The sequence below is a fragment of the Dysidea avara genome, chromosome 2, assembly GCF_963678975.1.
Source record: "Dysidea avara chromosome 2, odDysAvar1.4, whole genome shotgun sequence".
Classification (NCBI taxonomy): domain Eukaryota; kingdom Metazoa; phylum Porifera; class Demospongiae; order Dictyoceratida; family Dysideidae; genus Dysidea; species Dysidea avara.
In genome coordinates, this window is record NC_089273.1 from 14,241,986 (window position 1) to 14,386,164 (window position 144,179).

General features: G+C 36.6%; 5 protein-coding genes and 1 long non-coding RNA gene across 7 annotated transcripts in view; 5 read left to right on the forward strand and 1 right to left on the reverse strand.

Annotated features, from left to right (window-relative positions):
* The window catches only part of LOC136247836 (uncharacterized), a 4,714-nt gene extending 2,533 nt beyond the window's left edge, over nt 1-2,181 (forward strand). Inside the window, exon 2 of the mRNA XM_066039658.1 lies at nt 2,068-2,181. Coding sequence (XP_065895730.1) covers nt 2,068-2,181 — 114 coding nt within the window. The remainder of the gene's footprint in view (nt 1-2,067) is intronic.
* Nucleotides 2,182-8,866: 6,685 nt separating this feature from the next.
* On the forward strand, nt 8,867-11,345 carry LOC136243377 (uncharacterized). Its single transcript, XM_066034896.1, has 6 exons — nt 8,867-9,297; nt 9,591-9,707; nt 9,778-9,840; nt 10,329-10,390; nt 10,730-10,820; nt 11,131-11,345. Exons 1-6 carry the CDS (start codon nt 9,013-9,015, stop codon nt 11,221-11,223), a joined length of 711 nt encoding a protein of 236 aa, XP_065890968.1. The 5' UTR covers nt 8,867-9,012; the 3' UTR covers nt 11,224-11,345.
* Nucleotides 11,346-13,469: 2,124 nt separating this feature from the next.
* On the forward strand, nt 13,470-76,835 carry LOC136246676 (low-density lipoprotein receptor-related protein 1B-like). The gene is made up of 20 exons (XM_066038224.1): nt 13,470-13,612; nt 15,570-15,695; nt 19,336-19,458; nt 24,222-24,362; nt 26,088-26,228; nt 28,003-28,122; nt 38,470-38,592; nt 42,402-42,524; nt 44,052-44,171; nt 45,724-45,816; nt 56,965-57,087; nt 58,226-58,348; nt 58,981-59,103; nt 62,086-62,211; nt 63,848-64,116; nt 72,549-72,753; nt 73,096-73,217; nt 74,847-74,951; nt 75,698-75,758; nt 76,294-76,835. The coding sequence occupies exons 1-20, from the start codon at nt 13,531-13,533 to the stop codon at nt 76,689-76,691; spliced, it is 2,847 nt and encodes a 948-aa protein (XP_065894296.1). The 5' UTR covers nt 13,470-13,530; the 3' UTR covers nt 76,692-76,835.
* An 8,367-nt stretch (nt 76,836-85,202) lies between these two features.
* LOC136246672 (uncharacterized) lies at nt 85,203-93,655 on the forward strand. Its single transcript, XM_066038220.1, has 6 exons — nt 85,203-85,526; nt 85,747-85,863; nt 86,081-86,149; nt 92,634-92,695; nt 92,892-92,967; nt 93,414-93,655. The coding sequence occupies exons 1-6, from the start codon at nt 85,242-85,244 to the stop codon at nt 93,504-93,506; spliced, it is 702 nt and encodes a 233-aa protein (XP_065894292.1). The 5' UTR covers nt 85,203-85,241; the 3' UTR covers nt 93,507-93,655.
* A 943-nt stretch (nt 93,656-94,598) lies between these two features.
* On the reverse strand, nt 94,599-120,469 carry LOC136246670 (uncharacterized). 2 transcript variants are annotated; one of them, XM_066038219.1, is made up of 3 exons: nt 120,092-120,469; nt 99,590-99,759; nt 94,599-95,845 (listed from the first exon to the last, which is right to left on the reverse strand). In XM_066038219.1, exons 1-3 carry the CDS (start codon nt 120,390-120,392, stop codon nt 94,697-94,699), a joined length of 1,620 nt encoding a protein of 539 aa, XP_065894291.1. In that variant the 5' UTR covers nt 120,393-120,469; the 3' UTR covers nt 94,599-94,696. The 2 variants fall into 2 exon arrangements, with proteins under 2 accessions (XP_065894291.1, XP_065894290.1); XM_066038218.1 differs by lacking the exon at nt 120,092-120,469 and adding an exon at nt 111,251-111,591.
* Nucleotides 120,470-131,035: 10,566 nt separating this feature from the next.
* Nucleotides 131,036-136,288, forward strand: LOC136246673 (uncharacterized). The gene is made up of 4 exons (XR_010696729.1): nt 131,036-131,149; nt 135,334-135,628; nt 135,847-136,104; nt 136,159-136,288. It is a non-coding gene; the product is annotated as an uncharacterized lncRNA (long non-coding RNA).
* Nucleotides 136,289-144,179: the final 7,891 nt, after the last annotated feature.

The following is a 144,179-nucleotide window of genomic DNA, read 5'->3' on the forward strand; positions in this document are numbered from 1 at the left end:
TTCATACATGTTTGTTTCGTTGTAGTAGACTAAGGGATACGTAAGTTATGAGCGTTTGTTTACGTCACGTCGAAACGATCGTACGCGATCGATTTTTCTTCACTGATTTCGTCTCTGTATGCAGTGAAGAATGGTAATAGAAGAACAACGTACCCAGAAATGGACTCTCCTATTCATGGCGAACACAATGGTTCAATCAGACAACACAGAAACAATGTGTCCGAGAATAGATGCAATTACACACTCGCATATTTCCGATCATAACTATCCGTAACGGTGATGGAAAGAAATAAACTGTGGCTCTGCTGATAGCCAATGAACAGCTCTATCAGATGGTGGTGGTAGGAAGTGGCTAAATTATTTGGGGTAGGAAACATTGGCTATTATCCGAGAAAAATAAGAATACTAATTTTCTCGTGGAAACTTTAATCCGCTCTAGTTAGCTAACCATAAAAGCTTTTTAGCTCAAACTTGGAGGTTCAGATAGGCTATGTATAAAGTATGCCCACAATAATTTTCATACGGTTTGGTATAACCGTGTACGGGAACCAGCTGATAGCTCGTGTCCGAGAATAGAGGTGGTGACATGCTCGCATATTTCCGATCACAGCTTCCTGCAAATGAGATAGAAAGAAATAAACTATGGCTCTGCTGATAGCTAATGAATAGCCCTAACAGATGGTGTTGGTGGTAAGTCTTTAAATAGAGATTTCCAACTAAATTAAATAATTAACATTCCATATATTCATTGGTATGACAAATATTGCGCATTTTGTCAGGGTCATTTTAGTGCAAACCCCACCTCAATCAGAGGTTCCTATCAAAATATATAAGGAAAAGAAGTTGAAAGTGTGATGATTTTTGTGTACAACATTTCAATGCTTTTTATGTATATTGCATGGCACCAAACACAATATTCAAAGTGTCATAAATCTAGGTAGGAAACTAATAACGACATGAAATTTTCACCACATATCTATTTTATGAAGAACAGCATATTAACTAAGTAAAACTTCTCAAAAGTGACCACTTCTTTGTAGACTGACCACTCAGAATATTACATGAATAAAGCAAGTGATTCACAAATAAAACTCTATGTATTGTGTAATACTAAGTATACACAGGTACCTAATGCATTTTCAAGGATAAAAAATCAGTAATATTTTATAAATGGCAAGTACTGGCATCACAAGTCACAATTAACACGTACTTCGGAAACATGACAATCAGATAACACAATGTAAGAGCAACATTATTTTTAAAATAGATTTGTTTGGACACTGCTCAGCTTTATTTGTTGCATCGTAAGCACTAAGGATGAAAATTATCATATAACACAATGACATCACTATACTACAAAGAGAAAATATAAATAGTTTCTGATCAAAATTACAATCACTGAAGCTGCTATAAAATGGATCAAAACAGCAATAAATACGCCATAATATAACAACAGATAAGTGTGAAGCCATGTAAGGTTGGTATGACGTGCCAGTCTCTACTTTTGAAAAGATTATGCTCAACCTTGAACCTTATTTTGCAATTCCGCGCAAGACAACAAACTCCTCACCTTCAAACTATACTTGCATCGATGCAGGGGGATGCCTTGAAGCCCAGGGTGATTGTAATGCTGAATTCTGAGCAGTGTTAGGTGGCGATTTACCTTTAAAAAGACCATATTTCCATCGTAATCCAACATCAATCGTCCTCCAATCAAAAAACACATGGAAAAATCGAAATCAGCATATACGGTTTGCCCAGAACCACTTTCTTCGTCCTCGTCAGCAGCTGATTCACGCGGAAACACTGGGAAACTTCGGCTATCACAGGTGCCACATTCTTCCAATTAGAATTACGTACGCAATTATTTGTATGGGCTCTCTATGGGATTTTTATTTCTCAAATTTTGATTTGCTGTATTTCAATAAGTACCGCATGAATTTTAATCCAGTAAAGTGCAATACAAAGTACGAAGCATTGGCTACCATTTACTGGAACGGCAGCTTGTGAAACGTTTATTGAAGATGTATAATTTAAGTAGCAAAAATATGTGTTTAAAATTGGTAGGTTGGAAATCGCTACTTTAAAGTATTTGATGTAAGATTACTGACCGGTGTCCGACAATACTTGAATTTTATCCGAGAATATATGATTTCGAGCAACGACTTTGATGTGGTCTAGCAAAACAATCAAACAAGCGTTTTGGCTCAAACTTGGAGGTATAGTTAGGCTATATTCGAGTTATCGCCACACCAATTTTCGTAGGATTCTGTCCAGCAGTTTACGAGAACGAGTGTCCGAGTATACATGGTGTCCGAGAATAGATAATTTACTCTCTTTGTGTTCTTTTGTATTCATTACGGTGCTAAAAATTCAATTTTGGTAAAAATCATTTTAAATTAAGATCATGGAGATATGACACGTAACCGATGGTGTGTAACAATTGCCGGCGATCGAGATTCGGGACGAAAATTACTAATAATTTTCACGCCTACCAGGCAAACTGCATAGAGCAATAAGCTGAAAATACGTATGTTGCTGGAATAATCATTATACAAAGTCCTTGCAGTAGTACAGAAGAATCGGTTTACAAACCACTGAGTTATGATTCGAAAGCCAACTACGTGTAGCAAATGCGAGATCGAGATATTGTATTTTGTAGTGTACTGTGCAGCAGGGGCGGATCCAGATTTATAGAAAGAAGGGGGCAAAAATGAACTGAGGCACTACATTGTCTCTGGTTTGATAAGGTGAGACCAAAAAAAAAAAAAAGGTCGCAGCCATCTGACAATAGCTGCCCACCTCACCAACCACGCATTTATAGCTGATAGAGTACATACTGTGACTGCTTTATTAGAGTGACTGCTCTATTAGAGTATCTCGATCTTGGTATACTAAAATTTTTGGAGGGGGGTCAAGAGCTAAACAATGAATGATTTTATACAGCATTTGTGACCAGATTTGCGAAAAGGTACCTTTTTCACACACAAAATTTGACCCATCTTTTGGAATTTATTAAAGTTTCATAACTCTCTGATCATGGAATATAATTGCTTGAAATTTTCAATGAATGTAGCTACAGTTTCTGGCTACATTTTGGTATTAAGAGCAAGTTAATCAATATAAGGAGTCAAGTATTACATCATTTTGTTTGCTGGTATGTCAAATGTATGGGAAAGGTACCTTTTCGCAAATCCGGTCACATTTGTAATTTTAATTTTTCCTTCTGCTCTGCAGAGTGGGTAGATCGAGATCAGTTAACATTGTGAAAACACTGGAGAATCTAGAAAAGTCTTTATAGCACATTTTTGTGGTAGATCTCTGTACAGCTTCTAATTGATTAATGTTAACACATGTGTACATGTGTGGGTCCCAGACTGAGGAAGCATACTCCATAATAGGGTAAACTATTGCTTTATAAATATTACATTTAACTGTGGGAGGGCATTGATAAAGACGGATGGTATGATGTTTAACTTGTTTGTTATTCATAGGAATTCACATTTAATTGGATTAAAGGTCATAAGCCACTTGTGTTCCCACTGTGTTAAGGAGTTAAGATCACATTGTAATTGATGGCAGTCCTCCACGGAGTAGATATTTGAGTAAAGTATATCATCATCAGCATAAATTCGAACTTTACTTGAGACATGTAAAGGAAGGTCATTGATGTAAATCAAAAATAATTGTGGAGCCAGAACAGTTCCTTGTGGTACACCAGGTAGCATGTTACAGGAGTCACTTTGTTTATTATCTAACACTACTTGTTGTGATCTATCAGAAAGGAAATTCTTAATCCAAGACAAAAGAGGTCCTTAATACCAAAAATTGTAACTTGTGGAAGAGACGGGAGTGGGAGACCTTGTCAAAGGCTTTACAGAAGTCAAGCAGCAACACATCACATTTCCCTCGTTGGTTTAAGCATTGTGCAAAATCATGTACTAGTGTAATTAGTTGTGTCTCACAACTCCTATGCTGCTGGAAGCCACTTTGTTCATCACTTAAAGCTTGATGATGATTCAAGTGTTCAAACATGCTAGAGTAGATAATGTGTTCCATGATTTTTGAACATATACATGTTAGTGATACAGGATAGTAGTTGGCAGAGTCCTTCTTATTGCCTTTCTTATAATACTGGAACTATCAGAGCAGATTTCCATGTGTCAGATACTCTAATAGAACAATCACACTAATAGAGCACTCAGTTACGTTTATAACTTACTCCATTATAGAATTTTGCAACTTATTCAGTAGGGATTTCAGCTGCAAATAGTTAATTTTATAGACAGTTCAGCTACAAGCCAAGTCACCCTATAGAGAGTTCAGCTACAAATGTATCGCTGTAGAGATTCATAACAGTACAAATCACCCTGAAGAGAGTTCTACATAAACAAGTCTGTAGAGAGCTCAGCTAGAAACAAATCACGCCGTAGAAAGATCAGCTAGAAGAAGTTACCTTGTAGGGAGTTCAGCTATACAAGAAACCACCCTGTAAAGAGTTCAGCTGCAAACAAATCACCGTGTAGAGATTTTGGCTATAAACAAATCACTTCATAGAGAGTTCAGCTACAACCAAATCACCCTGTAGAGAGTAAAAAGTTACAGAGATCAGTTTAAAAAGGTAACCTTCTAGAGAGTCAAGCTACAAATAGTAAACCACCCTGTAGAGAGTTCAGCTACACAATGAAACCATTCTCTACAGAGTTCAGCTAGAAACAAGTCACCCTGTAGAGAGTTCAGCTACAAACAGATCACCATGTAGAGAGTTCAAGTAGAACAAGTCATGCTGTTGAGAGATCTGCTAGAAGAAGTCACTTTGTAGAGAGTTCAGCTACAAAAAAATACCCTGTGGAGAGTTCAGCTATGCACAGATTACCCTGGAGAGGAAATGAGCTACAAACAAGTCACCCTGTAGAGAGATCAACTAGAAGAAGTTACCTTGTAGAGAGCTTAGACACAAAGAAACTACCCTTTAAATAGTTCAGCTACTAACAAATCACACCCTGTAGAGGGTTCAGTTACAACAAATCACCCTGTAAGGAGTTCAGCTACAAACAAATCACCGAGCAGGGATCACAACTACACCTTGTCGAGAGTTCAGCAACAATCAAATCACCCTGTAGAGAGATCAGCTAGAAACAAGTTATAGAAATCAGCTAGAAGAAGTCACCGTGTAGAGAGTTCAACTACAAATAAACCATCCTGTATAGAGTTCAGCTACAAAGGAACCATCCTGTACTGAGTCAGCTAGAAACAAGTCACCCTGTAGAGAGCTCAGCTCCAAATAGATGGAGTTCAGCTACGAAAAGATCACCCTATAGAGAGTTCAGTTATGCTAGAAAGAGTTCAGCTTGAAACAAGTCACTCAGTAGAGAGATCAGCTAGAGACAAGTAACCTTGTAGAGATATCAGCTAGAAGAAGTCACCTTATAGAGAGTTCAATTACAAACAAATCATCCTGTAGAGAGTTCATTTACAAAAAAAATCACCCTGCAGGGAGTTCAGCAGCAAACAAATCACCCTGTAGAGAGTTCAGCTACAAACAGGTAACCCTGTACAGTGTTCAATTCAAGTAGAAACAAATCGTGCTGTTGAGAGATCAGTTAGAAAAAGTCACTTTGTAGAGAAGTCAGCTACAACCCACACCCTATTAGTAGGGTAGCTTAGCATCAATTTTTGAGATAATGTTTACAAAGCGGATAAAAGCACCAATTTTTTTCTGATACTTCCTTGGAACATATTAATTAATTTCAGAAGGGGTGCCAAGACCAATAATTTATTTTGTGGTTTTTACGGCTGCTGTTAAGTACTTGATTGGATGTTATAAAAATTCCATGCAATACAGGGTGTATTATACTCATCACTGCTGTTTACTAATTTTTTTTGAGATGTAGCTACCTGCATATGCTGTTATACCTGTTCCTATGCTAATGTAAATAGCCACACCCACCACTATTAGCCACATCCTCCATTTATTAAAACTTTATAACCCAGTAAGACCATTGTTTTCGATTATAATAATAAGCTTCTTCAGTTTTCACTTTCAATGATGCACAAACAATCACTAATTATTCACTAATTAGTTTTGTTGGCATTACAAAGGCCATGTATGACCATGTGGTCAATGTGTAAACAGTTTTGATAAGGTTTCATGAATGAATAGTATTTGACCAAGGACTTAATTAAGGTTTGTAAATCAGTGATTATTAAGCTAGTATATTTCAGACAGCTACTTTTAAAACATGGACATTAATTGAAATAAATGCATTATTTGTCAGCAGGACAAATCTGAGCCTTTAAAATGACCATTAGACAGTCATGGACGGAGGTGGCAGCGAAGAATGTTATTCATCTTTTTTAACAAATGTGAAAGAGTTTCACAGCATTAATGCACTTCCAACCAATATTTGTTTTGGGAATGACTTGGATGTCGAAGATTTAATCAGCCACCATGCTTTTTGGCACAAATCCTGTCATTTAAAGTAGGCTAACAAGAACAAAGAAAACGAAAACTGATCACATTGAAGAGTCTGGAAGAATGCCTACAAAACGCTAAGTATTGAGCATCAATATAATGCAAGATTTGCACAGTAGTGGAAATACACTCATTTTACCTCTCACAACTGCAAAGCTGCTATACACCACATGCAGCATCTTCACATGTATGTGATACGTTTCTCCACCATTCTCATTTTATAGCCATTACAGGATTGCTGTAGAATGATTATTTGCTATGAAATATTACAACTATAAATAGCTAGACTGACGCTACAACTACACACGTATATGTACACACCTATGTATGTATATGTGGAAATCATCCTTTAACAGTCTGGATCTGTCCCTTTGTACTATAAACAGCATAATTACATCTATAAATCTGTGACATCATACCTGCATTGTACAAAATTATAGTTATCACTGTGTCACAGTAGTGAAAGTATCCTGACATTTTGGAACTTACCTAAGAGTGTAAAATATATATTAAAACATCATCTTCAGGCTCTGCCTTTACCAAGTACTTTAATCATAATAAAACAATGTCCATTTGGTTCCACTTGGGGTACTTAGAGATAATAAGTCACTCTCTAGGATTCCTATGGATACAAATGCATGAAAATAGTAAGAAGAAAATGTCCTGACCACCTGGCAGACTCCTGTAAGCGTTTGAGCATTAATCGGATGGCTGCAGGTTCGAGGCTGCCCAGGTCCAGTCATGGATTTTTTCTTCTTTCTCCTTCTTTTCAAACATACTTAGGGAAGTTAATTTAAACATCTTAGGCCTTTATAAGGCCTTCTGGTATACAGGCTCTGCCTTTACCAAGTACTTTAATCATAATCATAATCATTAAACCATATGTGCACATGTGGGACTAATCTTACTACGAAAATAATCCCTGGAACTGAATATATAGCAAAACAGTCATGTACAATGCAACTATTTTGGACTAATACTATAGATGTACTTGAAACCTTTTAGTTTAATCAGAATACATTTTGTGATTGTTATGCTTGTTAGGTACGTAACTGTATGTAGTTAACTTCACATGGATTCATTTTGAATTTCACTGAGGCTTACTATATTGTTATGGAGAAAATTGAACATATGCAACCAGATTTGGAAAAAGGGGTCTTCCGCACACATCCAATTTACCAATTCATAACTTCAGCTAGGGAAAAGCTATAATTGACTTGAACTTTGGTCAGAATTTCACACAGACATAAAGTGATGAATGGGTAACATTTCAGGTTTACAATTATGTTTCTTGAACACTAAGGTATGGTCTTCCAAATTTAAAGATTTGGATGTGTGTGGAGGAAGATCCCTTTTTGCAAATCCTGTCACATAGTATGCTGTACTACACGAAGAATACTAAAAACTTTGAAGCTATTACAGAATGAAAGTATAATTATTCTGCTTAGTTGCTTAGTAAAGTCTATATACCTCCTCTCTGTATCATAAGGTATCTTAGGTATGCACTATTATACTGTATGTGAGTTTAAACTATTTTGAAATTGATTCATAAAACAGATTAGCTTTTAATGTGCACATGTGTAGAAGCATATGTGTAGAGAGAACCTGGTTATACTAACTAGCATGATTGCCCATAACTTTAACTGTAATGGTAAGTAAAACTGAACATTAATCTTTTTATGCTGGTGGTCATGGCTAGTTACCCTTTAGCACATGTGGAGAAATACTGTACATATGTTGTGCTTGCCATTCTCACAAATTTAGTTGAAACCCTTGTACATTCTTGCAAACATGGAAGGCCAGTCACAGTTTTTGTATCTATGAAACACATACAGGAAATCCCAGTACATACAATCTTATCAAAAACAAGTTTTACTTGTCTCAAGTAAGAACTATGGAAGTCCCTTCTTTACAAGAAAACCTACCAGGCCACACCTTAATAGGTGCTTGTAATGTAGACCAGGTTAGTAAACCTAACATTGTTAGACACAGAAGCTCCACATTGTTATTAATTAAATGTTATACTGTTTAAGGTGTTGATGGCATTTGCACAGCAAACATGGATGTTATAGATGACACTGCTAACAGATAAGATTGGGTTAGCAACATACTGTATGAAACAGGGAATACATATTTAAATAAAAATTTAAAGCTGAAAAGTGGCTGAAACATCAGTAGATTATTGCTTTTTAAATATTGTTTGCTGAAATGATCTTAATCTTTTCTTTTTGTATCTTGTAAATATTGTACATTACACTTTAATACATGATCAGCATATTTCAATACATACTGTTATAACAGTTCTTGTATAAACACATATGGTGCTCATTCACAATTGCCAAGGCAAATAGGGTAATTTTGTCTGTAAAGTACAAGTGTTTGTATGTACAAAATTATAGTAGTAGTCACTTTTAAGCTAGAAACCTTGCAGGTTACACTTTTGAGGGTATAAAACATCAACTGAAAGGTGCAGCAGTCATCGGCTGGAGTTCATTTTTCTGTGCGTTAGCAGAGTCACTGTTCTTATATTAGACAGTATGTATCTGTGGAAACTTCTGGTGCTTGCAATTCTCTCTGGACAGCTGGTTACCACAGTTGTAGGACAGGAGAGTTCGACTGCAGGGACACAAGTCATCACAGCAGCATGCATCAATGCTCAAACAAGACTATTCCAGTCAGAGAGATGTGGTAATGCTGTATTGGAAATCTCCTTGGTAGTGAGTGGTTTAAGTACAATGGTTGATGAACAATCCCTGTCATCTGTTTGTACCAGAAATTGCATAAATCTTGCTACTGCAGTTTTGAACCAATGTGTTGAAGAAGTGAGTAGATCAAATGCATTATGCCTAACCTACTAATATTTAATTCTAAGTAGCAGTACGTATTCCAATAGTCACCAGTGCAAGTTACTGCACAAAGCTTAAATATGTTGTAGCTCTGTGACAGCACTGTAGCTTAATTTATGTGAACTGTAGAGTGGCAGGCTGGCAGCCACTGTAATTATGCTGAGTTCTCCAGCAATTATTTGCACAGTCAGGTTAACTCCAGTACACGACATATAGCCGTGTATCATAGAATTGATACCATGGCTAATTTTACATAATTTTTCTTACAGGATCAGCGACCACGAGATATGTTAATATATGATTTAGCCTGTTCTCATGGTGGAGGTGCAACACGTTGTTTAAATTTCCTACGCTCTGATGAATATCAAATGCTTCTCAGTTCATTTGTAAGTACAAACTAATTAAAGGCATCATTTATTACCACAATGTTATTTTCTTAATAATATGTATATATAGCGTGATGCAGGAGCTTGCAACTCTGTGGATACATCTTCCCAGTGTTCAGAGGAGTGTGGCTATGTGAGTATATAATAATGTTTACATGAATATTACCATAGGTATAGCAGCATGGGGGAGGGGGTGCTGGAGTCCCTTTATTGACTTTCTGATCCTAATAGAACAGTCATGATCAGTTGCTCCAATAGAACAATAATTTCCCTCAGAATTGATTTTAGAAGGCTAAAATATTTTCAGATTTTCCTGCTTTGCGTGCTGAATGTATCTTGCACAATGTTGTACCTACATATGTAACTTTACAATCACCTGGTACGGTGTCTCCTATATACGTATATCCAAAAATATCTTACTACACCTTCAGTGTCAAGCCATCACTTTTGAAGTGAAAAACACAGATGAACCAATAGGTTTTGCAATCATATTATGCTAATTTATGCTGAAGTTTATTCTCATTGCATAAACACGGTAACATGCTTAGAATTTTTTTTTTCATTTAGTACAGTGCATTCATGTATGCACTATACCTGAGCTTACTATTTACTACTTTACAGGTTATTGGTAACTTCACTGACATGGCTGGATGCTGTGCACGTGGTTTAATGGAATACAGCTTGTAAGTTGAGTATTAAATAGTAATGTAGACCAATTAATCTCTTGAAATTACACCTGGTACATTTGTTAATGTCCAAGAATTATAGTCAGCAATATGTATACTTAATGAAAGAATAAAACTTCCTGAATCCATTACGTGTTCTATACTTTGTTAAGATAGATCAATTAACTTGACACAACCAAGGCCACCCATGAGGGGGCAACTGGGAATTTTACCCCAGGCCCCAGCCTGAAAGGGGTAAAGGGCCCCTTGAATACCTTGCATGCCTGAGCAACAATATGACACTGTGAGGCATTACGTGTGACAATACACTGTGCCATACAGTCTCTTTTTTTTCAGCTTGACTGAAGAACTGCAGACTGCACCCACTGGTGACATGGGTATATTTTCACTGTGTGATGTAGAAGGCCCAGGATTATGTACTGTTGGGGTATGTACATGTATGTATAGTGCTATTTTGTATGTCTACTATTCAATTGCACACAATTCAAACTGTAAGGTATCTTGCTTAAAGCATGGAGCTTGAATCCATTATGGTATAGTACTGTGTGTATGTGTTGATGACCAGAAATTTTGTAAATCATTGAACCATTATTAGTTATACAACAGAACAAACATCCAGAAAAGTAAAATTTTATGTGCTTTGAAATCATTTTTGTTAATAAATAAAAGAGAATAACTGTGGAACTTAATCAGCTCACTTCCAAATATATGTATACCTTGTTCTTGCCATTGTGTAGATCAGTGAAACTTCTGGAGCTATTACTACCAAGTCAATTGGGATAATTGGTTTGTTGCTTGCTGCAGTTTCTTCCATTGGAATCATTGTCTAGCCTTCATGATAATTCAAGAAAAAGACATGTCATCAATATGTAGTACTTTATATATCCATTGACCATAGGCCTCATAATGTTAATGTCATGTTTTACTAGTGTACTAATAGTTATTGCTGGTGTTGTTGAACTAATTTAATATTAAGAGTGGTACATTAGGTTGAGCTACTGTAACACAGATTCAATGTCTACAGAAGGTGACACAATTTTTACGCAGCTCAAGTGCTACACATATATCTGGATGAATTAGTTTTAGAATGGTAGCTATTTTTGCAGAGGGAACTGGACAAGAAATACAACTGTGTGTACAAATGGCTTTTATTTAAGACAACCTTACCCATCCATTCACCCAACTTCATGCTTGGCACTATTGTCTTGTTCAATGCAAAGTTCACAAACAATCACTGAATAGGAAAGGAATACTGTTATTGCTACCATTGTGTACATTAAATATTCCCTTTCTACATATATGCTACTATGTAACTTATCAGTTATCTGTGTGGGCTAGCTATGCCATATACACATGTAACTTTGTAAAACTTGACATCAGTTGAATGGTTTATCATCAAATTAATTAGAGAAGCCAAATTCATGCACATGGCTTCAAGCTAAATGACGTATTATTAGTTGAATATATATATATAGTTTATTTAAGCAAGGCAGTTAAATAAATTGCCATCTAAATAGAGAAGCCAAACCCAAGCACATGGCTTCTCAATGATGAATTAGCTTAGCTGAGTTTATAAGTACACAAAAATTGGAATTTTCAACTAGAGTAGGGACCATAGGAGATTGATAAAAAAGTACTGAAACAAACTGGAGTGCTGAATAGTCCAGCTTCCTTTATTAAAGCCAGTAGCTATCCATGTTAGCTCATTGCCATCAATTGTGCTGTGCAAAGTACAATAGTACATGCATTAGACTAACTAACTGACATGCACACATGCATTATGCCCTAGATGGAGCTTTCTAAATCCTGAGACCCTAGTTGGTATTAGTCAGCTAGTTGACTATAAATGTCCCTATTCCTAAGGCCAGCCTTCATGTATGTGCACTGTGTAAGTTAGTGAATAGATACCGTATACCATGCAAATTAGACTGATGTTACAAGTCTCAAGTTCTTCAAAAGGAACAATTTTGATTATTATAATGCAAATTCCATTGAACCAAACTAATTATTCTACAGTTTGCAATGGCATGTGAGTGTAATGAGCTACACTAAAATGTGAGCTACTGTACATAAGCAATGCCCAAAATATTTTTTCATGTTATTTCATTTTGTTCCAAGTAAAATCCCTGTTCATGCAATCTTATGAGTTGTCAACCACTCACTGATCAGTTGTGCAAAGCCAGACGTTCACTGATCAGTGCATGTGAAATACATACAAACTACTGAACTGTCTCACAATGATGGCATTCAGATCTATGCAAAACAACACAAGCACTCACAAACACATGACTAGCTGTTACACATTTACCTAAACAATGACCATACAATAGAAATGTACATCATGTAGTTATATTGTCATGTTGATTCAAGACAATCATTTAATATTCACTTTCTAGTTGTATATTAAACTTCTATCACCAACATTCTTAACGACTTTCAATGTACTGCATTGTAATATACTGTAAACATGTGTAGTTTTATATGCACATGATCTTAGAATAACATGGATGTTTCTAACATCATAATAATATAGAGCATCATGCAACAGCAGAAACTATTAGTAACAGTAGCATAGTGCAACATGTTCTAAAATGGTTTGTATAACCAAATATGCACCAATTGAAGGCATAATTTTAAGGATATTTGACACTTTTTTGCCGTCACATGCATACTGAATGAAAAACGTATACATACAGTTATATAGTTATAGAAGATGAGCCATCGGGTTAACAGATTTGCTTGAATCAGTGAAATAAGTATGGCTCTTATGCAGTAGATAAACATCACACAAATGATTTGTGTGAAATTAAGGATGGGCAATGCAAAAGACTGCATCATAATAATACATAATTATGCTACAAAGTGTTTGTATAGCATATTATACACTTGATTCAATAGATAGAGAACCATTATCAAATCTCATGCATAGAATACCCTGGAGACAGTGTCTTTGTAGTACACTACATAATTAATTTCATTCATCCTTGCTGGATATGCAGTCACGTGGTCTATAAGTTCATAATTAAAACAACAGCCTTTCACCAGTCAAACACAGTTGAATATTGAATTAAAATAGTTAATTTAGTGAACTGTTGCACTGTTTAAACAACTTGTAAAGGTTGAATAAAATCAGCAAGATGCTCTTTGTGACAGCTTTTTGTGTGATTGTGATAGAAGTTTGGATCATGGATGTTACAGCCGACTATGAAAATACTTTCTGTAAGAATTGTTAGCTAAGTGTTGCTGATACGTACTTTCTATTAAAGATTTAGTGAATGATAATTTTATTTGTGAATACTTGTTATCAATTTTATTAGAGAGATAATTATATTGTTATGCTTACTTCAGCAAGCACTGTAGTACAAAATTTGTGACTGGATTTGGCAAAACTAGGCTTCCGCACACACATCCAGATTTGAGACTTTAAAGCTTTACTCAATGTAGGAGTATGCTATCGCTTTTAAATTTTAACCTTTTAGTGCATAATGCTGTGAAAGGGTTTTGTGAAAATTGTGGGTTAACAGTGTACTGAGTTGTTACGTTACAAATGGAAAAAGTCAAAGAATTGGATATGTGTGGAAGCTTGATCCGATCACCTACTGTTATCTTCATAATAATTACTGTATTATGATTGCAGTTTTTGGACAATTTTACACATGTCTGTGGTCTATATCTCTTGTTGACCTCAAGTATTATGGTGAACTCAGTCTTTGACACTAGGATAATTAACAAATTTAGAGGTCATTCATAATTTTCAGCATTATTTATGCAAACATAAAAACTGTACTCATTTTTGAACTCCTCCCAAGGCACAAAGTGTACTACATAGTGGGGGTGAAAATGTCAGACTTGATTGTTTCTTGAATACTAAGTTGTGGTGTGGAAGACCCCTTTCTGCAAATCTGGTTGCACATATTGTCACAAGTTACACTGTCAACATAACTTAATGGGGATTGTGCTCATTATAGCACAATCCCATTAATCCCATTAACAATCCCATTGTGCCCATGTTACAACTATTACTTATAAATTTATTCCATAAGTATAGTGTAACGTTACTGCAAACCTTAAGACAAATAATTATAGAAAATATGACAATGGAGGAGCTTACTTACATTTAATATTACCAACGCAATGAGAAGGATGCCTATTACGAAATGAGCTGTCCCAGTTTGGTTCTGTATGACAAAATTAAAATGTTACTAAAGTGTACTAAAGTGTACTTTTAATGTCACAAATACTGTCTATGTACATGCACAGATACTTTTAATAATGAGTTGATGCATAACAGACGAGAAGAAGTTTAGGATGATATGTAATGTAATGTCATCTGTCAATAAGGAAATTTGTAAATGTACACACATTGAAGACATTACCTGTCCTTTGAATCTAAGATCGCTCTACACTTATAAAAATAATCACATCAATAATAATTATCTAACTTTACATACAACAATAATCAATGATTCTGGCAACATTTAAATCCATTTAGCTAGTCACAGAGAATCAACAATATAACAATGTATCGGTCATCTGGTTAACAAAACATTGTGTATGAAATTAGAACAGGTGTACAATGTTTATAAAACAGTTTCATTGTGTAACTATTGTTATAGTGCTTGTGTGTAACTAATAGTGTTTTGTGCTTTATAATGGATGCTTTTGCTCAAACGTTTCCCACAAAAATGTTGTGACAACTCTTGTTTGAGACTGTGCATAGTCTATAGTGTTTGTACCTTTGTTTTTTGATAATAGTTGTCTTCTCTTATATATCTAGCTACAATATACACAGCTGGCTACACATTTGAAGAGATTAAGTTTTTATTGCCTAATTGCTGAATTGAGGTCTGTGAGATAAGTTTTCTCAGATCATAAAATCTTTGTAGATGTCCATATAATAAATTGCTGATATTTATATTTTGAATAGTGTTTTATTTTTCCTACTGCATTTGTCTTGTGATGTCCTATTATTGTTTTTTTAGCTTTGTCAAGTTATACACATGCAGTGTATATGTAGGTCCATCCAGTTGATGTACTAAAATACACTGATTTATACAGTTTATTATCCAGATTTAAAAGAATGAGAAATCATTTCTCAAATGATAAATAAAACTCCATGTGTTATTTTTAGACAGTGAATGTATACATGTAAATTTACAGTATCTTGTATCACCAGGTCTACAAAGGAGATGTCCATATGATGGCTATTTCAGATGCAAGGTAACTGGGAGATGTATTTCTCCATCTCAAGTATGTAATGGATATGATAACTGTAGAGATGGCAGTGATGAGGAAATGTGTGGTTAGTGATTATCATAATTAACTGTCATTTGTAGTAGTCTCAAAAAAAGTTTATCAGTTTTTGTTGATAAATTGAAGAATTTGATTTTCTAATTAGTAAAAGTTTTCTAAAAGGTTGACAAGTAAATGAAAGATTTGTTTGTTATCAGAAATTGGCCTGACTGGATGTTTTAATTGGTAAAATATAAGGTATATACCCTGAACCACTTTTAGCAACCAAACCTGAACCAGCCAGTCAAACTTGGTATGTGTCACACATAATATTAATGCTGCTCTTAGTATGTAAGCCATCACTAGCCAACAGATGGCATGTTTGGGGTTATGCCACTAATATATATTCAGCAGTTTCAAAGCTGTGCATTAATGCAATACATGTATACTCATGCGGAATAGTGTTAAACTTACACAAGCTGGTAAAAATGCTGACTTTGGTAAATTGTGACAGAACTGTATCATTGTAAAAGTCAGATTAATAGCAAGCTGTATCAAAGAATAGTACAAAGTTCAAGTGTTCAATTTACATATGTACTATACAGATACCTATGTGTGGAAAATTAATCCCTTTGGTACTGTAACAGCTTTCTAAAAGTGCCTCAATTTTGTGATATCCAGGGGTGGATCCAGAGTCTGGAAAGAGGGGGGGCACCTTGCTGAAAAAAAGTTGAAGAGCAAAAAAAAAAAAAGGTCAAAGCAATAATAGCTAGTTATCCTTTACCAAATAATATATTATATCACGTATGTTATGTAAAATAAAATCCTATTTATAGCTTCATAAGTAAGCTGCACTGCCTCATGAACATTGTGACTGCTTTATTAGAGTAATTGACTGCTCTATTAGAGTATCTCGATCTTGTATGCAATTTCTTGAAGGGGGGGGGGCATTTGCCCCAAATGCCCCATCCTGGATCCACCATTGATATCTATAGCTTTTCGCATTCCACTAGCTATATAGAGTAAAGTAATGCATTGTGTACCACTCAATTGTCATCTTTATTAGCTAAGTACGTAGTTTTATCCATATTTGGATTTTGCCTTTTATTCTTCAAGATCATCATAGCCAATTCTATTTCCAAGTAATAGTTATAGCTACCATGGCCACACACATGAAGCATGAGGGTTGCAGGCCTGAGGGCTAAGTGTGTATGTACAACCCAAGGTATAGGTGATATATTCACCTGATATAGGTGAAGGAACTACAGAGCACTCACCCTGCTCTTTTGTGCATCAGTATCTGATTATTGATAGTGACGTCTATATAGGGTGGGCTAATAGCCATTGGAATGTTGTTCATACATTACTGTGCTTTACACACAGCATCAGAAAATTGCAATTGTGGGATCCAATTTTTTAGTGCTAAAATTTTGTACTAAATTACAGTACTTTGCTATTGGGACAGAAAATAAGTTAATATATTAAGTTAAGTATTTAGGGCTATAAGTTACTCACCTATTTAAAACTAGTTGTCCACTTTGTGTTGTTCCATTGTCTGGCTGTTCAATGGCTGTCATGTAGAAGGTAGAAATGCAAGTATGTCACAAGTCCAATTTTGAAAACTATTGGACTGCTCAGAAATTGCCATTTTCTGGCAACCAAAAGTTTCCACTTTTGGCAATTTTCAAGTTGTAAATTTTGGGAATTTTAAGCATTCCAATAGTTTTTAAGCTTCCAAAACTGCAAATTGATCATAGTTCCAAATTTGGCAGCTTGAAAAACTGCAAGATTGTGTTCAAAAAGCTACCAATTCTGGAATTAAGTGTACTCATCCTTTTATAAATATAACAATGAACTAATCAATTGTGGAATCTAGCTTACTTATAATGGCAATGTTTGACACCTCAAAATTGCCACCAGAGTTAGCAATTAATGGCTGCTCACAAATTGCCAATTTAGGCAATGAAATGTTTCCACTTTTGGCTAATCTAATAGTTTCTAAAACTGAAAACTTTATTAGATTCTTTAAATTGCCAAAAAACACTTTTGGCTACTCAAGATGTTCTCAAAAGCTACAAAATGTGGCAATAAATGTACTCCTCCTTTTATAAAGAGCAATGAGCTAATTGATTATGAGTTCATAGATATAATTCTACCAAAATTGATAATGTGTTGATACCCCAATATTGCCAAATTTAGCAGAATAATATTCCCAACACAAAAACGAAGATATGCAAATTTTGCATAAACCAGAAAATGTATGCTAGATCTATTATAGCAATTTACATTTAACCTTTCATCAGTAGGCAGTCACTATAATTATGTGAATAATTATGGCTGTAGGCCTGTAGCTATAATCAAATGCAGAGTATATTACATACAAATACATTTTAAAGTGTTGCAGCAGCATTACTCAGAAATATGCATCCACACATAGTGCAAGCAATAGTTTTATTTGATCGTACATTTTCTTGATTTTATTGATATGCTACACATGCTGAGTGGGCTTCACATGGTCCCTTCTGAGCCCCATTCACTAACACCAACGTTTCCACAGAAACACTCTCTTCAATTTCTAGAACAAGCAGTGTGATTTTTTTCTAAGTGTATACTGCATGAATTTAAGTTTGACTAGCTATAGAGCCAAAAACATATCTGCACAGTTCATTCACTGTCAACTATGGGTAAATATCCATTCCCCTCTCATTCTTCAAAGTATTTTGTTGCTGCTAAAAATAGTTTTGTCACTGTACATAAGTGTCAGTTTTTGTGAAGATATATGAGACAGACAAACAGTTTGAGTCAAGGCACTAGGTGCATGCTGAAGATCATGCAATGCACTGTAATAGAGTAGTCTACTCTAATAGAGCAGTCATCAAGCCCTTTAATGCCTTTAAGATCAATGAAAGGACCAGGGGTGGATCCAGACTTATGGAAAGGGAAGGGGGGGGGGGGGTCAAAAACGAACTGAGGCACTACATTGTCAAAAAAAAGAAGGTCACAGCCAGCTGACAATAGCTGCCCACCTCACCAACTACGCATTTATAGCTGATAAAGTACATAAAAATCCTTAAATAGGTCACTACACACTGTTCTAATATTGTGACTGTTTTATTAGAGTGACTGCTCTATTAGAGTATCTCGATCTTGATATACTAAAAATTTTTTGGTGGGGGTGAAGAGCCCCCTTTGACCCCCCTGTATCCGCCCCTGGAAAGAACAGTAAACTAATCTCGGCTAACAATTTGTGAAAGTATTTTAATCAAACTGGTTTTGCCACTGTGCTGTAAAATCTTAAAGCTGAACTCGTTTTAGAAAATTTATATAATTTTATTTATTTACTCTTAAGATTACCAGCATACCTTTCCAGCTTCTCCATCAATAAATATTGGAAGTTCCAGGCATTTACACTTCAAATTTCAATTTGTAGACATTTATAGAACTGTTAGCATTAGTTCTACCCTCTCCAGCAACAGGACCTGTTTATGAGCCAATTTATTTACAGTAACTACTCTACAGGCTGATTTCAACATAAGCAGTTCTACCCTGTATATAGATAGGTTAAGGAAGAACACTGTTTTAATGTCAATGTTTATCCATTGTCTTCTTTGGCCACACAATTATAATGTCATTTTATTCTTAGTAATTTATGTAACTAAATGTAATTCTTACTCTTATGCCTGAAATAATTGTCAAATTAAAATTTTTAGGTGGCAATGAATGCAGTGATGGTTACGGATTTTATTGTGATGGTGGAGCTAGATGCCTAAGTTTTTCTGCAGTATGCAGTGGGTATACTTCTTGTTTAGATGGTGCTGATGAAGAAAACTGCTGTAAGACTATTAGCAATAGTAACATATTCAATGCATACTATTGTGCACATCTGTTATTATACACAAATAAGCAAACTTGTGTATAGATTACGTACAGATTAACATTTCCAGTGACTGAGTCATATCATTTTCTTATTCTTATCCTCTTTACCAGTTAGGCACTGGAGGGCGTACACAGAAGTAGAGATGGACCGATACCACTTTTTACCAATACTTCCGATACGAGTATTTGTACTGAAATTATCTGCCGATACCGATACCGATACTAAGCATTGAAGCCTAGACGATTTTATTAAGAAATTTTACTGTTGTGATACATAGCTAGCTATTAAAATATCACGGTAATTATTCAGTTTGATTGGTCTCAGTTCAATCAAGTTTCAGAATATCCATTGTCTAAACAGATTAGGTAATTAATTGCGTGGTAGGCCGATAATTCTACAGTAGCGATTTCCAACCTACCAATTTTTCACACATATTTTTGCTACTTAAATTATACACTTTCAATAAACGTTTCACAAGCTGCCGTTCAAGCAAATGGTAGCCAATGCTTCGTACTTTGTAATGCACTTTACTGGATTAAAATCCATGCGGTATTTATTGAAATACAGCAAATCAAAGTTTGAGAAATAAAAATCCCCATTGGGAGCCCATACAAATAATTGCGTACGTAATTCTAATTGGAAGAATGTGGCACCATAGGTGGCACCTGTGATAGCCGAAGTTTTCGAGTGCTTCCGCGTGAATCTGTTGCTGATGAGGACGAAGAAAGTGGTTCTGAGCAAACCGTATATGCTGATTTCGATTTTTCCATGTGTTTTTTGATTGGAGGATGACTGATGTTGGATTACGATGGAAATATGGCCCTTTTAAAGGTAAATCGCCATCTAACACTGCTCAGAATTCAGCCTTACAATCACCCTGGGCTTCAAGGCATCCTCCTGCATCGATGCAAGTATAGTTTGAAGGTGAGCAGTTTGTTGTCTTGCGCGGAATTGCAAAATAAGGTTCAAGGTTGAGCATAATCTTTTCAAAAGTGGAGACTGGCATGTGATACCAACCTTACATGGCTTCACACTTACCTGTTGTTATATTCTGGTGTATATTTACTGTTGTTTTGATCCATTTTATAGCAGCTTCGATGATTATAATTTTGATCAGAAACTATTTATAATTTCTCTTTGTAGTATAGTGATGTCATTGTGTTATATAATAATTATCATCCTTAGTGCTTACAATGTGACAAATAAAGCTGAGCAATGTCCAACAAATCTATTTTAAAAATAATGTTGCTCTTACATTGTGTTATTGATTGTCATGTTTCCGAAGTATGTGTTAATTGTGACTTGTGATGCCAGTACTTGCCATGTTATAAAATATTACTAGTTAGTTATCCCTGAAAATGCATTAGGTACCAGTGTATACTTAGTATTACACAATACACACAGTTTTATCTGAATCACTTGCTTTATTCATGTAATATTCTGAGTGGTCAGTCTACAAAGAAGTGGTCACTTTTGAGAGGTTTTACTTAGTTCATATGCTGTTCTTCATAAAATAGATACGTGGTGAAAATTTCATGTCGATATTAGTTTCCTATCTAGATTTATGACACTTTGAATATTGTGTTTGGTGCCATGCAATATACATAAAAAGCATTGAAAATGCTGTACACAAAAATCATCACACTGTCAACTTCTTTTCCTTATATCTTTTGATAGGAACCACTGATTGAGGTGGGGTTTGCACTAAAATGACCCTGAAACAATGCACAATATTTGTCATACCAATGAATGTATGAAATAATTATTTAATTTAGTTGGAAATCTCTATCTACAGTGTTTGTTACAGCCTTGCAGCCAAACTTTTTCATTAAAAAGCAAGCCAAGTAGTCAAAACCTTATTCTTTGAGAAGCAACTGCACTGTCATTTAATTACACAGGATTAACGTGCTCTAATATATTAAAATACAAACGGAACAATTGTAGCAACACTTGGAAAAGAGTAACAAAGGTTTTTTTCGCTACTTTACTAGCCCAACTACTCGAAACGTAGCTAGAGATGGTTTAATAGAAGTAGTGAGTATCTACTGGTGGTATCTGAACCTCATACTACCGATACCGATCCGATCTGATCCGATCCGATACTGGTATTGGTCCACCTATACACAGAAGGCAGAGCCTGTATGAGGTGTCATTCAAACTCTGGTGTGTGTTAAAAGTTAAAAAGTGCATCATAATCATTCTTAGGGTATTACAATTTGACACCACAGAGTGGCATACAGAAGCAAGATTTGGTAAGGGGGTACATACCATGGCAGTGGCGGGTCCGGGGGGAGGGGGGCAAGTGCCCTCCTTCAAAAAACATTTAAAACAAGTTGATGTTGTGCTACTTCTAAAAACCATGCACCGTGCAGCTAGCTAACTTAGGCCATACCTATTTGAAAAGTTGTTGCTCGGACCCGACCGGCCCTCTTTTAATCAAAGACCAAAAAACCTCATGTGATTAACAATCACGTGATGTTGGCGGACTTGTAGCTGAAATGGCGGCTAATGTGTGGTTATCTGTTATAGCTGTTGTGTACTCTCGTACAATTCGTTGTCAACAATGGAATGGTTTTTTTTTTAATATGAACATTTTTAAAATTTTTTTTCGACCTACAAACCCTAACTTTTCCTTTAAAAAATCCAAGCAACAATTTTTCAAATAGGTATGGCCTTACCTGGAATTAATCAATGTTACTATGAATTAACCAACTATGTATTACTATTTTACAATAGGGTAGTTTATTATTAGCTACTTCTCGTATTTCATAATTCATGAAATTTTTGTAATTTGTTCAATTACGTTGCTATGCACTGCTAAGGATTATGATCATGATTTGATCATGATTATGATAATTGGAAGGTAGCAAAATGCTGATTACATCCAATGAAGAAAAAAAGAGCTATAAAAATGGTTTTGGGATATTTACAGATAACTAGCTAGAGTGTGTCACAGCATTTATTACAAAGTCTTTGTCATAGCATAAGGAGGGTGGATTGTTCCATTCTTTAATAGTTCTGTAAAAATAATTCATTTGGTATTAGATTTTGGTGGTGTTGGCTGCTGGCAGTATGAGTCTGAGTGGGTGGTATTGTCTTGTGCTTGTGGATTGTGGCAGAAAGTAATTGGGTATTTGAATGCGCGAGGGGAATCGCTTGTTAAACTAACTGCTTTCACCAATATATTACGCACAGAAATATCTTCTAAACTGTTTTATAGTTTGACTATCATGTTTTTCCCTCAAATTTTCTCGACAAAGCCTCAAAGCTGCTCTTCATTTTCCTTCGCGTACATAACGGATACGCCCCCTTTCAACTCGAAGCAATAAGCTATTCCTAGTAGCGTACGAGGCCTGCAACGTTGTTTTTCAGTTGTTAAACGCCTGAAAACCTCAAAGGGAAGGTAGTTTACAAAATCTGAGGAAAGTCGCCACACCCGTATTTCAATGCGCCGAAAAGAACCACCTCAGAGCAAAGTTCACCTTTACAGAAGTTTAATACAGACTTCGTTTCGCTTTTATGTAAAAGCTGCTTCTACTATTGTTTAACGATTGTGCTCACGTGGGTGCGTACATATGTAGATAGGCACACACACTCACACACTCACACTCACACACACATACACACACACACAAACACTTTTATGAAAACTATTTCAGTAAACCAGGCACGCGCCTGTTTTAACAAGATCAAGATACTCTAATAGAGCAGTTAGTTAAATACTCTAATAGAACAGTCACCACACAAAACACTATTAATCCTCCATAGTTGCTGAGTATGAAAACTAGCAATCCCATTAATGGGAACATTTAGCCTGCTAAGAACATTTTGTGAATGAAATGCACATGGTCTTGTGTATGCCATATAATATTCTTTAGGCTAATAAAATATAGTTAGGTAACTGAACTACTGACTGTCACTTATCTACAACTCTTAGTCCACTTAGAAAGTAGTATTATTAAGATAATTGTACTAGCAATAGCATGGGTAGCAATGAAATTTGGGATAACTACCACAAGTGTTGCACTGAAAATGGGTAAAAATTCATGAGGCAAAGCCGAGTGAAATTTCCATTTTCAATGCAACAAGAGTGGTATATGGATCATGGAGCAGGGGGTCTGCCCCCAGAAACTAAAGCTATGTCATATGTTTCAGGACTGAAAATTAAATGTATTAAGTGGTTTTCTGACTAATACCATACCTGTTTCAATGCCCATACAAAGTCTCAATAGTAGCAGTGAAATTTATCCAATATTTTACTGGTAGCAGTGAAAAAGTTGTAGTTGCAATTTCATTGGCTAGAATTTATGTTAACACTAATGCACAGCATGTGTATACGCAGCGAGTATGGTGTTAACTGGGAATAGCATAGCACTGAAATTTGGGATAAATTCCTACTACCCTGGTGCACCCCCATTTCCAAACCATGGATCCGCCCCTGCATGGAACCGTTCTTGTTAAATATACTGGACACCTCTTAGGTGTCCCGTATTTTGGTGTCCTCATAGGTGTCCCGTATAATTTGGTGTCCCGCACGGAACACCTCATAGGTGTCTTTATCCTTGCTTGTCCCGACCCTTGCATTGATATACTGGCTGTCAGACAAATTTGTAAAAACATTTCATAGGCACTACAAGCAATGTATGGCAGTGGTTGGTGATAACGTTATGTTGTGTTTGTGGAATGTGTGTTATTCTATTTTGCCTTATCTTGTTGCAGTATCCAAGCCATGTCCTTATGATGGTGACTTCAAATGCAATGATACTGGAGTATGCCTGAGATCAACTGATGTGTGTGATGGATACTCTGAATGTCAAAACCGATATCGATCTGATTCAGATTATGATGAACATAACTGTGGTATGTTTGTTAATTCTCTTACAGAAATGCATTCAAGAGAGATTAAATTCTGTATTTATTACATCAATTGTAATCCTTTGCAATAATATACAGAGTAGAGGTGTACACTTCAGATGTGTATAAGAAAAGAGGCAGCTCCCGGGGGTTTCCAAAAATTGATCAAGTAAAATTGAGACACCCTAGTACAGTAGTCACCCTTATAGAGCATACAGTTATTCTAGTACTGTAGTCAAGGATAACTGACACAGAACTATTTGATACACTGCGTAAATCACTTTCAAACTAAGCTTCAAAGGGTACGTATATATATATATATATATATATATACCATAACAAAAATTTCACTAGGGGATATAATATTTTAGGCTTCCAGATCAACTATGTACACACAGTAGCATGCTTTGTGTATAGTGTGATTCTCACACTAAGATAATGCATTCCTTTCTGTATAGTTTTATATAGCAAACTATGTAGCTAGGCCCTGGCGTAACAACATCTTTTTTGTTTAGAAGAATTTCTTTTCTTAGCATGTAGGGAATACAGTACATAGAAATTCTATTACAAACATTCATTGGGTAAATTCTAGCCAATGAACAAGGCCTTGAAGCCATAGAAATTCTATTACAAAACATGCCCTTTAAATGACTTCAAGGTTGATAGTAAACGATAAGTAATGGTTGGGCAACATATAGCTAATAATTTGAAAAATGACTTGGCATACAGACCATTCTGTCTCTTTGCCAAGATTAAATACAACAACAACAACAACAACGATTATAACAAGGGCTTTGTGGTAATTATTATTGCTGTATAAACAGCTCCTATTTCTGGATAATACTACTTGCTTCCTATCTAACTACATGCATGTGATAAAATAAATAGCCACACCTTGTTGTACATTATAGGATTCTATATCAAAGCTCTTCGGAGTGTTGCTTCACTAATATAATCTAATGCATGCACCTCATCTCTGCATGCCATAGTACACCATACAGAAGTAACAGAACAAAAAACTAGAAGGGAAGTTAATTTTTGACTATAGTATTAATGTAGTGAACAAGATGATCAAATTTAACCTTTCATTTAAAATCCTCCATGTAAATTCTTCATAATCTATGAATATAATTGTAAAATACTTATCCAGTAATTGAACGTTCTTATGTTGTCATGAAAGTAGTTTGTGACCCAATTTTAGAAAATTTTCTTAATGTCACATTTGACAACTCAAATATTAAATTTACGACCAAACTTAAGTATTCCAAGCAATTAATCAGCTTTACAATGATTACAATTGTTAGTCAGTAAACCTTGAATTACTACAAATTCTGAGAAATAATTAATCTAACAGGTGCCAAACTGTCTTAATGATAACACAGTGAATTATAAATTTCGAATTATTTCGCATGTGAAATTAAGACTGGTTTTCCAAAATCAGGTCACATTTAAGTAGAGTACAGCATAGGATAATTTTATACCTTTTCATGGCTTGTGAAATTTTATTTTAAACTAGTAGAGGTGTTTATAATGATTTCAGCAAAGTTTAAAATTTTTACCATGCTGTTTTCATGATATCTCATAGGCACATAAAAGCATTGTCAAGATTTAATAATATTTTACTGTATTATTTAAAATATTATAGTAGTGTATTCATGTACTATCTCTAGATTTCACACATGGGTATCCACAGAAATAAGTACATAAATACTGCATCATACTTTTTTGTAGTATCCAAGCCGTGTCCTTATGATGGTGACTTCAAATGCAATGATACTGGAGTATGTATAAGATCAACTGATGTGTGTGATGGATACTCTGAATGTCAAAGCCGATATCGATCTGATTCAGATTATGATGAACAAAACTGTGGTATGTACACTATAGGTAAACCATGAAGCATGAATTTGAAAGTGCCTTAAGCATCAAATTGTAAGCTTGCTTAATAAGTACAATTGTTATACTGTAAATCTGCCAGTGAAAATTAAAAGTCAACATGCTCTAATAAAGCACTCAACAATGCACCCAAGACAGTGCGCATATGTATATTAATTAAATATTTGTGATGCAGCCCAAAGATATTTAATATCTTTTTTCAATAATAGTACTGTACTGTTTTAATAGTTACAGCTAAATGATGTTGTTATCCACCAAGAAAGTACAACCATCATGGACTAGTAGTGGTGACTAACAATATTATGTGAGAATTACTGCATGCTGTATGCTAATTTTAAAATGCAGCAATTCTGTCTAAATTTAATCGCAGAAGCAAATCGAATCCTATGGACCAGGGAGCATATAACTCCATAAACAGCAAATTCAAACATAGCTGCTGTGTAATAAGTAACCTTTACAGTTTCCTAATTAGGATATTATACAGTGGTGCATGCTCAAGTACATCATGCTTCCACTGCAACAAAGTGAAGCTATGGAAACGAAATTCAATGGCATGATGGAAGAATAGTAGCACAGGCCGAGCAGGACAGTCTTTCTACAGTTGTTATTCAAGCAAAAGTACTCCACTTGACTATTCCAAGCTTTACATTTGACTCTATGATCTTTCTATTGAAGCAGCTTTGCTACCTTCACACAAGATTATTGAATAGCAGCCAATTCAGTGTATTCCTGTTGCGCATAACAATGATGTAACCAATTATATACATTGTAATGCACCTATCAATGTCATGCCCAATCACCCACCCTGGGTTAGGGAATATAGAGAATTTGGAAAAGTCTAGTGTCAAATTCCCCTGTACTGGGGAAGCTTGTCAAAACCCTCACTATGTCCCCACCTCAGTAGAGGGATTTCTATGGGGATTTATTTACCTATTAAAATAATAATTGGCTCAGCAAACTGTTACCTTCAAAAGTCCCACGGGTGGAGCAAGTATAGACGTAAAATCTCCAGTATGTGTACGGGGACCCCCAGGGGTGTGGGGTGGGACATGACATTGATTATACATAGCACTGGACGCCATGTTTGAATTTTGCCTATAGCCGAGTGTTGGTAGTGTATGGAGTTACATGCTTCCCTGTGTCCATAGGATTCAATGAGCTCCTGTTAATCACAATGGACTAGTACCTCTTGTCATTGTTGTTTTTGCCCTAAGTCTGCAAAGTTGCTATTTTATTGTAAAGAGAAAGGACTGTGGAGCAAGCCAATTAAACAGTGGAAGGACAATTTTGGCATTAAAAGTTGCACATAACAGTTATAAGCATATACAGTACAGTAACAGACATGCATGTCATTCTGGGTCATCTCAGAGCATACCCAATAAAAAGAAGCACTGATATATATTTCTGCTATTGATGCAGTTTTAATATGATAGTTACTGACAGCTTTAATTCTATCAAGTGGTTGACTGCTTTATTACAGTATTATCAAAGCATCAAAAATTACTTTGTAATTAGTGCATGGTCTATGCAGTAGTATTTTTTGTATGCAAACCAATATAGGAAAGCATAGGAATTAAGACAGTTCTAGTCTGAAAAAAGGTTTCATTTGCACAATGCACAGGTTAGTCATACAAATTCCCAAAATAAGACTTTGGTTTCATAGGCAATGTGACAATAATTTCTAGCCTAAAAGTAATGATTAGGTTATGTGCTTAAAAATACTGTATCTTCATATTTCATAATTATGTAGATACAAGGCCATGCCCTTATAATGGTGATCATCGATGTGGGGATAATAAATGCATCAAATTGAAATATGTTTGCGATGGAAGCAGGCAATGCAGAGATGGGTCAGATGAATTCAACTGTAGTAAGTGCATTTATTGTTTTACATATATCAGCCAATTGCATCTTTTCACGTGTGTACATACACCATAGGGCTGTACAGATACTGATATTATGTCGATATTGGTACCAATATTACAAGTATCGGTCAATTGCAAGCCTACATATATAGTATATGTATACCAGTAATAGTACTTTAAGTACTATTAAAAGCTCTCTACGTGCACAAGTGACTTTGTAGACAAGTGGTAAGATTCTTGACAGCTATGAAATAGCCTGGGTTCAATTCTCGAAGTATTCAAACAATCTTTTGTTTTGAGGTATTTCATACCATGTTTTTGGTGATACAGTTTCAATCTATGGTACAGCTTGACCTCTTGCACTGACCAAAAACAGACACGTTTGGATTAAACCACTATGTGAACAATCATTGGTTGGGATTTAAAAAAAATTCAACACAGCCATAGTGATTATGCTGTATAGTTTTATTACCTAAACCAAAACGGCCAAGCTGTAAAAAAAGAGTGCGGCCCCCAAAAAGGCCAGGATGAATTCACCTGAATTGTCGTAATTAATTTTTTTTCCATTAACCTACCATCACAGCCATTTCTTGGCTGCCACCTTAGATTTCACATCTTTTATCATCCTGGCCTTTTTGGGGGCCGCACTCTTTTTTTACAGCTTGGCTGTTTTGGTTTAGATATCACTTCTTTTTGTATTGCAAGCCACAAAGCTGACCACTAACTGGCTTTGGTGCTTCCTTCTAACTAGTTTTTTTTTCTTTTCTGCAGGAATTGTGGAACAAAGGAAGGAATGTTGTGTACAGTTTTTTGTCTGATTAAAAATATTTGTATATTTAACAATGAAAGATAATCATACTGTAGGTAATAAGGTGACTTCTTATACATAACTGAACTATAGCTGAAACTTCCATTGTTTGTAGCTGAACTCTCTACATGGTATTTGTTTCCAACACATATTTCTACAGGGTGATTTGTTTGTAGCTGATCCCTATAAGGTAACTTGTATCTAGCTGATATCTCTACAGAGTGACTTGTTTGTAGCTGAACTCTCTACAAGGTGATTTGTTTGCAGCTGAACGCTCTACAGGATGGTTTTTTGTAGCTGAACTCTCTACAAGGCGACTTCTTCTAGCTGATGTCTCTACAGGGCGATTTGTTTGTAGCTGAATTCTCCACAGGGTGATCTGTTTGCAGCTGAACTCTCTACATGATGGTTTCTTGTAGCCAAACTCTATGCAGGGTGATGTGGTTGTAGCTGAACTCTCTCCAGGGTGACTCTCTACAGGATGGTTTCTTTGTAGCTGAACTCTCTGCAAGGTGATTTCTTTTAGCTGATCTCTCTACAATGTAACTTCTTGTAGCTGATCTCTCTACTGGGTGACTTGTGTCTAGTTGTACACTCTACAATGTGATTTGTTTGTAGCTGAATACTCTACAGGGTGATTTTTTGTAGCCAAACTCTCTGCAGGGTGATATTTTTGCAGCTTAATTTCTACAGGATGGTTTCTTTGTAGCTGATGTCTCTACAGGTGACTTGTTTATAGCTGATCTCTCTACAGGATGATTTCTTTGTAACTGAACTCTCTACAGGATGATTTTTTTCTAGCTGAACTCTTTCTAAGGTGATCACTTCACAGCTGAACCCTGGCTTCTTCTGTCTGATCTCTCTACAGTGTGATTTGTTTGTAGCTGAACTCTCTACAAGGTGACGTTTTCTAGCTGAGCTCTCTCTTATTTCTAGTTGATCTCTCTACAGAGTAACTTGTTAGTAAAGCTGAAGTCTTTACATGGTGGATTTTGGTTGTTAAACTGAAGACTTGTTTGTAGCAGAACTTCTAGAGAGTAAATTGTTTGGATCTGAACTTTCTACAGGGTGCATGACTTTTTTATAGCTGAACTCTCTTCAGTGTGACTTGTAATGTTCTGAATCACTACAGCCATATATTTGTAGCTGAACTCTCTATAGGGTGACTTGCTTCCTGCTGAACTACCTATAAGATTAAATGTTTGCAGCTGAACTCCCTTCAAAATAATTTGTAATGTAATAGAATTCTATAATGGAGTAAATAAATTAGCTGAATGTTCTATTAGGGTGACTGTTCTATTAGGGTGACTGTCCTATTAGGGTGACTGTTCTATTAGAGTATCTCGACCTCGCATTTGCTACACGGAGTTGACTTTCGAATCATAATTCAGTAGTTTGTAATCCAATTCTTCTGTACTACTGCAAGGACTTTCTATATTCCAGCTGCACACCGATTTTCAGCTCATTGCTGTAAGCGGTTTGCCTAGTAGTAGGCGTAAAAACTAATACCTTTTTATTCATAAAAATTGAGGTCACCAAAAAAATCGCCCAATCACCTAATTGTGACACAGGTTGGCTTTTGTGTCATATCTCCATGGTCTTTGTCTCGATTCCTTTCAAACCACCAAAAGCAGGGTTGGCAATGAAAAAAATCCACCCTCTTTGGATTAACTTGTAACTCGGGGGATGGAGCCTACCAATGGTCTAGTTTTAAATGGTGGGTTCGGTTGTGACCAAATGCCTTCCATTCGGTATGTAGCCGTGTCGTAAATTTTGATTTCAGCTCATTTTTATAAAAATGGGCAGGAACATCTAGAATGTTGTCCATTGCTATTTTAGGTTATTGGGCGAGGTGCTCTACAAAATACACTTGTTTAAAAGGTGATTCGCTGTACTTCAATTTTCACTAAAACGGCACTTGACGAGTCTGCAATGAAAAATAAACCAACTGAAACTCATTTAACGAAGTCCAAGGTTGGTTTAATAACTCTCACGCACCTTTTTGGACCTTATTAAGTGGAGATTTACAGTGCCTTACGTGCCAACGCAAACTGATGCCCTCGATCTCTCACGCTATGATTTAGAAACTCACAGCATCTGTTTCACCTAGAATACCGGAGCATCCGTTTTCTATAGCATAGTGACTAGCGTTGAAACCCGGTCGAGTCATCCGGGTAGGGTCATCCGGGTCACATTTTCTCCGGGTCCGACCCGGTTTACAAATTATTCGGGTCTGACCCGGATTGGATCACGTGAGAAACGAAATTGTTCGTTTCACGACGTGGAAACTTATAAACGTTATCGTGTAGCTCTTTCGTGAGCCACGCCCACTTATCGCATTACAAACATACGCTAAGCCACGCCCATTTATTAGTAAGTGCAGTATGTAGCATGAAACTGAGGGTATCTATGGTGAGGGGTAGCTATTGTCAGTAGGTGCTGACTTTTTTTGTTTTGGTTGCTTACAGCTAGGCTGAAGTTGCAATATTTACTACACGAATTGAACGCTCAAAACGTAGTCTCGTTCGCTCGCTCAAGACTAGCCGAAACATAGCTCTTATCGCATGCCTTGGCTTTAATTAATCCGGGTCAGTGGGTCATCCGGGTCAGCAGTAGTGACCCGGTTTCAACGCTGATAGTGACCACCATGTAATGCGCCATCCATGGAAACATTGAAGTGCTCTAAACAGCTTCGCTGATGCTGCTGCCCATTTTTATTTAAAAACCTGAAAGTCGCGAAAATTTAAAATGCGCACTACAGTACAACACAGCAAGGGGGATCACTGGATTATTACCCTATGGTTTTAATGTAAACTTGGGTAGGATTGATCACCCAGAGTTGGAGGAGAAACTATAGAAGTTGATTTTTTCATTGTCTACCCTACGCATAAGGCACCCCCTATGATGGTTTCTCCATCTACATAGCAATTTTCAACTCATTCCATAAAGCGGTTTACCCTGTAGGCGTGACAAGCATTTGACAGCGTCCCACATACTAGACTTTTATTGAAACTTCAAGCATATGGAATTAATGGTCAACTTATGAGCTGGTTCAAAAGTTTTCTTATGGGTCGACGTCAATGTGTTAAAATTAATGGTGTCTTGTCATCTTGGATACAGGTTTCCAGCGGTGTCCCACAAGGTTCAATACTTGGTCCGTTATTGTTTTCTCTATATGTTAACGAACTGCCGTCACTTGTCTCCAGTCAGTTACTGATGTTTGCAGATGATATAAAGCTCTATCGTACCATCTGTTCTTCTGAAGACTGCCTTGTACTGCAAAATGACATAAATATCTTGCTTGACTGGTCAAAACGTTGGTTATTATCTTTTAATATTTTAAAATGCAAGGTCTTACATATTGGCAATGCTCCATACACCAACAATTATACTATAGCAGGAATCCAGCTGGAGCTATTGGACAACATTCGAGATCTTGGCATACAAATTGACTCAAAATTAAAATTTCACATTCACACAGATATGGTAGTTAAAAAGGCCTACCGGATTCTAGGTCTCATCTGTAAATCATTTGAGTGTAAGGACTCTGATGTCATGGTAAAACTATATAAAACACTTGTCCGCCCAATTGTTGAATATAACAATGTCATATGGGGACCTTCTTACACACTTGACAATCAAAAACTTGAAAGAATGCAGCGTAAAGCAACCATAATGATTCCATCTATCAACCATTTATCATACTACGACAGATTAAGACATCTAAACATACCATCTTTACAACACCGTAGACGAAGGGGTGATTTGATATATTTGTACCAAATTCTCAAAGGCAGTTATGATATAGAAAATCATTTATTTACCCCATCCACTTCTACTGTAACAAGAGGTCACACAAGGAAATTATTCAAACATCACACTAATTCATATACAAGATCTAATTTTTATAGTAACAGAGTAATCAATGACTGGAATTCATTACCCCAATCTATTGTTGATTCTCCTTCTGTCAATGATTTTAAAACACTGCTGGACAGACACTACAGTAATTGCTTATTTGATTTTGTATAGTAATTAGAATAGCTAAGTACATAATAATTATTAATTTTGTTATGGATGTACAGGCATAAGCCTTTATCCTTAAAATACAAATACAAATACAACAAATCGATCTTGTTTTACGCAAATAATCGGTCATAACTCCCGAACCATCATCGGATTTGCACCAAAATTGATGCTAGGATTTGCCTTTGGACTCCCTTTCTGTGTGCCAAATTTCAAGGCGATCGCAGTACGCGTGTGCGTTTTATAGCAATTATTGCAAGTGTGTGAAAACACGAAAAAAATTATTTATTTTTTTTACAAACAGAAAAAATCGAAATTTTGGCAACTAGTATCTCGGAAATGGCTGGCGCGATTTCCTTCAAAGTCGGTATGTAGACTCCCCTGGCTGGTGGGCAACTTTGTAGCAAATTTGGTTCCAATTGGATAAGGGAATACCGAGGTACAAAAGTGTGAAAATGACGTTTTCTTTCTTCCTGTCAATATACCCACGGCGTGGCGCGCTGGCTTCTTAGGCCGCACAACACATATCGTGTGTCTTGATCACAATAATACAAATCAGTTACACTTTCAAGTATCGGCTGAATATTTAACATTGGTTTATTTGAAAACTTGTATAGGAAATAGATTAAAATATTGGATATTGGTATCAACTGCAAAATGTGGTATCGGTACAGCTCTAACACACTATTCATGCAGTGCATAACTGTATAACATACATACTCTGTCTTATGTATGCGTCAGTGTACAGAACGTATAATTATGCATAATATATGCTTAATTTTTGAGAAGTAATGGTGGATAAGTGTGCTATTTACATATACAATGATGAAATAATTTTATTTGCATAATTTTTGTGAATGTACAATGTAACATCTGAAATATCAAGACACACGATAGTGTGTCGTGCGGCCCAAGAAGCCGGCGCGCCACACCGTGAGTATATTAACAGGTAGAAAGAAAACGCAATTTTCACACCTATGTAGCTCTGTGATCCCTTATCCGATTGGAACCAAATTTGCTAGAGACATGCCGCCCAGTTAGGGGAGTCTACATACCAAATTTGAAGAAAATCGCTCTAGCCATTTCCGAGATACGAGCGAACAAAATTTCGTTTTAATTTCTTCGTTTTTTCTTCTTCATCTTCTTCATTTCGCACACTTCGAAAATTTCGCCATAAAACACGAATGCGTGCTCGGATTGGGCTGAAATTTGGTACACTTAAAGGGCTCATTAAGGCGGATCTCCGTACCAACTTTGGTAGGAATCCGATGAACATTCACGGAGTTATGACCGATTATTTGCGTAAAATAAGGTCGAAGGTCTGTCACGCCTACAGGATAAACCCCTTGGAGGAATCAGTTGAAAATTGATATGTAGATGGAGCAACCATCGTAGGAGTGCCTTTTTGTGGTTTGAAAGGAATCGAGATAAAGACCATGGAGATATGACACAAAACCCAACCTGTGTCAAAATTACGCAATCGATTTTTATGAATAAAAAAATTATTAGTTTTCGTGTCTACCAGACAAACCGCTTAGAGCAACGAGCTGAAAATCTGTATGTAGCTGGAATAATCATCATAGAAAGTTCTTGCAGTAGTACAGAAGAATCGGATTGCAAATTACTGAGTTATGATTCGAAAGGCAACTACGTGCAGCAAATGCGAGATCGAGATACTCTAATAGAACAGTCACCCTAATAAAGCATTCAATTGCATGTATAATTTACTCAGTTATATTACATTGCAAGTTATTCTGTAGGGAATTCAGCTACAAACAAGTCACCCTGTAGTCAGATCAGCTAGAAGAAGGTACCTAATAGAGAGTTCATCTACAAAGAAGCCATCATGTAGAGAGTTCAGCTCAAATAAATCACCCTGTAGAGAATTCAGCTACAAACAAATTGCCCTGTAGAGAGATCAGCTAGAAGAAGTTACCTTGTAGAGAGTTCAGTTACAATCATGCAAAGAGTTTAGCTGCAAACAAATCACCCAGTAGAAAGTTCCGCTATGAACAGATCCACTATAGAGAGTTCAGTTAGAAACAAGTCATCCTGTAGAGAGATCAGCTAGAAGAAGTCACATTGTAGAGAGTTCAGTTACAAAGAAACAATCATGCAAAGAGTTTAGCTGCAAACAAATCACCCAGTAGAAAGTTCCGCTATGAACAGATCACACTGTAAAGAGTTCAGTTAGAAACAAGTCATCCTGTAGATAGATCAGCTAGAAGAAGTCACTTTGTAGAGAGTTCGGCTACAAAGAAACCACCGTGTAAGAGAGTTCAGTTGCAAACAAACCACTCTGTACAGACTTCAGCTACGAACAGATCACCCTGTAGAGAGATCAGCTAGAAACAAGTCATCCTGTAGAGAGTTCAGCTAGAAGAAGTTACATTGTAGAGAGTTCAGCTACAAAGAAACTACCATGTAGAGAGTTCAGCTGCAAACAAATCGCCCTGTAGAGAATTCAGCTACAAACAAATCATCCTGTAGAAAGAAGAAGTTACCTTGTAGAGAGTTCAGCTGCAAACAAATCAACTGTAGAGAGTTCAGCTAGGAAAAAGTCACCCTGTACAGAGATCAGCTAGAAACAAGTCATCCTGTAGAGAGTTCAGCTAGAAGAAGTTACATTGTAGAGAGTTCAGCTACAAAGAAACTACCATGTAGAGAGTTCAGCTGCAAACAAATCGCCCTGTAGAGAATTCAGCTACAAACAAATCATCCTGTAGAAAGAAGAAGTTACCTTGTAGAGAGTTCAGCTACAAACAAATCACCATGTAGAGAGTTCAGCTAGAAACAAGTCACCCTGTAGAGAGATCAGCTAGAAACAAGTCACCTGTAGAGAGTTCAGCTAGAAGAAGTTACATTGCAGAGAGTTCAGCTACAAAGAAACTACCATGTAGAGAGCTCAGCAGCAAACAAATCACGCTGTAGAGAATTCAGCTACAAACAAATCACCCTGTAGAAAGATCAGCTAGAAGAAGTTACCTTGTAGAGAGTTCAGCTACAAACAAATCACCCTGTAGAGGGTTCAGCTACAAACATGTCACCCTGTAGAGAGTTCAGCTAGAAGAAGTTACATTGTAGAGAGTTCAGCTACAAAGAAACCACCATGTAAGAGAGTTCAGCTGCAAACAAATCACCTGTAGAGAGTTCAGCTAGGAACAAGTCACCCTGTACAGAGATCAGCTAGAAACAAGTCATCCTGTAGAGAGTTCAGCTAGAAGAAGTTACATTGTAGAGAGTTCAGCTACAAAGAAACTACCATGTAGAGAGTTCAGCTGCAAACAGATCACCCTGTAGAGAATTCAGCTACAAACAAATCACCCTGTAGAAAGAAGAAGTTACCTTGTAGAGAGTTCAGCTACAAACAAATCACCATGTAGAGAGTTCAGCTAGAAACAAGTCACCCTGTAGAGAGATCAGCTAGAAACAAGTCACCTGTAGAGAGTTCAGCTAGACGAAGTTACATTGTAGAGAGTTCAGCTACAAAGAAACTACCATGTAGAGAGCTCAGCAGCAAACAAATCACGCTGTAGAGAGTTCAGCTACAAACAAATCACCCTGTAGAGGGTTCAGCTACAAACAAGTCACCCTGTAGAGAGTTCAGCTAGAAGAAGTTACATTGTAGAGAGTTCAGATGCAAAGAAACTACCATGTACAGAGTTCAGCTGCAAACAAATTGCCCTGTAGAGAATTCAGCTACAGACAAATCACCTTCTAGAAAGATCAGCTAGAAGAAGTTACCTTGTAGAGAGTTCAGCTACAAACAAATCACCCTGTAGAGAGTTCAGCTAGAAACAAGTCACCCTGTAGAGAGATCAGCTAGAAACAAGTCACCATGTAGAGAGTTCAGCTAGAAGAAGTTACATTGTAGAGAGTTCAGCTACAAAGAAACTACCATGTACAGAGTTCAGCTGCAAACAAATTGCCCTGTAGAGAGATCAGCTAGAAGAAGTTACATTGTAGAGAGTTCAGCTACAAAGAAACTACCATGTAGAGAGTTCAGCTGCAAACAAATTGCCCTGTAGAGGATTCAGCTACAAACAAATCACCCTGTAGAAAGATCAGCTAGAAGAAGTTACCCTGTAGAGAATTCAGCTACAAACAAATTACCCTGTAGAAAGATCAGCTAGAAGAAGTTACCTTGTAGAGAGTTCAGCTACAAACAAATCACCCTGTAGAGAGTTCAGCTACAAACAAGTCATCCGGTAGAGAGATCAGCTAGAAGGATCACCTTGCAGAGAGGTCAGCTACAAAGAAATCACCCTACTTCATCTTTTCTTCTTCCTGTAGTAAAGAAAAAATGACAGGTTAAAATCCCTAAAGCCGGCCATAGGCCGGCTTTGGGGTATACAAATACAAAAAGAAGTGAAATCTAATCCAAAACAGCCAAGCTGTAAAAAAAGAGTGCGGCCCTGAGAAAGGCTATGGTGAAAAAAGATGTGAAATCCAAGGTGGCGGCCAAGAAATGGCTGTGATGGTAGGTTAATGGTAAAAATTTTAATAACAACAATTCAGGTGAATTTGGTGCCGCTTGGTCTTGGCACAAAATTCACCTGAATTGTCGTTATTAAAATTTTTACCATTAACCTACCATCACAGCCATTTCTTGGCCGCCACCTTGGATTTCACATCTTTTTTCACCATAGCCTTTCTCAGGGCCGCACTCTTTTTTTACAGCTTGGCTGTTTTGGATTAGATAATATTATTATGAAGTACTTACGGTAGAATCTATAATAGTCCCTACAGTAGAAAGTTAGTATGTATATAGTACGTATGTACTTTCTTGTGAAAATGCATGCCATGGAAAAAACATAATAGGCATCTAAAAGTCAGTAACTCTAATGGAGTACTCATATGTTACTATTTTATTACAGTATATCAAATGTGTGCTCAAAAATCAGCCATTATATCTATTGGCAACAACATTAATCACAATGCAATAAGTTTGTCTGTACCCACAATCAGCCTCATTGATAGTACAAACTCTGGGACTACTGTATATAACAAGGTGGTGTTAATGAGAGCAAATACACCTTAGCAGAGTAATCGTGATAATTGTAAATTTTGAGGATGAAAGTTTGCTGTCATTTTTAGTGGTTAAAATGTCACCAAATTTTAAATTAGCATTTAGCATGCTAACCACAGTGACCACGATGTATCACATAGTGAATCTTTTGAGGGAAAAACTTTCCTCTTCAAAATTTGCAGTTCAATCAAAATGGCATTGTTTGAGTAATATTAAGGTCCTGAAGAAGTAATGAAAATTTCCCACATAAAATTTTGGATGGTGATAATTCATAAAAAAAATCGTTCCCTTGTAAAAAGCTATGTGGTAATCCTGCACACAAAAGTCCATATTTTCATCCAAAAAATGACTATGTCCCTTAGACAACATGAGTCTGCTGACCAAATAGTACATTACATAATGTAAGTTAAACTGGCTATACTGTTTTTAGTTAGCACAATGTCATCACATAAATCTTCAATATGAACAATAATTTATTTTACTTATTAGGTTCAGTTGATTGTCCATATGATGGGGATTTTCGTTGTCATTCTGATGGAGTATGTATTAGATCATATCAAGTGTGTAATGGTTTAAGTCACTGTAGAGACCAATCAGATGAAGAAAATTGTAGTGAGTTGTTGTTATTATTTATGTACATAATATTTAATTTGTGCCAGTTCAATTATTAATTGAGTCGCTACATTATAATGTCTTATGAATGCTTATGAATGTAGCGAAACAATTAAACTCAGCATAATAAGTGTTAATAATATGTGCATATATATATATATATATATCTAATCCAAAACAGCAAAGCTGTAAAAAAAGTGTGTGGCCCTCAAAAAGGCTATGGTGAAAAAAGATGTGAAATCCAAGGTGGCGGCCAAGAAATGGCTGTGATGGTAGGTTAATGGTAAAAATTTTAATAATAACAATTCAGCTGAATTTTGTGAAGCGGCACAAAATTCTCCTGAATTGTCATTATTAAAATTTTTACCATTAACCTACCATCACAGCCATTTCTTGGCCGCCACCTTGGATTTCACATCTTTTTTCATCATAGCCTTTTTGAGGGCCGTACACTTTTTTTACAGCTTTGCTGTTTTGGATTAGATTTCATTTCTTTTTGTATTTGTATACCAAAAGCCGGCCTATGGCCGGCTTTGGGACTTTTTTAACCTATCTTTTTTCTTTACTACAGGAAGAAGAAAAGATGAAGTAGATGTACTTCAAATATTTTACCAGTAAATGTACAAATTATATATATACAATACATAATATTATATTGATTACAGAAATCTCCATGGTGGTTCTTTGTAACTGAACACTCTACAAGGTGACTTCTTCTAGATGCTCTCTATACAGGGTGATTTGTTTGTAGCTGAATTCTGTACAGGTGATTTCTTTGCAGCTGAGCTCTTTACAGAATGGTTTCTTTGTAGCTGAACCCTCTACAAGGTAACTTCTTCTAACTGATCTTTCTACAGGGCAATTTGTTTGTAACTGAATTTTCTACAGGGTGATTTTTTTGCAGCTGAATTCTCTACATGGTGGTTTCTTTGTAGCTGAACTCTCTACAAGGTAATTTCTTCTAGCTGATCTCTCTACAAGGAGATTTGTTTGTAGCTTAACTATCTACAAGGTAACTTCTTATAGCTGATCTCTCTATAGGGTGATTTGTTCGTAGCTGAATTCTGCACAGGTGATTTGTTTGCAGCTGAGCGCTTTACTGGTTTCTTTGTAGCTGAACTCTCTACAAGGTAACTTCTTCTAACTGATCTTTCTACAGGGTGATTTGTTTGTAGCTGAACTATCTACAAGGTAATTCCTTCTAGCTGATCTCTCTACAGGGTGATTTGTTTGTAGCTGAATTCTGTACAGGTGATTTGTTTGCACCTGAGCTCTTTACAGAATGGTTTCTCTATAGCTGAACCCTCTACAAGGTAACTTTTCTAGCTGATGTCTTTACAAGGTCACTAGTTTGTAGCTGAACTCTCTTACATGGTGGTTTCCTTGTAACTGAACTTTCTACAAGGTGACGTCTTCTAGCTGATCTTTCTACAGGGTGATTTGTTTGTAGCTGAACTCTCTACGTGATGGTTTCTTTGTAGCTGAACTCTCTGCAAGGTAACTTCTTCTATTGATCTCTCTACAGGGCAATTTTTTTTGTAGCTGAACTCTCTACATGGTGGTTTCTTTGTAGCTGAACTCTACAAGGTGATTTCTTCTAGCTGAACTATCTCTTTCCATAGTTGCATGAACTCCCTACAAGGTAACTTCTTCTAGCTGATCTCTCTACAGGGTGAATTGCTTGTAGCTGATCTCTCTACAGGGTGGCTTGTTTGTAGCTGATCTCTATACAGGTTACTTGTTTCTAGCTGATCTCTTGAATTCTATTCAGGGTGACTGCTCTATTAGGATGACTGCTCTATTAGAGTATCTCGATCTCGCACTTGCTGCACCAAGTTGGATTTCTTGTTATAACTCCGTGGCTTTAAGTCTTATTCTTCTACACCATTGATGAACCTTTCTAAGATGATTACTCCATCTGTACAACGATTTTCAAAGCATTATCCCAAGCGGTTTATCTGGTAGGCGTGGCAAGCAGTTTTTTTTTTTATTAACTAATCTCGATTGTGTAATTGTTACATACTGTTGGTTTTTTCGTTGTATCTTCCTGGTTTTTAGCTCGATTTCTTTCAAGCCACAAAAGGTTTGAGGATCAATAGTTAACCTATTCACCAACCGATTTTCATATTCTTCCCATACGCGGTTTACCCTGCAGGCGTGACAACATATTGGTGTTATTTTTCGTGAATAATCGCTCATACCTCTTTGCTTGTTTATCGTATTGCAGCTAACTTTGGTACCGAGATGCGCCTTTATATTCCCATTCTCTGTGCCGAATTTAAAGGCAATCGGATATGGCGTTCGCGTTTTATAGCAGTTTTTGTAAGTGTTCGACAAGAGGAAGAAAAATAAGAAGAAAAAAAAACCAAGAAATTAAGCCAATTTTTGAAGTCGCATATCTCGGGAACGCGTTAAGCGATTTCGCTCAACTTTGGAATGTGGGGTACTGAAGTTGGAGGGAGTGTCCACAGCAAAAATCGTCTTGTTTTGTCAAGGCAGCACAGAGCTAAGGAGGTGCGAAAATTGCGTTTTCTTTCTTCCTGTCAATATACTCACAGGTGTTGCGCGCCGGCTTCTTGGGCCGCACGACACACTACCGTGTGTCTTGATATATATATACACAGTGTGCACGCAGTAAATAAGTTAGCACTTGTACTTAATAATCAGGGGTGTAACGAGGGGGGTTTCCAGGGGTTTCAGGAAACCCCTTTGGATTTTTACACACTATACTTGAAACATAGAAATTGAAACTTCAGGTTTCCAGAATATGGAGTCTATTAAACTTTTATCCTAGTTAATAATACTCTGTAACATATAGCAACACTTATTAATACTCTGTAACATATAGCAACACTTATTAAAACCCTGTAACATATAGCAACACTTATAGCATTGTTGTGAGTTATGATTTTGGTGAAAAGATCAAGATACTCTAATAGAGCAGTCAGGTAATATAAACACTCTAATATAATAGTCACTTAGCTGTAGTGGAAACCCCTTTTAAAAATTCCTGCGTAAGCCCTTGATAATGGTTTTATTACCTATCATACAGTACGATAGTATTGTATAGTACAGACCACAAAGGAGTAGGCTTGGCCCACAATAAAACACCATCCAAAAACCAGCTTCAGTTTCTGAGACAATGAGGTGGTATTGGTTCGGTAAAACTAAGCCCAAAAAAGCTTTCAGATCAACTCAAGCAAGCTTTCAGATCAACCCAAAACACTTTCAACATGTTGCTATGAATATTTTTTTAAATCATAAAATGGAATTTTCTACTGACTTTCTGACTGACTGTGCCTTCAGACGAGCGCAACTTGATAACAGCTAAGGCTACAGGCTTGATTTGTTCACTGTTCAATGTCGCTTCGGCCTGAGATGTGCCTTTTGGCATACAGTATGTACTGTATAATGAATTTTTTAAAGGGAAAGTTAGCTATCCACACAAATTTCTTCTTCAAAATTTGCAGTTCAATCAAATTACTGTAACATTGTTTGAGTATTATACATACATATTAAGGTCCTGAAGAAGTAATGAAATTTTTCCACTTGAAATTTTGGATGGTGACAATTCACAAAAAAATCCTTCCCTTGAAAAAAGCTATAACTGTGCACACAAAAATCCACATTTTGATCATAAGAATGGCTATGTCCCTTGTCTGTATACTATTCTAACCAGTAATTGTAGACCATATTGTACACTTGCTCTAAAATCATAGTACATGCATAATGTAAGTTAAACTGGTTATACTGTACATAGCTAGTGCAATTAAATCTTCAGTATGAACAATAATTATTATATTTATTAGGTTCACTTGTTTGTCCATATGATAGCGATTTTCGGTGTCATTCTGATGGAGTATGTATTAGATCATATCAAGTGTGTGATGGTTTAAGTCACTGTAGAGACCAATCAGATGAAGAAAATTGCAGTAAGTTGTTGTTATTATTTATGTACATAATATTTAATCTCACTCCCAGTTCAATTTTTAATAGATTTGCTACTTTATTATGCCTTATGAATGTAGTGAAACAACTACTATAAACTCAGCATAGCAAATGTTGGTAATATGTGCATATACAAAGTGTTCATGCAGTTAATATATTGGCACTTGTACATAATAATGGTTTTATTTCCTATCATACAGTACGATAGTATTTTATAGTAGAGACCACAAACGAATAGGTGTGGCCCACAAAACTAGCTTGCATTTCCCTGATGACAATGAGGTGGTATTGGTTTGGTAAAACTAAGCTGAAACAAGCTTTTAGATCAACCTAAAACACTTTCAACAAGTTTTTTTAATTATTAAATGTAATTTTCTACTGACTGCCTGACTGATTGATTCCTTCAGACAAGTGTAACTCAATAACGGCTAAAGCTATGGGCTTGGTTTTTTCAATGTTCGATTTTGCTTCTACCCTAGAGATGTGTTATGACATACCATGTAGGTACAATGCATTCTTCATGGACTTACCAGTGTCCTTTGTGTCCCATACATCTTGGTTGACAGTAAAAGGTGTCGGTTTGGTGGAAGTACATGATGACTTCCCTTCTAAGCAGAAATTGTCCATATTTTTCATAGTGCCTACTTTGATTATAGAGGTGCTTTCAAACAGTTCTTGATTCATAATGCTGTGTAACAGACTGAACATAGCTGACAATGAAGTGTAATGGAAACTTCACTTTTCAGATGATAATTGGTGACTGGTGCATGCGATACTGTTTTTTTCTTTTGATATGGTATGCATGGGTTCACCAGTCATAATAATTTTATTTTCCAAGAAAGTCAACAAACGAGTGCACAAAAATTGGAATTCTCAACTAGACTAGGGACCACATAGCACATCGATAAAAAGTACTGAAACAAGCTGGAGTAGTGCACAATATTAAATCACAGTAAAACAATAAGAAGTGTTATATAACTAGTAGTGAATTTCACTAATTTCTACCACAATGCTCACTATTTTTAAGTAGTGACCATCACTACTTTTGTAGTGACCTTCTCTCACGGTCACTACGAACTTAGTAGTGAACAACACTACACAAAAGTAGTTGAGTATTGTGACAGACATTAGTAGTGATCTTCACTAGTTTGTTTTTATTGTGTGCAGTTAATATTATGGACTCTAACTCTTTAGTACAAATGTGTAGCTGGCTGCTCATACTTACAGTACATAGCACTTCTAATTATTCAAAAAATCACTACTAACTGATTATACATAATAAACATTTTATACAGCATGCGTAAATACATGACTGAATTTTGAAAATCACTCATATAGGCACCATAAATATTTCCATTTATGGGTAGAATAAACTCTAAATAGCTATCTTCATGACAAAAAAATACAATAATTGAAAAGCGTTTTCTGCTACAATATTGATGTAGATTATTTTCCAAACTTCAGTCACAGGAGTTGGTGGTTAAGCTATTAAATGATTCTTTTTTTGGTAGCATCACTTAACTGTAGAGCAGGATTGAAGTACTGCAATCGTACTGATAGTTGTTATCCTTTTTATTGGATTTGCTATTATGATTTTGATTGTGGATATGATAATGAATCATCTCTCTGCTGTAAGGTGACCTTTGTATTGATGTTTTAAAGCATAATACAATGCACTAGAGTTTGCATATTTGGTACAAAGCCAGACACATAGATATGTATGTATTCTTACATTACATGGGCATGTACGTATTCATACATATACGTGTATTAGAAATGCAACAGTTTAATATTTTTGATATATTGCTATCGGTATATCGCATATTGTGATATATATACCACTTTTACGTGGGCATTCAAAAGCAAAACTCAGGGTTTAACCTGGGGCAATATCATGGGAATGCGGTTTGCTCATGGCTTTGATTCCCAACCAGTTCAAAAATACAATACATATGACTCATTATATTGAATGACATGGAGCGTTTAACTGTGAGATTGGGTTTACAATTTTGACTAGGTTCAGTGTAGTCACTAATTTATTATTATTATTATTATTAGTGACAGCACTGAAGGTTGACTAGTAATGATCAGTAAAATAATTGTTGGGCAATGCATAGATGCATATTTCTACCAACCAATTGTCAGCCATTGAGCAGACCACAGAACAACACACATAGGCAACTACATTTAAATAGATGAGTAACTTGTAGTCTTAACTACTTACCTTAATATACCCTGTATTAACTTACTTACTGTCCCAATAGCGAAGTTGCAGATTGCAAAACCCTAAAAAATAAAACTGGATCCCACAATCGCACATTATCTGGCATTGTGTGTAAAGTATAATGACGTATGAACAGTGATCTAACAGCTATTAACCAATGCTATTAAAACAACTATCTATCATGAGATGCATATGCATAACAGAAACAGGGTGAGTGCTCTGTACTTCTTTCACCTATCAGGTGGTCACAGCTGTGGTATAACTATATATTACATATCAACATTTCGTGGCTTGATAACATGAAGTTTTTGTACATTGTGGTTAAACTGAAAGGTATATAAGAAAAAAATAGGTCACTTATTTCCCTTAAAATCAACATACAGCAGTATTCAGACTTCACTCTGTTCATGCAATATATCGCTGTATCGTGATAAAGACACAATATACTGATTCATCTACCATTGCAATTCTTAACATATATAGGGTTGGACAAACAAATGACATTACAATATTATGCATATGGGCACAAACTGCACCCTGTTACACAGTAGATTCTATCTTATTATTGAGGATATTATTTGAATTCTACAACATATACATGTACATATTAAGACATCTAACAAGGGCTGAAAAATTGTATGATTATAGCATGATAGCATAAAAATTTAGGAATTATGAAACATTTTAAAGTAATTAGGTCTGACTTATATGCTCACATGTGCTATTTTCACAGGTTTGGTCACAAGTGTAATCATCACTCTAATATTGTGATGACTGCATGCCATACACTATCACAAGATTTGAAAAATAGTTAACTAGTTATAAAAACTCAGAACCATTCACAAAATAGATTCTGGTTGTTCTACACATCTGCTTAATAAAAGCAATATTATAATTAACACATTCATTAGAATTCCTTATTGTTAAGAAATACGTCTTGATCATCACTCTATACACAGATAATTGTGGAAATTCCACAAGACTTAACTATAATCGATTTGATTGTGATGGAATTCAAGACTGTGCTGATGGGAGTGATGAACTTAACTGCTGTAAGTCATTGGTACTAAGTACTTAAATGTTAATAAGGATATTCCTTCCTCCTTCAAAAAAATTTTTGATGGGATTAAGAAGCTGCTGCAGATGTAATTGCATTTCAAGCCTAAGCATATCAAAAGAACTTATGTGACCAAATTTTGGAAAATCACCCTTATGGGTATATTCAACGCATTAAATATCAATTTATTTCTGAAACAAAGTATTATAAGTTAAATGCCTACTCATTTGAGAGTAGAACAAACCATAATCAAAGAAACATTTTGAAGAGTGTTTTCTACTATTAACAGCGCAATGCTAGTTTCAAAATCCCAGGTGTGGCCAGATGGGTGATTTCCATAGTTGGATCACATATAGAAGAAGCAAGGACAAAGACAAATCTCTTATTAAACTTGATTTTAGGAGTAAGGATTAGATTGAAGTTGAGCATTCTAACAGAACAGTCAACTTCTCTGTAGAACATCCAAAAATAACCCTAAGGGAAAATATGTGAGCTAGAATTAATCTTCTTCTTGACATGTGCATTGCTTCCAATCAAACATCCTCCAGTCCATACAAATTGCTTAAGTTAAAATTTTATCATACTGTATGATAGTACTGTATAATAGGGACCACAAAAGAATAGGCATGGCCCATGAAATAATGTCACCCAAAAACCAGCCTCAATTTTCCCTGACAACGACGAGGCAGTATTGGTTGGGCAAAACAAAGCCCAAACAAGCTCTCAGATCAACCTGGAATGCTTTCAACAATATGCTACAGAGTTTTATTAAATTATTTAATGGAATTTTCTACTGACTAACTGACTGAAGCCTTCAAACAAGTGTAACTCGATAATGGCTAAAGCTATGGGCTTGACACTTGAATCCACTGTCAATCATCAGATACTGATGTATACACCAGTTCTGATGTATAGAAAGAATAGGGTCAGTGTTCTGTAATTCTTTTATCTATTAGGTGTGTGTATGTGTTGTGTGTGTCTGTGTGTGTCTGTGTGTGTGTGTTTCAGTGGGCGGCATCAAGAGGTGTGTGTGTGTGTGTGTGTGTGTGTGTGTGTGTGTGTGTGTGTGTGTGTGTGTGTGTGTGTGTGTGTGTGTGTGTGTGTGTGTGTGTGTGTGTGTGTGTGTGTGTGTCTAATATGATCAAGACACACGGTAGTGTGTCGTGCGGCCCAAGAAGCCGGCGCGCAACCCCGTGAGTATATTGACAGGAAGAAAGAAAACGCAATTTTCGCACCTCCGTAGCTCTGTGCTGCCTTGATGAAACAAGACAAATTTTTCTGTGTACATTCCCTCCAACTTCAGTACTCCACATTCCAAATTTGAGCGAAATCGCTTTAGGCATTCCTGAGATATGCGACTTCAAACATTGGCTTAGTTTCTTCGTTTTTTTTTTCTTCTTATTTTTCTTCCTCTTTTCGCACACTTGCAAAAACTGCTATAAAACGCGAACGCGTTATCCGATTGCCTTGAAATTTGGCACACAGAAGGGGGATATAAAGGCGCATCTCGGTACCAACTTTGGCTGGAATACCATAAACAGGCAAAGAGTTATGAGCGATTATGCACGAAAAATAACACCAATATGTTGTCACGCCTACAGGGTAAACCGCGTATGGGAAGAAGCTGAAAATCGGTGGGTGAATAGGTTAACTATTGAACCTCAAACCTTTTGTGGTTTGAAAGAAATCGAGCTAAAAACCAGGAAGATACAGCGAAAAAATCAACAGTCTGTAACAATTACGCAATCAAGATTAGCTATTTTTTTATATTTATTATTATTATTATTATTATTATGCTTGTCACGCCTACCAGATAAACCACTTGGGGTAATGCTTTGAAAATCGCTGTACAGATGGAGTTATCATCTTAGAAAGGCTCTTCAATGGTGTAGAAGAATCAGACTTAAAGCCACGCAGTTATAACACGAAATCCAACTTGGTGTAGCAAGTGCGAGATCGAGATACTCTAATACAGCAGTCATCCTAATAGAGCAGTCACCCTGAACAGAATTCAAGAGATCAGTTAGAAATAAGTAACCTGTATAGAGATCAGCTACAAACAAATCACCCTGTAGAGAGTTCAGCTACAAACAATTCACCCTGTTCAGAAATCAGTTAGAAGAAGTTTTCTTGTAGAGAGTTCAGTTACAAACAAATCACCCTGTTGAAAGATCAGCTAGAAGATGTCACCTTGTAGATAGTTCAGTTACAAAGAAACCACCATGTAGAGAATTCAGCTACAAACTAGTGACCCTGTAGATACATCAGCTAGAAGAAGTTACCTTGTAGAGAGTTCAGCTACAAAGAAACCATTCTGTAAAGAGCTCAGCTGCAAACAAATCACCTGTACAGAATTCAGCTACAAACAAATCACCCTGTAGAGAGATCAGCTAGAAGAAGTTACCTTGTAGATAGTTCAGCTACAAACAATTCACCCTGTACAGAGCTCAGTTAAAAGAAGTTTCCTTGTAGAAAGTTCAGCTACAAACAAATCACCCTGTAGAGAGATAAGTAAGAAGAAGTTACCTTGTAGATCGTTCAGCTACAAACAATTCACCCTGTAAAGAGATCAGCTAGAAGAAGTTACCTTGTAGAGAGTTCAGCTACAAAGAAACCATCATGTAGAGAATTCAGCCACAAACAAATCATGTATAGAGAGTTCAGCTACAAACAAATATCCCTGTAGAGAGATCAGCTAGAAGAAGTTTCCTTGTAGAGAGTTCAGCTACAAACAAATCACCCTGTAGAAAGATCAGCTAGAAGAAATCACCTTGTAGAGAGTTCAGCTTCAAAGAAACAATCATGTGAGAGTTCAGGTACAAACAAATTGTCCTGTAGAGAGATCAGCTAGAAGAAGCTACCTTTTAGAGAGTTCAGCTACAAAGAAACCATCATGTAGATAGTTCAGGTACAAACAAATCAGCCTGTAGAAAGATCAGCTATAGAAGAAATCACCTTGTAGAGAGTTCAGCTACAAAGAATCTATCATGTAGAGAGTTCAACTACAAACAAATCACACTGTAGAAAGATCAGCTATAGAAGAAATCACCTTGTAGAGAGTTCAGCTACAAAGAAACCATCATGTAGAGAGATCAGCTAGAAGAAATTACCTTGTAGAGAGTTCAGCTACAAAGAAACCATCATGTAGAGAGTTCAGCTGCAAACAAATCACCTGTAGAGAGTTAAGCTACAAACAAATCTCCCTGTAGAGAGATCAGCTAGAAGAAGTCACCTTGCAGGGAGTTCAGCTACAAAGAAACCATCATGTAGAGAGTTCAGCTGCAAACAAATCACCTGTAGAGAGTTCAGCTAGAAACAAGTCACCCTGTAGAGAGATCAGCTAGAAACAAGTCACCATGTAGAGAGTTCAGCTAGAAGAAGTCACATTGTAGAGCTACAAAGAAACTACCATGTAGAGTTCAGCTGCAAACAAATCACCCTGTAGAGAACTCAGCTACAAACAAATCGCCCTGTAGAAAGATTAGCTAGAAGAAGTTACCTTATAGGGAGTTCAGCTATGAACAGATCACCCTGTAGAGAGTTCAGCTACAAACAAATCACCCTGTAGAGAGTTAAGTTACAAAGAAACCACCATGTAGAGAGTTCAGCTGCAAAAAAAATCAATCACTCTGTAGAGAGTTCAGCTAGAAGAAGTCACCTTGTAGAGAGTTAAGCTGCAAATAAATCACCCTGTAGAGAATTCAGCTACAAACAAATCACCTTGTAGAAAGATCAGCTAGAAGAAGTTACTTTGTAGAGAGTTCAGCTACAAAGAAACCACCATGTAGAGAGTTCAGCTGCAAACAAATCACCTGTAGAGAGTACAGCTACAAACAAATTACCTGTAGAGAGTTCAGCTAGAAACAAGTCACCCTGTAGAGAGTTCAGCTACAATGAAACTCCCATGTAGAGAGTTCAGCTGCAAACAAATCACCCTGTAGAGAACTCAGCTACAAACAAATATGCAGTGTAGAAAGATCAGCTAGAAGAAGTTACCTTGTAGAGAGTTCAGCTACAACGAAACTACCATGTAGAGAGTTCAGCTACAAACAAATCACCTGTAGAGAGTTCAGCTAGAAGAAGTCACATTGTAGAGAGTTCAGCTGCAAACAAATCACCCAGTAGAAATTTCAGCTATGAACAGATCACCCTGTTGAGAGTTCAGTTAGAAACAAGGAATCCTGTAGAGAGATCACCTAGAAGTATCGCCTTGTAGAGAGTTCAGCTACAAACAAATCACCTGTAGAGAGTTCAGCTACAAACAAATCACCCTGTAGAGAGATCAGCTAGAAGAAGTTACCTTGTAGGGATTTCAGCTACAAGCAAATCACCCTGTAGAGAGTTCAGCTACAAAGAAACCATTCTGTAAAGAGCTCAGTTGCAAACAAATCACTTGTACAGAATTCAGCTACAAACAAATCACCCTGTAGAGAGATCAGCTAGAAGAAATTACCTTGTAGATAGTTCAGCTACAAACAAATCACCCTGTAGAAAGATCAGTTAGAAGAAGTTACCTTGGAGAAAGTTCAGCTACAAAGAAACCATTTTGTAAAGAGCTCAGCTGCAAACAAATCACCTGTACAGAATTCAACTACGAACAAATCACCCTGTAGAGAGATCAGCTAGAAGAAATTACCTTGTAGAGAGTTCAGCTACAAAGAAACCACCATGTAGATAGTTCAGCTACAAACAAATCACCCTGTAGAGAGAGCAATTAGAAGAAGTCACCTTGTAGAGTGTTCAGTTACAAAGAAACCACCATGGAGATTTCTGTAATCAATATATGTGACCGGATTTGCGAAAAGGGGTCTTCCACACACATCCAATTCCGTAAACGTTGGAGACCATAACTCAGTGTTCAAGTAACATATTAACCTGACAATTTCACCATGTATTCAGCTATAGTGGTGCTCACCACTGCCCAAATATCAAGGCAATAGCTCTTTCCAATCTGAAGTTATCAATTGTCAAAATTGGCAAATTGGATGTGTGTGGAAGACCCCTTTTCGCAAATTCGGTCACATATGTATTATACAGTATATATAATTTGTACATTTACTGATAAAATATTTAAAGTACATCTACTTCATCTTTTCGTCTTCCTGTAGTAAAGAAAAAAACATAGGTTAAAAAAGGGGTATACAAATACAAAAGAAATGAAATCTAATCCAAAACAGCCAAGCTGTAAAAAAGTGTGCGGCCCTCAGAAAGGCTATGGTGAAAAAAGATGTGAAATCCAAGGTGGCGGCCAAGAAATGGCTGTGATGGTAGATTAATGGTAAAAATTTTAATAACGACAATTCAGGTGAATTTTTGTGCCAAGACCAAGCGGCACCAAATTCACCTGAATAGTTGTTATTAAAATTTTTACCATTAACTTACCATCACAGCCATTTCTTGGCCGCCACCTTGGATTTCACATCTTTTTTCACCATAGCCTTTCTGAGGGCCGCACACTTTTTTTACAGCTTGGCTGTTTTGGATTAGATATAATTACATGTATATCACTTATGCTACAACTGTGTTGGCTTTTGCTGATATAAGTATCTTTAGTCCTTATGCTTGTAACCCTCAGACTTTCAGATATCGTGTGTTGTGCAGCCCAAGAAGCCGGCACACCACACCATGGATATATTGACAGGAAAAAAGAAAATGTCATTTCACACCTTTGTATCTCAGTAATACCTTATCTGATTGAAACTAAATTTGCTACAGAGTTTCCCACCAGCTAGGGGAGTCCACATTCCACGTTTGAAGGAAATCTCTCTAGCCATTTCCAGGATACAAGCTGCCAAAGATTTGGATTTTTTCTTCATTTTTTTCTTTGTCTTTTTGCACACTTGCAAAATTTGCTATAAAATAAAAATTCATACTCTGATTGCCTTGAAATTTGGCACACAGAAAAGGAGTCCAAAGGAAAATCCTAGTATCAATTATGGTGCAAATTTGATGAACAGTTCAGGATTTATGACCAATTATTCGTGTAAAACAAGGTCAATTTGTTGTCAAGCCTTCAGGTTAAATGGAATGAGTTGAAAATAATTTTGTAGATAGACCAACCATTGTAGGAGTGCTTTTTCATGGTTTGAAAAGCAATCAAAATAAAAATCATGGAGATATCATGACACTAAATTGAAGGTGTGTAGCAACTGCGCAATCAAGATTCGTGAATAAAAATACAAATAATTTTCATGCCTATCAGGCAAACCATTTAGAGCAACGAGCTGAAAATTGGTATGTAGCTGGAATACTCATCGTAGAAAGTCCTTGCAGTAGTACACAACAATCAGAGTACAAACCACTGAGTTATGAATCCAAAGTCAACTTCGTGTAGCAAATGCGAGATAGCAATACTCTAATAGAACAGTCACCCTAATAGAGCATTCAGCAAGTTCATGATTTACTGCTTTATAGATTCTATTACATTGCACATTATGTTGCAGGGGACGCAGCAGCATAATATTGTAGATAATTCAGCTACAAGCAAGTCACCCTGTAGAGAGTTTAGCTACAAACAAGTCACCTTATACAATGTTCAGCTACATGTAAGTCATTCTGTAGAGAGTTCAGCTACAAAAAATTTATTCTGTAGAGAATTCACAAACAGGTCTTCATGCAAAAAATTTAACAACTAAAATCCACCCTGTAAAGAGTTCAGCTTCACTAAAAAGTTACTCTGTGGAGAGGTCAGCTACATAGAAATAAGAGAGAGCTCAACTAGAAAATGTCACCTTGTAGAAAGTTTAGCTACTAACAAATCATCATGCATAGAGTTCAGCTACAAACAAATCACACTGTAGAGAGATCAGCTAGAAGAAGCCACCTTGTAGAGGGTTCAGCTGTGAACTGATCATCCTTTAGATAGTTCAGCTAAAAACAAGTCAACCTATAGACAGTTCAGCTAAAAATTCATTATTCCATTGCAGTTTGGCTTTACTCAAAATTGTTCTGCATTACAACAGATGTTAATTTTTACATTAATACCCCTCTTCAGACCGATGTAATCTATCTTGACATCAACAAAGCTTTTGATACTGTGTCCAAAGTTATTAAGCTTTGGTTAATTGGCATAACTTGTGTGCTATAGACTTAGTTTGTCAAACTGCTACCGACGTGTTTCAATCAACCTATCTCTGATTTGCTGCCTGTTGTTTCAGGTGTGCCACAAGGTAGAATTCTTGGCCCCCTGGTTTACGTCAACGGTATGTCATCATGTGTTCATATTAGTTAACTATTTAAAATTGCTGATGACACAAAATGCTTTCTTCATAATCATTGTTTCTCACCCTGACCACAATTCTCTCCTGGAGGACTTCACTGCTTTGTTTACTTAATCTAATGACTCAGACTTGGGCTTCAATCTGAGGAAATTTGTACATATATCATTCAAGCGTGTCTTAAACACAACCTACATGTCTGATACACCTATACCTCACCCAGATTCTCATAGAGATCTTGGACTTGTATTATCAGAAAATTTAAGTTGGGATAAGCACTATAAATTCATCATTTCCCTTGCTAACAGGGTCTTAGGGCTAATACACCATAGATTTGTATGTTTCATTTGGTAAGTTCACATCTTTTTTATTGCACTCAGTTGTGGCTCCCACACTTGATGAAAGATATACTAAACCTTGAGAAAATTCATTGTCATGCCACTAAGTACATACTCAATGATTATTCTAAATTTTGACTGGCTAAACTGAAGCTTTTCCATTGATGTACTTGTTCAAACTCAAAAACATACATTTTGCAGTCAAATCCATCAAGACTCCAACCAACCACTTTAATATTACTAATCATATCAAATTTAGTTCTGCCTGCACTAGATCCAGTACCAGTAACAAACTATTTCATCCTTACCACTAAAACATGTCTCACCACTTCTACCTTCACAGATTACCATCACTTTGGAACTCTTTGCATGTGCTTGACCTGAACTTGTAATTTCCTGTAATAAAAAACACTTAACAATATAATATAGAACCATGTTTAAACAAATTTTACAACAACATAAACTGATTACTACATTACCTTTGTCCCTGCTCGAGGTGTCATCAGTACAAGCCTTCCACCTCTAACTTGCAGCTCTTGTAACCGATGTATGTATGTATGCATGTAAATATAGTCTTTAAGTCCTGAGACCTGTAATCTTGTATCACTTGTAACTAATGTATGTAATGTAAGTAGTTGAGTAAATAATAATATTATGTGAGGTGTAGTTATATTTTCTGGCTGTTGGCACATGTTGCCAACAGACTATTGGTGTTTATACCATAAAGTTACTATTAAATTAAATTACAATAAACAAGTCACCCTTTAGAGAATTCAGCTACAAACAAATCACCTTGTAGAGATAACAAATCATCTTGTAGAGAGTTCAGCTACAAACAAATCACCCTGCAGAGACTTTGGCTGCAAAAAAAATCACCCTGTAGAGTATAGTATTCAGCTAGAAACAAATCACTTTGTAGAGAATTGAACTACAAGCAAATCACTTGTAGAGAGTTCAGCTAGACACAAGTCACCGTGCAGAGAGATCATCTAGAAGAAGTCACCTTGTAGAGAGATCAGCTAGACCTTGTAGAGAGTTCAGCTACAAAAAAAATCATCCTGTAGAGACAAGCAAATCACCCTGCAGAGAGTTCAGTTACAAACAAATCACCCTGTAAATAGTTCAGCTACAAACAAATCACCCTCTAGAGAGTTCAGCTTGACAAAAGTCACTCTGCAAAGAGATCAGGTCACCCTATAGAGAGATTAGCTACAAGAAGTCACTTTGTAGAGAATTCGGCTAGAAACAAATCACCCTGTAGAGAGATCAGCTAGAAGAAGTCAGCTTGTAGAGTGTTAGGTTACAAAGAAACCACCATGCAAAGAGTTCTGTAATAAATTATAATATTATGTATTATATAATTTGTACATTTACTGATAAAATCAGAAATATTTAAAGTATTAAACATGTAATCCAAAACAGCCAAGCTGTAAAAAAAGAGTGCGGCCCTCAAAAAGGGTATGGTGAAAAAAGATGTGAAATCCAAGGTGGCGGCCAAGAAATGGCTGTGATGGTAGGTAAATGGTTAATGGTAAAAATTTTAATGACAACAATTCAGGTGAATTTTGTGCCAAGACCAAGTGACACCAAAATTCACCTGAATTGTTGTTATTAAAATTTTTACCATTAACCTACCATCACAGCCATTTCTTGGTCGCCACTTTGGATTTCACATCTTTTTTTTACCATAGCCTTTTTGAGGGCCGCACTCTTTTTTGACAGTTAGGCTGTTTTGGATTAGATTTAGGCATGAGGCTATTATGCTCCAAAAATTGAGCATTATGCTTTTGAGCAGTGCTCAAAAAATCTCCTATTATGCTTTTGAGAATTGCCCATTATTCCCAAAATTATGCCACTATAATTGGCTAATAATGCCAGTTTATTGCTGTATCAGACCATTTTCATTGATGTTTAAGCTTCAAATAGTCTTGGATTCTTTAGCTGGTTACTGTATTAGAGTATCTCATTTCAATGTGACTGCTTTATTAGAGTAAATAATCTTCAGTGACTGTTCTATTAGAGTTTCTGACTGCTCTATTAGAGTATCTCGATCTTTTTAAACGGAATTGTGCAATCTGCAGATTTTCCTACTGTTAAAGCTTTATAATCACCTCAAAATGCTAGCATAATTCCTGATTCTCACACATATCTATTATGCCCGAAATTATGCCGGCATAATCGCCGCATCCCTAATTAGAATTCACTTCTTTTTGTATTTGTATACCCCAAAGCCGGCCTATGGCCAACTTTGGGGCTTTTTTAACTTATCATTTTTTTCTTTTCCACAGGAAAGAAGAAAAAATGAAGCAGATGAACACTTTAAATATTTCTGATTTTATCAATAAATGTACAGATTATATATACATATAATACATATATTAATTACAGAACTCTACATGGTGCATGGTTTCTTTGCAACTGAACACTCTACAAGGTGAGTCCTTCTAGCTGATCTCTCTACAGGGTGAACTGTTTGTAATTCTGAACTATCTACTAAGTAAATTCTTCTAGCTGATCTCTCTGCAGGATGATTTGTTTGTAGCTGAACTCTCTACAAGGTAACTTCTTCTAGCTGATCTTTCTACAGGGTAATTTGTTTGTAGCTGAACTCTCTACAGGTGATTTGTTTGTAGCTGAACTCTCTACATGATGGTTTCTTTGTAGCTGAACTCTGTACAGGGTAATTTTTTCTAGATGATCCCTCTACAGGGTGATATGTTTGTAGCTGAACTCTGTACATGGTGGTTTCTTTGTAGCTGAACTCTCTACAAGGTGACTTCTTCTAGCTGAAGTACATAGTTGAACTCCCTACAGGGTAACTTCTTCTAGCTGATATCTCTACAGAGTGAATTGTTTGTAGCTTATCTCTATACTGGTTACTAGTTTCTAGCTGATCTTTTGAATTGTTTTTAGGGTGACTGCTCTATTAGGGTGACTGCTCTATTAGAGTATCTCGATCTCGCACTTGCCATACCGAGTTTGATTTTGTGTTATAACTCCGTGGCTTTAAGTTTGATTCTTCTACGCCATTGAAGTTCCTTTTTAAGATGATTACTCCATCTGTACAGCGAATTTCAAAGCATTGCTCCAAGCGGTTTTTCTGGTGGGCGGGGAAAGTAGTCGTTTTTCTATTAGTTAATCTCGATTTTTCAAAAAAAACAAACAAAAACAGCCAAGCTGTAAAAAAGATGCGGCCCCCAACAAGGCCAGGATGAAAAAAGATGTGAAATCCAAGGTGGCGGCCAAGAAATGGCTGTGATAGTAGGTTAATGGTAAAAATTTAAATAATAACAATTCAGGTGAATTTGGTGCTGAATCCTAGTGAAACTTGGAGGAGGTAACAAAAATTCACCTGAATTGTTGTTATTAAATTTTTACCATTGACCTGCTGTCACAGCCATTTCTTGGCCACCACCTTGGATTTCACATATTTTTCCACCATGGCCTATTAGGGGCCCCACCTTTTTTACAGCTTGGCTGTTTTTGATTAGTTTAGTATATATCAGTAAACTTCCTTGCAGCCAGGTATAATTACAGGGTATTACATGCAATATTCTATCCTTTTTCTTTTGCTTAATGCCATGTTAGATGAAAGAGAATGCTTTGCTGCTGATGACTTCAGATGTACTACTACAGGAGCTTGTATCCGTAATGTTCAAGTTTGTGATGGAGCAATACATTGTTCTGATGAATCAGATGAGATAAATTGCTGTAATAAATTTGTCATGTGCTTATACATAATATATATCACTTTAGTGTGGACGTTCAAAGGCACCACTTGGTGTTTAACTCTCATATTTCCCAGGCAATATCAAGATATTGCCTGGGCAATATCATGGGAAAGTGGTTTGCCAATGACTTTGATACCCAGCCAGTCCAAAGAATCGATGCGCTTTGGTATATTGAGTGACATAGAGCTTTGTAATGTGGGACTCATTTTTTTGGTGGCTGCTAATCTAAGTGCATTTCCTAAGATAGACTATTTGGTTGTCACTATAGCATAATGAAGGCACAAAGAAATTGTTTGGGCGATTGTGGATGCGTATTTCTACCCACCGCGTATCAGCCTTTGAACAGACCACGGAACAGCAAAGCTACTACTACTACATTGAAATAGGTTAGTAACTTACAGTCCTAAGTACTTAACTTAATATAGTGACTTACTTACTGTCCAATAGCGTAGTTAGTTGGCTTAACGTAGTACAAAAATGATAGCAATATAAACTCCATTCCACAAACGCAAGTTTTCTAACATTGTGTGTTGAAGCATAGTAACATATTAATGATGTTTTAACTTATGGACAACGTTAATATGGCTATTAGCCTATCCTATTAAAACCACGATCAATCTTCAGATGCTACTGTATAAAACAAATGGGATGAGTTCTCGTTAGATCTTTCACCTATTAGGTGAGTGCGTCCCAAGTGATATATATCACTTATACCACGGCTGCTTGGGATTTTGCTGACATATACACCTGCAGCCCTCGGGCCTGTGGCCCTCGGGCTTTGTGTGTATATATCAACAAAACCCCTCGCAGCCATGGTATAACTATTACATATGTGGTATAAGCATAAATTTATATATGTACCATTTTTAATATTATGATGAAAAATCTTGACAGGTTTCTGTTAATTTCTAAGAATTAAGAGAAACAAGGGAATCATGCAATGAATTGCATGTGCTACAAATTCATCTAGTAAGCACATCCCATTTTATGTAAGTCTCAAGCCAGTTAAAATCATTGATTTGTGTTTATTTCTACAGTAAGTATAACCAAAGATGAGATTACATTAATAGTGTTCAATTTAACTGTAGCAATTTGTATTTATGTGCATATTATTGTAGTATTTCGAGAATGTCCAATTCCTGGGGATGTGAAGTGTCAAGACAATGGAGTTTGTATCCATTCAGATATAGTTTGTGATGGAGTCAGTGACTGTATGGATGGATCTGATGAAGTTAATTGTTGTAAGCTTCATAATAATTATAAGCATTAGATTTTAACCTTGGTTTGAAATGAAATGGCAATATTTGATTTGGATAAATATCATGAACTCCGTGCTATACACAAACTAGATAAAAGATTCAAAGTTGCACCAATGTGACTAATTGTAAAGCCAATAGAAATGGTATTATCAAGTTGATTAATGAGGTTGATTCAATGTAACTTACACCTTTCTTGAACAAAATGTTCTGTGAACTCAGCTATATACAGAACTTGTGCACCCCATCTTCAATAATAACCATACATCATGTGTCCATTACTTCTACAGTGTATTGTGCTACTTGTTTACCCAGTGTTTATAATCCGTAATACCAGAACTGAAACAAAATTTTTGCCATGTAGTCCTAGAGAAACTCTAATCAATACCACAAAATTGTTTCTAGGGTAAGTAAGTGCTGTAACATTTATGATTTAGCCTGTAGTATTGAAGAATCTTTATGCTGGTTTGCGTATAAAATAAAGGTAGACATGTGCAAGCATAGTTGCAATCATGTCTAAGTTCCAAATTTATTCCAGAAATGATCACTTACAGAGTGAAAGTGTCCATGTGTACATATATGCATAATTGCTAATAGTATATAAATATGTCCCACAGCAATGAAAACATGTCCTTACTCTGATGACTTGAGGTGCTCCACTTCCCAAGTATGTATTAGGGCAGAATATATGTGTAATGGTTACATTAACTGTGAAGATGGATCAGATGAAAAGGACTGCTGTAAGTATTAATGTAGCACACAATACACTATATGCACAAGAAGACTTTGATCATGACTTTTGCTGGACCAAGCATGCCTATATAGGCTGCATGTTGCTGGGGATAATTCACGAGCTTTAAACCTTCTCACAGGTTACTAGTGGGATAGTATTCACAGAAAGTAAATGTTACTATTGTACATAGTTTGAATGGCATATATGGGAACAGTTTTTCCTTTCTCTTGTTAGAAAATTAAAAGACAGGAAGGTAAGTGTAAAATGTTTAGAAACTGATAAAGTAATAAATTAATTCTGCAATGTATTATCCAATAATGACTAAAAGAATTAGGACAAATTTAAACAATAACATCATTACAAAATGTGGACATGATACTCTAATAAAGCAGTCATGAACAGAACACAGTGAATTAATGATTTCGCTCAATCAATTCTAAACAACTTACCAACTATCATTGCCTAACTTCCTTGTTGTTATGTGCAGTTATATAAATTTCAATGACATGGATATTTTATTGTACATTTGTCATTTTCATCACGCCTATTTTAGAGACTGGTCTAATGGTGCTGCCACAGTGTAGAATGTGATTCAGTTAAACATTTCTGTGCAGTGTTTCCAGATGGTCACCTTTGAAGTCTAACGATGTACATGCATATTTGCAAGGCATGTCTTAAACTTTTGGTCATAAACCACAATAAATTGTTGTTCATCCAGAAAATGTGGCTTACGGTTTTCCAAGCAAAAGTTACAGTAAGCTGTTAACAGGTGCACTGCAGCTGCAAAGTAGTCTTCCATATAATTCACGCTTCTATATATCATTGTTGTCTTGCTAGTAATGTTTAACTAGCTGTATTCATAACTTTGCTTCAAACTGTATGTTATGTAAAGTACATCCAAATGCATCAGTGATTTCTTTGTACTTTCAACATAGAGGAAGAAACCTTATATAAACATCATAAGTGCTATCTAATTAGGGGGGAAGGCAAGGAAATCAAATCTTGACATCAATAATGTTCTTCAAAATTTCAAGTTCCAAAAGAAATAATGTTAAATTTTTGGAGGTTAACCTGTGAAAGTACAATAGCCATTTCAAACCCACTGAAGCCTTACATCAAAGAAAAAACTAGAGTATATGTGACTGGATTTTGGAAAAACGATCCAAATCGCACATTAGAAGTTTCGAGATAAACGGTTTTAAAGAATTGAAGCCAGCATAACTCTCCAAGGATAGCAAGCACGCATATGAAATTTACACAAAAGATGCATCAATCTGTTACCTTTCAAGCCACTTCCGGTACTTGTAGCTGCTTGTACAGTTTCCTGCCAAATAAGATAGAAAATCTGAACAGTTGGACGAGCGAAGTAGTATCACGAGTGCTCACAAAGGGGTGGAGGCTGGGGGGTGGCGGGGAGGGCAAGAAATTGACCTCAAAATGGAGGCAGACCACGATTGGAGTCCAGACACGAGATTACAGGGCTGTGCTGGCTCCTTAGTGGCTGATATGTAGCAAAATCAACAGAGAACACGCCTGGCCAACATTATAAGGCTGTCCACCAGTAAACCACTGATTCTTGCCAAGCCAGGTCCTTCACAAGGCCTGAAACCGCCATTTGAGCACTCGAAACCACCCAGAAAAGACGTGTGTAAAAACCAGCCTCGTGTAGTTTGAGTAGTGCTGAGGGTCAAAACTTGTAGTACGATAGTGTAGCTATCCACTGGTGGTGTTAGTTTGATTTTGCCTGATGTGCGATTTGGATCGGTTTTGTAAAATCTGGTCACATATGGTAGTTAAACAGTGGGAATGGAAGTCAAACCCCAGTAGGTGAGATTAAAGACAACATGATTACACGTGTAGCCAGATAAAAGCAGTGTAAATTTAAACCATACAAATATTCCTTGTTTATTTAGCCTCATTGTCACATTGTTTTGAAACCAAATTCTTCAAAGTGTGGGATAAAGAGCATGTTATAACATGCACGATATCATTATTCTCACCACCTCGATTTCAGCAATTGTTACATTGTTTATGAAGTCAAGGGCTTCAAGTGTGGAATTATCTGGGATAGAAGCTAGGAAAACACACCTACACTTGTAGTATACACAGTATATCTTTGTTATCAGCACTCCAGCCTCCAGCCTTGGTTTGATAACAATGATGTCCTACTCGTGGTGGGGTTACATTGCAACTTATTAGTTTAATGCATACAAGAGTCCTGATACAGGAGCATATTTATGAGGGTCTCCTGGGGTCCCAGAAACCCCCTTTGAAGTTTTAACTTGTGAGGTTGCAATAGGAACACCAAACTACAGTACCTTTATTTGGCAACACAAATGTGCAGAGTAAATAGGAACAGGGCAGGGTAGATTAGTTTAGCTACAGTGTATTCAGAAACTTACACTCATATTGATTCCTCAAAAGGGTTCAAAACATGGCCAAATCTTTTATAAAGATCAAGATATCTAATAGAGTAGTCTAACTACTCTAATGGAACATTCATAACAGACTGCAATTTTAAATGGATGTTAAGGAATGATATAAATATAAGACTACCTTTACCTTCAATAACTTAGCAGCTAAAGTTTTTTTTCAAAATTGAAGAATTTGGATATGTATATTTAGATCACTACAATATCTGACTAACCAAAGATAATAATTGACATTTATGACTTAAAGGGAACAAAGCATGTACAGTAGCTTATACTATCCATCAAATCATAAATCTATTAATTCTGAAGCATTTTATTGTTCAAAATCTGTTAGCAGCTGTGGGTGCAGCACGCCCCCAGTCTCCTGTATCTATAACTCAGGAAACTACCTAGGAAAATTTCTGGATACACCCCTGCAATAGAATGAATTCTAACTGAGAAAATTCTGTGATGGATATTTAAAATTGTGTGTTGTAGGTATTCTGTATGCTAGTAAGCAATAATTATTTTGTGAAGCTACCTCAATTTCCTTATTATGTAAAGTTCATTAATCATAGATAACAACAGGACATGTCCCTATGATGGTGATTTCCAATGTGTTGATAATGGCATGTGTATCAGAGCAAGATTCGTTTGTGATGGATATGAACGTTGTTTAGATGGCTCAGATGAAGGAATGAATTGTAAGCAACTGAAATACAGCTGTGGATATAATAATTTGATGCAATAGCTGAATGGAGATATGAATAGTGCACTAAGGCATAAACTGTTTCTGTAAAGCAAATGTGTGAATATTTACCGTCCCTGGTTAAAATGGAGTAGCTTTTGCTACCAGGTATAATTGCCCTACCAAAATTAGTTAAAATTTGTATTGGAAATTTTACTGAAAATTGTGGAAAGCAAGCAGTCTGACATCAAGGCTCAAATTGTGACCAAATTATAAGAGTTGAGAAAGGTCTGAATTTAATTTAAGGTATCACAGAGAAAAGTATGTGAAAACCGCATTTTCTTTCTTGCTGTCAATATACCAACAGTGTGGAGTGCCGGCTTCCAATGTCTTGATTCATACCAATGTGAGCACAATAGGTGAAAAAAATTCCCCATAGCACAGACTTTGCAATATCATTTTATCTGTTAAAAAAGGAAGCATAATGAAAATAATGAAACATTTAATGAAAATTACTACCCATAAATCCTAATTACCCAGGCATGTTAAATCTGCTTGATTGAAGCTCCAAATGTCTTGTAGCAGGTATCACATGATCATTTAATTAGAATACTAGGGCAACTCTGTTCCTTGTGCTAGAATTTTAGATGGTTTTCCAAATTTTGTGATAGAATTTTGGAAAACCGCCCTTATGGTTGCAGTTGAAACAATTAGAATTTTTGAAACTATAGCATTGTGCTTAGGCACCAGCCTATTCTGCTGACATGATTTTGAGCATAATAGATACCTGAAAGCATCAAGCATAATGCTAGCATAATAGGCAGAATAATTGTCAGACTGTAAGCAAAAATGCATGCCACAGAAAAAGGTTGACTTACAATAATAGAACAGTCGATGCCACTGAGATGGCAGTCATGGCATTAAGTTATTTGACATGACTGTTATTATAGTTTACAATGTAACCAAATTGTTAATGTACAACGAGTACTTTTTACATTTAACCAGTTGTTCATAAGCCAAAGCTTATCATTACCATAGAAAGTAAAAAAACATGGGAACTGTGGAAAAAGTTTGTGAACATAATTATGAGCATAATAGGCAAAATTAAATGCATAATAGGCTGGTGCCTAATTGTGTTATTATTAATAGTAGAAAACACTTTTTCAAATATTTCTAAAACTTATCTTGTAATTCGAGGTACAGTATCTATGGTTTATTTTACCCTTAAATGGGTAGGGATTTAACTTATAATGCTGTGTTTGAGAATAAATATTTAATGTGTTGAATGCACCCACAAGGGTTATTTCCTAAATTCAGTCACATTTTTGACTGTGTAATGCTGTCAAACATTTTTAAACTCAATGAGCTGAGCATTTATATTTGAAGGTGAAATCTATTCTTATTGTTTAACACCTTATTCTTATTATGTTTAATGTTTAAAACAATAAGAATGTTAATTTGTTAAACATTAGTAGCAAATACAGTAATAAACAAGCACTGTACAGCGGTATTTAAAAGTGTTATAAACGTAATCATAACAAATGTAGCCTTCAACTACATGTACGCAGCCAAACATATTAACTGTAGTAACTACATTATGTAATGATAATTAATCAAACTTTTTGACTATCCTCATTATATACATACCACAGATTGTCCAGAAGAAGTAACTATGGGGGTAGTATGGGAGCGTTCCCTAACAAAGACTACACACAAACACCAGTGCTCAAGCATTCATCCATCATTCAAGTTAGCTGATACCATTACCAGAGAATGTATGAAGAACAGGAGATGGGGACCAGTTGATTTGTCACAATGTGTAATGGATGTTGATAGTCCAGTAGTAATGATACTGACAGTTGGTTTATCAAATGCAAGTGCTTCAGTAGTTCAATTGGAACGAGATCAAATTATTACAGAGGTATGTACATATTTGCAAATTGCTTGTATCAAGACACACGGTAGTGTGTCGTGCGGCCCAAGAAGCCGGCGCGCCACACCGTGAGTATCAAGACACACGGTAGTGTGTCGTACGGCCCAAGAAGCCGGCGCGCCACACCGTGAGTATATTGACAGGAAGAACGATAACGTCATTTTCACACCTTTGTATCTCGGTGATCACTTATCTGATTGGAACCAAATTTGCTACACAGTTGCCCGCCAGCCAAGGGAGTTTACATTCCAAATTTGAAGGAAATCGCTCCAGCCATTTCCGATTTACGAGCTGCCAAAGTTTCGTGTTTTTTTTTCTTCGTTTTTTTTTCTTCTTCTTCTTCGTCTTTTCGAACACTTGCAAAAATTGCTATAACAAGCAAACGCGTACTCCGATCGCCTTTAAAGTTTGCACACAGAAAGGGAGTCCAAAGGCGAATCCTAGCATCAATTTTGGTACAAATCCGATGAATGGTTCAGGAGTTATGACCGATTATTCGCGTAAAACAAGATCGATTTGTTGTCACGCCTACAGGGTAAACCGCTTCATGGAATGAGTTGCAAATTGCTATGTAGATGGAGTAACCATCGTAGGAGTGCCTTTTGGTGGTTTGAAAGGAATCGAGATAAAGACCACGGAGATATGACCAACCTGTGTCACAATTACGCGATCGATTTTTATGAATAAAAAAGTATTAGTTTTCACGCCTACTAGGCAAACCGCTTACAGCAATGAGCTGAAAATCGGTGTATAGCTGGAATAATCGTCATAGAAAGTCCTTGCAGTAGTACAGAAGAATCGGATTACAAACCACTGAGTTATGATTCGAAAGCCAACTCCGTGTAGCAAATGCGAGATCGAGATACTCTAATAGAACAGTCACCCTAATAGAGCATTCGGCTAATTTATTTACTCCATTATAGAATTTTATTACATCACAAGTTATTCTGTAGGGAGTTCAGCTGCAAACAGTTAATCTTATAGACAGTTCAGCAAGAAGACAGTCACCATGTGGAGAGTTAAGCAAATATACCGCTATAGAGATTCAGAACATTACAAGTCACACTGAAGAAAGTTCAGCTATAAACAAGTCATGCACTGTGTAGAGAATTCAGCTACTATTAAGTCACTCTCTAGAGAATTCAGTTACACAGAATTCTGCTACACACAAGTCACTGTGGAGAGAGTTCAGCTACAAACAAATTACCCTTTAGAGTGATCAGCTACAAACAAAACACTTTGCAGGGTGTTCAACTGCAACAAATCAATTACCTTTAGAGCGATCAGCAATGAACAAATCAACACAAATCTACCTGCAGGGAGATCAGCTAGAAATAAATCACCCTGAAGAGAGTTCAGCTACAAAAAATCACCCTGTAGAGACATCAGCTAGAAACTAGACACAATGTAAGGAGTTCAGCTACAAGCAATCACCCTGTAGAGAGTTCAGCTAAAACAAATCAACCTGCAGAGAGATCAGCTACAAACAAATCACCTTATAGAGAGTTCAGCTACAAACAGATTACCTGTAGAGAGATCGGCTACAAACAAATCAACCTGCAGAGAGATCAGCTATATACACACAAATCAACTTGTAGAGAGATCAGCTACAAACAAATCACCCTGTAGAGAGATCAGCTAGAAACTACACACAATTTTACGGAGTTCAGCTACAAACAAATCACCCTGTAGAGAGATCAGCTACAAACTAGACACAAAGTAAGGAGTTCAGCTACAAGCAAATTACCCTGTAGAGAGTTCATCTACAAACAAATCAACCTGTAGAGCAATCAGCTAGAAACAAATCACCCTGAAGAGAGGTCAGCTACAAAAAATCACCCTGTAGAGAGATCAGCTAGAAACAAATCACCCTGAAGAGAGGTCAGCTACAAAAAAATCACCCTGTAGAGAGATCAGCTACAAACAAATTGCCCTGTAGAGAGATCAGCTACAAACAAATCAACCTGCAGAGAGATCAGCTACACACAAATCAACTTGTAGAGAGTTCAGATACAAACAAATTACCCTGTAGAGAGATCGGCTACAAACAAATCAGCCTGTAGAGAGTTCAGCTAAAACAAATTAACCTGCAGAGAGATCAACTACAAACAAATCACCTTATAGAGAGTTCAGCTACAAACAAATCTCCCTGTAGAGAAACCATCATGTAGAGAGTTCAGCTACAAACAAATCTACCTGTAGAGAGATCAGCTAGAAGAAGTTACCTTGTAGAGAGTTCAGCTTCAAACAAATCACCCTGTAGAAAGATCAGCTAGAAGAGGTCACCTTGTAGAGAGTTCAGTTACAAAAAAACCACCATGTAGAGAGCTCAGCTTCAAACTAGTGACATTGTAGAGACATCAGCTAGAAGAAGTTACCTTGTAGAGAGTTCAGCTACAAAGAAACCATTCTTTAAAGAGCTCAGCTGCAAACAAACCACCTGTACAGAATTCAGCTACAAATAAATCACCCTGTAGAAAGATGAGCTAGAAAAAGTTACCTTGTAGAGAGTTCAGTTACAAAGAAACCACCATGTAGAGAATTCAGTTACAAACTAGTGACCCTGTAAAGACATCAGCTAGAAGAAGTTACCTTGAGAGAGTTCAGCTACAAAGAAACCATTATTTAAAGAGCGCAGCTGCAAACAAATCACCTATACAGAATTCAGCTACAAACAAATCACCATGTAGAGAGATCAGCTAGAAGAAGTTAACTTGTAGAGAGTTCAGCTACAAAGAAACCATCATTTAGAGAGTTCATCTTCAAACAAATCACCTGTAGAGAGTTCAGCTACAAACAAATCTCCCTGTAGAGAAATCAGCTAGAAGAAGTTACCATGTAGATCGTTCAGCTACAAACAAATCACCCTGTAGAGAGATCAGCTAGAAGAAGTTACCTTGTAGAGAGTTCAGCAACAAAGAAACCACCATGTAGAGAGTTCAGCTGCAAAGAAATCACCCTGTATAAAATTCTGCCACGAACAAATTGCCCTGTAGGAAGATGATCAGTTAGAAGAAGTTACCTTGTAGAGAGTTCAGCTACAAAGAAACCATTCTGTAAAGAGCTCAGCTGCAAACAAATCACCTGTACAGAATTCAGCTACAAACAAATCACCCTGCAGAGAGATCAGCTTAACTTGTAGAGAGTTCAGCTACAAAGAAACCATCGTTTAGAAAGTTCAGTTACAAACAAATCTCCTTGTAGAGAGATCAGCTAGAAGAAGTTACCTTGTAGAGAGTGAAGCTACAAACAAATCACCCTATTGAAAGATCAGCTATAAGAAGTCACCTTGTAGAAAGTTCTGTTACAAAGAAACCACCATGTAGAGAGTTCAGCTACCAACTAGCTACCTTGTAGAGACATCAGCTAGAAAAGTTACCTTGTAGAGAGTTCAGCTACAAAGAAACCATTCTGTAAAGAGCTCAGCTGCAAACAAATCACCTGTACAGAATTCAGCTACGAACAAATCATCCTGTAGAGAGATCAGCTAGAAGAAGTTACCTTGTAGATAGTTCAGCTACAAACAAATCACCCTGTAGAGAGATCAGTTAAAAGAAATTACCTTGTAGAGTGTTCAGCTACAAAGAAACCATCATGTAGAGAGTTCAGCTGCAAAGAAATCACCCTGTAGAAAATTCTGCCAGAAACAAATTGCCCTGTAGAAAGATCAGTTATAAGAAGTTACCTTTTAGAGAGTTCAGCTACAAAGAAACCACCTGTACAGAATTCAGCTACAAACAAATCACCTGTACAGAATTCAGCTACAAACAAATCACCTGTAGAGAGTTCAGCTACAAACAAATCTCCCTGTAGAGAGATCAGCTAGAAGAAGTTACTTTGTAGATAGTTCAGCTACAAACAAATCACCCTGTAGAAAGATCAGTTAGAAGAAGTTACTTTGTAGAGAGTTCAGCTACAAAGAAACCATTCTGTAAAGAGCTCAGCTGCAAACAAATCACCTGTAAAGAATTCAGCTACAAACAAATCACCCTGTAGAGAGATCAGCTAGAAGAAGTTACCTTGTAGATAGTTCAGCTACAAAAAATCTCCCTGTAGAGAGATCAGCTAGAAGAAATTACCTTGTAGAGAGTTCAGCTACAAAGAAACTATCATGTAGAGAGTTCAGCTGCAAAGAAATCACACCACTGTCCAAATTTCAAAGCAATAGCTCTTTCCAATCTGAAGTTATCAATTGTCAAAGTTGGCAAATTGGATGTGTGTGGAAGACCCCTTTTCGCAAATCCGATCACATATGTATTATATATATAATTTGTACATTTACTGATAAAATATATAAAGTACATCTACTTCATCTTTTCGTCTTCCTGTAGTAAAGAAAAAAAACATAAGTTAAAAAAGTCCCAAAGCTGGCCATAGGCCGGCTTTGGGGTATACAAATACAAAAAGAAATGAAATCTAATCCAAAACAGCCAAGCTGTAAAAAAAGTGTGCGGCCCTCAGAAAGGCTATGGTGAAAAAAGATGTGAAATCCAAGGTGGCGGCCAAGAAATGGCTGTGATGGTAGGTTAATGGTAAAAATTTTAATAACGACAATTCAGGTGAATTTTTGTGCCGCTTCACAAAATTTACCTGAATTGTCATTATTAAAAATTTTACCATTAACCTACCATCACAGCCATTTCTTGGCCGCCACCTTGGATTTCACATCTTTTTTCACCATAGCCTTTCTGAGGGCCGCACACTTTTTTTTACAGCTTGGCTGTTTTGGATTAGATACTATTAAACAGGAATAAAGAAAATGCAATTTTCACACATTTGTAGCTCCGTGATCCTTTATCCAATTAAAACCACATTTGCTACAGATGTGCCGGCTAGGTAGGGCAGTTCACATTCCAAATTTGAATAAAATTACTCCAGCCATTTCCAAGATACAAGCGGCCAAAGTTTGGGGTTTTTTTCTTTGTTTTTTTCTTCTACTTCTTTTCGCACACTTACAGGGCTCATTAAAGCGGATCTCAGTAACAACTTTGGTAGGAATCCGATGAACATTCACGGAGTATGACCGATTATTTTCCTATAATAAGGTTGAAGATCTGTCACGCCCACAGGGTAAACCCCTTGAAGGACTGAGCTGAAAAATGCTATGTAGATGGAGTCACTATCGTAGGAGTGACTTTTTGTAGTTTGAAAGGAATCCAGATAAAGGCCATCGAGATATGACGCAAAACCCAACCTGTATCACAATTACGCGATAGATTTTTATGCTGAATAAAAAACTATTACTTTCACGCCTACCAGGCAAACTGCTTAGAGTAATGAGCTGAAAATTGGTGTGTAGCTGAAATAATCATCATAGAAAGTCCTTGTAGTAGTACAGAAGAATCAGATCCACTGAGTTGTGATCTCGGTTGTGATTCCAAAGCCAACTACGCGTAGCAAATGCGAGATCGAGATACTCTAATAGAACAGTCACCCTAATGGAGCATTCAGCTATGTTTATAACTTACTCCATTATAGAATTGTATTACATTGCAAGTTATTCTGCAGGGAGTTCAACTATAAACAGTTAATTTTATAGACAATTCAGCTACAAATATATTGCTGTAGAGATTCAGAACTTTACAATTCACGCTGAAGAGAGTTCAACTATAAATAAGTCACTCTGTATAGAATTCAGCTAAAAAGAAACTACCCAGTAGAGAGTTTATCTATATAAACAAGTTAGCTACCCTATAGAGATCAGCTACAATGTTCAGCTACAAGTAAGTCACTCTGTAAAGAGTTCAGCTACAAACAAATCACCCTGTAGAGAGTTCAGCTACGAAAAGATCATCATGTAGAGAGTTCAACTAGAGTGAAGTCATCCTGTGGAGAGATCAGCTAAAAAGAATACACCATGTAGAGAGTTCAGCTGCAAACATATCACCCTGTAGAGAATTCACATCACCGTGTAGAGGGATCAGCTACAAACAAGTCACACTCTAGAGATATCAGCTAGATAAAAGTTACTTTGTAGGGATCAGCTACAAACAAATCACCCTGTAGAAATATGTGTTGGAAACAAATCACCATGTAGAGAGTTCAGCTAGAAACAAGTCACTCTGAAAAGAGTTCAGCTACAAGCAATGAGAGTTTAAGCTACAGTTCAGTTATGTACAAGAAGTCACCTTATTACCTACAGTATGTGATTATCATTCATTGTTAAATATACAAATATTTTTAATCAGACAAAAAGCTGTACACAAAATTTCTCCACAATTCCTGCAGAAAAGAAAAAAATACAAGTTAAAAGGAAGCACCAAAGCCCGTTTATGGCCGGATTTTTGGCTTGCAATACAAAAAGATGTGATATCTAAACCAAACAGCCAAGCTGTAAAAAGTTGCAGCCCCAAAAAGGCCGGGATGATAAAAGATGTGAAATCCAAGATGGCAGCCAAGAAATGGCTGTGATGGTAGGTTAATGGCAAAAATTTTAATTACAACAATTTAGGTGAATTTGTGTTGCCTCCTCCACTATAGGATTCGGCACCAAATTCACCTGAATTGTCGTAATTAAAATTTTTGCCATTAACCTACCATCACAACCTTTTCTTGGCTGCCACCTTAGATTTCAATTTTTTTTTTTATCCTGGTCTTTTTGGGGCCGCACTTTTTACAGCTTGGCTGTTTTGGTTTAGATAATATTAATAAGGAAAACTTTGTTAACTAATGAGAAATAGTCATCACTAAGGAGTAAGGATATACAGTTGAACCTCTCTAATCCGACACCTGCATAATCCAGAATCTCCTCTCTAATCTGGCCAAAATGTCATTTAAGAACACTTTTGTATAGAAAACAACCCCAGTAATCTGACACCTTTGTACTCCATATTCTGACACAAAGTTTGATTCCTTAGACTTTTAAATACATTAATTGTTTTTGACCTTGGTTATCCAACAGAGAATAATAGCAGCATTAAAAACAATCACAGAATACAATTATCAAGCAACCAAAGCATTTAATCGGTTAACAAGAATAGAAAAGGCTGGAATACTTGCAAATTCTGAAATTAATTCATGTTATAAAACATTGTGTGATCCATTTTAGCTGTAATTTACTGCATAATCTGGCACAATTACAGATGTTGTACAATGTCAGATTACAGAGGTGAATTGATAATCCAACAACCTCTTAATCCAGTTAAACTAATGGCTTCCATTGAGCATCGGATTAGAGAGGTTTGACTGTATAGCAGTTTGTGCATTGTACTCTAATACTAATATACAGTCACTTGTTGTTCAATAAAAGCTCAAATAATAACTGCACATATTCTGTTGTGTATAATAACAACATTGCACATGATTATCTACCACTGAATAGTATTCTCTTAATTAATTACAGCAGGAGCATATTTAGGGGTTATCTGGGGTTCCAGAATTCCTCTCTGAGATTTTAACTTGTGGGCTTGCAGCAGGAACACCAAACTATCATAGAGTAGTTTGGCAGTACAAATAGCAATACGGTATAAATGGGAGCAAGTCAGGGCAGTATATCTACAGTGTAACAAGCAGCCTACATTGATTGCTCAGAATTGTAGGAAGGGAGAACAAGTATGTCCATTGAAACACCACTAACAGAGCAGTCATATTTATTAGAATAGAACAGTCAAAACTGCTCTAATATAATGGAATAACATGGTTATTATAGTATGCTGTAAGACTACATACAGTAACTTGAGAATAGCTAGCAATATTTCAATTGGGAGAAATAGATATGTATTTGGGTCACTACAATACCTGACCAGCCATAAACCATAATTGAAGTGAGCCAAGCATGTATAATATCATAGGCGGCGGAAAGGGTAGGGCTAGGGGGCTGAAGCCCCCCCCCCCCCCCCCCCCCTTGGTCTGTTGAAGGGAACTTAGCCCCCCTCAGAATGATATCATGCCAAAATTATCCATCTTGGAGTGGGGCTGAAAACCTTTGTAAAGATCGAGATATTTTATGTAGTTTATCAGCTATAAATGTGTAGCTAGTGAAATGGGCAGCTATTGTCAGCTGGCTGTGACCTTTTTTTTTTTTTTGGTCTTATCTTACCAAACCAGAGATAATGTAGTGCCTCAGTTCATTTATCCACCCTGCCCCCTTATATCAACTACTTCCTGCACAACTGTATAATATTATTGAAAACAGTTTATACTACTCATGAAATCACAAATCTGGTAAATTTTGAAGCATATGAATGTCAGTGGCTGGGGGCTTCTCCCTTAAACCCCTGTACTTTATATATCACTTCCAAATCTGGAAACTACTTCAGCTTGATACATACAGTGTATGTACAGTACACAATTTTGAATTTAGAGAAAACACTGCCTCAGTCAAATCTCATTATATAGCTCACACTAATATCTCAACAACTAAGATTGCTACTGACATCACCATGCTTGGTTGTGTACTTACATATCTGTGCTTTTTCCAGGTGAGGGAAAAGGTAATACAACAAGCAGCTGTCCATGTTGACATAGTGCACACAACTGTTAATGTCTCCCTGAGGATTACTTACGAGTTTAACACATTAACTGCTGATGAATTGGCAGAACTTGTCAACTTTGAAATGAACCTGGAAACACTTGGAAATTTTTCAGTTTCTATTCTCCCTGAACTTATCATATTTGAATCAACAAGTATGTATACAAACATTTAGCTTTTGAAAAACCTAACTTGTGTATTTATTATGTATTGCTAAAGCACTACATTTCTTGCATGGCTGTGTGCATACATGTGAATATTCAAATTCTTAGGCCTTGAAAAACCACTAAATTAATACAATATATATAGTGCAGTTGAATTAGTCAAATGACAGTGTTGTGAACTTCCTTTAACCTTCAATTCATTAACAAATTGGCACAGTATAGCTAAAGGATACATGAAAAAGGCTTTGCTTTTCACTGCACCAACCCACACCATACCAGAATTTTTTAGATGAAACTATATTGAAACTCATTCATTCATGTAATATTGTATAGGTATGTGCCATTGTCCTAAAAGGGTGAATGATGTTACTCTCTCAGTTGGAAATATTAACTCTATGATATATTCTGTGTGTTCTGGAAAACCTTGTGACTGCAGAAGTGATTTAAGTTGTCAGGTACATATACAGTACACAATTAATAGAGTACATTGCTGTCCATTACAGTACCAATTTGATGGATTTAATGTAGCTAGGAACTCGCTAATTATTCTTCCTTTTTTCTTGGTCTATTATTAAAACATAATTCCTGGAGTGTTTCCTGAAAAGTAGCTACAACTGTAGAGGTAATTACTAGTTAGCATAAATTATAACTTACAGATTGAGATACTCTTAGAGTAGTCACTTTACATTAATTTGGGATGAATGCTTTATTAGAGTATATCTCAATGTTATATTCCAGTTTTATGCTAGCAGTGTTTGAGACACTTTAAGAGAATTTTATATTATATTGCAAGTAAAATTAATTAATTATTCCTGCAGATCATCACTCCCTTTATTGTGGAAATGTTTTCACCACTTAATATTCCACAAAATTATTACCGTAGATTCCCTAAAATTTTGGCATCTCTAAATATTTGGCACTCCCGTGCAATGTGCTCTAAATTTCGGCAAGCGGAAAGAAAGTTTCTATTATAAGTGCACTAACTTTCGGTACTTGGAGTACTAGGTTTCTTTAGTATTGAGGATTCCCAGTGACCTCACATAATATGCTACCTCGATGCTGGATGAAGCACCAAGTGTGAAATTGTTCACGGAACGTGCCCAACGATATCATCGTGTGACATCATGGCTACCGCAAAACGATCTTTGTTTCTGTTCACAGAATAACATCTCTTCTGGAGCCCACAAACATGATACACCCTCAGATATAACACTCTGTTAAGTCATGGAACACTTCACGCAGCAACTGGGAGCTAGCGAGAGCCAATTATGCTTTGAAAATAGCCTATTATGCTTTTGAGCAGTGCCCAAAAATTCATCCTTTTATTGAGCTCAAAATTATGCTTCAAAATCAAGATTATGTTCTAGAGTTGGCTGTTTTATTAGAGCATGTCAGTCTTTTCTGACTGTTGTGTTAGAGTACAAACAATGTAAGTGACTGCTTTATTATAGTTTCTTTATCTTTTTTCCGTGAAATGTAAATAATCAGCCAAGGAACTATAAAATTATAACATTGCACATTTTATAGATATAAATGCAGTATTAAGACATAGTGTGTTCATGTTTTGCTGTATTTTTGGCACGCACATTTGCGCATTTAATTGAAAATCTTGAAAATCGTCCTATTATACTGGCATAATGCTTGATGCTTTAGCTAGCCTACTATGCTCGAAATTATGCTGGCGCAAGCCTACTGATCAAAATAATTATTTAATGTTAATGAATACTAGCTACAGGTGCTTGTAGCCATACCTATAATTATGACATGTTTCATAAACACTTTTAAGTAACAGCAGTGTAACATGCTGTATTCAAGTACCCTTTTAACCCCTCCCCAAAAATGCACAGTTGAATCTTCACAGCTTCCATGGTAATATCACTTTTTGATGTGTTATGTGAACTAATAAATCATGGATCACATGATCATCTGAAGGCCAAAATCCTTAATGAGAATTTGTAGTAAATTCTGCTCAATATTATGCATTGATTTGATGCAAACAAGTAGGCATAAAATTGACACATTTACTGTAACTGTACATTTCTGTAAATTGTTTCACGATTATCTCCACTTCTAATGCATTACAGTGCATTGCTCCATTTATTGGAAATGGTGTGGTGTGTGGTAGAGACAGTGATGGTGATGGATATGCTGACATGAAGTTGAACTGTGATGATCCAGAATGTGAACAGGTTAGTTAAATAATACTGTTTGACTTGTGCCATTATGCAGTAACAAAATGTGTCAGTCATGTTACCTGGGGTTAGATAACTTCAAAAATTATAATCATGCAATGCACATGTCAAAAGAAAGCGAATAATGAACACAATACAGTGTGCCCTCGATTATCTGATCCCTTTGACATGTTCAGATAATCAAGAAGTTTGGATAGTCAAAGCCCATTCATTTGTATACAACACCCCGTTCAAAAACTTAATAAAGCATACTACATAATTTTTATACAAAACACTCTTGATCTACCAAAACATATACCAAACTGTGAAAAAGGGTTTTATATAGCACAAATAAAACAGGGAGGAAAGTTATGAGATCAAAAATGTTGGTTTGGGTTATCTTACATTGTTCCTGTAAAATTACACTGCTGAACACATAAGGTCATATCTCTCTTACATTACTTGTGAAAAGGAAAAGGAAAACAAAGTTTTGATCATTAATTTTATGCATTGAGAATATAGTAGGGGTGATTTTGCTTAAATTTGTTGTCAATATGTAGGGATGGTTTCACAATTTTATCCCTGAATTATGCAATCATCTTCATTGGAAATGTACGGTTTTTGTTTATTCCATTATAAGGTACTGTAGCATAGAACTACATATGTGGGAATTATTATTCTTTTTTCTGCGTATAACACTGGTATGGTGCTCAGGCTTCTTGGGTAACACAACACACTACCATGTGTCTTGACATTTCCTGTAGGATACCTGTGCTACGATATACAATCCTGATCAGGCCACGAATTCTTGTGCTATTACACAAGGTATGAGAATAGTGTATGGTTTACAACTATGTGTATTGCTGTTAATATGTGGACATGTACTAACTACAAGTACTGTAAAATTTACTGTAAACTTAAAATTTACTGTAAAATTTACTGTACTGTCTTATTTGTATGTGTAGAAGTCTTATATAGAAATTCCATTGGTTCATTATCTTTAAACCAGTATATGCTATTTCTTCTAAAATATGAGTTTGTACACAATATTGGTGGGTTCTGCAGTTGGTAAAATGTAGGAGAATGCTTCACAGAGTAGCGGTGAAATGGTGAGGTAGTAACTAACTTTTGCAATCATTCTCACTTGCTATCTCTTCAAAAATTTGGCTTTTAATTGTGGGTCACAGAATACTACAAAAACAACCTTGGCATCACGATTTCTACCACGGATGATGACCCCATTACATAGATAAGTTAGAGATAACTCTTATTCACAAATAAATTAAACAAAATTTGTGTATGTATTATTGTGTAGTTCATTAGCATTTAAAACCCATTAAATACTAACATGTATTCCTAGGATGCACAGATTCAGATGAAGGAAGATCAACTTCCATCACAGCAATTGGAATAACTTTCATACTAACTATGATTGTCTCTGTTGCACTCACATTACTAATAGTGTGTATAGTTCATATGAAGAAGAGCAGTACTAAAGGAGCTGCAGTGATGAAAGGAAAAGATGAAGAGGAAAAATCTGTTCTGAAGAATCCAAATGTATTACGTCCCTCTAAGCGAGCTCTATCTCGAAATTTTAGTGCAGTATATGAAATTCCCGAAGGTGAAGGTGAAGGTAGATACCAGAGTCATCCAGGTGGGACAATACAGAGAAATCCGGCATATCGTACTGACTACTGTAACACTTTAAAAGATTCTCCTGAGTACGAGAACACTCAGGTATATGATGACATAAATTAACCTGAACAAAAAAACATCATTTTCTGGCACACACATGCACTTTCTTTGTTACCACACCTACAATAACATAATTGTTACATTTGATGCTTTTAATGTACATTTGGAGCTTATGCAATAAGAGGTAACATGTTTAAAATATCACAATGTAATGCAATATCTCCAGAAACCAAGACTGTGTGCCAACAAAAGTCATGGGAGGCTTTTTAACAATGTAAACATTATAAGCAATTTATGGCCTATAAAATCAATTTGACTTTTCATCTGGCTGGACCAGAGGATGCATAAACAGCCCTGTAATATATTTTACAAACCAAATGATATAACACTTGCTGTGTATGCATGAGCATACCACAATGAAAAATATTTTAGGACCATACATAGACTGCAAATGGGTTGCTGCAGGGATTTTCTTGCTACAATACAAGGTGCTGTCAGACCTTCAGTGCTGGTCACTGTAAGCTAGCAATAGTAGCTGCCATACATAATAACAATATAATAGCATTATTCTGATTCAAAGCCTTTAAACATGCTCATAATTAGTTAGTGTATTGCTTTATAATTACAACATATCTTCCCCCAGCACAGTCAGGATTAACAGAAGCCTTTTTACACAAAAGTGCTAAAATTGATAATTAGCTGAGAAACATTAGTACTGTAATGAATTGATTAGCTAGTTAAAACCATAGAAATCCACTCACCAAATTCAGTCAATAATGGTTTAAAGGGATTATATCCAAGTAGAAACTGTTGCAGTTTGAAAGCTTCTCACATACATACTGGATTTATATTGTGTTGTCCATGTATGTATAGTTAAGATACATTATGCAACATTTTTTTGAGCAACAGGGCTAGCTATGGATTGATTCATTACACCTGACAACGAGGATACAAGTATAGTATGAGGTGTACCATACTATTATAAAACATTAGCCTGTAAGTCGTGTATAATTGTGGAAAGATTTAATGTTTGTACTGGTAAGTGGCTTTTTATTGAAAGGTAAAAAGTTTTATGTCAGACAATTTCTATTAAAATTGGTCAGTCAGTAAATGATACTGACATTGGTTACATGCTTCAAATGTTGCCTCCCTTGTGTAACAAGTGATTTTGTAACTTGTGGCTAATCATAGCTACCTGACTATTGACATTATCAGAGTCCCTTGGAATTCTGAACAATGTTATAGAGTTCCTCTTTCTTCTCCACTTCCGTCTTCACCTATAAACATACCTCATAATAACTATCACATTTAGTTACCACGTAAAACCATAGAAAACCATATAAAAGTTAAAAAAAATAGTTTCCAATCACACAATGATGTCTCCTGGATGTATCAACTGACTTGATTAATAAGACCTCAACCAAGCCTTATATTACCAAGGTCCCTTGCAAAGGACGTTGTTAATAGTCAAATTCCTGGGCTTTGTAACACTTTCAGGTAGAGTGGTGCCACTGGACCTTCAAGTTCTAATGCTACATATATTATGACAAAAATTTGCCAAAGCTAAACACAAATGTAAATGGGATTGTAAGCACTGAGACATTAATTACTATTATTGGCTTCTAGTTACTGTGTTGGACAACAGAAACCTGTGTATATTATATTACCACAGAACGGAAATTCTGATCAACCGAAAACAAAACTACTGCAAACCTAATGATCCAGTATAGCAATGCACATGCATGTAGCACCCATAACAAGTTAATTTATTTTTAAAGCTGTGAGGGGGTTATAGTTCATCTAAGAGACAGCCACTGACAGTCCATGGGAAATTTTCATTGACATTGTAGTGATTCATAAACGCACTTGACAATCACATTGTGTCTTCCATTTCTTAACACATCCATATAATATATAATATGTGTACCTTATCATCAAAAGGTGGCTTCCTACATAGTACAATACATCACGTATGGTCTTTCTCACAGATTTGTAATTGCAATGCTCAGTGTGATCGTACTAACAAAAACCATGAATATTATCACAAAATGCATCCCTCACATAGCAAACAAGTCTCATACAGTACCAAAATAAGATATCAGTGTTCTGCAAGTGTTGTTGGGTAGGTATAATCAAGCCCTATAGCATCGTCAGGGTAATCAAAAACACTTCCAAAAAGTTGCTAGAAATATACAGAATTAGTGGAGTCGAGTGCCACCAGTCTAGGAACAATCACTAACAACTTGTAAATTGCCTCCACATGTGCAACAATAACACTTCTCATGCTGGGTAACTAGTTCAAAAGTACAGTAGATATTGTAGATATCTTAGTAAGATATGATTTGTAATCTGTGAATCATATATAATTATACCTTATGCTAGATGTCTCAGACTATAGAAATCAATAGCTACCTCTGACACACTATGGCCTTTAACCACTGCTCACTGTGTTACCCAGCTTGCTATTGAAACTCTAGCTACGTTACATTATGACAGATACCATCAAGCAGTAAATACTGTACTGAAAGTTATATTGTGTCACAAGATCCATGATTCTTACATCCTACACATGTTTATAGGACCAGTATTTTACCAGCAATCGTTTTTACTTAATATCTCAAGAAGTACAGTAAATTATTAAGTGCTTGTTGAATCATTAAACATTAATGCAGTACATATATACTACGCTCAGTGATCTAATGATTATTCATACATATTGTAGCTACCAATCCCTTGAAATAAATTAAACACTGGCTTAGTATTTGGCATAGAATTTGGTTAGTACTAGTAGTTATGCATTTACAGATTTCTGACTGATGGCTGTACAATGCCAAACAACACCTTGCACCAAAGGGGGATTTAAGAGGATTCCTGAGATGAAGCATCATACTGGCCCCTCCCAATTTTAAAATGTTCCCCCATCCAGAAACTATATGGGTGCTAAACATAAAGTAAGAAGAGCATGCTAATCAGGTCCAGCTATCAATGATATAGTAGTTGGTCAACATTATATCCAAGGAGTAAGGCTTTAATTGAGGCTGCAAGTACTCAAGAAATAATCTAACAAAACACTCAATGACTCCAATAAATGTTTTAGAAAATCTAATTGGATTTTATTTTTGAACTATAAGAAACAAAGAAAAACCAGTGAGCATGTGTGAGCTGAAACTGAACTTTTTTTTCTTCATGACTTGGGAACAACTCTTTCACCATCCTCCTGTCATACTATGGCAGACAATAGATGTACAACCAATGTACAAAATTCAATGCTTGGAATGAAATACCATAGCTTGGTTTTTTTTTCCATATTTCAACTGAAACAACAGCTCTAGTAAAAACTTTTAACTACGTATGACAAGGATACAAAATCAGGGAGCTGAGATTCTACACACATGATAAAGCTCCACACATCTATTTCAACCTCTGACACAAACTATGGATATAAAAAGATAGCAATTATTTTATAAGTACGTAGTAGATTTGGCTTCAACTAACTTGTGATAAGTAAGCAAAAAGAACACAATATTATCACTACTAATTTTTCTCTTGCAAGTTTACTATTGTTATTCATTTGTAATTGCTCTGTCATACATGACGATTCTTCTAGGTAAATCAATGTTATAAAGTAACTATGTACATGTGATTGTGTCCTTGTTAAAATTAGCTAAAATTAGCTAATGATTGAAGTAATGTTCTTATGTTTAACTCCCTATATTTACATGTTTTAGCCTTTAAATTTTCAACACCTTTATAATTATCCTTCAAATGCATGTGATTAGATATTAGTTCATGTTTTCTTATACTGTTAATACTGCTGTACATAGCTAATGTGATCACTGCATACTGTATATCACTCTTAGCTAAGAATTTAACACTCATATAATAAGCATTTGAGAAGGAGGCTATAGAGCCTTAGCCCCTGCACTTTGAAGATCAAAACGAGTTGATAATAGTCCTGCGACATTTTTTCATCGAATACTTAATGCATATGGGTTTTAATAACAAGCTGAGTGTGAACTGTTTTCTAGTTACGCATTGTGCACTATATAACCATATAATATAAGATTCACTGATTCACAGTCTCATAACATATCCATAATAGGGCATATACAGCTTACAATCATAATAAATCTTACTAGATTCAGTTAGTACCAACAGAAGCTTGTGCACACAGTAGTAAGAAAATTTTCAATCTGGCAAGAAGCATTGTAACAAATTAATTAAGTAGAAACCATAGAACAGCATTCGCCACATAAAGAGTGTAGGGGATTTTATTCAAGAGCTTGGGAGAATTTTCATTGACATGATCACTTCTTGAACATGTCTGTTTTCACATACCGCAAATACATGTGTGCTTGCAATAAGTCAGGTCATAATAATATTTTGTTTTCCAAGTATATATACATAGTTGTGCACACTATTATTTTGTACATGTACCTGTAATAGGACTGCATTCTACAAAACACTTTATCAGCACATACTGTACTAGTAGTAGCTCATCTATCTTGTTGTCACACATAAGCAACTTTTTGATTGAAAACATGTGATAAGTTTGTTGTTCAAGTATCTATTTTGTTGACTACTATATAGGTATCCAATATACTAGATTAAAACTGAAATTGGTCATAATGGCCTTATAGGCTTGTAGATAGTTATGGAATCATTCTTTCTTTTTGTATATGATTTATGTGTTGTACATGCTGTAGTTAAGACTATTGCTAACACACATAATATACAACCAATTTTAGAAAAGTTACACTTAGCTGAGTATGACAGCATTAACAATTATATATGGGTAATATACAAGATATATATATATATATATACATATTCATTTGACACAATGTACAGCCACAATTGAGTTACAGTAGCTTTATATACACTTCAATTCACAATTCTTCAATTTAATTGTTTGTCAATTAATTTCATGGGTATAGCATATTGATAGCTAACTGAACATATAAGTAGAAGCTAGCATTAAAGACACAATGTGACTGTCAAGTGGGCGTATTAATAATGACAGTGTGAATTAAAATTTCCCATAGACTATCATTGTTTGTCACCAGACAACTAAACTTCTTTCCAACTTTATAATTAATTAGGTGTCACATACACATAAATTATGTGACTGGATTTGCAAAAAGGATCTTTCACAATATGATACCAGGACAAATGACTTGTTTGCTAATTCCCAGACGTTACACCTTGCAGAAATTTTTAAGGTTTACTGCTGCTCGCTGGTGGAATGCAATACCATCTGACTTTCATCCTGCCATCAAAGACCTCCGTTACCATTGATTCTTCCATGATTATCATGCATATCTACTTAATGATTTGTAATAACTATTTAGTTTGTATTTTTTTGCCTGTTTTGTAATGTGAGTTTATGTGTTCAGTTGTTCTTGCTTGTATATTGTGTGTTAGCTAATTTTTGTACTGTGTATTTTTAGTGCTACTGCATGTTGTCACTCCTGCAAGGAAGAACGGCTTTAGTCGATCGTGTGTCATCCTATTGCCTTGATGTCTGGTCAGGAGCTTATAAGTGCCAAAGGTGTTTATGAATTCCTATAGTGAACACCAACATAGCTATATAGATGGGGAAAAATTTGTATGTATCTTTATTATAATTAAGTTATGATTCTCAAAGTTAATAGAATTGGAAGACCCCTTTTCCAAATGCAGTCACATATGTAGTTTGTGACTGATACTTTATACAGTGTAATTAGATAGCAGCAGTGGTTTCCAGTTGATTAAGTATTTCCTGTACAAGTACATACAGGTTTCTGTTGTCCCACATAGACATTCTTTTCACTGAAAAATGAGCCAGGGCTTTTACTGGCTTATGACTTATGGCTATAGTTAGCTAATGCAGTAGTTACATACTGTACTAAGTCTATGAAAATGTAAATTTTTAGATTTGTACCTTTATGCACACAAAATGTTTAAACTTGAAACTTCATAACTTTTAAATAATTCCTCTTAAAGTTTCTATGGGTGAGGTCACAATATAATATTTGGCTAAATTTGATATAAAAAGATGTGCTCGGAACTGGTTAGTGTGTAACAATAACTTATTTGCTGGCAAGTACAAATGTGTGAAAGGCACCTTTTTCACAGATCCAGTGACATTTTAATAATTATCATATTACGTTAGTGAGACACATCACTGTGGAAGTGATTGGTTATTCAAATTCATAATTGGTTACTGCTTCTTACTTACACAATTAGAAGCTGAAACTGATTTCATTGTTGCCAACACTAACTTCAGCTGAAAAAAAATGAAAAAAGATTTATGTTTACATCATGATAGAGGTGTGCGATTATCTAGATATATTCGATTATCAAGATATCATAAGACTTATCGAGATAAGGATGATAGGTTTATTAATCTAAATGATAGTAAACTTCCGCAAATTATTTGTATACCTGATGGTGTAAACACCTCCTGGGGACTCCAACTCTCCTACCACTTGGAAACAGTTTAAGACTAACATTTTTCACTTTTTCATAGTCTTCAAATTGCAATTTGCTCACTTTACTGGTTACAATATTGGCAGTTTACAAAAATAAATAATTGTTTCAGTTATTGAGATATGTTAGATAATTGAGATAAATCCAAAGGAATATCGAGATATGTCTAAATTAGTCATCGCACACCTCTACATCATAATCTTATGGCATGATCATGCACTCAATTTTAGCTAGATTATGTAGCTATCTATAGCTATGGTACGTATATAGCTTGTTTATAAGGCACTGAAATGAATTGCTTACGCATGTGTATATAATACGTATACATATATGTATTTACAAAACTTGAATCTCATGTATATAGTAGATAAGCTTGAGTCTTCATACCATGAATTTTGTGATGATAGTCATTCATAAAAAAGTAGAATCTCAGGGCTTCTAGAATATGAAAATTCTCCTGGCCATGGGAGTAAGCCTCCAGACCCCAAGAACAACAGCCATAACTGTTGTTTGCTTCAAATTCGGCTGTGTATTATTCACTGCCAAAGTTGGCTCTCACATGCTCCGTGCACTACCCCTGATGTCACTGGGCCTGCAAAAACAGAGCATATGGACACAAACTGCACCCAATCACATAACAGATCATATCCAGGATGGAATATATATATATATATATGAATGTTGTATCTTTCATTATAGAATCAATTAGAAAAATGTTTAACTTACTGCTGAAAATTGCTTAGCAATCATGGGTATAAAAAATTATAAGTCATGAAAGTAGACAAATTGTATGATATGTGTTCACTGTAGTCCTATTGTCACAAGCCTGATCACGAATTGTAGCTATGGAGTTGGCTTAATTGTAGGCTTGAGTACATTATGCTTTTTAAATTACCTATTATTCTTTTTTTATTCACCTATTATTCCCCAAGATTACTCCCAAATATTCTTGGAGTAATTCCTGGAATTGTTATTCTTTTGCAGCTGAAAATATAACCACTTGCAAGTATAAAGGCTATACCCAAAGATCGAGACACTCTAATAGAGCAGTCACAACTAAACTTGTCTGACTGTTCTATTAGGGTAAGTGACCGCTCTATTAGAGTATCTCGATCTTTTTGCCCGATGTTGTGCTAGCAATGGTTGTCGGGATGTTCCTTTACGAATTTTTCTGCAATACTACACGGAAAATGTGTGAATTCTAATTAATTATTCCGGAAGATCACCCTATTATTCCAGAATTATTCCTGATTCTTTTTACCACCGATTATTCCAAAAATTATTCCGGCATAATGCACGCATGCCTACCTTAATTGTGACTGGGTTTGTGAATAAGATATACAGTAGGTTGTCTTTCACATACATCCAATTCCATGAACTTGGAAGACCATTACATAGTTTTCAAGATACATACAAACCTGAAACTTTCAGTTATGTTGGTGCTCCCTGCTAATCATATTTCAACACAATAGCCTTTTCAATCAGAAGAATCATCAAAGTGGATAATTCACTGTGTGTGGAACGGTTCTTTTCGCAAATCCGGTCACAATTTGATTATTATGGTTACAACAACAATTGGGCATGTATCACAAACACTATAGCATGCAGTGATGATGATAGTAACACAGCAACTTTGGCTCTGAATTACAATCTTTTTAACGTTTTGCACATTTTCTACTATAAAGTCACCGTACTGTATAGTGCAAAAGTTAAATGGGAGAAAATTTGACAAATTGACGATTAGCATTGCAATTTGTCAAAATAATATTATTCCCTCAAAATTTAGCATTTAGTATATTCTCTATACAATATTGGAGCATTTTGTCTCATCAAAATCCTCGATTGAGTGATTCGTCAAAATTTTCGTGTCAAATATATTTGTGCTATATTGATTATGTAACATGAATAAATGCAAGATGGAAATACATAGAAGAACAACACAAAATGGCCATATTGTAGGAATTTCCATAAGGGCTAAAGGAAATTTTTGCATGGTGTGCTAACACCTAGTAACCGACAAATCTAATTGTCATCTATGTTTTCTTAAAGTAATATAAATTCCATCTCCTTACTATGAAATATCACATTGAAGGTAACAGCTGAGAGAGAATTTATCTATAGTTAACACTGACCAAGAAAGTCATGGGTGTAAAGTTATTTGTTTTCACGTTGTTGCTAATAAAATCTACCTACTGTCAGATAGATTCACCAGAAGATGCAAGAAGTGTAGCTTGCAGTTTGTCCAATAGTGGATTATCAGGAGATCCTCAGTGTGCACTGTCCGCAGCAAGGTTCGTACTTGCTGGTCAGGGTATCAATCAAACACTAACTATTGATGATTTGAATGAGTTGTGTACAGCAACTCCTTGTGCTCAATTGATTGATCTACGGTTAAAAACAATTCCATCTTGCGAAGATGTAACTACAGTAAGTATTTTAATAGTATACACTGTTGTTAATCCATACCAGCAACACAATATTATTATATATATACATACCTGTATATATTTTTAGTATAAATTTCTTAGTGTCACTATACTAGTATTTCATTTCTTAACTATTTCATAAGCATATTGCAAAATGAGTCTGATTATTGCTTTTCACTGTAATGCATATCTTACTTGCATATAATATGTCTTGTATCTAGGATTTTGTACTTAGACAGAGACAGCTAACAACCTTAACCTGTACAGTGGATAATGGAACCAGAAGTTGTGTTGAGTTTCTAAGCAGTGAACAGTTTCAAGCTTTAAACATGTCAGTGGTGAGTTAGCTAATATGTTATACGTGTATGTGTTCACTACAGAATGTCATAAATAAAGTTTTCCTGTATTCATACAAACAACTGTCAACTTCAATGCATTTACTAGTCTTGTCATATGTAGTAGCCAAACATACAATGTTGTATTTAGTATAGTGTTTAGGTAACACACATGAGCATTGTATATAACTCTATATAACATATTAATGTTCACTTGTAGTTTATGCCAGGAGGAGCATGTGAGATGTCAAATATCACTGAAGGAATGTGTTTACCAGATTGTGCAATGGTTTGTCACATACACACATATATATATAATACAATGTATGCATACTTATCAGTATTGCATGATTATTTCTCCATCATATATGCATGGCTGGCATATTGATATGAGTGGAGTAAAAACATAGCTCTTGTATATTACTGTAAGAAGAGTTTCACAGCAGAGCATGCAGATTCTCTAAAAATAACTATTATAATAAATTTACTGTACTTTCTTGGATCATTGCCCAAATGAGTAGCAACTGTAATGATGAGAAGTATACGTATTATGCAAATACTGTAACAGACATGGGGCCAAGTACATTTAAAAGTACTTAAGTAAAGTACAAGTACTTTTGATTTTTCCAAGTACAAGTACAAGTACACCAGCAGCAATCAAGAGAGTACTTAAGTAAAGTACAAGTACATGCTGGAAGTACTTAAGTAAAGTACAAGTACATTTTGCTGTAGTAAAATATATGCTGTATTCAGTGTATTGTAGTATGTAAGTGCGCCTAGGGGGTTGGTTTTTGTTAACCATTCTCTCTCTTAAACTCTTAAAATTCACTGACTTGAATAGCAGCTTTGTTTTTGTTTGCCAGAATGCTATGACATCATTAATCGTGGCAACATGGTACATAGTAAGGTTTGGGAAGGCAGTAGAAGAATCGCAAAAAGTTGTAAACTGCACCTTCACCCACTGTGTACAAACTACGTACAATGTTTGCAGTACTTACAAGTACTTAAAAGTACTTTAAGTACTCAAGTACATAGCAAAGTACTTGAGTATAAGTACAAGTACATCGGAGAAATTAAGAAAGTATTTAAGTAAAGTACAAGTACTTTCAAATCTGTACTTAAGTGTACTTAAGTACAAGTACTCATGTACTTGGCCCCATGTCTGTACTGTAATAAAATGACATCATTTACGTCACTTAAATTATGTCATTTACAGTATCGGTTGGCATTGGGCATTTACAGCTTTACTGATACAAGTCTGATACTGCCAAAATAGGGCTGATATACTATGCTAGTGTCAGTATATCGGTGCATCACCAATGTACAGTGTAGCTAAATATGCTAGGGTTGGAAAAAGTGGGCAACTGCATTTAAAGCACTAACCCTAAACTGGTATCAAGACACACGGTAGTGTGTCGTGCGGCCCAAGAAGCCGGCGTGCAACCCCGTGAGTATATTGACAGGAAGAAAGAAAACGCAATTTTCGCACCTCCGTAGCTCTGTGCTGCCTTGATGAAACAAGACAAAATTTGCTGTGTAGATTCCCTCCACCTTCAGCACTCCACATTCCAAATTTGAGCAAAATCGCTTCAGGCATTCCTGAGATATGCGACTTCAAAAATTGGCTTAGTTTCTTCGTTTTTTTTCTTCTTCTTCTTATTTTTCTTCCTCTTTTCGCACACTTACAAAAACTGCTATAAAACGCGAACGCGTTATCCGATTGCCTTGAAATTTGGCACACAGAAGGGGGGGTATAAAGGCGCATCTCGGTACCAACTTTGGCTGGAATACCATAAACAGGCAAAGAGTTATGAGCGATTATGCACGAAAAATAACACCAATATGTTGTCACGCCTACAGGGTAAACCGCGTATGGGAAGAAGCTGAAAATCGGTGGGTGAATAGGTTAACTATTGAACCTCAAACCTTTTGTGGTTTGAAAGAAATCGAGCTAAAAACCAGGAAGATACAGCGAAAAAATCAACAGTGTGTAACAATTACGCAATCGAGATTAGCTAATTTTTAATTTTATTATTATTATTATTATTACTAGGACCGCGTCACATACAACCAAGTACATACACCAACGTGACAGCCCCCCGGTGAGGCTATTAGGTAGTGAATGCATTATCCCCAAATCAACTCAATATGTCACAGTAGTGACAGATATAACACAATAGTGGCATCGTAACTAAAGGCCACCAGTAGCTAAGTGCCAGTACATCATTGGTGTGGTAATGGCACAGTGATGTATACAAAGTATATGTATACAAAACATACAGGAGAGAACTATACATTATTGCAGTATTGTATGCAGTAATACATTATAGGCAACATCACCATGCAGATAAAAATTATTAGCCAACATACAGCAATGCATATCAACATCAACTAGAGCTAAGTAAGGTTCATCAGTGATGTAGCAATGGCACAGTGATGGGTGACACACCATAGTTATGCATACACAACTTTCAGGAGATAGCTACACAATGCTGTAGGCGTATGCAAGCCAGATGAACCAGATAAAGGAAGACAGCCAAGCCACTAGAGCCTAGTAGCTACGCCAGGTGAAGGCAAAAAAGATTAAGCACGTATTGAATTGCCTGACACCAACACAAAGAAAGTTCGCCATGCCAGCTGCACAAGACAAAATTGTTTACTTGTATTTTATATGTAACTGTAAGCTTATTGTAAAGAGCGTGGCATATGTCAGTTTAATGTTTTCTTGTATTGTTTATTTACATGAATGAATCCACTGGCAGCTGGCATGGAGACTTGAGATGTTACAAACATAAAAACTTACTTGTAATCTTCTTGTTTACACAAGTGGCTTCTGGCTCTCCTGCACGGGCATCACTAATCTTCTTCGCGCAATATGTAAGTAATTAAGCAAGGGTGTGGTACTGGGCGTTATATAGAATTACACGTATGGTCAAGTCATCAGCACAAACAGGAGCGACGATTATACGTTTGTGCCTTCATTCACAGGCGAATCTATCCCCGGTTAGTTCATGTCTCTAGGCCTCGTAGTTTTCTCAAACATTAATTATTAATTATTTAATTATTTATTTATTTATTTATTTATTTATTTATGACGTAATTTTAACCGCGTTTCATATTATTCTTAGTACTTGGTTATATAATTATTATTATTATTATTATTATGCTTGCCACGCCTACCAGATAAACCACTTGGGGTAATGCTTTGAAAATCGCTGTACAGATGGAGTTATCATCTTAGAAAGGCTCTTCAATGGTGTAGAAGAATCAGACTTAAAGCCACGGAGTTATAACACGAAATCCAACTTGGTGTAGCAAGTGCGAGATCGAGATACTCTAACAGAGCAGTCATCCTAATAGAGCAGTCACCCTGAACAGAATTCAAGAGATCAGTTAGAAATAAGTAACCTGTATAGAGATCAGCTACAAACAAATCACCCTGTAGAGAGTTCAGCTACAAACAATTCACCCTGTTCAGACATCAGTTAGAAGAAGTTTTCTTGTAGAGAGTTCAGTTACAAACAAATCACCCTGTTGAAAGATCAGCTAGAAGATGTCACCTTGTAGATAGTTCAGTTACAAAGAAACCACCATGTAGAGAATTCAGCTACAAACTAGTGACCCTGTAGATACATCAGCTAGAAGAAGTTACCTTGTAGAGAGTTCAGCTACAAAGAAACCATTCTGTAAAGAGCTCAGCTGCAAACAAATCACCTATACAGAATTCAGCTACAAACAAATCACCCTGTAGAGAGATAAGTAAGAAGAAGTTACCTTGTAGATCGTTCAGCTACAAACAATTCACCCTGTAAAGAGATCAGCTAGAAGAAGTTACCTTGTAGATAGTTCAGCTACAAACAATTCACCCTGTACAGAGCTCAGTTAAAAGAGGTTTCCTTGTAGAAAGTTCAGCTACATACAAATCACCCTGTAGAGAGATAAGTAAGAAGAAGTTACCTTGTAGATCGTTCAGCTACAAACAATTCACCCTGTAAAGAGATCAGCTAGAAGAAGTTACCTTGTAGAGAGTTCAGCTACAAAGAAACCATCATGTAGAGAATTCAGCTGCAAACAAATCATGTATAGAGAGTTCAGCTACAAACAAATCTCCCTGTAGAGAGATCAGCTAGAAGAAGTTTCCTTGTAGAGAGTTCTGCTACAAACAAATCACCCTGTAGAAAGATCAGCTAAAAGAAATCACCTTGTAGAGAGTTCAGCTTCAAAGAAACAATCATGTGAGAGTTCAGGTACAAACAAATTGTCCTGTAGAGAGATCAGCTAGAAGAAGTTACCTTATAGAGAGTTCAGCTACAAAGAAACCATCATGTAGATAGTTCAGGTACAAACAAATCACCCTGTAGAAAGATCAGCTATAGAAGAAATCACCTTGTAGAGAGTTCAGCTACAAAGAATCTATCATGTAGAGAGTTCAACTACAAACAAATCACCCTGTAGAAAGATCAGCTATAGAAGAAATCACCTTGTAGAGAGTTCAGCTACAAAGAAACCATCATGTAGAGAGTTCAGCTACAAACAAATCGGCCTGTAGAGTATTAAGCTACGAACAAATCTCCCTGTAGAGAGATCAGCTAGAAGAAGTCACCTTGCAGGGAGTTCAGTTACAAAGAAATAAACCATGTAGAGAGTTCAGCTGCAACCAAATCACCTGTAGAGAGTTCAGCTAGAAACAAGTCACATTGCAGAGCTACAAAGAAACTACCATGTAGAGTTCAGCTGCAAACAAATCACCCTGTAGAGAACTCAGCTACAAACAAATCGCCCTGTAGAAAGATTAGCTAGAAGAAGTTACCTTATAGGGAGTTCAGCTATGAACAGATCACCCTGTAGAGAGTTCAGCTACAAACAAATCACCCTGTAGAGAGTTCAGCTACAAACAAATCTCCCTGTAGAGAGATCAGCTAGAAGAAGTTTCCTTGTAGAGAGTTCTGCTACAAACAAATCACCCTGTAGAAAGATCAGCTAAAAGAAATCACCTTGTAGAGAGTTCAGCTTCAAAGATACAATCATGTGAGAGTTCAGGTACAAACAAATTGTCCTGTAGAGAGATCAGCTAGAAGAAGTTACCTTATAGAGAGTTCAGCTACAAAGAAACCACCATTTAGAGAGTTCAGCTGCAAACAAATCACCTGTAGAGAGTTCAGCTACAAAGAAACCATTCTGTAAAGAGCTCAGCTGCAAACAAATCACTTGTACAGAATTCAGCTACAAACAAATCACCCTGTAGAGAGATCAGCAAGAAGAAATTACCTTGTAGATAGTTCAGTTACAAACAAATCACCCTGTAGAAAGATCAGTTAGAAGAAGTTACCTTGGAGAAAGTTCAGCTACAAAGAAACCATTTTGTAAAGAGCTCAGCTGCAAACAAATCACCTGTACAGAATTCAACTACGAACAAATCTCCCTGTAGAGAGATCAGCTAGAAGAAATTACCTTGTAGAGAGTTCAGCTACAAAGAAACCACCATGTAGAGAGTTCAGCTGCAAAGAAATCACCCTGTAGAAAATTCTGCCAGAAACAAATTGCCCTGTAGAAAGATCAGTTAGAAGAAGTTACCTTTTAGAGAGTTCAGCTACAAAGAAACCATTCTGTAAAGAGCTCAGCTGCAAACAAATCACCTATACAAAATTCAGCTACAAACACATCACCCTGTAGAGAGATCAGCTAGAAGAAGTTACCTTGTAGATCATTCAGCTACAAACAATTCACCCTGTAGAGAGAGCAATTAGAAGAAGTCACCTTGTAGAGTATTCAGTTACAAAGAAACCACCATGGAGATTTCTGTAATCAATATATGTGACCGGATTTGCGAAAAGGGGTCTTCCACACACATCCAATTCCGTAAACGTTGGAGACCATAACTCAGTGTTCAAGTAACATATTAACCTGAAAATTTCACCATGTATTCAGCTATAGTGGTGCTCACCACTGCCCAAATATCAAGGCAATAGCTCTTTCCAATCAGAAGTTATCAATTGTCAAAGTTGGCAAATTGGATGTGTGTGGAAGACCCCTTTTCGCAAATGCGGTCAAATATGTATTATACAGTATATATAATTTGTACATTTACTGATAAAATATTTAAAGTACATCTACTTCATCTTTTCTTCTTCCTGTAGTAAAGAAAAAAACGTAGGTTAAAAAAGTCCCAAAGCTGGTATACAAATACAAAAAGAAATGAAATCTAATCCAAAACAGCCAAGCTGTAAAAAAAGTGTGCGGCCCTCAGAAAGGCTATGGTGAAAAAAGATGTGAAATCCAAGGTGGCGGCCAAGAAATGGCTGTGATGGTAGGTTAATGGTAAAAATTTTAATAATGACAATTTAGGTAAATTTTGTGAAGCGGCACAAAAATTCACCTGAATTGTCTTTATTAAAATTTTTACCATTAACCTACCATCACAGCCATTTCTTGGCCGCCACCTTGGATTTCACATCTTTTTTCACCATAGCCTTTCTGAGGGCCGCACACTTTTTTTACAGCTTGGCTGTTTTGGATTAGATTATAGTTTACAGCGGTACCTCTCTTAACAAACTCCCTGAATTAAAAAAACCTCCATAATTAGGACAAAACTTTTGGTCCCAGCAGGTCTGGTCAATACAGCTTTTACCTCTGGAAGAGGAAAACCTCTATATTACAACAAAAAGTGGCCAAAACTTCTGGGTCCTAAAATGCCCGTAATAGAGAGGTTCCACTGTAAAGCCATATGCATGTTGTATACAGTTGTTGAATTTTATATACCTAATGCCCTACAGTTGCTGGCAGACTTTATCAATGCTGCTGGATGTTGTGCTCAAGTAATCCTGGATTATTTTGAGTAAGCAATATATCTGTATTACAACCACACCTCAGCCAGTAGGAATACAAATAAGTTATCATGGTATTATGTACAGACATTACATTGCACAGCTAGCTACAAATGTTCATACATAATACACATCTGTAATTTTAAGTAAATAAAAAACACTATTATTGTGCTATAATATATTGTTGATTCACAATATTTATTTCAGGGCGATAGATGTGTATCCACCTCCTGAAACAATACTTACAGCATGTAGCATGGAGGATATTCCTGATAACTGTAGGGTGAGTGTGTCAATGTTGCTACAATTTACAAGTCTAATAATTTCAACACTAGTGCATGTCATAATGCATACATGCCCAGACAAATTCTAACATGAAGCTTTTCTTGAATTTGATAACTTTAATTTACAGTGTATATAGAAAGCTTTGAAGTCATACGTATGACTATTGCACCTGATATTAGTGATTCGTGCTTTAACTTCTTACATGTCATATTAAAGTATTAAATTTCTTTTAGCTAACTCTTCTAGGCATTCCGCCTTCTGATAAATACTTCATCAAGTAACTTTCTTAGACTTTTAGGTTCATGGTTAAATCCTCATACAGGTTTTGTTCATCCTCCAGTGTTTATGTAAACAGTAGCAAGTTATTATGGGGTATCACTTAAATCCCAGTGCTTTCATGCGCTGATTGTACATGCACATCTGGTTATATCATTTATTTTACAGTTGTATCAGAGAAGAAGCAGCAGTTTTGCAGTCACAAAAGGATCATTTGGAATACTCAGTCTGATAATGGCTATAGTGTTTGCTATGAACTGAACGTGAAAAACTATTGTTATGTGCTCTACACAAGTGCATGTGAGCATAGTTATCATTTGACCGTATATAGCTAGGCTGATTTATGTTGATTTACTGAACTACATGCAGTGTATATAATCAATATTACAATGTAGAGCAAGTTCTTTAATTGTGACACAAAAAGAATGTTCTTGTGTTTAATATAAAAAGTACTAAATAAGTACTATATGCATAATTATAATTATGAGATGGAAGAAGATACCGTATCCTTAAAAGTTTTAAAGGAGAAAGAGATTGATAAAGATGTGTAATAATTAATGCACTATATAAAAGTTGCATTCCCGGTTTTATCATGAACCATGGTAATATTCTCTATTAATTTTTGTTTGCCAAAATCTATTTTATGTCAGCATGAGTAGCTAAAAAGTATTTTAGACTAGACTTTTATCAAGTTGTAAGGCAAATAACTCAGTACAGCACGCATACTAATGTTATTATAATCATCATGCCTGGAACCACACTACTTATTGTATGATACCAAATGTACTTTATAACTTACAGAAAACAACTAAGTACACGATAATATCATGGCGCTGTATCAATAATATATATGTATATTATAGTAATCTTTATTTCAATGCTAGTAATCTTATCCAAGAATAACATTTGGCATACAACTTGTGGCTTAGGATATGATAAACTATAACACCTCCACTGAATTGATTTACATAAGCACTACCTAGCTTGTGGAATAAGAAAAAAAAACAAAGGTTGGTAACTCAATGCATCAGCATTTGTCAACGAATAACCAACAATGATCAGTTTTAGTTTCCAGCATTTGTTAGGCGGAAATGAAGTTAATATTAAAATTGAGATATAGTACAATATTGCTGTACATAGAGCTACCATTTAATCAATAGATGCATATATAAAATTTAATCAATAGATGCATATATAAAATATATCCTTTGGTCTGAGCGTCCACAAAAAGATCATAGCAACTAGTCAATATTTACTTATCTACTGTACAGTGTAAAGATCATATTGACCATAGCACACTAATAATCTGGAACATAACTTATAGTTCGGATGCATGCCTGCCAGGTACAGTAATTCAGACTTACAGTATTTTGGGTACACGTGTGTAAAGGTACATAAAAGTTTTCCGGTTACTGGCCTATAATATAAAATAATCTTAAAGTACGTAAGTGCTAATATAATTCATCAGCATAATCATAATCTAGAGATTCTGTGTCAGGTGAAGATGAACCATAGAGAAACGGAGGATTCACATCCTCATCAGGAATCTCAACAAAATCAAGATCAATGTCATCAGGAAGGTCAATAATATTATTGTCATCAGGAAGCACAATATTGCCGTCATCATTCTGTTGCACAAAGTGATCATCTCTGGGTACAGCTTGACCTATTTCAACTGTCGCTATAGCAGATTGCATGCAAGTGGTACGATTTTTTGCTTTATGACAACCTCCAATAACAATAATGGCTTTGTCATCTATAGCAGCCACAATAGAGTATGCCCTCGGAGTCTTAAGAGTATCCACAAGTGTCCATGTATTCATTTCAGCATTAAACATATTGACATCTGCTACACTGTCAAAAAGCTGATCATTTCCACCAATAATAAGTGGTGGGTTGCTATGGGACACTACAGTGGTACGGAGTCGTGGTGGAGGAAGCAAAAACTTCCAAGATTTTGCAGTGGTTGAGTGAACAATATCATCAGCAGATAGCCGATACGTAGCTTTATGGCGCATGTTATCTTCACCAGCATATCCAATTATGTACATTTCATTGTCACAGATTGTAGTAGACATGTTCCACATTGGGCAAGGAAGATGAGTGGCTACCTCCCTCCATCTCATTTCAATAATGTTCATAACTTCAATAGTAGAAAGGCACGCATCAATGTTAGTGCCACCGGCAACAATCACAGAATTGCCATGCTTAACTACTGAGCATCTGTTGCGAGGGTTTAGCATATCAGGAAAATGCTTAATCCAAGTTTGGTTACTATCATCATAACTGCTTAAACTCTTACTGATTTCATCAGTTTCACAATCTTGACCACCAACCAGTGTCAAGCGGCCTCCAATAATTTCATGTACAGCAAGCAGTTGTTTAGGATCAGGTAATGTTGACCACTTGTTATTAGCAATGTCATACATGAACACTTTGTAATACACATCTCCACCAGGACCACTACAGCCAGCAATATAGACCTTGTAGTTGTGTACAACAGCAGTAGCTGAGTATATGGGACGTGGAGCACTAGCAGCTTCAGTCCACCGGATACAGTTTTTACTGTTCTTTAGTGATTGAATCAAGTTCGGAGCATCCTTCAAAAAAGAATAATGTAATAATACAAATATTGAATAAGCAAAGTTTGTATACAGTGGAACCTCAGTTACCTAGACCCCACATATATGGATTCTTGTTTAACCAAACTACAGAAATGACTACTCTATTAGGGTAGTGACTGTTCTATTAGGGTAGTTGAATACAACTGATATTTTTACAAAATGTTCTTTAAGGTTATTTGTATAGATACACAGTTTCAGAGATATGGATTATGGACCACCCATGGTCCCAAGGGGTTTGGATAACTGTGGTCCCACTGTAATTCAAAATACAATATTATTCATTTACAACGTCACCATGCAAAAGCAATAGACATCAAGTTCCACAAGATTGAGTACAAAGAATTTAGGGACCTAGCAGTATTAATCTTCAAGAAATCATATACTGTGGATAAATTTTCTAATAACAAACTGATTGTTCTGGAATTCTCTTTATCAGCCATGATTCCTGAAACAATCTGTGACATAAAACCAGTGATGTGCAATAGCTAGACATCAAGAACCAGGATTCTGCAGGATTTAGAAAACTCAAATGCCCTGAGCTATAGCACTGAGTGTAGTGAGGGCACTACTAAAGGCCTGACGGTTTTCTAAACCCGTACAACCCATTGGTTCATCCAACTTCTTTAGAGTACAACTCATTATTGTTGACAGCTGCCTGTAAACAAAAAAATGCACTGTTAATTAGTGGAAACAAGCCCTCTACATATCACTCTAATTCAGCATGACTGTAACTATCCATGCAAACACCCACGGGTTGCAAATGTGTAATTGCCAAGATATGAAAATCGCATTTACTTTCTTCCTGTTAATATACTCACGGTGTGGTGTGCCAGCTTCTTGGGCCGCACGACACACAGTGAAAAGAAAAACGCCCTGTGCTATGAGAAGCCATAGAAATGCGCACGTAGCAAACATTCATTGTTACAATACTTACCAACCGTACAACAAATGATCATAGTGGAGAGCTATAACAAGCAACCATGGGATGAATAACCTAGAAACACAGCTTGAAACAACCAGCCATGTTTACAAGCCATTAAAATACGGAGTAATGCAGACTCATCTCTGAGGGAGCATGCATTAAAATATTATGTGGGTGCCTCACTGTCTGGGTTGTTAATTGAGCCCACACCACCACAGGCACTGAAGCATTGTCAGTGATTGTTTGCACTTTGAACTGCTTACTAAGTGTATATCTTAAGACAAGAAAATAAAATGTTAAAGTTCTCTAGTTTCCTCCAATCTAAATGGATAGCTACATTATATTATATTGGTATATCGGATCAGTATTGGTGTTCAGACTCAGCATATTGGTTTATATTGGATCGGTTCAAAATTTGTCTATCGGAACACCTCTAACACACACCCACACATGCAGTCATGTACACACTGCGCACACACCCACACTGTGCACACATCTCTTCCTCTCCAGTACCATAAAGGTCACATGATTTTCATCCAGCTGTATGAAGATGCTCAAGACATCGCACACTCATGTATGCACACACACACACGCGCGCGCTACACACACATATACGCCACACATACACACTCAAATGTCACACACACACACACACACATGCACACACTCCATACACACACAAGCACACGCCACACACACACACACCACACACACACCACACGTCATACACACACACGCACACCACACACACACACGTCATACACACACAACCACACGTCACACACACACACACACACACACGCCACTCACACACTAGCCACACTGCACACACGCCACACACACACGCACACACACACACACTAGTGATGGGCGATATTGATATTTCGTTATATGATTATTGTCATGAACAAATATCACGATTATCACGATTATTGTCCACTCAACTCTTGTAATGAAAAACACTAAACACATCATAAATTGTCAATTAAATGGTAAAATTTACATTCAAATTTTACAAATATTTCTCTGACTGTCATGATTATTGCATGATAATTGCTGATTTCAATTATCATTAGTCAATGAAAAGTACACGATGTCAATTATTCCCAATAAAATAATCACGATTATCACGATAATTGAATAATTGCCCATCCTTAACACACACACACACACACACACACGCCACATGCGTGTGCACAGGTACATGCCACACTAAACACACACACACGCTTCTCCATTACCATAAGGTCACACGGTCTTCATCCAGCTGTATGAAGATGTCCAAGACATCGCACACTCATGTATGTAAGTATACACACACAAACACACACACTTCCTCTCCACTACCATAAAGGTCACACGGTCTTCATCCAGCTGTATGAAGATCCTCAAGACATCGCACACTCATGTATGTACACACACACACACACGCACACGCACACACACGCACACACACACACACACACCTCCTCCTCTCCACTACCATTAAGGTCACACGGTCTTCATCCATATGTATGAAGATGCTCAAGACATCGCACACTCATGCATGTACACACACACATGCGCGCAAAGGAAACCAAACCCTTTGGCTATCATGCCTGTAATGTCACACCTACCCACTGGGACACCTGTGTGCTACTCGAGTCATAGTAAAACTTCCTATTAATGCTGAATTCTGAAACAATTAGTTATCATTTGACACTTGTTCCTAAGTCAGACATTTGATCTTTATTAGTAACTTTAACCTAGGCCTTTAGTCCCTATGCATTTGCAATACTATAATTTAATTTAGTTGAGAGCCCAATACAGCTTGGTTTGGCATTGCTGGTGTGGCCACAAATGGAACAACTGTGGCCACAAATGGAACAACTGTTTATGTACCGATACAATTTGCAAAGTTTGAATAGTTTACACAATGATATTAAAGATAGTTTTGATTGTTATTTTGCTAGCCAGGAACACCCCCTGGGGTTGGCCTTCAGCTGGCTGCAGGGTGTGCACCTGATTACTGTAATCATTTTGGAAAAATTGTGTGGCTCTCTGTCTGTCTGTGTCCTCCGTTTACGTTAGCAAAAAGTTTTTTGTAATGTATATGATAAATGAAAGTTGTACACTGCCAGATTGCCACCGGTATTATCTTCCAGGTAGGCAAGCGTTCTCTTTGCACCAGGTATGTACAGTATGGGTGAAGCGAATTACTGCTGATGATATGAATGATGGGCTATATGATCATAATATAACTGAACATGGTGTACGTATAGGCTACCGAGAATAATTAATTTTTTAGATGAAAGGGTACTTAACAGTTGAAATACGTACTTCTGCGTGTAGTTTGTGGCATAAAGTGGTTGGTCGGAGTTACATTTCCTTAGTACAGACTGTACAGTCTAGCAAAGCAATTACCAAATTACAATAGCTCATAAATTGCAAAATAGGCTAAATTATAATATTTATCAATAATTTAATAATAGCATAGTACTAAATTATATAACAAGATTGATTAATTGCTAGAAAAGGATATAGTACAGTATTAGCTGCGTGGACACAAATTTAAAATTAGCAAAAACATTGAATTAAAACTATTTTGATTTCAAGACTAAAACAAGTTTATTGTGGGAAATTGAAGTCCCACCTGAACCTTCACCCGTTACATGATGGACAGTTGTACACATGCACTGCACATGCATGCACACACACACGTACCCACATGCACACATGCATGTATGCACACACTCACGCACCCCCCTCCCACTCCCCACACACACACACACCACACAAACATGTCTACACAAACATACTCGTTTGATTGGTCCAATGTTTCCACTCCATCTGATAACACCAGCAGAACCAGTAGGGAGTTTTGAGTTATAAGACGACACCTCTTGCTTTAGTTGCTGTAGAAATTGCTCCTTCAGATTAGGTACCAGCTCCCCTTCGTGAGGTGTCTGCTCACTTTGATTCATTATAGCTAAAGTGTAATAATCATAAAGAATATATGGTTACACCATACCCTACCACAACACAACATGTACACTTGAAGGCTAGTTGTGGTACATAGGTGGATTTGTTAACAACGATGATGAGATTATAGCTGTAAAAGTAGGCCAAAACGGAATTAAATAAGGTAAAGCATATGGTTAAGGACCATTCGTAACATTTAGCATTTTTACAAATAGAGAGAGTACTTTCTTACCTACCTCCCAAATCAAGACACACGGTAGTATGTCGTGCAGCCCAAGAAGCCGGCGCGCAACACCCGTGAGTATATTGACAGGAAGGAAGAAAACGCAATTTTCGCACCTCCGTAGCTCTGTGCTGCCTTGATGAAACAAGACGATTTTTGCTGTGGACATTCCCTCCACCTTCAGCACTCCACATTCCAAATTTGAGCGAAATCGCTTCGCGCGTTCCCGAGATATGCGACTTCACAAATTGGCTTAGTTTCTTCGTTTTTTTTCTTCTTCTTCTTCTTATTTTTCTTCCTCTTTTCGCACACTTACAAAAACTGCTATAAAACGCAAACGCCATATCCGATCGCCTTGAAATTTGGCACACAGAAGGGGGGTATAAAGGCGCATCTCTGTACCAACTTTGGTTGGAATACGATACACAGGCAAAGAGTTATGAGCGATTATTCACGAAAAATAACACCAATATGTTGTCACGCCTACAGGGTAAACCGCGTATGGGAAGAAGCTGAAAATCGGTGGGTGAATAGGTTAACTATTGAACCTCAAACCTTTTGTGGTTTGAAAGAAATCGAGCTAAAAACCAGGAAGATACAACGAAAAAACCAACAGTGTGTAACAATTACGCAATCGAGATTAGCTAATAAAAAACTATTACTTGCCATGCCTACCAGATAAACCGCTTGGGGTAATGCTTTGAAAATCGCTGTATAGATGGAGTAATCATCTTAGAAAGGTTCTTCAATGGTGTAGAAGAATCAGACTTAAAGCTATGGAGTTATAACACGAAATCCAACTTGGTGCAGCAAGTGCGAGATCGAGATACTCTAATAGAGCAGTCATCATAATAGAGCAGTCACCCTGAAGAGAATTCAAGAGATCAGCTAGAAACAGGTAACCTGTATAGAGATCAGCTACAAACAATTCACCCTGTAGAGTGATCAGCTACAAACAATTCACCCTGTAGAGAGATCAGCTAGAAGAAGTTACCTTGTAGGGAGTTCATGCAACTATGGAAAGAGATAGTTCAACTAGAAGAAATCACCTTGTAGAGTTCAGCTGCAAAGAAACTACCATGTAGAGAGTTCAACTACAAACAAATCGCCCTGTAGAGAGATCAATAGAAGAAGCTACCTTGTTATTATTGTTTATTATTATTATTATTATTATTACTAGGACCGCGTCACATATAACCAAGTACATACACCAACGTGACAGCCCCCCGGTGAGGCTATTAGGTGGTGAATGCATTATCCCCAAATCAACTCAATATGTCACAGTAGTGACAGATATAACACTATAGTGGCATCGTAACTAAAGGCCACCAGTAGCTAAGTGCCAGTACATCATTGGTGTGGTATAAATGGCACAGTGATGTGTACAAAGTATATGTATACAAAACATACAGGAGAGAACTATACATTATTGCAGTATTGTATGCAGCAATACATTATAGGCAACATCACCATGCAGATAAAAATTATTAGCCAATATACAGCAATGCATATCAACATCAACTAGAGCTAAGTAAGGTTCATCAGTGATGTAGCAATGGCACAGTGATGGGTGACACACCATAGTTATGCATACACAACTTTCAGGAGATAGCTACACAATGCTGTAGGCGTATGCAAGCCAGATGAACCAGATAAAGGAAGACAGCCAAGCCACTAGAGCCTAGTAGCTACGCCAGGTGAAGGCAAAAAAGATTAAGCACGTATTGAATTGCCTGACACCAACACAAAGAAAGTTCGCCATGCCAGCTGCACAAGACAAAATTGTTTACTTGTATTTTATATGTAACTGTAAGCTTATTGTAAAGAGCGTGGCATATGTCAGTTTAATGTTTTCTTGTATTGTTTATTTACATGAATCAGTGAATCCACTGGCAGCTGGCATGGAGACTTGAGATGTTACAAACATATAAACTTACTTGTAATCTTCTTGTTTACACAAGTGGCTTCTGTAATCTTCTTGTTTACACAAGTGGCTTCTGGCTCTCCTGCACGGGCATCACTAATCTTCTTCGCGCAATATGTAAGTAATTAAGCAAGGGTGTGGTACAGGGCGTTATATAGAATTACACGTATGGTCAAGTCATCAGCACAAACAGGAGCGACGATTATACGTTTGTGCCTTCATTCACAGGCGAATCTATCCCCGGTTAGTTCATGTCTCTAGGCCTCGTAGTTTTCTCAAACATTAATTATTAATTATTTAATTATTTAATTATTTATTTATTTAATTATTTATTTATTTATTTATTACGTAATTTTAACCGCGTTTCGTATTATTCTTAGTACTTGGTTATATAATTAATACTTTACAGAACTGTACAGATCAATAAACAAAATTAAACAATATTTAAGAGCTTATAACAATTAAATTACAGAACTAAAGGTCTACCAGTGTCTTGCACTGGTAGCCATAATTAATTACTTACAAATTACAATAAGCTATATAACTACAAATAATAATTACAAGGGGTAGTATAAAGAGTACAAGTTAAAGAATAAAATAATTTGTAGGAGCTGGAATGTTTAAACATTTGGAACAGGGCAACGGAAATAAAAAGTACATAGGTTATTACTGTCAAAATTGTTAACAAAATGATTCCTTGTAGATAGTTCAGCTACAAAGAAACCATCATGTAGAGAAATCAGCTACAAAAAAATCACCTGTAGAGAGTTCAATTACAAACAAATCTCCTGTAGAGAGATCAGCTAGAAGAAATTATCTTGTAGAGAGTTCATCTTCAAACAAATCACCCTGTAGAAAGATCAGCTAGAAGGAGTCACCTAGTTCAGTTACAAAGAAACCATCATGTAGAGAGTTCAGCTGCAAACAAATCTCCCTGTAGAGAGATCAGCTACAAACAAATCACCCTGTAGAAGATCAGCTAGAAGCAGTCACCTTGTAGAGAGTTCAGCTACAAAGAACCATCATGTAGAGAGTTCAGCTGCAAAGAAATCACCTGTAGAGAGTTCAGCTACAAACAAATCTCCCTGTAGAGAGATCAGCTAGAAGAAGTTTCCTTGTAGAGAGTTCAGCTACAAACAAATCACCCTCTTGAAAGATCAGCTAGAAGAAGTCACCTTGTAGAGAGTTCAGTTACAAAGGAACCACCACGTAGAGAGTTCAGCTACAAACTAGTGACCTTGTAGAGACATCAGTTACCTTGTAGAGAGTTCAGCTACAAAGAAACCATCATGTAGATAGTTCAGCTGCAAACAAATCACCTGTAGAGAGTTCAGCTACAAACAAATCACCCTGTAGAAAGATCAGCTAGAAGAAGTCACCTTGTAGAGAGTTCAGCTACAAAGAACCATCATGTAGAGAGATCAGCAGCAAACAAATCACCTGTAGAGAGTTCAGCTACAAACAAATCTCCCTGTAGAGAGATCAGCTAGAAGAAGTTTCCTTGTAGATAGTTCAGCTACAAACAAATCACCGTGTAGAAAGATCAGCTAGAAGAAGTTACCTTGTAGAGAGTTCAGCTACAAAGAAACCATCATGTACAGAGTTCAGCTGCAAACAAATCACCTGTAGAGAGATCAGCTAGAAGAAGTTTCCTTGTAGATAGTTCAGCTACAAACAAATCACCCTGTAGAAAGATCAGCTAGAAGAAGTTACCTTGTAGAGAGTTCAGCTACAAAGAAACCATCATGTAGAGAGTTCAGCTGCAAACAAATCACCTGTAGAGAGTTCAGCTACAAACAAATCTCCCTGTAGAGAGATCAGCTAGAAGAAATTACCTTGTGGAGAGTTCAGTTACAAAGAAACCATCATGTAGAGAGTTCAGCTGCAAACAAATCTCCCTGTAGAGAGATCAGCTACAAACAAATCACCCTGTAGAAAGATCAGCTAGAAGAAGTCACCTTGTAGAGAGTTCAGCTACAAAGAACCATCATGTAGAGAGTTCAGCTGCAAAGAAATCACCTGTAGAGAGTTCAGCTACAAACAAATCTCCCTGTAGAGAGATCAGCTAGAAGAAGTTTCCTTGTATAGAGTTCAGCTACAAACAAATCACCCTGTAGAAAGATCAGCTAGAAGAAGTTACCTTGTGGAGAGTTCAGCTACAAACAAACCATATGTAGAGAGTTCAGCTGCAAACAAATCACCTGTAGAGAGTTCAGCTACAAACAAATCTCCCTGTAGACAGATCAGCTAAAAGAAATTACCTTGTAGAGAGTTCAGTTACAAAGAAACCATCATGTAGAGAGTTCAGCTGCAAACAAATCTCCCTGTAGAGAGATCAGCTACAAACAAATCACCCTGTAGAAAGATCAGCTAGAAGAAGTCACCTTGTAGAGAGTTCAGCTACAAAGAACCATCATGTAGAGAGTTCAGCTGCAAAGAAATCACCTGTAGAGAGTTCAGCTACAAATAAATCTCCCTGTAGAGAGATCAGCTAGAAGAAGTCACCTTGTAGAGAGTTCAGCTACAAAGAAACCACCATATAGAGAGTTCAGCTGCAAACAAATCACCCTGTAGAAAAATCAGCTACAAACAAATCACCCTGTAGAAAGATCAGCTAGAAGAAGTTACCTTGTAGAGAGTTCAGCTACAAAGAAACCATCATGAAGAAAGTTCAGCTGCAAACAAATCTCCCTGTAGAGAGTTCAGTTAGAAGAAGTTACCTTGTAGAGAGTTCTGCTACAAAGAACCATCATGTAGAGAGTTCAGCTGCAAAGAAATCACCTGTAGAGAGTTCAGCTACAAACAAATCTCCCTGTAGAGAGATCAACTAGAAGAAGTTTCCTTGTAGAGAGTTCAGCTACAAACAAATCACCCTCTTGAAAGATCAGCTAGAAGAAGTCACCTTGTAGAGAGTTCAGTTACAAAGGAACCACCACGTAGAGAGTTCAGCTACAAACTAGTGACCTTGTAGAGACATCAGTTACCTTGTAGAGAGTTCAGCTACAAAGAACCATCATGTAGAGAGTTCAGCTGCAAAGAAATCACCTGTAGAGGGTTCAGCTACAAATAAATCTCCCTGTAGAGAGATCAGCTAGAAGAAGTTTCCTTGTATAGAGTTCAGCTCAAACAAATCACCCTGTAGAAAGATCAGCTAGAAGAAGTTACCTTGTGGAGAGTTCAGCTACAAAGAAACCATCATGTAGAGAGTTCAGCTGCAAACAAATCACCTGTAGAGAGTTCAGCTACAAACAAATCTCCTTGTAGAAAGATCAGCTAGAAGAAGTTTCCTTGTATAGAGTTCAGCTCAAACAAATCACCCTGTAGAAAGATCGGCTAGAAGAAGTAACCTTGTAGAGAGTTCAGCTACAAAGAAAGCATCATGTAGAGAGTTCAGCTGCAAAGAAATCACCTGTAGAGAGTTCAGCTACAAACAAATCTCCCTGTAGAGAGATCAGCCAGAATAAGTCTCCTTGTAGAGAGTTCAGCTATAAACAAATCACCCTTTAGAAAGTTTAGCTAGAAGAAGTTTCCTTGTAGAGAGTTCAGCTACAAACAAATCACCCTCTTGAAAGATCAGCTAGAAGAAGTCACCTTGTAGAGAGTTCAGTTACAAAGGAACCACCACGTAGAGAGTTCAGCTACAAACTAGTGACCTTGTAGAGACATCAGTTACCTTGTAGAGAGTTCAGCTACAAAGAACCATCATGTAGAGAGTTCAGCTGCAAAGAAATCACCTGTAGAGGGTTCAGCTACAAATAAATCTCCCTGTAGAGAGATCAGCTAGAAGAAGTTACCTTGTGGAGAGTTCAGCTACAAAGAAACCATCATGTAGAGAGTTCAGCTGCAAACAAATCACCTGTAGAGAGTTCAGCTACAAACAAATCTCCTTGTAGAAAGATCAGCTAGAAGAAGTTTCCTTGTATAGAGTTCAGCTCAAACAAATCACCCTGTAGAAAGATCGGCTAGAAGAAGTAACCTTGTAGAGAGTTCAGCTACAAAGAAAGCATCATGTAGAGAGTTCAGCTGCAAAGAAATCACCTGTAGAGAGTTCAGCTACAAACAAATCTCCCTGTAGAGAGATCAGCCAGAATAAGTCTCCTTGTAGAGAGTTCAGCTATAAACAAATCACCCTTTAGAAAGTTTAGCTAGAAGAAGTTACCTTGTGGAGAGTTCAGCTATAAAGAAACCATCATGTAGAGAGTTCAGCTGCAAACAAATCACCTGTAGAGAGTTCAGCTACAAACAAATCTCCCTGTAGAGAGATAAGCTAGAAGAAATTACCTTGTAGAGAGTTCAGTTACAAAGAAACCACCATGTAGAGAGTTCAGCTGCAAAGAAATCACCCTGTAGAAAATTCAGCCACAAACAAATTGCCCTGTAGAAAGATCAGTTATAAGAAGTTACCTTGTAGAGAGTTCAGATACAAAGAAACCATTCTGTAAAGAACTCAGCTGCAAACAAATCTCCTGCACAGAATTCAGCTACAAACAAATCACCCTGTAGAGAGATCAGCTAAAAGAAGTTACCTTGTAGATAGTTCAGCTACAAATAAATCACCCTGTAGATAGATCAGCTAGAAGAAGTTACCTTGTAGATTGTTCAGCTACAAACATTCACCCTGCAGAGAGAGCAGCAAGAAGAAGTCACCTTGTAGAGTGTTCAGTTACAAAGAAACCACCATGGAGAGTTCTATGATAAATATATGTATTATATATATAATTTGTACATTTACTGATAAATCAGAAATATTTAAAGTACATCTGCTTCACATTTTCTTCTTCTTGTAGTAAAGAAAAAAAAGACAGGTTAAAAAAGTCCCAAAGCTGGCCATAGGCCGGCTTTGGGGTATACAAATACAAAAAGAATTGAAATCTAATCCAAAACAGCCAAGCTGTAAAAAAAAGTGTGCGGCCCTCAAAAAGGCTATGGTGAAAAAAGATGTGAAATCCAAGGTGGCGGCCAAGAAATGGCTGTGATGGTAAGTTAATAGTAAAAATTTTAATAACGGCAATTTAGGTGAATTTTTTTGCCAAGACCAAGTGGCACAAAAATTCACTTGAATTGTCGTTATTAAAATTTTTACCATTAACCTACCATCACAGCCATTTCTTGGCCGCCACCTTGGATTTCACATCTTTTTTCACCATAGCCTTTTTGAGGGCCGCACACTTTTTTTACAGCTTGGCTGTTTTGGATTAGATATAAATTAACATTGATGCCATTAAATATGGTAGAGGAGGAAGTCAGTGCAGATCATTCATATTCACTCCCTTGGGCTGTAAAAGCTTATTATCACCAAGCAACCAAGTGGTAGTTAGAACAAACAAAAGCCACCTAACAGACAAACAGCAACTTTTAGGTGCTTTCATCTAACCCTTATTGTCATTAGAAAATGGTATGTGAGCAATGCTTTGAAGTTCAATTAAATAGAAGTTTCTTATTCAAAAGAGACTCAAAGAGAAGTCTCTTAGCACTAAGAGACTCATGGTTAACCACAACAGCTAACCAGTTATCACTATGCACATTGCTAACTGCTGCCAAGAAAACAATTGCACAACCAACCTAGTAGCTAGCTTGTATGTAGTCCAATAACTTAGACTACAAGGTACTAAACTGTTTATCAAAAAAGCACTTTGATATGGGCAAGAACAAGTGAGTTATGAGGCTTTAAAAATATCCCATACATTTAGTATGGACGATTCAGGCATTCAGGTGCGCAAACATGAAAACATGCTTGATCCAGTACAAAACCATTGGGAGTGAACTCACGTTCACCTCTTTGATACTGCTATATTTGGCAGGGCTCAGGTATTGACCATAGATGAATTACAAAAAGAAAAAGAAAAAAATGCAGAACACGGTATGATTACAATTTGTGAGAATGCTCTCACTGTCCCATAATTTCATTACTGATAAACTGTACTGAGGTTATACATGTTGTAAGCTGACAGAAAGTCAAAGTGTGCATGATGCTCCTTGTGCTGTCTTGTGGACAAGTTATGATCAGTCACTACACACATCAGTAGGCTGGCTACCCACCTGGTTACTTTTCATGCTGGGTCTAACCCATCAATTAGTCTGTGTGGAAGTGTATGTAGTAATGTGTAATGGACCACCCACGTATGTAACTATGTATGCATGTTTGTAATGTGTGTTTAAGTTTGTAAGGTATCCACGAAACCACACTTGGCTTGTCAAAACAGACTTAAACAACTACTATCATATTGTACACAAGGTATGAGGTAGTTTGGTGATGATTTGCTAAACTTAGAGTATTGCTGAATTCGTTGGGACATGACTAAAACACGGAATGGACTGGGAAAACGGACTCACAAACGGACCGGAAGGAACTTCCCTGAAAATGTTTTTTTGCCATAGAAACTCAATAAATCGCTGCTACAAAGAATAACATGTAACAACAGTCTTAAACAAACCTCTAAACGTGTGCTCGAGCCGCCATTAAACCCTGGAACAAGCCCTGGAATAATTTACAGAGCGCCAGTCTGCTAGTGTGAGCGCCTGTGAAAGTGAAGTTGGTTAGCTACAGTTTAAACAAACAAAATAACACAGACTGCATTTGTAGTAGCCAGTGCCTTGCCAGCTGATTAATGGTTCCGCCACGAAGCCTACCTGTCACCTGTAAAACTGAAGATCAGCCGTCAACGAATTGCAGCAATTAACAAGTAACATAACAGGCTTAAAGCTTGTGTCCTGTCTTGTTTACACATGCGAACGGAAAGTGCACTTTTAATTAAGCACAAAATAAATTTAATTTCAGACTATCTTTAAGCGCAGGGCTTAATATCGGACTTCAAAATCGTGTTCAGAGCAGTTCAGAGGATTGTTTCAGGTCGTCGTTGTGTGTTATATTCTTTCTAGTAGCTATACAATGAATTTCTGTGACCAAAAAACGTTTTCAGGTAAGTTTTTCCCAGTCCGTTTGCTAGCCCGTTTTCCCAGTCCGTTCCGTGTTTTAGTCATGTCCAATTCGTTGTTATACAGTAGTACAACAGAGTAGTGAATTAAGTTACCACACAATATTGTAAGTGGGTCAGATCCCATCAGGATTATCTGGGTCATTTTGGTCTCATTTTGTCCGATAACTAATTATAAATTGTGTCATAAAAGCACCAAGTAGCAATAAACCAAGTAATGAGTTTTACTGTATACTTGACAATCAGTTTATAGACGTAGTTCTGTTTACAGACAGCAAAAAAAATGTTTCCAATGAGTAGAACTGGTACGAAGCTTCGAATGCTTCGTGGGTTCGAAGGTTAAGTAACCTTCAAATTATAAAAGTATCTTTCGAAGCTTTGTAATGCACTCATAGTCTACGAAAGAATTACAAATAAACGTCGTTATCTTTATTGCAACTGCTTATTTCTCTAGCGTGATCAATGTTTGTCTCTTCGTGATCAATATTTGTGTGCCACGCCCACTTTTAAGCCATCGTAGTTCAGCTTGCTACCATAGTTGCAGCCTTAAAACACCTTATAAAATGCATGGAAAATGTACTTTCAGCCATTACTTGGTGTTTACCTATGCATGATTGCAGTATAGCAGACACGCCCATTGCAATTGATCAATCGTGTCATTCAGTACTGCTGCAATACACTTTCCAAATGCTTGCAAACTTATTAAATAGAATTAAAAAGATAAAACCTAAGAAGGATGTGAATAATTACAAGAAAACTTGTAACTTGAAAGCTAACACCAAAGCTTCGAATATTCGAACATTTTATTAGCGAATATTCGAAGGTAAATTTCAATATTCGTCCCAGCCCTACCAATAAGTGAGTATGACTTTATGTATACTTACAAACTTCCAATACACCTTCCTGACAAACTAGCATAGTTTCAGGTATATACTTATAGACCAAAGTAGGCTGTAAGTGGACCGATACCACTTTTTACCAATATTTCCGATACAAGTATTTGTACTGAAATTATTTGCCGATACCGATACCTATACCGATACTATACATTGAAGCCTAGACAAGTTTATTATAGAAATTTCATTGTTGTGATACATAGCTAGCTATTAAAATATCACAGTACTTGATTGATCTCAGTTCAATCAAGTTTTAAAATATTCATTGTATAACAGCTAAACATGATAAACATCATTGTGGATTACTAATTTCTTGATTTGAGGTAGTTTTCTTGTAAGCTTATTGATAAGGCAATTAGATGCATGGGCGGCCGATAATTGTACGATGTTTGTTACAGCTTTTCAACCAAACGTTTTCAAGCCAATTAGTCATAGACTTATTTCTTGATGAACAACTTCACTACCATTTAATTACAAAGGATTCACGTGCTCTAATATATTAGAATACACACGGAGCAATTACAGCAATACTTGAAAAAGAGTAACAAAGGCTTTGTTTCACTACTTTGTTAGCTCAAATAAGTTACTAGCTACTGGAAACTTAGCTAGAGATGGTTTAATAAAAGTGGTGAGTGTCTACTGTGGTATCTGTACCTTACATTACCGATACTAGTATTGGCTTCGGTCCACCTTTAAAGTAGACCATAGACCAAAATATTTCCAATAAGTGGGCATGGCTTATGACAGAAGCCTCCCTGTTATAAGACTAGACCATAATTTGTAGAATCAGTGGGCCTGGTTCCATGTAAGCTTGCAGCAGCAACAAACACATGAAAACTCTGGCCAATAAGTGTATGTGGTTTAACTTGATGAGTGGGCGTGGCTCACAAAAGAAGCTGGTGACTGGCTTCCAAATTGTCAAACTAAATTTCCCATTTCATACATGGCCTAATCTGAATCATACCAGGCTATTCCAAAAAAGTGGGTCAGACCAGACAATATTAATGTCACCCAGTTCCAGGGTGGTGTCACTACTGTAGGTGTGTATGTGCTTTGACAAGAATTTCACCTCATCAACACTTACACTGCAGAGATGCCAACCTCTGAACAATTTTAGGAGTGAGACCTCAAACACTACCAGCAATGTGGACCAGACCCAAGTGCAGCTCCACAATTTTTAGTAGTGAACACCAAAAAAAAAAAAAAAAAAGGTTGCTACATGCTGAAAGTACAAAAATAGGCACAGGTTTGTCCAATTTTAAGCACAGGGCTAATCATGAAGCAGATTAGGTGTGAGAAATAAACTGAAATAGTGAGAAACAGAGGGTTAGGCGTGAGATTACTAGCTAAAGAGTGAGACACACGCCTAATGTATGAGAGTTGGCAGGGGTGTTTGATCTGTGACCCAATGGTGGGGTTTCAAATTCTTGTCTTTGACTGTTGAGTATAGACTTGACACTACTAAACCACTTGTTTTCACAGATCAATTTTGCTGTCTATGGAGTGCGTTATAACCATACCTTTGACGTCCATATGGATGGACTGGAGAACTCTGTCCAACACGATGTTGTTACTAGCGTCCACCTGTGCTGCCATCACTTCCAGTAACTGTTCGAAGCTCGCTGCTCTTCCTTCCTTCAACTCCTCCATCACAAATTCTAGTAAACATCGCGACTGTTCCTCTCTAGTGGCGTCGTTCTTGATGACAACACGTTTTAACGAGTCCTTGTCTTTTATCAAAGGAACTAGCTTATCGATGGGTAGAACAAGTAACAGCTTCCGATAAGATCTTTTGTACGCAAGAAGATAAGCGTTCTCCATCTTCTTTGCCCACACTCGCCCTTATTTAATTAAACTGTATGCGGAAAGGGCAATTTATCAGACATCACGTGCACCCAATCATTTGGTGAAGTGTTTTTACTTGAGTTGTATCTGCCTACTTGGGTATCAGCTTAACGTACATGTGAACACAGCAGCTACTAATAATACAATAGCATGAGCTTCCATGAATACAGTATGTGATTGGGCCTGCAAAAACAGAGCATGTGGGTGCATAAAATCTGCTAACGTTTCATACCATCACGCTATGCATGGTCATGCAATATTCAGCCCTCAATTGTCTTTATGATACAGGTTACAAAATGTAAATCATTCTATTCCACTGCTGAGATATGACTTGTTGATTGACGGGATGTAGTTTGTGTCCACATGCCCTATTTTCGCAGGCCCAGTCACATATTATTAGTGTCATGTCAATGAGGTACAGTCACATTATTAATTTTGACAAATAATATTAATGTGACTTCCACACACATTCTAATTTTCTGACATGAACCAACTGTAACGTCACTACTTAGTAAGCTATTGACCTAAAAAATTTCACCAAATCTTTCATAACAAGAGTTAACTCTTGATTTTAATGCAATTCAAGCATATTTTTTCCTGCAGGCTGCTAGTACAGGTTACTAGCATACTATCAGTGCAATAAGTAATCTAATGTTTAGAATCCCTACTAATATTGTCCATCTATTTACTGCAGTGGCGTAACTAGGATTTTTTTGAAGGGGGTTCGGATTTAAAGTGGAATGTCTTAAGGGGTAGGCCTGGTGACAAAATAATGTTTTGCAGTAGATTGGTCATAATGTCCTGTCATGTGTAGGCTTGACCGGTCTTGGTAGGACAGTGTGGGACATTTCATGGTTTATTAATTAATTGTTCACATCATTCATTGTTCTTGTTGTGAGTTATTGTAACATTGCTACAGGGGATTTATTACTTCTTGCTACATTGGAGAGTGAAAAGCATAAAAGTGGTATGGCTTCTTACATGTTAACTAGCCGCAAACATGTATAGTTCACTCCCATTATGGTATTTGTTTACTGTTATCATTCCTAATTTTGGACTATAGAACAACATTTTTTGGTCAATTAAAGAAGCCATGTGACGCTCTATGCTTTTTGAAATTTACCTTTCTGTGTTGCAAGAAGTAATAAATCCCCCTGAAGTGATAAATCCCCTGTAATTGAGTAGGCCTAGTACATTCTAGTGTCTCCTAGCAACCAAGTGGTAGTTACGCAGTACAAGTCATAAACCAAACAGATAAACTGTATTGTGTCTGAGCAAACTGCATGAGTTATTGTCAGACACAGAGGCTATTTGGACGGCAAATGTCCTGTGACCATCCGTAATGGTACCCTGCCATGCACTGTAAAGCTATTGTTACTATTAACACTTGGTATAACAGCAACTTACTTAAATGCTATCTATATTAGTCCAGGTGGGGGCAGTTACTGATCATTTTGTTCCCAGATACATCCATTGTCTCATTCCACACCATGTACACATATTATTACAGCCCATTTTGGGAAAAATGAACTCTTTTGCTGGCAGTTTTAATGAAAATTTGCAGCTAAGGGTCAACAAAGATAAGTTATAAGTACTGTCTGTGTAGTGGATGCAATGAATGGCACGGTCCTAATAAATCATTAGACAGTTATGTGTGTGTGTGTGTGTGGTCAATTATACATGCAAATGGTATGAGATCTGTTACAATGTAGCTATGGAGCATAACATGTGAATTATATAGCTCCATGCTAATTATATAATTGCATCTGGCCTGGGAACAAATAGCTTTAATTAATTTTAGCTTTGGCCTGTCTCTAGCTGTGTCACATGTGACCGAGAACTTGAATAATGACCTGTTATTTTTGGTCCGAGTAAAAGTGAAAGAGGTAGCTAAGGCTCAGTCCTAATGTTTAAGGCAGCTAATTTCAGGATGTCTTGAGGACATGCCAAAAATTAGACATTAATTTTTGAGAGGAGGCAATGTGTTAGCTATCTGGCTGACAGGTGTTCATTGTTGGGGATAATACTAGGCATTGACCAAAAAGCATTCCACACCTCTATTATAATACTGCTTTCTGAACTCTAGAACTTTATAGTTATACCTTAATAAGTTTTGGCTTTATCAACTTTGAAAGTTTTTATTTCAGCCAAAAAAGTGGTGAAGCTCTGGCCCAACATGATTGCACCTATTCTGATGTCCTTGGTTTTTATGTACTTGTCATTCAGTAAACAATATTATAACTGATCCAGAAGTTACATTGGATCAAAAGTAATAATATATATTTTAAAATGCAAAATGTAATGTTATTGTATTTATAGGAGCATGAATTGTATACAATGAATGAAAGACCCAGTTGTATAGCTAAATTAATAAATGTACCACACTATAATACGTACATTTGACTGCTTTGTCGCTCTCAACACTACAATATTCCACTCCTTTGTTACTTTTTTAAACTGATGTATGTAAACCTTCAAACACGGTTAAAATGACTCTAACCTTTCTATCTATCTATATATATGTCTGTCTTCATACGTATATATATATATATATATATATATATATATGCTTTGCTCATATTTAGTTCCAAAACTATTGTTGCTACAAAATTGATTGCACTGCCTAAGCATCCAAGTGAAATAAGATAAATGTAGATTACGTACCAAAGTATATTGCCTTTTGCAAACTATTACCACTTTCCAATATGTTTTACAGTATAGTGAGCATACTGTATATTTACAAAAAGAGTGTACACAATGATAATTATATTATGAAGTGTCACTTGGAACAGTTGCTGCTACTATTGTTCCATATGGTACAGTTAGTAAAACTTCTGACCTTGGAAGGTTATTGGAACGATAGTGTTTAAGTAGAGTAGGAATATCGGTGAACGTACAGTGATTCCAGAGACAATAGAGATGCGTTAACTACAATGGAAACTACTTGAAAAGTAAGTTAATAAGTTAAAAAGTGAAACCCCTTTTGAAGATCCTAAAAATGTTCACAATTTTTCCATACATTGATGCGACTTTAGAAAGAATGACTACTTTATTGCTGCAAAAATGGCTAAACTTTTTGGTCCCATTGCAGAGAGGTTCCACTGTACAACTGACAGACTTCACTTACTGGATCATAATATATTTTGTAATGTCGAGCTCTTCCACCACCCCAAACTGACAAAATCTAAAAAGTCACTAGAGTTTCCGTACAATACAAATTGTACCTACCTTTTTTACATCAGCGATGGGACTATTTCTGATCAAATACATCCCATCATATTGTTTTTCACTTAGCTTACTATACGGACACAACAAGGACTGTCAACAGAACAAATGGATAGTGCACTCACCTATTAGCCCCTGCTCGTGTTAAGTTGTCGAAGATAGCTCGATCATGATAGATTTCCTAAGAATGTTAACACAGTAATGTAAAAAAAAAACAATTTAAAAATAATGAACTTTATAGGGATGTAGGTAGCCAACATATTCACATGTGAATTATGCAATTATCAAGTATTGCACTTGAGCCAATAATAACAAAAATTCACAGATGGACTTTCAAATTTGTAAGTATCCACAAAGACTTGTATGAGGTCAGTATGAAAACTGCTCTAAGGCCTACTAAGTATGAAATGGAAGCATAAAGCAACTACATGTATATACAATGATTCTACTTGTTTATATGCTTTGGTATTCTAAATAACTAAACCAACTGCTACTTCTGTATGAGATATTACAGCAAAACCGGAGCAGTAGCAAGGTAGACAATTATTATCACGCTCAGATTTATGAATCACTTTCAGGGGGGCATCAGAGTAAAAGTGAAAGTGGTAAGGTTTACTCTTCATGCTGCATCAAAAGGCCATGCATGCTCCCCTAAGAAAATTTTGAGAATTTCTTATTTTAGGATGCTATTTGGTGGCAATTTTGGGCTGTAAACACTGTATGCAAGGTGCTAGCTAGCTATATGTGACTGGGCCTGCGAAAATAGTGCATGTGGGTACATGATTTTGCCTACTTTTTCAAATTTCCTTGACTCATAACTTTTAATACCATTATGCTATGACAATTTTCAGCTCTTAGTACGCACTTAATTGGCTTTATGATGCAAGTTACAGAATTCAAATATTCCGTTGCAATACTGTGATATGACCTGTAGTGTGACTGGGTGTAGTTTGTGCCCACATGCCCTGTTTTCGCAGGCCCAGTCACATATAGCTCTGAAAAGTGTTCAATACAGATAAAACTTGACACTGACCAAAAAGCACCTTTCTATTGTAAACACCTTTAAACACTGAACCACACCATTTGAGTTCATCAATACAGAGATGGAATGGGAAAGAATGTTTCCAAAGAAGAATCAAGCCAAAACTAAATATTACGATAATTATTTTGATAGTCGCTTAAAATGGAGGAAGTAGACATGAAACTGTTGTGGGTGAAAGTTCTTGTAAAATTAACTATGGTGAAAGTACAGGTTACAGTAAGTGTTGTTTCTATAATTGTTAACATCAAACAATTGCTAAGTATTGCACATTTTGTGTGCCATGCAGTTCTTAGTTTTGGATTCATCAAGATTGTAAGTTTTCTATTTCTGACATCCAAAAAAGTGGCAAGGTTCTGGTCTCATTGGTTGCACCTACTCTGATGCCCCTGACTTTCATTTACCTAGGCTGTGCTGACCCCTAACGCTAAAGTACAAGACCCGAGGCCAACTACTGGTCATGTGCCCTAAAGTCGAATACTAGGGGCATATTACTAGGCGTGTGACCCCCAATACTTGGAGCATATTACTAGGTAGTCTCAGACTGCTTTTTCTCCCACGGCACTAATTATAAGCATCGTGGGAGAAAAAAGTGGTCTGGCCACACTAGACTAATTACTAGGCGTGTGCCCTAAAGTCGAATACTTGGGGCATACTAGACGGGTGCCAACCCTAGCTCGCCTTAAACTCAACAAAAACTTACCTTCACACAACTAGTGTGTTTGATACTTGAATTAGTATTGGGTGACTGCAACGTGACCTTAGCAGTAAAATGTCCGGTCATGGCGCCATGACTCTAGGCACAGCGAATTATATACATAAATCCTTAATTGATATTTTACAATCACAGCTGGAAAATATCTGCATTAATTTTGTGTCTAGAGTGAAAAGTAACTTGCTACTGCAACAGCTCTACTCTTAACAAACTCTAGAATATTTCTATTTTCAACACAAACACTGGGCATACATATTCAAATAGGAGAATTTTATATACGGTATACCCTCTCTGATACGAAAAGTCTGTACTGAAGTTTTGAAATTTGTTGTCGAATTTGAAACACTAGTGGCTAAATAACACATTGCATAACCTCCTTTCAGCATAATAAACAACAATCTGGTGTATAATTAACTACTCTCTTGTCTTTACCTTTATTTTCAATTCTTCTTGTCAAAACAATGCGACCACACCTTTTAAGGATTTATTGATTGGAATACTTAGTTGAGACACTGTCATAGCTAACAGCAAGATTGAGATACCATTAAAACACAGTCACATTAATATACAGAGTGTAGTAGTAAGTGTTCTTCATAACTAAGCAACTGAGCAGTTGTACTATACTAGTGAAAAACACTAAATGATAAAGAGTGTAAGGGCATAGCATGATAGAGAGGTACATTGATTCTTTTTGATCTGAAAGTCTCAAAGCAAGCAGGCAGTATTCTAGTATTCCATGATTTCTGTTGATCCTTTGCAGTTTCACAACTAACAATAGCATCTCCAAGCAGTACAATTAACCCCTCGTCCCTCTGCACAACCTCATTTGAGGGTAGCATGCATGCTCCTACAGTACTTGTACAACTCCACCTGCTAACAAATGATTCAGCGCCGATAATGATGTTGTACTTTTGACTGCTCTCCTATTATTGGCACACTTGTTTGGCTCTCTCCTTCCCAGTTTGACTATAGCCACTTCTACCAGTTTGTTGATGACCACACAGTACACACAGCACACACACCTACCACATACGTACGTTGCATGTAAGTTGTGAAGCGTAGGATGACACTTCTTCTTTCAGTTGCTGGAGAAATTGTTCCTTCAAATTAGGTAATAGTTCCTCATTGTGAGACACTTGATTATTTTGACTCATTACAGCTAAAGTAGAAGAAATTTTCTAATTGTTGTACCCCAACATGTATGTACTAGGGAGGGACTAGATTTTGGCTACATAGTTGTAAACACTGTAGTATGTATGTGTCGTTTCTCTTGACACTTATCTTTTTAGCTGTAAGTTTTCTCATGGCTCAGCTCAACTTGTACATACTATATAGCTATAAAAGGAGATGCTGAAATGGCACTATCTTACATAAAAGAACAGTCAAGCACACATATTCTCAATTATATTGGACTATATAGAGAACAACAATTCTACCTTTCTCACTATTATTGTCACTGCATATGCTTCCAATAGAGTACATACACAACATTAATATCTACCCCATGTACCACATATATCAAAATCAGTGTATCATTATGTAATATATCCGTAGTCAAATAATTTTCTACTAATGTTTAATTTTGGATTATATGGATAGCTTCAACAGAGAACACAACATCAAGAGTAGATAATACTCCTGATGATGTAAAGGTGTATGAAATGGTAGGAATTTAGTCATCACATGTACAGTGACGACAATTGAGGACTAAAATAACTATATCAATACCATACCCATGGTAAGCTTTCTTTAGCCTTCACAATGAAGGACTTCTTGCACAGATGAACTAGCTATAGGAGAGATAGTTATTATGTGGTGTAACTATAGAATTATATTTCTTTATCAAGTGGCATTTTATCTAAAGCATTTTGGAAGCAACATTTATGTAGTACCATTTAGGTTAATGAAGAAGTGGTTGCTAGTCATGAGTCAGTTAAACTATATACAAAGCAGTGGGTTCAACATAATATGTAGCTTTTGCACCTATCGGCTAAGTTACAACCATGCCAACTTTACATTGTGCTTAAGGTGTGGGGAATTACAAAATGACAAATATCCTACTCCTGGGGACTTCTTCAAGTTATAAACCCTCTACGATTGCATGATTGCTAACAATATGTAACACAATGACCCCATCCAATCCCATGCAGCAACAACTTTAAGTGACAACTCTGACTGACGTCAACCTATATTTTAAGGAATAGCAAAGATATCTAAAAATGTAATAATGTAAATGTCTTACTTGAGAGATAATTGCTACAAACCCCGCAATCATATACTTCTCTACATGTAAGAAAGAAAAACATAGCTAGTAGAAGGAAAAATCAGTCTGATGAGGGATCATAGCCAAAAATGTACCAAAACAAGGGATGTCCCTACACCAGTAGGTATACTATTGGACATTTAATCCCTAATTCAGTCAAAAAGTAATGAAACAAGGGACACCTGTAGATGTATAATAGTGGACATATCTCCTGACTGAATTAGGGATTAAAAGTCCAACAGTATTCCTACAGGTGTACGCAACAACCCTTGTTTCCCTACTTTTTATGGCTATGATTCCTAATCAAACTGAAAATTCCTAATTTTCCTCTGTTTACTTTTTTAATAACATAACATAGTTGTGGCTAATGAGCCCGCGCATACAACATCAAAAGGAAGAATTATGCCAAGGATGCCATAAAATTTTTTGCATCTGAACGAGTCAGAACCATCAATTACAACTGAAAACTGAAGTGTACACTTCGTCTCAGCTATGTTCAGTCAGTTACACAGCGCTATAATTTAAATGAGTGATGAAGGACCTCTGCAATCAATCCAGTCATGACAGAAAACTCGGATGATTCCTATTTTGTAGGGAAGCCATCATGCTACACTACTGCAAATTGACATCAGCAAAGAAAAATGAGGGAAGGGAGGGGGGGATAAAGGAGGACACAGGTAAGTCTATGAAGCATGCACTATATGTACTGCAAATGCTGAAAGGCACCAGTCGGGCTGAAGCAGCATCTAGTAGTAAAAAAAATCTGGCCTGTAGTCTTAGCGGTTGTCGATTATGCTTAAGCATCTGAAGGCATCAAGGTTGGCTGATTACAAAATTGTGCTAAATAAAAAAATTTTTTTGCAGCAACTTGTTTTGGGCTGCTTCGTAGACACTTTTGGGCTTGCTTATACCTCACCAACACTGCAAAGGTGCCACGTCGCCAGAAAAGTCCAAACCTTCATGATCCCTAATATACAGTACTACCATACTGTATAATTATGATCCTCCAAGGCACACAACCACAGCAAAGCAATTCAGAGGTGGTCATGGATAAAGTTGCCAAGGGGTGATGCACTGAGAAACTCACGTTGAGTTATACATGATCAATTGTTTTTGTGGTCAATCAACAGTTAATTGACTGCTGACAGACTATTTACACATGCATAGCTATATGTGGGGAGACCCCTTTTCCTTGTTTTCCCCTTGAGTCAGGTAGACAGGTAGAGGTGCTGGCACGCCAAGACCTTGGTGATACCACTGCCATGTCGAATTACCTTTGACGTCCATGTGGATGGACTGGAGAACTCTATCCAACACGATGCTGTTACCAGTGTGTACCTGTGCTGCCATCACTTCCAGTAACTGCGTGAAGCTCGCTGCTTTTCCTTCCCTTAACTCCTCCATCACAAACTCGAGTAAACATCGTGACCTTTCCTCTCTAGTCGCGTCGTTCTTGATGACAACACGTGCTAAAGAGTCCTTGTCTTTTATCAGTGGGACTAGTGTATCGATGGGTAGAACAAGTAAAAGTTTTCGATAAGCTCGTTGATATGCCAGAAGGTAGGCTTGTTCCATGTTCTTGCCCTCGCCAATCACGTATATTTTGAAGTCTTACCCCACACGTCAGCCCTTCTAGGTATTTGTCCCGTTTCACTTTAGGATATTTAGCTCAAAGATTTTCGCTTAGGCTCCTAGGCTATGGGTAAACACCTCGAACAGGCTCTGCCTTCTGTGTACACCCTCCAGTGCCTAACTGGTAAAGTAGATAATAACAATAACGTCCCATTACGGGGATTTAATTGGAGAAAACTTAAACTTTAGACTATCAGTTCAGTTCGCAGGTAATGGATTGTCAACCTGTGTTGTCGTTCGTTCTTTTTTCCGCTTTTGTGAGCGTTTTCGCTAGTGCAACGTACGAAAACACTTTCTGTAAGTTTCTTTGTGACTTAAATGTTTACATGGCCCGGCCGCTGACAGGCTACACTGTTAGTTGTTTGTTAATCAGTGAAGAGTACTTACCAGCCTAGCTACCTTGTTGCAAGCACAGCATCACTGACCATCGGGCTGGCTGGCCAGGTCTCTTGCTGTAATGTTCCCCCACGGGCCATTTCTGGTTACACACCCCCCTACATTAGGGGGCATCCTTGTCTCCGACCTTCCCAAGGGATATTATCTTGGAGAGCTCTACAACAGTTCCAATAGGCCACATTATTAGCTAGCTATAAGGCTATATGACCAAGTTGCGCCACTGAACTGCATGATTCGGGCTTCTAGCTGTAGCTATGCCAGTAAAACCTCTATTCATAAGACCAGGCTGGTCACAGTTAACTAGCTCAGTATACCCAGGGCTGACCTGCCTTATAAGGGTAGGAAGTTGCCTCAGTAGGGCCCCAGGCTAAGGGCTCCCTGGGGGGCTCTAAAACTAGATATTACTGAAATGCATTTGTGGTTGCACATGATCATTGCACTGTGCAATAGGGTACAGCCACACACATTAGGAACTGTCATAAGCTTTCCACTACAATGGGCATTCAGCCCTAGTGGCGGTCATTTGCTTTCTATTGCTTCACTTTGATGATGGATGATTACTGTAGTCACTTCGTACACATGTGAGCTGAATGCACTCACTAAATTTCTGATGTGCACTGAAATGATAACAATTGACCTTTGTACTAGAAGAATAATTCTGTGGTGACCGTGTTGGCTACTTTGTTTTGAGTGTAGTCATTTGAGGCAGGGATGTTAAGTTGGGGATATGGTATAGATTCAATTATTATCTAAATAAATGTTGTAAGTCAAGGTAGGTGGAAGGAATGATAAAGAGATCAGGCATCACCAGTTGGGCTAGTCCGTGTTGCAGTGTGTGCAGGCTATGACTGCTTAAAGTTGTGGCAAGGCTCTGTAAATATTGAAGATGATCATGTACAATATCATGTATATTCCTGTTATAAACATGATGATTAGGTACTTGGATTCTGCAAAGCCTGTACAATACAAAAACACAAATACAAGTCTGCATGAGTATAGAAGTTTGATCAAAAGTGAATTTGCTGCAGTGTGTTTGTGCAGAACACATTGGCAGTTAAACCGTATAGTGAATGAAATGAATAGTAAGTTTTGTGTCTGTAACATTGACACAAACTGAATGAATATTAGCAACAGCAATCAATGCAATGGTAAATTAATACATTAATTCCCATGTTCAGTTTGTATCACCAATTATGGCAAATTATAACATTTAATAACAACAAGCAGAACAGGTGATGCTTTGTGGATTGATTGCAAAGGCACTTTTCATACTGTTCCTATGTAACGGGATGAACATAGTTAACAAAGAAGCATAATGGGCAGTTTATTTTCAGTAATCGTTAGTTGGGGCACATATTTAGACAAAAAAAAGTTTTGTGTCTGTAACATTGACACAAACACGTAAGTGCACTAATGCAAACCAACATCCTTGCGCTGTAAGCGAAAAGTAATAGGACACAAAGGAGTAAGTTTGGTATGTACTGTAGTTTGCCAAAGAACACCTTTTGGGCTGAAGCACTATTGTCTATAGTAGCAAAAATATCAAGCCTGAAATCTCAGCCGTCGCCAAGGTATACTTTTTGGCATTAGTATTTGAGGAACTTACAGTAGAAAACTCCAGTGACTATTGGGTTACAGCAAGAATTTTGGGTCAGACTGTGGGTACTTTTGGGCTTGTCTGTACTGCCAAGGCAATGGAAAGATGCTATTAGGCTGTCTTCTGGCCAATATTTTTGTGTCAATGTGCAAACCTTCATGATCCCTAATAATCATACAGTTTTACTGTACTGTAGAATATGCATGGAATTAGGCAATACAAGGTTCTTTTCTGCCCATTTCCCTCTGTCACTGCATAAACTCATCAAGGATTCTAATTAACTAAATATGATATCTGTATAGCAAAGTATGCCTTTTATGTTTAAAAGGTAATGCTTTGTTGAGTTGATTACCTTGTATGAATATTTTAATGTATGGTTTTATTGACAAGTAGTTTGATATGTTCATATCCGGTAATGTACTAAAATTAAGGTTAGGCAACAAAGATAGCGGAGAAAAGTTGTGGTGGTATGTGGTAGTGAATATGCTCATGAACATCATTATGTTACCTCAGACTATATTGTACAGACGTAACTAGGTATATATTATGCCTAGGCCCAAACTTCCACTAAAAATGTGTAAATGAATACAAGAAATGAATGTCGGTAATGCAGTTTAGCTGGGTGTATATAAACTACTGTTAGAGATTATCCTGAGAAAAAAAATTGTATGCTGTACAAAGTTGTGATCAATAATTATAATAATGATTATTTAAGTTAGGTACAGGGTACTAAGTATACACTGTATAATTATGCATGTACATGCAGCAGCTATACAACTATAGATACAGAAGGACTCTATGTTTGATACATGTATGATGTAAACAGTTACAGTTCTCATAGGTATGTAGCCAGTATTTATTCTATCATTACCAATAGAGAGTACTTGAATACTATAATCCATGCTAGACTGTGTAAGCCCTATGAATAAAGGCTATGATCAGTGAAAATAGCATGGGTATTATAATGTCTGATATATTTTATGTTATTTGAGTCCTCCCATGTGTACACTCTCAAGATGGTTTGTGGTTATACTGTAGGTTTGCAAAGAAGGTGTCCGCAATCAGGTTACTTCAGATGCAAAGTGAATAGACGCTGTATTCACCCATCCTATGTGTGTAAAAACTTATGCAGCATTTAAAAAGCAGTACAAAATAAAAAAAAACAATGCTTTCATGCTTGGGATCTGTTGGTACAGCGGAAGAGGATGCAACTACCCAAAATGGTTCTACTCCTACAACCTTCTAGACAACTCTTCAGAAGGCATTTTTGCGAAGTGTTTGACTGTTCTATTATAGTTTTTGAATGTTTTATTAGAGTATAACACTTCTTCACTGTTATAATTTTTGCGATCTTATTCTGTTGGGCTGCCCTCTTCCACTGCCTATATCACTACAACCCGTATAACATTCGAAGTAATTTGCTGTTGTTACTAAACACAGTTCTCTTCATCACTGCCATCACCACAATTATCTTTTCCATTAAGCTACTTATTGACTGCAAATAGCCAATTTAAGGTACTTATAAGGACATTTTAAAAATTTTATGTTGCAGATCAGGAAGTTTACCTTAACCAATGTGGAAGGATGGCTCATTATTCATTATTACAAATGTACACAAACTTGACTGTATTATTAGAGTTTTAGCTGAATGCTCTATTAGAGTATTTTGATATGTTATTGATCACTATCTTAAGAACTCAAAGGGTTAAAGCCCTCTTCCCATAAGTTTTCAGCTCTTCCAGCCTTTTTCTGTGCCTAGTTATATAAGCAAGTTAGTTTATCACTTCCATGCAATCATTAAACACTTAGATGATGTCACATGTAATGACCAAATTTAGGCAGTGAGACATAGCAATGTGGACTAATGGCTAAAGAGTTAGTGTTTTTGTTAAATGCTGCAAATTGCATCTATATTATTGCTGGTAGCTTTGAGACATAGTAAAATCATCTACAGCTTCTGGGGGGCTACATCCCCCAGACATTCTGCTGCCATGGATTCAACACTCTGGTCAGCTTCCTTCGTTTAAACTACTTCCTCAGCCACTGATTATAGAGTTGCTTAAAATAAGGATCCAAAAATTATGTCAGATTTTAACTATAGACTCTGTATACAACAAAATTCCATTGGAGGTGTTTTGGGTTGCTATTAATGCCTAAACAATACTACTATCAGTGATGTTTTGTGAGGAAATGCCCAAATCTTTAACACCCATGTTATACAGCACTACCATAGTACCACATTGTGATTTAGTTCGTCACATGTTTGTTCCGATAGTACGTGTAGGAGTGCAATTAATCCCAAAACACATGTTTTTCTTCTGTAATTGCACTGTAAACAGCCATTGAAACTGAAGAAAGTGATTACAAACAGCCAATAAAAAACTGATGACAGAAGCTTTTTAAGTGCAACAATAGTAATAGTATGAGTGAACAATCAGATCGAGAAGCCTAAAGAGGTTAATGGCCACACAGAACCTGCTTCATGTGCACTAAAAAGCATGAAGGGTGTCACTATGCGATCAGTAGGCAATCACATGCAATTAGGAATAATTGTAATTGCACTCAGCTTCGCTTCGTACATTTTCACTATTACTTGTACAATTATTCCCTAATTACACTCTAATGTGTGTGATTAGCTATAGTAATAGTGATTGGCATAAATACAATAGTATACAGTATTTAAAATTATGTATGTACTAGCAGATCTTTCCATAAATGGTACAAATCTTGTGTCATTTAATATGTAGGGCCAGTGTACCTTGATTGCAGAGATGGTCATGGGTTTCATTGTGACAATGGAACTCGATGTGTGTCTTATTCTTCAGTCTGTAATGGTCGGAGAGACTGTAATTGATGGATCTGATGAACAAGACTGTTGTAGGGTTATGATGTTTTACTTCTAAATAATTATGTGTATGTAAGGGTAAAAGCATCACTGTGAGTGCTACAGTGTATATGCAAAATGTATAATTATAGATGCAAAATGAGAGAAAAATAATTATAACTTGTGTCAAAGCCAGCAATTTGCCAGTTAATAGTTGCAGCTACGTAATATCACTTTCAGTAATTAAACCAATGAGCCTATTACTGTATGCGAAAACAACTACTATCTGAGTTTAGCTACTATGGGTTTGTGTTCACTTGGAGTTTATATGGATTCACAATTTACTGACCTTGCATGTTGAATCATTCTTCAATGCTATTATGTATTTGGCTTCTCTCATTAACACTATTTCCTATTAAAATTAGTGTAAAATAATTTAAACATGGGAATAGAGATTGCTGGAAAAAGTAAAGAAACAAGGGTCAAATAAGCCAGCATATTAAACACACGGATCTCTATTAATTTGGACTCAAATAAACATTTATACAGAAGCATTTTCAGTACTTATCTGCCCCTGATTTATGAAGAAACTTCCTTTATTAGTCTCTGCCATATCCATTGAGTACAAATAGAGATCTCTGTGTGTTTAACAGCCCGTTTTCAGTAGATGCAGAATTTGAGCTATTGTGGTGTAATTCGACCCAGGGCAATTAATGCTTCAGTGTAAACACATGCCGAATTGAGCCATCCAAATTCGAATGGGGCTACCTACCTGAGGTGGTGCAACTCTCATGTGCATGTGAACAGCTGTGACCTTGCAGTTTGGGATACGGACAGTTACAGCTAAAATGATGACTGTAATGATGAAATGAAGCAACAGTGAAGTATTTAGGTGACAATACAGAAAACCAGCCTTACAATCATAATTTTCATCGAAGTAAAGGTTGTTGATTGAGTTAAGAAGGATTTGTGCTTTCTATTTCGTCAGGTTATTAGGCACGGTAAAGTCTTAAGTGTTGGCCTTGGCATTGGCGACTACTCTCAACTCCATGTAGTTAGTTAACTATTGATTCGCACAAGTACATGTTTGCTTTGAGCCCTAAGCTTGTGTTGTTCTTGGCTTAAAGTTTTTTACAGATTGGAACAGGCTCAGCCTTCATAGTATAGACGTGGCTACAAAATCAATCTGGATCACATTGAAGCGATCCCATCCAGAGTGATCTGCAGTATAAACATGTGGAAACATACTGGCTTGTTTGATTCTTGTTTCTTTACCTTTTCAATGATCTCTATTCCCATGTTTTATGATAATAAGAAGTGGTGGTGGTGCTTGATATTACACAGTACTAAACATGTATATCAAGTCAGTCATCATGTACATTAGATGTTAAGTAGTTTACTAATATATACTATCAGCAAGAGTCCATAAGATCAATGGCAAAACGAACCTATAAGAAGCAAATTTGCTTGAAAATGAATGTTAGTGTTACAATATACATTTAAAATACTTAGGTCATGGATGTGAAGAAAGACATAGGAAGGAAAGTTATGTAATGTTTATTGCCAAAAAGTACTCACATTTTTCTCTAGCCCTGTGAAATAATAACTATAAGATGAACAAAATGGCAGATTTCAGTTTTTTTTAAAATAAACTATTATCAGGTCCTTTTGACTTCATCTTTGCTAGTGGGCCTAAACTTCTTCCGAATTAACTTCTAAGGCTTCTTTTTTAGATTTCTAAGGTGGTGTTTAGTTGAGTGTTCTATTAGGATTTTGGGAAAAAAGCATAGGCAATCTCTATTTTGAACCACTACAGTTGTACAGTGGTTTATGATAACTACTTTGTCTATATAATGTAGTTTCTGCTTCAAATGTGTGTTGTCAACACTTGTGTCAACATATTCAAATGCATGCCATAGCTATTATCTGAGGGAAGTTCTTATGATAATGTATTTTAAGTTATGGTATATGGCTATATATAAGTGCTATATTAATTTTCTTATATAGCAAGAGCTAAGGCAACTAGTACTGAGGACCATCTACAACTTGATTACATCTATAGAAAACATGTATGAATTAACCAATTTAACTGACATAGTAACCCTGAAATCCATAATCTTCTGCCTATTGCATTCATTGAAGAACACTTTCTTCTAGCAGTTTAGTACCTTGTTGCCCAAGAACTGTTCTGTATTACCCAGATTGCTGTCACATGCCATTCTAAGTGTATAACTACATATCTGATGTAGTATACAATCTAATCAAAAACAGCCAAGCTGTAAAAAAAGGTGCAGTCCCCAATAAGGCCATGGTGAAAAAAGATGTGAAATCCAAGGTGGCGGCCAAGAAATGGCTGTGATGGTAGGTTAATCGTAAAAATTTTAATAACGACAATTCAGGTGAATTTGGTGCCAAGACCAAGTGGCACAAAATTCACCTGAATTGACGTTATTAAAATTTTTCAGTAGCCATGAAAAGTGCAAGCAGGGAATTGGCACTATTATTAAGATTGGCAATACAATTGTGGAAAATGTGAGATCTCTTGATGTTATCCTTAATAAGCTGAAGGAGATACTTTCAGCTGCTACCAGACAGCGGATCTTTACATCATATGGTCTATTATTACATTGTACTTTTATATATGTAAACAAGTCTGTTTTTTAACTATACTGTTTATCTATCTACAACAAACAGGCACACATTTCACACATCCATTCCAACTCACTACTAATTTAATAAAAGTATTCAAATTGTGATTAAAATCTAGTTAGGCTAGATGTCATAGCATAGGTCCCCCCTGCCAATGTTTGTAACAAAATGTCAATATACTCTAATAGAACAGTCACCTATTCTAATAGAATAGTCATATTTTATGTATCTTTGAAACTACAAGTAGCTATGCCCCCAGAGCCTCAAAATTACATCAAGAGTACATAATTGTATTATGAACTCTTGATACATAACATTCGTGATTTTTTTCTGTGCTTTTAAAATTTTTACCACCCAAGTTGACCCCCTCACTTATTGACCTGCTCTGCTGTCCTTGTATCATAGCGGATTCTGTTCATATTGTAACTGTGCTTGCTATTATTATTACTATTATGTAATTCATCTCAGCAAAATATACAGTACGTACAGTAATGCTGGTACAAAAACCTAACTCTAACCAAGAGTATGCACAGGTTAACACAAAATACAAACACAAAACCGAAGTCAAGTCAAATATTCAAATAGTGTCTCAATAAAGATGATGTAGAATAGAGGATGAATTATTATTATTATTACTAGGACCACGACAAACATAACCAAGTACTGTTTAGATACTGTATGCTTGAGCCATTAAAGTATCATGTTATAGACGGTTATATAGTATTGGTTACTCAATAAATAGCCATATACGAATATACTTTAGCTAACATGTTTATATAATGCATAAAGTAGATTCTTACACATACCTGTAGCTTGACCATATGCTTATTCTGTGATCATGGCTGTTGTATAGAGATGTATTTAGTGATTGTGGGTTATTTGTAGTTGCACAACTTTTAATTGTTGGTTTAGTACATAGTATAGTATCAACTACTATCGAACTAATTCACTTATTCACTGCAAAGACACTGGAAGAGAATTAATGTATCAGCACTAAGGCTATATGGCAGAGGTCAGTAGGAGCTTAGCTAGCTATCACATTTGTGCAAAAGCGCTACTAACCACGCACAAAATAGCATATGAAACTACCAAAAAAGTACAAGGAAGTGGATTGGTTATCTCCTGATATACAATGGGTAGAGTAAACTCAAGTGCTACTTATTTACGATGATAGGCGTTATATGGAAATTAGTCTTCTTATTAAAGTGTGTGGATAAACGTAATTATTATAAGTTCGAGAATTCATCAATCATCAATTATGTTACCGGTTAGTGTGTAGTCCTAGTCCTTGTTTTTATGCTCTATGACATAATTTGATGAATTTTTTTGTCCTAGTACTTGGTTATGTAACTAGTATTATTATTATTATTAGTTACAGTGCAGAACCTATATAGTATAAAAGCACTGGTAAAAGTTAATTACATTGAGTGAATCGATTCTGCTGTTGTTGTAACCAAGATGTAGAAACCTTGCTATGCTCAATTTCTAAATCCATTATATACAGCCCCTGTAAGAGCATTGGCGTGTGTTTCTAATGCATAGTAAACAATTATAACTCACAAAATTTGTTTTCATATACTAGGTCATGATTCTGTAAATATTGTATACATGCATGTATAATAAAGAATCAGATAGCTGTAGTTATATGTTTGAAAATTTATGACATATTATAGCCAAGTGACTAACCAGTAAAATACTAACATGGTACATAATTTTAGAAGAGAGGTTTCATGTTTAAATAAAATGGAATACCCGCTTAATTGAACATATATAAAATGCTATTTTGACATGAGAGAGTAGAGTCATAATAATAACTACAAGGCATACAATTGCTCTATATCTATCATTGTCAAGATTGTAAATTTGCTTAGTAAGTACAGGGGGTATATATACTGTAATAAAAGTTTTATAACACTTAGGTATGAAACATTTTGCATGAACTTTTATGTAGTTTCTAAATGCCATTGATCTGGACGATGAAGAAACATCCATTTGGTCATATTTTAAAAGCCCATATATGGTGCCTGACATTATTGTCAATCAAGGGAATTTAGATGAAGCTGAGAAAAAGAAAGAATTTGAACGTCTGATTAAAGAGCTTCTTCCTAAGCTGTCCATGTCGATGGTAAGGTACAGTACATTAGACCAAACTTAACATTTTGTTATATTTTAATAGATCCTGACGTTCGTAAGGACAGATAGATTTGTGAAGTGCGATCTCACCACCATGCCAGTAGTTTCATTGCTGCCAAATCGGTTCAACAAGTTGTTGTTAGAACATGGCATTGGGTCTAGTTCCATCAATGTATTAACCTAAGTGTCTGTTATTTATGCCAATTCTTCTAAATGGGGCTTGCAGACATTTCTAGCCCCCAATTCAAATCTTCAATATATTCCACCAAGGGAGTGTGATGGATTGGTGTATGTACGATGTATACAAATATACAAGTCTGCATTCAGTAATACTACACTGAGCTTACTAGAGAAGGGTAAGGAATGTATTTATTTTGATGAATGTATTGCTGGCTGTATTTAGCAGCTGCAAAATCATGTAGTATAGGAACCATATTTGCATATGTAATCACTAACACAGAGAGCTCAGCTTGAAGCTATAATCTGTCTACCATAGCTAGCTAATATAAACTAAAGCATACTATACCAGTGTGTCTAAAATATATATATTAAATTTTAAATGAGGTAGGATCCAAACAAACAAAAAAAATTATTGCTGCATCAACTTTCCTGGGCAAAACTGATCACTCTTTTTATAGATGGAATTATTGAACAATAATACTGTACCTACCGTAATTTTTCAAGTTACGAGCAGTATGCATTAAGTAATTTTGTATTGAAAACACCTTTTACACCATGGTGTTTTACACCATTTATTTTTATTTTATTTAGGCTTTACAGCGAAGACATCTGGTCTATGCTAAGTGCAATAATGTGCTTGAATAAGTTCAAAATCCAGAGCCTATAAAGTGCAGTCATCCAATTGAGTATGTGTAACGGGGATATAATTATGACCGCAGCTGCAAGAGCAGGGCATATGAGCACACCTATTTTGCCAGGTTGATACAATGCATTTTAACATTAGTCAACATTATGCTTGCTGTAATTCAGCCTTTGTTGGTATATTAATGTTGTGAACTTTAATAGCTACGGGTGAAGATCCATCAAAGGAAGATAACCCAGAAGAAAGAGATGATTTGAGTGATATTCCTGGAACAACTGGTAAAAACAGTAAATAAATACTCAATAATAAGTAACTGGCATTTGATACTACTATTTTAAGTTGAGTATTTCGTTGAATTAAAAGGTGCAGATTTTCATACAGCACTATATACAGTGGAACCTGTGTTACGGTCACCTGGATTAAGCGGTCACCTCTACATAACGGCCATGGACAAAAGGTCCCAAATATTTTCCCATACAAATGTATGCATTGTTGTCTGCATTAAGCGGTCACCTGTCTAACGCGTATAACGGCCAACCAAGAATTCGCCTATGAATCACTGTATACATAACTTTCTCCTTCATATAGCGGTCGCTACCTTTTATGGTGGCTTGTTAAGCCAACTGTCTGGCACCACGGCACCGTTTTAATTAATGCACAATTATCACGCTTCCTACCTTTCAATGAATACTATATATAATCTATCAGGCTTCATTGCTTAAACGTATTCAATAGCTATAACCAACATTCATAACAAGTTCACCTTGTCCTTTCTGTACTAAAATATTACTGCATTGCGGTTGGCGCGAGCCTCTTAATAATAATCACTCATTTATAACGGCCATAGCCACTAAAATGCTGCTGACCACCTTATACAGGTTTTCTCTATAACAGCCACCTGTATATAAAGGCCAGATATATCTGGTCCCAAGGTGACCATTATAGACAGGTTCCACTGTATTATATAAACACACACACACATATATATATCTAATCCAAAACAGCCAAGCTGTAAAAAAAGTGTGCGGCCCTCAGAAAGGCTATGGTGAAAAAAGATGTGAAATCCAAGGTGGCGGCCAAGAAATGGCTGTGATAGTAGGTTAATGGTAAAAATTTTAATAATGACAATTCAGGTAAATTTTGTGAAGCGGCACAAAAATTCACCTGAATTGTCGTGATTAAAATTTTTACCATTAACCTACCATCACAGCCATTTCTTGGCCGCCACCTTGGATTTCACATCTTTTTTCACCATAGCCTTTCTGAGGGCCGCACACTTTTTTTACAGCTTGGCTGTTTTGGATTAGATTTCATTTCTTTTTGTATTTGTATACCCCAAAGCCGGCCTATGGCCAGCTATGGGACTTTTTTAACCTATGTTTTTTTCTTTACTACAGGAAGAAGAAAAGATGAAGTAGATGTACTTTAAATATTTTATCAGTAAATGTACAAATTATATATATAATACATATGTGACCGGATTTGCAAAAAGGGGCCTTCCATACACATCCAATTTGCCAACTTTGACAATTGATAACTTCAGATTGGAAAGCGCTATTGCCTTGAAATTTGGGCAGTGGTGATTTCTTTGCAGCTGAACTCTCCACATGATGGTTTCTTTGTAGCTGAACTCTCTACAAGGCAATTTCTTCTAGCTGATCTCTCTACAGGGAGATTTGTTTGTAGCTGAACTATCTACAAGGTAATTTCTTCTAGCTGATCTCTCTACAGGGTGATTTGTTTGTAGCTGAATTCTGTACAGGTGATTTGTTTGCAGCTGATCTCTCTACAGGGAGATTTGTTTGTAGCTGAACCATCTACAAGGTAACTTCTTCTAACTGATCTTTCTACAGGGTGATTTGTTTGTAGCTGAACTATCTACAAGGTAATATCTTCTAGCTGATCTCTCTACAGGGTGATTTGTTTGTAGCTGAATTCTGTACAGGTGATTTGTTTGCAGCTGAGCTCTTTACAGAATGGTTTCTTTGTAGCTGAACTCTCTAAAAGGTAATTTCTTCTAGCTGATCTCTCTACAGGGAGATTTGTTTGTAGCTGAACTATCTACAAGGTAACTTTTTCTAGCTGATCTCTCTACAGGGTGATTTGTTTGTAGCTGAATTCTGTACAGGTGATTTGTTTGCAGCTGAGCTCTTTACAGAATGGTTTCTTTGTAGCTGAACTCTCTACAAGGTAACTTCTTCTAACTGATCTTTCTACAGGGCAATTTGTTCATGGCAGAATTTTATACAGGGTGATTTCTTTGCAGCTGAACTCTCTACATGGTGGTTTCTTTGTAGCTGAACTCTCTACAAGGTAACTTCTTCTAGCTGATCTCTCTACAGGGTGATTTGTTTGTAGCTGAACGATCTACAAGGTAACTTCTTCTAGCTAATCTCTCTATAGGGTGATTTGTTTGTAGCTGAACGATCTACAAGGTAACTTCTTCTAGCTGATCTCTCTACAGGGAGATTTGTTTGTAGCTGAACTCTCTACAGGTGATTTGTTTGAAGCTGAACTCTCTAAATGATGGTTTCTTTGTAGCTGAACTCTCTACAAGTTAACTTCTTCTAGCTGATCTCTCTACATGGTGATTTGTTTGTAGCTGAATTCTGTATAGGTGATTTGTTTGCAGCTGAGCTCTTTAAATAATGATTTCTTTGTAGCTGAACTCTCTCAAGGTAACTTCTTCTAGCTGATGTCTTTACAGGGTCACTAGTTTGTAGCTGAATTCTCTACATGGTGGTTTCTTTGTAACTGAACTCTCTACAAGGTAACTTTTTCTAGCTCATCTTTCTACAGGGTGATTTATTTGTAGCTGAATTCTTTACAGGTGATTTGTTTGCAGCTGAGCTCTTTAAAGAATGGTTTCTTTGTAGCTGAACTCTCTACAAGGTACCTTCTTCTAGCTGATGTCTCTACAAGGTCACTAGTTTGTAGCTGAGCTCTCTACATGGTGGTTTTTTTGTAACTGAACTCTCTACAAGGTGACCTCTTCTAGCTGATCTTTCTAGAGTGTGATTTGTTTGAAGCTGAACTCTCTACAAGGTAACTTCTTCTAGCTGATCTCTCTACAGGGAGATTTGCTTGTAGCTGAACTCTCTACATGATGGTTTCTTTGTAGCTGAACTCTCTACAAGGTAACTTCTTCTAGCTAATCTCTCTACAGGGAGATCTGTTTGTAGCTGAACTCTCTACATGATGGTTTCTTTGTAGCTGAACTCTCTGCAAGGTAACTTCTTCTATTGATCTCTCCACAGGGCGATTTGTTTGTAGCTGAACTCTCTACATGGTGGTTTCTTTGTAGCTGAACTCTACAAGGTGATTTTTTCTAGCTGAACTATCTCTTTCCATAGTTGCATGAACTCCCTACAAGGTAACTTCTTCTAGCTGATCTCTCTACAGAGTGACTTGTGTGTAGCTGATCTCTATACAGGTTTCTTATTTCTAGCTGATCTCTTGAATTCTCTTCAGGGTGACTGCTCTATTAGGATGACTGCTCTATTAGGATGACTGCTCTATTAGAGTATCTCGATCTCGCACTTGCCGCACCAAATTGGATTTCGTGTTATAACTCCGTGGCTTTAAGTCAGATTCTTCCACACCATTGATGAGCCTTTCTAAGATGATTACTCCATCTGTACAACGATTTTCAAAGCATTGCCCTAAGCGGTTTATCTGGTAGGCGTGGCAAGCAGTCGTTTTTTTTATTAGCTGATCTCGATTGCGTAATTGTTACACACTGTTGGTTTTTTCGTTGTATCTTCCTGGTTTTTAGCTCGATTTCTTTCAAACCACAAAAGGTTTGAGGTTCAATAGTTAACCTATTCACCCACCGATTTTCAGCTTCTTCCCATACGCGGTTTACCCTGTAGGCGTGACAACATATTGGTGTTATTTTTCGTGAATAATCGCTCATAACTCTTTGCCTGTTTATCGTATTCCAGCCAAAGTTGGTACCGAGATACGCCTTTATATCCCCCTTCTGTGTGCCAAATATCAAGGCAATCGGATATGGCGTTCGAGTTTTATAGCAGTTTTTGGAAGTGTGCGACAAGAAAAAGAAAAATAAGAAGAAAAAAAAAACGAAGAAACTGAGCCAATTTTTGAAGTCGCATATCTCGGGAACGCGCGAAGCGATTTCGCTCAAATTTGGAATGTGAAGTGCTGCAGTTGGAGGGAATGTTCACAGCAAAAATCGTCTTGTTTCATCAAGGAAGCACAGAGCTACGGAGGTGCGAAAATTGCGTTTTCTTTCTTCCTGTCAATATACTCACGGGTGTTACGCGCCGGCTTCTTGGGCCGCACGACACACTACCGTGTGTCTTGATAATACAAACTACTGCTTTTACGGTAAAATGATGTAAACTTGTTCAATTAAATAATAGTCTAGTGTCAAAATAGCCACAGTATGTAGGTAGTAATTACTAGAGAACTTACTGGTGCTGTGTATCCTATTCAATAGTTGCTACATTCAATGTATCAATCACGGGGAAAAGCAGATACAATATTAGAGATCAGTTAGAGTAACAGTGCTCATCAGATGGTGGACCAGACCTGGAAATACTGTTGGAGCAGGAATGGGGCCATTCAATTCTCACACGAAGTGACTACTAACACCATCATCCTTGTCATCCCCAACATAACGACAGCAGATGGAGGAGATTACACATGTATGGTGACCAACGATGCTGAGTCTATTAGCCATTCTGTCACTGTTTATGGTGAGTGTTTCATGCACATCTGAATATCTACTTAAAGTAATTGACTTTGTATATGGATCTGTGACGGGGATGATAAAATGATTATAGTGTATGTCGTGGGATTTCTTAGTATGATGCTGCATGTGATTATTACGTAAAAAGTTATTGTAAACTTGGACTTTAGCAAAAGAGAATAATACTGTAGGCTTATAGTATCTACATCAAGTTTTATGTACACTAGAGAACTTACTGGTGCTGTGTATCCTATTCAATAGTTGCTCCATTCAATGTATCAATCATGGGGAAAAGCAGATACAATATTGGAGATCAGTCAGAGTTTCAGTGCTCATCAGATGATGGACCAGACCTGGAATACTGTTGGAGCAGGAATGGGGCCAATCAATTCTCACACGAAGTGACTACTAACACCAGCACCCTTGTCATCTCCAACATAACGACAGCAGATGGAGGAGATTACACGTGTATGGTGACCAGCGATGCTGAGTCTATTAGCCATTCTGTCACTATTTATGGTGAGTGTTTCATGCATATAATTCATTAGAGTACATATATTAACTATACTACAGTACTTTTGCTATCACAGTGGGTCGAAAGACAAGGAAAAGACCAACTTCATGCTTTACACAAAGAAAAAAGAAGAAAGCTAAAAAGTAAAAGCTTACTGACAAATTCTAACTGATAAAACAATTCACTAAGTTGTATGTAACTTGAATTTGATCATTGTGATAATTGTAATGATTTTTTTTCCGGGGTAACCAGTACCCCTTTCCACCACCCCTAGCATTAGAGCATTAGATGTTAAAATGCTAGCCGAAAAGACACTAAATTAATTGAGAAGAAATTGAGTTAAGGGAAAGACACCTGACCTTCCATCAAAGCAAGGTCAAGATCCATGTGGCTGACTGGACAGCCACTGCAGTAATAAGAATTTGATATCTGCAGCATGAAACTTGAATTCACATCTTTACTTGAAGATGAATAGAAAACTTGGACATAATTTATGTGATCCGATCTGACAAAAGGGTCTTATTGTCCATTACAGGAAGTTAGATTTTTTTCACAAACACAAAACCACACTGTACATGAACACACTATCACATTTCACAGTCAGACGTAGCCTGGGGTAACTGGTCTACTTCTGCTGACTGTTTTTCCTGGCCCAGTGGTGATAAGTACAAGCAGTCTGGGGCCTCAATGGCATTGTGATCAGCAAGTAGATGGCTGTGTGTGGCTCTCAAGCCTCGTGGTGTTGGGTAAAGGCCTGCTGTGCTGGTAGTTTATTTTGCTTTTATGTTAGCCAGTTTTAGCCATGAATGACCCATAACTTGGCCTATTTCAAAGATGCCTTATTGATAGCTTTGTATGTTATATGCACATTTTCAATTCATGTTTACATGTAATATCTATGCTGTAATTCAAGGACGGTGGAGCAGGCCAATGAGTGAGGGGACCAACTTAGGTGGTGAAAGTTTTGAAAGCAATAATTTAAATCACAATTTACTACTAGCCAAAAGTCAATTACAACTACATAGCTTTTGGCCACAAATAGCCCCCTTTTTAGCGCTTGACACGTACACACCAAAGAAGCAAGGCTGACTTGAAAGGTTTAGATAAAGAAGAGACTGAGATAGAGCCAGAATATAAAGAGAAACTTGAGTGCAAGGTTTGCTTTGAAATGCAAAACAATCGTGCAGCTAATCCACGAATAGCCAGCTGTTTACAGATTTGCAAGTCACAGAGAACTTGAAAGATATATATAGAGAGAGCCTCCCAAGAATCACTAGGAAGTGTGACTGTTATGTAGATCAAGAAAGACAGATTTTGTTTATACCATAAAGAGTACATTACTACTACTAGTTTGTACCCATTGCTAATTGTCTGCTGTACTAACAGCTTCAATCAGACTATATAATACAAATGGTTACAATATATAGCCACTACAGCCAGAAGTCGTTGGAGCTACATGGTGGTACTGTATAGGTGTACCCAACCTTCATCATCCAGCTGGTGCAGATGACATTTATGAATTAATACACATAGCTAACTGCATTCAAGATGAGATATTAGCCAAGAAACATCACTGTCCTGCATATAGCTAATCTGTATAATATCATAGCTACAGCTAACTGCTTTAACTAACACATGTCATTTAGCATATATAGTGCATGTAGTCACATTTTCAATTCCACAACTCGGGCTTGCCCCAACATGCTTTAGCATATGTCTTGTTACTATGAAGGTCTGGAATACCAGCACTACACTACATGTAACCCATCGTGTCGTACTATTATGGGTACTCACAATAATCTTAGTACAGTCTATATTGATAAGTTAATGCATCAAAATATAATTATCATGCTGTGCTATTAAATTTGTACAGAGTTGGGGGTAACTAGTTACTTTTGTAACTAAGTTACATAACAGATTACTTTTAAAGTAACTAGTAATCTAACTAGTTACATCCTTTGTAACTTGAAACTAGGATTACCTGTCCTCAGTGTAACTTAGTTACAAAAAGTTAGAATAGTTACATAGTTACTGACAATGAAATAAGAATACGCCTTAATTTTTGTGTCATAAATGTTACGACCAAGTTAAGTAGACACATTCTGTGTATTGTTCTTCATGATTTTGCCGGAGTAACAAAGAGAACAGTAGTTGAAGTACTAAAAATGACTACAGAATTATTACTTTAAAGAACGTGTACATGCATGTATGCATAGTTTTCTTCCATTGCACTAAGGCATATCTGAGCACACTAATCACAAAAGATGCTTAAAAAGGTGCTAAACAAGCATATAAAAGTAACTAGTAACGGAAGTATTAGTTACCTTTTGAAAAGTAACTGTTACCTTTTGAAAAGTAACTGTAACCGTAACTAAGTTACATGGGAAAGAGTAATGAGTAACTAGTAACTAGTTCCTTTTTTGAAGTACGTAACTACCCCAACTCTGAATTTGTAACAATCATTCAAGGGAAGAGTACCCAAAAATATTCAACAATTGTACATATCATTGCTTTGACTTACTGTCTGTCCAGTGAACTTACTCTCCATGGCCAATTGCCTCAACTCACAGCTTTAGTTAATTCCTGTACATAAACACCTAGATATGTGACCAGGCCTCTGAAAATAGGGCATACGGTCACATGAAATTTGTCTACTTATATGAAATTTTTTGACTCATAACTTTTAATGTCACAATAATTATGAACTAATAAATTTACCTTTTATTGCATATTTAATTTGCCTTGTGATGTAAGTCACAGTACGAAAATATGTTGTTCCAATACTGAGTTCCACAGTTAAGTGACATGGTATAGTTTGCACCCACATGTCTTATTTTCACAGGCGGGCCTGGTCACATATTATTATTACTAGAGTTGCACCGATATGCATTTTTTCACATTTGCCGATACCGATTATTTGCCTATTCCTTTAACCGATATGCCGATATTTACCGATATTCTTCATTTCTTCAGAACAGAGGAGGAGGAGCAGAAAATCACCTAAAGTTTATGCGTATAAACTGCATTTGTAATGATAATGTAATCAATGTAATTAATTACGTGGGCGGCCGACTTTTACAATGTTTTACAGTTTTGCTACTATCTCCTTTCATGGAAAAGGAAGCCAAGTAGTTATAAAACAGCTAATCAAACAGTGTTTTAGTGGGACTACAGACCCTTTGTGAAGAGTGATCAACTAATTGCGTGGGCGGCCGATAAATATACACAGCCTACTATAGCCTTGCAACCACACTTGTGCAAACAAACAAACTCAAATAGTTACAAAACAGTTACAACAAACCACTTACTGCTACATTCACCACCTTCTTTACTTTCACCTGTTCATTGTCATCAACTTAACGATTGATTGTGGGTTTCGGTTAACCGGCAAGTTATTTCCGCTTCGTTGCCGATACCGATACTTGTAAAATTAGCTAATATCGGTTGTTACCGATAACTCAACCGATTATCGGTGCAACTCTATTACATTTAGTACATGTGCTTGAAATCAAAGGGCTGCTACCAGTGTTACAAATCAGTTGTAACAAGTTTACAGATGTTTGTAACATGGCTACAAGGAGAAAGTTATAAAAGCCAGACCTGAATAAAACTGGAACAGCATCAAAGAGAACTAGCACCAGCATTATAGTACTAGAAATTACCACATCAATAACAATGCAACATTGCAACAATGCACAACTGCAACCCCACAATGCTGCAACAACGCAACAATGCAACACTGCAACAATGCAACAATGCACAACTGCAACCCCACAATGCTGCAACAACGCAACAATGCAACACTGCAACAATGCAATAATGCACAACTGCAACCCCACAATGCTGCAACACTGCAACAATGCAACACTGCAACAATGCAACACTGCAATAATGCAACAATTCAACAATGCAACACTGCAACAATGCAACAATTCAACAATGCAACACTGCAACAATGCAACAATGCAACAATGCAACACTGCAACAATGCAACAATGCACAACTGCAACCCCACAATGCTGCAACAACGCAACACTGCAACAATGCAACACTGCAACAATGCAACACTGCAACAATGCAACAATGCAACAATGCAACACTGCAACAATGCAACCATTCAACACTGCAACACTGCAACACCACAACATTGCAGCACTGCAACAATGCAACACTGCAACAATCCAACAACGCGCAACAATGCAACACAGCAACAGCGCAACACAGCAACAACGCAAAGCTGCAACAAAGCAGCAAAGTACTACTTCCACACTTCACCTGCACTACAATACATACCTGCTAGACTACACCACAGTAATATTCCGCCAGTATTCTGTAACTGTTGAGGTTGATTTTCCTGACTTTGACTTCGGTTAGTAGCTAGTAATTTGTATATGGATGGTAGTAATTAGGTTGTAAGTGGTAGTATATAGGTAGTTGCAAATTGTAACATCATTGTATTTTCGATATTTTGATAATATGTTAAGTATAAAGTTCACCTATGTGGAATTCAACTAAAATTATAATCAATGATGGATTTGCCACATCCAGCATAGTGTGGTAGTAGCTAAGTGATTTGTGTATGGGCTAGCCATTGTATGTTAATTTAGTAATTGCATTACTTCAGATAATTATTGCTTCAATGCAACTGTTGCGCCGAAGATTAGTTGAGTCATAGCTGAGCATATCATGGCATGTATAAACTACAGTATACTGTATAAAAACCACACAGCAGTGTTCAAAATTTTGCTACATGTAATCAAATAAATATTAAAACAAAATGGTCATTATAAAACTGTCAAGTTAGTTGTTTGCACATCTCCAGCATGTAAACCTGTGGGAAAAGGTCACATTTTAATTGGTAAATTAAAAAAATCTTTATCACGCACACACTACACACATGCACAAACACACACACACACACACCACAAACACACACACAACACAACACACACACACAAACACACACACCAGGGGCGTAGGGAGGGGGGTTCCCAGGGGTTCAGGAACCCCCTCTAAAATTTAGACTTCGAGTTTATAGCAGGACCTTAACACACCATTTAGTGTGGCAGGACAAAATGAGTGAGTAATATAGTGTATGGCACAGCACAACAATTGATAGAACTTGCATTTATCTCTCAGGGAAGCACTGTGAAAAAAGAGGGATATAAGATAGTATTTCCAATGGCTTATTGAATACAAAAAAAAGCTTGGTATAACCTGTATTATACTAATAGTCTCTTGTAAGGCTTTAGTTAATGTGTTAAACATACTGAAACCATATATGTGGCGGTATAGTGTGGGTATTATATTCGTTATAAGCTATTTCAGGTAATGTAGTAAATAAACTGAAACCATATATGTAAAATTATAGTATGCATTATACTAAAGTATAACATGAGTATATTTTAAATACAGGATTTATATTAAGGCTTATTTGTATTCAATAAGCCACTGGAAATACCATCTTATATCCCACCTTTTTCACAGTGAAGGATTTACAGAGGTAACATGAGCTCTGTTCAAAACTTTTATAAAGATCGATATATTCTAATAGAGCAGTCAGGTATATACTCTATTAGAGCAGTCACGTATACTCCAATAGAACATGCATGTAAATATCCATATCCATGTTAAGGAACTTCATTAGTGAAGTTTTTCAGACATTCTAACATTAAATGTATGACCTTATAGCTATGGTGTACCATGTTTAAAGATATAGAACTCCAGTAATTTATCACTTGTGTTATGTAAAATGATTTCATGCTATGCATATTATAATGTTTTGATTGTAAGTCATGGCATTTGTATCAGTGGATTTATGGTTCCTAATCCAGTGAGGTAACTATATCAGTCTATCATTTACAGATTACTATATGCGTCTCTATGTGTTATGCTGTCTGTTTCCACTAGGTGACTTTATCTAGTACTACCTTCATCCCTGGGCCACGTATATGCATTATAATTAATGTACTTTTTTGCATAAAATACAGCAATTTGCTGAGTTTTGATTCATTAAAAATTAAAATTGAAAGTCTCTCAGCAGCTGGGGGCTGCACCCCCAGACCCCTGCTTCTGGTAACTCAATATTGCTGTTGGAACCCCCTTCAAAAAATCCTGGCTAGGCTCCTACACACACACACCACACACACACACAAACACACACACTACACTTCACTACACACTACATAGTCACATAAAAGTAAAACACTACAAGGTATGGTAAGGGTTGTTTACATTAGTTAATTTTGTGGTCCACCACATATAGCAACAAGGGAAATGTGTATCTGTGATCAAGATTTTGATTTCCCACCCACCCCTATATGTGACTGGATTTTGGAAAAACGATCCAAATCGCACATTAGAAGTTTCGAGATAAACGGTTTTAATGAATTGAAGCCAGCATAACTCTCCAAGGATAGCAAGCACGCGTATGAAATTTACACAAAAGATGCATCAATCGGTTACCTATCAAGCCACTTCCAGTACTTGTAGCTGCTTGTACAGTTTCCCGCCAAATAAGATAGAAAATCTGAGCAGTTGGACGAGCGAAGTAGTATCACGAGTGCTCACAAAGGGGTGGAGGCTGGGGGGTGGAGGCTGGGGGGTGGAGGCTGGGGGGTGGAGGCTGGGGGGTGGCGGGGAGGGAAAAAGATAGACCTCAAAATGGAGGCAGACCACGATTGGAGTCCAGACACGAGATTACAGGGCTGTGCATGCTGGCTCCTTAGTGGCTGATATGTAGCAAAATCTACAGAGAACACATCTGGCCAACATTATAAGGCTGTCCACCATGCAGTAAACCACTGATGCTTGCCAAGCCAGGTCCTTCACAAAGCCTGAAACCGCCATTTGGGCACTCCATACCACCCAGAAAAGACGTCTATTAAAACCAGCCTCGTGTAGTTTGAGTAGTGCTGAGGGTCAAAACTTGTTGTACGATAGTGTAGCTATCCACTGGTGGTGTTAGTTTGATTTTGCCTGATGTGCGATTTGGTTCGGTTCTGTAAAATCTGGTCACATATGGTATACACGCTATACAGGTGAGCATAGAAAAGTTGCTAAAATTGACAGGCTTTTGTACAATCAGTTTTTTTTAAATTCAAACAGTGCATTTTCATACTATAGCTGAATGCATTAAAATATGTGACCTGATCTTGGAAAACCTACCTTTTTGGCACATTGGTCAATTTTCTGTTTTATAGCTTAGATAAGGTACTGCACTGTTAAAATGAAGAGTAACCACAACTCTCAAGGAGTTCCCAATGTAGGGAGGATTTAACACCCCTGGAGAGTAACCATTACTCCAAAGGAGTAACTGGGGAGTAACACATGCTCTGAAGGTGGTGTCACTTACTCTTCAGAGTAATGGTTATTCTCTTCAGAGTGTTAGTTACTCTCCATGGGGTGTTAAATCCTCCCTACACTGGGAACTCTCAGAGTGGTGGTTACTCTTTATTTTTAACAGTGTGGTTACTCATCTATCTTGTGTCAAAATTTCAGCTTAATATCTTTAAGCATTCCTGAGATATGGCCAATTTTCTCTCCTGTACATTACATACTAACTTTTATGGTAATGTATGGAGTTCTGTGAGTGATTAAGGGTGACAAATGGTGACAAATCACTTTGTTTACCAATAATTCCGTTTTTACCATCTAGAATACTTTAAAAGACATTTCTGATAGTTTAATGAAGTATTCTTGGTACATTTCTGCAATTAAATCCCATGTATTATTGTCTAAGACTAAGTTTTAGCCATTCCAGCACCTGAACAAATCACCCAATTTGTAAGTTAATTACTGTCCCACGCATGTGAAATTACTACATGGTCTGATATAATCATCCATATCTCCTAAGAAAAAGAAGCTATGGGTGTGAAACTTCACAGCAAGAAGGTTTAATAGTTACTTTATCCAAATGTACAAAAAAAATAATATTGAAAAAAATGTAGAAATTTTCAATTGAGTTTTCCCAAAAAGTTTGCTTGTGCCCAAAAGGTAGGTTTTCCAAGATCCGGTCACATATATTGAATTGTTATGATATGGCTGATTTTGATTGTGGAATTAGATAGTTTATTCATGT

Coding starts and splice junctions, on each gene's coding strand:
- LOC136246676 (XM_066038224.1), top strand. CDS start 13,531: ATGCTCTTTGTGACAGCTTTTTGTGTGATTGTGATAGAAGTTTGGATC. Junction 28,123..38,469: donor GTCAGATGAATTCAACTGTA/GTAAGTGCATTT, acceptor TTTACTTATTAG/GTTCAGTTGATTGTCCATAT. Junction 72,754..73,095: donor TATCATATTTGAATCAACAA/GTATGTATACAA, acceptor AATATTGTATAG/GTATGTGCCATTGTCCTAAA.
- LOC136246672 (XM_066038220.1), top strand. CDS start 85,242: ATGGGTGTAAAGTTATTTGTTTTCACGTTGTTGCTAATAAAATCTACC. Junction 85,527..85,746: donor CTTGCGAAGATGTAACTACA/GTAAGTATTTTA, acceptor TCTTGTATCTAG/GATTTTGTACTTAGACAGAG. Junction 92,968..93,413: donor ATATTCCTGATAACTGTAGG/GTGAGTGTGTCA, acceptor TTTATTTTACAG/TTGTATCAGAGAAGAAGCAG.
- LOC136243377 (XM_066034896.1), top strand. CDS start 9,013: ATGTATCTGTGGAAACTTCTGGTGCTTGCAATTCTCTCTGGACAGCTG. Junction 9,298..9,590: donor TGAACCAATGTGTTGAAGAA/GTGAGTAGATCA, acceptor TTTTTCTTACAG/GATCAGCGACCACGAGATAT. Junction 10,391..10,729: donor GGTTTAATGGAATACAGCTT/GTAAGTTGAGTA, acceptor CTTTTTTTTCAG/CTTGACTGAAGAACTGCAGA.
- LOC136246670 (XM_066038219.1), bottom strand. CDS start 120,392: ATGGAACAAGCCTACCTTCTGGCATATCAACGAGCTTATCGAAAACTT. Junction 99,760..120,091: donor CATCCACATGGACGTCAAAG/GTAATTCGACAT, acceptor ATTACACTTTAG/CTATAATGAATCAAAGTGAG. Junction 95,846..99,589: donor ACATTGGACCAATCAAACGA/GTATGTTTGTGT, acceptor TCTTTTTTGAAG/GATGCTCCGAACTTGATTCA.